Raw genomic sequence first — 121,896 nt, forward strand, 5'->3', positions numbered from 1 at the left:
GCATATGATGGTTTAGGTAAAGCAGTAATCTGCAAGCACCTGTAACAAAGCCACCCTGAATAAATTTCCTTATTTTTTCATTCCCAGCCTCACCTATTTCTTGGCACATCACAGTACTCAATTTTTCCTTCCTGAATGCATTCTTAGTTATTGAAAACTTGTTTCCTTCAGAGAACTCAGCAACATACAAGAAATAGATCAAACATGAATTTTTTAACTTTCTAAGGCCACACCAACCACATCTGGAAGAATGCTGGCAGTCTGAATACCACTGAGTATGACCCATCAAAGGTCATAAGAGAGGGGAGAGAAAGATTACCTTACGGAGGATGAATGCACGAACAAGGAAGAATAAAATTCCAGACATAATGCCAGAAAGCAGTGGAGAGATGAACCAAGACATCACTGGAACAGAACACAATAAAAAAAAGAAAAAAGAAAGTCAACAAATGATAATCAGAAACCAAAAAAACACTTTAAATTTTAATATTCTATCTTCAAAACTTTTTGTTTTACACCATGTATTTCGTATAATGCCATGGTAGCACACGACAAGAATAAAAATTTAAAAACCATTTAGAATTAAACATACCAATTTTTATCAGTTCAGACCACTTGACACCCTCCTGCCCCTTTGCCACAAGGGAGAAACCAATGGTTGCACCAACAATACAATGGGTTCCAGAAATGGGAAGCTTCAAAAACGAAGCCACTAGTTGCCACACAGCAGAACCTGAAACACAGGCAAGTTTTATTAAATGGCAAAATTCTTAGGAATGCACTGCTTTCTGAAGAAAATCTGAAAGGGAAAGCACAGGAACGGAACTACCCATTTGCTCACCCGCCACTAAGGGGCACACATAAAAAAAGAACTTACCAAACATCGCACTGACGGAGCCGGCCATCAACAGCTGTTGGGTTGAGTTGTACATCTCCACATCGATCAAGCCCTTCCTGATTGTTTCGCTCACTTTGGCCCCAAGTAGGACGGAGCCCACGGTTTCAAAGATACTAGCTAGGATGCAAGCTTGCTTGAGGGTCACTACACCTGAGCCCACAGCTGTACCAAACGAATTTGCTACATCATTGGCTCCCACGGAGAATGCCAAGACAAATGCAATAACGAAGCCCAGGATCAGCATCCATAGGTAGTCCACCAATGGACCAGAAGCAGCAGTAGCAGCAATAGTACTGGTAGTCAGCGTTGTCACGGTAGATGCCATTCTCTAGACTAGTGGTTTTTTTTTAATTATAAGAGAATTACTGAGCGGCTTTCAAGATGTGTAAACAGAATATGAGGTATCAAAAATGCTATAATAAATAATATATATTATATAAAATTAAATACTGTAAACTACGGCACAGAAACCGAGCTGGGGAGTTACTGCTATACGCTGCGTATGGGCATCTGTTGTCTGGGGTTTCTTTGGCTCTGGAGGGCTAAAAGCAAGGAGAATTCCATGGCGGAGAAGAGAAAGGACGCAAGTTCATCCTGGGGGGGGAGGGGGAAGAAAATAACAATAGCAGCGCGCCCTTGGGGGGCCCGTGCGGCACCCCGCGCTGGCCCACGCCGCTGGGGAGCCCGGCCTTGTCCTCCGCCCGCAGCCCACCGTCCCCGGCCCCGAGCAGGGCTAGCGAGGCGGTGGGCACGTGGCGCCGGAGACCTCCTCGGCCGGCGCGCGCCAGCCTCCCCACCGCCGCCTCCGCCAGCCCGCGCGCGCCCTCCCCACGAAAACCGGAAAAGGGCCGTTCCCGCGCGCGCCGCCCGGGGACCGCCAAAAAGGCCCGCGGGCGGGCGGGGTGGGGGAGGGAGACGAATAGAAACGAAGCCAGAATCTCACCGCACAGCCCGCACCGGCCCACCCGGCCGCCTCCCCCGCCACGGCGTCGGCGCCTGGCCCCGGGGAGAAGAAAGCCTTATCCAAGGTGGCGCCACCACTCACCAGAGGAAACCAAGGGCCGAGAGGGAGACGAGAGGTGCAGGCTGCAGCGGTTGGCTGGAGCCACGGACGCACGCACCTGTGGTCGACAAGGAGACAGCCCGGGGCGAAGGCTCCGGGAATGATTCGGCGGGGCTTGGCGACCCACCCTGGAAGCACCCGCTGGCGCCTCAGCGGCCGAGAAGAGAAAGCACGCAACGCGCGCCGGCAGCCATCACTCTGGCGGCACACGCCGCCGGCCGCTACTTATAGCCCGGCGCCGCGACCCGCGTGACCCGCCGCGCCTCGCCCCGGCTCCGGAGCCCCGCCCCCGGGATGGCGCAGCCCCCACCGGCCGGCGTGCCCAACCGGGTGAGCCCGACGGCGGCGCTCATTGGCCGGACCCGCGCCGGCGGCCACGCCCCCAGCGGGGAGCTTGTCCACGTGGGGAGGGCCAGCCCCCTCTCTGCAGCCTCGCCCTGGCGTCTGTGTGGAGTCTCGCCGCACCAGTTAGTTACTTGTTGGGGGCTGTGGGGGACCCTAGCGCTGCCGCCGGAGGTCGTCATGCGGAGTTATAGAGGCCGCGACCAAGGTCATTCCTAGTCACCCCATCTCACGGGCCCCGTTTCACAGTGCTGACCGCTTCTCCAGCCTTCCTTTGAACGCACTAGTGACCTGCCGCGTCCAGAGGCCACACCTGGCCAAGTTCCCCTCCCGTCAGTCCAGTGACGCTGCGGGGGAGCTCGAGCCCTCGGGCTCCGGATCCAGTCCTGGCACGTTGTCGCACCTGTGACTTGCCCTTGGCCAGACAGGCACTGGCCCTCGCGGGGGAGGGAGAAGGCTCACGTGGTTGCTTTGCTCCCGCAGTCATGCTCTTCGGTGAAAACAGAAAGACTGAAGAGTCACGAGAACCAGGTTGTCTCCCCGTTTATGGCGCAGAGCCTCGGGAAGGCTGTGGGTCATTAATTTCCTGCAGACCTGTGTTTTCTGCGTCGTGGCTGGGGCGCGGGGGTTGAGGGGGAGGACACTGCTTCGGATTCAAATCCTGACTCCTACTTGCTGCAGTGTGTCACCTTGAGCAAATTCCAGATCTCTCGGACTGCATTGTCACGAATGTAAAATGTTAACAGTCCGTACCTACTTTGTGGCAGGACTTAAATGAGTTAACGTACGCGAATGTGACCAGCACTCAGTAGGCACAGAATGCTAATTTCCCGTTTGCTCTTAATGTAAAAATGCCTGTTTTAGGATGTAGGGTAGGCTGTAAGGGGACGTTCTCTGCTTCCCAAAAGTTTTCCTATTCTTTTGATGTAAAAATTGATTTCTAGTCTCCTACAGGGTATATAATGTGGTTTTGACATTAATAAGATTTGCTTTGCACATTTCGGGTATTTATTCTATTGTGCAGCTTAAGATCAAAACTAATCATGCCGGGAGATTAAAGTCGTGCTTTCTTGTCAGGGTTGTAGTGAGATTGAAGAATTTCAACCACAAATACTTACCAGGCTTAGAATGTTCTGGAGCCCTCCCCACCTTTTTGCCGTCTCTAGTAGCAGGGCACTGAATAGCAGAAGCGAAGATGCTGTAAATCATAGCTCTGTCTGGGACATCTGTGGAGGCTTAAACTGCACATGAGTATTCTCTGACCTATCTAGAACATCTAATGGAGTTCCATGAGTAACTTACAAAGCTCTGGGTCCCAAGGTCATGTCTGAAGCAGAAAGTGCATGTCTGGGAGCAATGACCCTAGAATGCAATTCTGATGTAATTCTGGCACCTTAAAATGTACTCCTCCCTCCACCTTCAGTTCATTCCAAGGTTATGAAAAAATTGAATAAAAAGGACTGATCTCTTAAAGGTCCTTAGTGTTCTGCCATTTAAAATGATGATTTTGGGTTGAGGGAGGTGTGTGTGAAATAGGTGAAGGGGATTAAGAGTACACTTACTGTGAGGAGTACTGAGTAACAAATTGTTGAATCATTTTACACCTAAAACTAATATAACACTATGTTAATTATACTTGAATTTTAAAAAATAATAAAGTTTAAAAAACAAAAATTTTCGGGGCGCCTGGGTGGCACAGCGGTTAAGTGTCTGCCTTCGGCTCAGGGCGTGATCCTGGCGTTGTGGGATCGAGCCCCACATCAGGCTCCTCTGCTATGGGCCTGCTTCTTCCTCTCCCACTCCCCCTGCTTGTGTTCCCTCTCTCGCTGGCTGTCTCTATCTCTGTCAAATACATAAATAAAATCTTTTAAAAAAAAATTTTTTTTTCAAGTTTACAAAGTTGTTTGTAAGGGAATTGCTTAGAACTTTTCACAGCATGTGGGGTTTTGGGTTTTTTTTTTTTTTTTTTTTCATTTTTCCATGGGTGTACTTTTTCTGATCTGTGGTATTAGCCCTTCAAGTTCACAGATACTTGCTGGACAACCTCTGTGTGAGGGGGTGGGCAGCCACAGTGATTAGCCATCACGGTGAGAGAGCACAGTCCAGGCCCCTTGGGACAGGTTTGCAGGGAGTTGGAGGGCCCTGGGGCAGAGATTCAAAGAGACTTCCCCTTGCATTACAAGTGAAATCCGTCAACATCTTGAGGCTGGTCCTGTCCTTCCCCTTAGGGCAATAGAGTGCCTCTGCCAACCAGGCTACAAGGAGGGAGAAGCTGGGAATTGGGGTGGGTCCTGACCACCTCACCAGGGGAGAGAGCGGCAGTGGGGTACAGCCCTTCGAGACCTGGAGTTGCCTTGGTCCTGACACCTTCATCCTCCCACAGGGGAGGAGAGGTAGGACTCTGCCTGTAAGAGAAGTTACAGTGCACTGAAAATGGAAAGAGGAGGTAGGAAGACCACCAAGTCATACACAAATGGTACTGGTTCTGACTTTATCGCTGAACTTGGGACAGAGGGCAGAGATCCTAAGTATACGTTTCTGTTAGAGGTGTTGGTGCGCTCGCTAGGATCTTAGGCCATTTGGTCTAGTGGTTAAACACACAGATTGTAAAGACAAACAACCTATTCAGTTATTCACTAGTCATGTGACCAAGGGCAAATACATTCTCTGCCTAATTTTGCTCATCTGTAAAGGGGAGATGTTGAGAGCCCCTATTGTGTAGGGCCATTGTGAGGACTATGTATATAAAACTCTTCTAAAGTCCTTATTCAACTGCTGAAGGCCTACTATGTGTATGTCAGTTATCAGGGCTGCCATCGGGGCCAAGCTCTTTCAGACTTCTCTCACTGCTCATAGAAAATGAGGGGCCACACAAAACTGGGACCTGCTGTCAGAAGGGGAGGGACGGTGTGTGGCAGAGGACACATGGTGGGCTCACTGGCCTGGGAGTGGGAGGCCTGGCCCTGGCCCAGGCGCCTGACTGCCCACAGAATCTTTGGTAGATCAGAGTCACTGCTACTGAGCTCACCAGCCCAAGGGTCCCTCACCCATCCTCATCCTCAAAAGGTCAGAGAAAGACAACCTACTACATGCTGTTAAACATCCGCCTGGGCACTGCGGGCTTCGAGTTTTCTTGGAGATGTTTCCATCTCTCGCTAACTTGCTGGAGTTAAGCTTCTGAGAGCTGGGAAAGCAGACCCACCAGTCCCTCCAGACCTGCAGAAGTGGGACAAAAGGAGGAGGCAACGCGACTTCTGCACTTCCTGAGCCCGAGAGGCTTGCAGTCAAGGAAATGCATCTGAGGGCACTGTTCAATGAGCAGGAAGTAGGCCTCCTGGAAATAATCTACTTGGAGGGGCAGAGACTGCAGTGGGAATGGGAACATTGTGCAGCTAGACTAGGATCAAAGGCGGTTTCAGAAGCTGTCCATTAGGACTTGGATGAAGCAGGGAAGAGAAGGCAGGAACTTTTGAACAAAGGAAAACCACCTCCCTTCTACCCATCACTCCCTTCCACTTGGCTATAGTCACAAATGAATGAGGTAGTAATATCTAGGGTTGCGGTTAAATGTTTACGATGTGCCAAGCATTGTTTCAGGCGGTCTGTGTGTATCATCTCATCTGACGCTCTCCATAAACCTCTAGCTGATGGCACAGAGATAAACCGAGGCACAGAGAATGAAGCAACAGGTAAACCAGTGAAGATCCTAACAAACTACGAGTTTGTGGGTGCTTCTTCCCTGGCTGACGGTAAGTGCAGAGGCAAATATGATGCCCTTAGGTGTTGAACTCTTATTTGCGCTTAAGTTAACACGTTTACTTCCCCCTTCTTTCCTCTTTATTTATTTTTTTTAAAGATTTTATTTATTTATTTGTCAGAGAGAAAGACAGCGCACAAGCAGGGACAGTGGCAGGCAGAGGGAGAAGCAGACTCCCCGCTGAGCGGGAAGCCCCACGCAGGACGCAATCCCAGGACCCAGGGATCATGACCTGAGCTGAAGGCAGACATTCAACCGACTAAGCCACCCAGGCGTTCCTCCTCCTTATTTTTATTAACTCTTTTGCTTTTACTGCCTGTGTTTTAAGCCTCCTCAAGTCCTGTTGGAATAGAAAGGGCACTTCTAGTAGACCTGACTCCAAGACTGTCCCCAGTTTCTCCAGAGTAAGTAGAGGCAGGAAGCCAGGGGCACAGGTTCTCTCCAGAAATAAAGTCGCTGCAGTAGCCTGACCATGTTTCAGAGTTACTGAAAACTCCGTTCTCTTGAGACTTCTCAAGAAAGGAAATCTGTCTTGCACCCACCTATAGTCAATTCCTGCTGGCAATAGGTTCAGAATGAATAAATAAATAATAATGAATGAATGAATGAATAATAAATAATAATAAAGTAAGGACCACGCATCACCATCACCACCAGCACTTTCCCACCTGCTGTGGATATGGCTGGCCCCTGCCTTCAAACGTTTCCTCATTCCCCATCGAATAGGACTGGCCACCCGATATCTATGGCTCTGCCCTCACCAGGTCCAGGGAAAGTTCCAGACAGAGATGGAGGAGAGGGAGGAGGGCACTTTCGAGCACCCAGACAGCCAAGCTCTGATGTGGAGACATTGGTTGAGACTGGTCTCAGGCTAGTGTCCCACAGCAATAAAGAGCCAGATTTTGGTTGCATCAGGCAAATGGGTCGGTCCATTCGTCTGCCCACCCAAGGAGTGGGGGACAGGGCCACCCCCTCCAGACTTTAAGTGCTGCCTCCTGACTGCTCATCGCCTGGTCTCTTTCCTTTGGTTTTGGGTTCATACATTTAGGTGTGATGTGGCCTAGGACCCAGACAGAGGGGCCAGAAGGACAGTTCTTAGAGCTTGAAATGGTCCTGAAGTCTCTGGCTCCCCTTCGAGCCAGCTTTCAGGACAGCCCTGTGTTTTCGAACACTTCAGAAACACCTCTCCCTGGACACCTAAACTGGGATTCCATTTTCTCCAAGGCCCACATTTCTCAGCTCTTACCGGGAAAGCAGGGAGGAAAGGCAACTTGGTGGAAACTCAGGAATTGTGCGTCATGAAGATCCTGTGGCAGAAGTGGGGGGAAGAGGTCAGCTCACTGCCACCACACCCCAGGACATGTGGTTTTAGGCTGGGAAAGTGAGTGGGCAGCAGGACGTGAGTCATCCACACAGCCATTCCAAGGACGAGGTAGAGGGTAAGGGCTCCAGGCACTGCGTCGCTAACCCTCGCTCTTCATGGGCTCATTCATTCAACACACGGTCAGCTACGGATCTGGCAAATCATCAAGATTGACCAGCCCATGCCCTCCCAAAACACAAACTCCTTCTTACATCCAGAACTTCACACTGAGAACTGGCCACGGACGCAACGGCCAGGGAGGCAAAGTCAACCTTCTACCCCCCCCTCCCCGCCAGACCTCGCACTCCTGTACCCAGCTTGCAGGGCTCCTTTTCCAGTCCACCCTTATTATTGTTCTCTCAGTGAACATTTCCAGGGCTCAAGAGGGTGCCAGGCCTCTCATCCCAGAGTCTACCCGGCACGGCCCCGCCTCCTGCTCTCCACAGGCTCCCCCCTCAGCTGGCTCAGGGCCCCTCAGTCTTCACAGGGCCTCACCAAGAGAAAGCTGGCCAAGAAGAACCCCACGGGACCCTGTGGGTAAAGCTGAAGAAAAAGCTGTCTGTCTTGGGGGAGAGATCGGAGCCTAGGGAGGTCCAGAAATTCAGGTGCTTGGGGACTCAAAGAGGGGCTTCAGCTGGTGGAAGCTGCCTCGTGGGAGACGGAGGATCCGAGCAGAACCCAGTTTCTTCATTTTCAGTGGGCAAATCCCTTTCCAATGATGGGGACCTTCCTGCCCACTGCCTAGAGCCTTGCTCCCTAAAGTGCAGTCTGCAGACCCTCAACAGGGCAGTTTGCAGAGGCTCAGGCCCCACCCGGACCACCTGAATCAGAATCCACATTGTAGCAAGGTCACCATGTGATTCATCTGAACAGGACAGCTTGAGAAGCAATTACTGGAAGAATAATGATTCTCGTTACCTGGTAAGTTTAGAAACATTATGTTAACACTTTTCAGCTGGATGTTGAAAAACCATCCCTTTTTTTCTGTATTAAGTCCCAGTTTCCTGAGCAAGTACTCCTACCGTTTTTTCACTGAGAAATCTTTCAGCACACAGGCTCTGGAGTCAGACGAGCTGGAATTAGAATCCTGGCTCTACCAGTTCCCTGCTAGGACCACAGGCAAATCGCTTCACTTCTCTGTGCCTCACGCTCTTCCTCCATAAAGTGGAGATAATAGGGTTGTTACGAGGACTCAAGTGCTTGCCCTGCACCTGGCATTTAGCAAGCATGCAATACATTTGGATACTAATTGGATTTGGGTGTCCCCAAATTTCCTACGCGCTACGTGGACCATCTTTTAGGCTGACATGCTTCTGCGGTTGATGGTCTCCTCTATCATGCACAGATTCTTCCCAGTTTTATTTTCCAAAGGTGACTTTATTTCCTGGGGGCAACTTAGTGTCACTCCAAAATACATCCATTTCAGGACTGTCCCTTTAATTTATTCCATACCTGCCATCTGTAGGGAGTTGAACCTTCCTCTCCATCTTCTTTTTTTAATTCCAGTATAGTTCACACACAGCATTATGTTAGTCTCCCCTCTGGTAGCCACCAGTTTGTTCTCTCCAGTTAAGAGCCTGGTTTTTAGGGGACGCCTGGGTAGTTCAGTCAGTCAAGTGTCTGCCTTCGGCTCACGTCGTGATCTCAGGGTCCTGGGATCAAGCCCCCAAGTTAGGCTTCCTGCTCAGTGGGGAGCCTGCTTGTCGCTCTCCTCCCAACTTGTGCCCTCTCTCGCTATCTTGGTCTCTCTCAAATAAATAAATAAATAAATAAATAAATAAATAAATAAATAAAATCTTAAAAAAAAAAAAGAGTCTTTTTTTTAATCTCCGTTTTTTTCTTCATTCATTTGTTTTGTTTCTTAAATTCTTCCTATGAGTGAAATCATGGGGTATTTGTCTTACTCTGATTTGATTTCACTCAGTATTATAATGTCTGGATCCATCCATGTTATTGCAAATGGCAATCTTTTTTATGGCTGAGTAATATTCCAGTGTGTGTGTGTGTGTGTGTGTGTGTGTGTGTGTGTGTGTCACACCTTCTTTATCCATTCATCTGTGGATGGACACTTGGGTTGCTTCCGTATCTTGACTATCATAAATAATGCCGCAATAAACATATAGGTGCACATATCTTTTCAAATTAGTGTCTTTATATTCTTTGCATAAATACCCACCCGTGGAATTACTAGATCATATGGTGATTCTGTTTTATTTATTTATTTAGTTCTATTTTAATTCCAGTGTAGTTAACAGACAATGTCATGTTTCAGATGTAGAATGTCATGATTCAACAGTTCCATATATTCCTCAGTGCTCAAGATGAGTGTACTCTTCATCCCCTTCACCTATTTCAGCCATCGCCCCACCCACCTCCATAATTCTATTTTTAATTTTCTGAGGAACCTCCATACTGTTTTCCAGGGTGGCTGCACCAGTTTGCATTCCCCCCAAAGTGCAGGAGGGCTCCTTTTTCTCTGCATCCTCGGCAACACTTTTTTTTGTGTGTGTTGTTGATTTTAGCCATCCTGACGGGTATGAGGTGATATCTCATTGCAGTTTTGATTTGCATTCCCCCGATCATGAGTGATGTGAACATCTTTTCATGTGTCTGTTGGCCATTGGTATGTCTGTTCATGTCTTCTGCCCATTTTGATTAGATTATCTGGTTTTTGCGTGGTGAGTTGTATAAGTACAGATTTTGGACACTAGCTGCTGCAGGGAATTGAAGTTTTTTGGTTTTTTTTCAGATTTTAAAGTATTCACTACATGCAACGTGGGGCTCAAACTCACAACCCTGAGATCAAGAGTTGCGCACTCCCCCAGGTGAGCTAGTCAGACGCCCCAGGAATTAACTTTATTTTTTTTTTAAAGATTTTATTTATTTATTCGACAGAGAGAGAGACAGCCAGCGAGAGAGGGAACACAAGCAGGGGGAGTGGGAGAGGAAGAAGCAGGCTCATAGCTGAGGAGCCCGATGTGGGGCTCGATCCCATAACGCCGGGATCACGCCCTGAGCCGAAGGCAGACGCTCAACCGCTGTGCCACCCAGGAGCCCCAGGAATTAACTTTTTTAACTGTGACCTTGGATAATACCCCTGATGATGATTTATAAAAACCTTAAATCTGTACATAGAGCTCTTATCCTCCTGGTTCTAGATACCTCCAAAAGCTTTTTCATTTCATCTTTACGTCTGTGTGATATAGATGTTGTTGAAAACCAAGCTTCATGCTTTGGAGCCAAAATATAATGCAAAGATAGAGGTCGGGATAAAGAGCAATAATAGCTTCATTGCTTTGCCCAGCAGCAGGCTATGGCCTTCAAAGCCTGCAAGCCTGCCCGGAGGAAGGGGTTGGGGGGTTTTATAGGGAACATTTGTGTATATGCTGCCAGCATCCTTAGGCATTTTCAGGGTGGTACCAAGTTCCTGAAATGAAAGACTAAGAAGGGAAGAGGGGAGGTTTGCAGAAGAGAGAAAAAGGGTTACTTTAAAATCAAGCTTCGCTAACGCATTAGTGTAGCCATTTTGATTGTTGTTCAGCTTTACGCATTTAAGTGGTTTCATAGGCAGAGCCAGTATTATTACCCCATCTCACGGGGATATGAAAGTCCAAGAGCCCACAGCCAGACAGTAAGTAGGGGAGTAGGGCCTGGAACACTGGCACAGCGGGCCCTGGCAGGAGTTCAGTGAATGAATAACTCAAAGGCCCATGTTCTTTACTCCAGACTTAAATCAGAGAAGCTGTTTACAGGAGTGAGGCTTTCAGGTCAGATAAAGGAGAGAAAAGGAAGGGAGAACGTACTTCATTTTCTAGCATGACCTCAGTTGCGAATATTCTGTTCCATTGTTCCCATAAAAATTCGTATTTATCGGCCTTGTGTTCTGCCTATCTAGTTCACAAAATGTGGTCACTGAAACTAGCAAGCTAAATAATATGCACTCCTATTAAAAACCACACCGGGCAGATATTAAAAAGAAAATCCAGGTCCTAAATGGAGTCACTTATGCTAGGCCAAGTCACCAAACTGGGGCTTAGTTCTTAACCTTAAGGCAGTTCCAACTTTCCCCAGAAATGTGGTCTTAACTGGTTAGCCAGGAATTTTCTGGTAAACACCAGTGAGGTCAGCTGTCACAGAGGCCCTCTCCATCCCCCAAAGGAAGATGAGGTAATCCACCTAATAAGACCCTTGCTCTTCCCCCTAAGGGAAGAAGACCTTTCCTGAAAATATCCTTTCTTTTCTTTTGCTAATTGTTCCACCCTCCCACCCCCTCACCCCCTACGGCCTCTGTTTCTGCCTATAAAATCCTTCTATTTTGTGTAGCTGCTTGGAGCTCCTTTCTATTTGCTAGACGGGATTCTGCCTGATTCATGAATTGTTGAACAGAGCCGATTTGATCTTGAATTTTTCTAAGTTAATTTCTTTTTCTTTAGTAATCTCATACCCGACGTGGGGCTTAAACTCACAACCCCAAGATCAAGAGCCTCACGCTCTTCTGACTGAGCCAGCCAGGCACCCCAAATTTGGGGGGGGCGTATGAATTTTTTTTAAAGATTTTATTTATGTATTTGACAGAGAAAGCGAGAGAGCACAAGCACAGGGAGCGTCAGAGGGAGAAGAAGCCGACTCCCCGCTGAGCAGGGAGCCCATGCGGAGCTCTGTCCCAGGACCCCGGGATCATGAGCTGAGCTGAAGGCAGATGCTTAACCAACTGAGCCACCCAGGCACCCCAGAATTTTGTTTTTTAACACAGGAGACTCTCTAGTTAAAAATGTCCCTCCGTAGAACCCTTATTTTCTAATATAACCCCCCAAATAACTACTAACAGTTCAGGTTGTAGACATAAATATATACAGCTTTTTGTATGTCAATCACATGTAATAAAGTGGTTTTTTAAAAAATTCCTTGAGATACACACACAAAAACATATAAGATACTCATATTTTCTACAAATATGATATACATCACTTTTCTTTTTTTAATCAAATAAAATACTGCCATGCACCATTATATATACAGCTTGTTTTTACTTACCGTTGTCTTAGATACCTTTGCATGTCATTACAGATGGAGCTCTTTGATCGTTTGCTTTTAATATCTGAATAGTAGTCCATTATAAAGTGTGTGTGTGTGTACGCACGCGCGCGCACGCGCACCCCAGTAGAGTCACTGGGCCATAGGCTATGTGAATGTTTCCGTTTTCCATGATATCAACACCCACCCAGCATATAAGGGAAAATGCCAGTTTCGAGGCTCAGGATGTTTTCGCTCTCCTACAGGTGACACGTGCTCAGGGCCTAATGGCCCACCCAGCCCTCCAGCCACACAACCTACCTCTTCGGAGCGTCTTCACGCTCAGTCAGAACGAAACCTTCTGACTCAGCCCCAGCAATGGGCTTTCCCCCTTTAGCCCTCGTCATCCCTGCTCCAGCCTTTTCCCTTCACACTGTCCCTCCCAGCTTAGATCTGTCTCCCCACCCCTGCTCTGCAGAACAGCGTCCCCCAGCCCAGCAGGGAGCAAGCCCTTCCCCTCTGGGGAGTGTTTGCTTGTCGGATGAGGTCAGCCTCACAGCCCCCTCCTTGCTTCTTCATGCTCCCACCTCCCCCGGGCCTGTTGGGGTGGCGGTTGTTCTGTGCTCAGCATAGGTGACCGGACCCTGAAGAGACACCCACTTTGCCACTAAGAATTCTCCGTCTGCAGTAGCTTACTCACCGTCTCAGCAAAGGCTGGCTGGGAGCTTGCAGCTGAGAATTCAGATGATGAACCCAGTCCCCCCCCTTCCTCGCGGTTACCCCACTTTCACTTCCTGTCTGCCTGCTTGTGTCTGCACACCTAAAGCAGAGGCCAGAGGCTTCACAACTGTGCACAGCCCTGGGACGGGATCTAGCCACCAGCACCGACCAGGTCTGACAGAGGAAAGAGAGGGAATCCGTGGCAAAGGGGAAAAGGGGTACTGCTGGTGCGCTGGGTCCCCGTCCCCAGGGAAGTACCCCCCCCACACATTCGCAGACAGTGGCCAGTCTGGCCCCGCCGACTTCCTTCTGCTGCCTAAGCCACCGAATGAGGGCCATGATCAGCAGGGGGACCCAGGACCCGGCCCAACCCTGAGGGACAAGGAGATGCGAAGTTGTGAAATCCAAGATGAGTATCTCCATTTACGTCCTCTGGGTCCTGTCTTTTTCATCCTATCCTTTCTCCTGAGCGGATCCAGTTCTTCTCTCACCTCTGTAGCCTTCCTTCTACCTTCAAACGTTCGTGGGTTTCCTTTGGTTCCCACTGCGGCTTCTATCTGCTGAGCGCTCCTTGAGATGATGGCCTACTCCTGTTACCTTGCCCCCCACCTGCTCTCCTTGACTCTGAAACATGCTGTCCCTTCTCCACACCAGCAGAAATCCATCACCTCCTAGCTTCAAACCCCGGGCTTCTCTCGGCTCTGTTCTTCTGGAAGCTCCTGTAGTTAACAACGCTAACAGACCTCTTTCTTTTCTGCTGACCATCTGTTTGCTCTCCAACTCTCCAATTCCATGTTAGTCGCTTTCCCTGGTTTCTCTTCCACCTTTCCCTTCCCGAGTCTCCCTCTCCCCACCTTGTCCCACCTGAGCTCCCTTGGGAGTCCCATTTAATCCACTGCAGCCTTACATCACCACCTCCGTCTCCGTCCTAAATGCCAGCTGCAGATTTCTTCCATCAAATGTTAACACATTTTAAATCAAAATTTCTCTCAACTTCTCACACCCCACCCCAAGCAGCTGCCTTCTTCCGACTTCCCTGTCACAGTGAAGGCACAGCATCTCTGAGATGCTCTGAAGCTTCCCTGGTACCCTTTGGATCCTTCGACTTCCACTCTGCACCAGTCTTTATTCTCCAAAATTTCTGGGGCACCTGGCTGGCTCAGTCGGTAGAGCACGCAACTCTTGATCTCGGGGTTGTAGGTTCAAGCCCCACATTGGGTGTAGAGATTGCTTAAAAAATAAAATCTTGGGGCACCTGGGTGGCTCAGTCAGTTCAGCGTCTGCCTTTGGCTCAGGTCGTGATCTCGAGGTCCTGGAATAGAGCCCTGCATGGGGCTCCCTGCTCAGTGGGGAGTCTGCTTCTCCCTCTTCCTCTGCCCCTTCCCCACCCATTTGTGCTTTCTTGCATGCACACTCTCTCTCTCTCGCTCCAATAAACGGATAAAAAAAATTTTTTTTAAGATTTTATTTATTTATTTGACAGAGAGAGAGCAAGAGAGCATAAGCAGGGGGAGGGGCAGAAGCAGGGGAGAAAGAAGCAGGCTCCCCACTGAGCAGAGAGCCTGATGCAGGGCTCCAGCCTAGGACCCTCGCACCATGACCTAAGCTGAAGGCAGATGCTTAACTGACTGGGCCAAATAAATAAATAAAAAATAAATTAAAAAAAATAAAAAATAAAAATAAAATCTTAAAAAAAATTTTTTTTTCTCCTCAATTCAGCTCCCACCCACCCACTACCTTTCCTGGGTTGTTTTGTGCCTTTATCATCATTGCCCTGTGCAAACACCTCAGAGGTCCCGTGCTGCGTGTGTGCCTTCTCCAGGCTGGCTCCCCCTGCCTGTCCCCACCCAAGAGCATCCCTACCTCGTCTCTACTGAGACCTGTCTCTTCCAGCAAGTTGCCCCTGACTTCTACACACCCTTTTCTCATGACCTTAGTAGGAGAAGATCTCCTGCGTAAACTCAACTCCAGAATGCAAGTGTCTGCCCCACACATTGGGTCTAGCGTGCCTAGCCTCTTGGCCTGTGTCTTTGTTTTGTCTTCCCAGCAACGTTGGAAGTTTCTGGAACATCTTTGTATTTCTCTGTGCCTTCTAGGATGGGATTGGTAAATTCATAAGCTCAGGGGTGAGATTAGGAAGGCAAATATATGAGGCAGAGAGGGAGCAAGGGCGATATGTAACATAATAGAGGGTGCGAGGGCCTGAGTTGGCCAAACAAAATCCACCTGCAGGGTGAACGGACCTGTGGGCCACCAGTTTGAGATCCTCACCCAGGTGCCACGCCCTGGCCACGCTTCCATGACTGTTTCTTTCTGGCCGATTTTCCAGAGGCAGCAGTCCATCCCTCGGTGTCTGGCTAGTGAAGCAGGTGACCTGATTTCCTTGGCCTGGAGTAGAAGGAGCAACGGGCCTCCGCAGCCCAGAGCTGTCACCTCTCTTCTCACCCACACAGCTGTACTGCACTTGATGTCAGGTGCTCTCTCTTGGCTCTAGCTTCCTGTGAGGTCTAACCTGCAGCGGCTTTTCTCACTCAGATACTAAAGGAAACGTGGGCCTGCCCTCCCCGCTCGTGACCCAATCAATGCCGGCCAGACCAGCTTTACCCAGGGAGGCCCACTGGGCAGTCTTTATCATCTGTAGCATTTGCTGAGGCGCCTTTGCGTGCCTCCATCGGTGGTAGGAGGACGCAGGGCTGATAATGGAGGTGGGGGTAGGGGTGGAGACAGAAGGACAAGGAGCAGAACAGCAAAGACGGGGAGGAAAGAAGCAGTGGGGGAAACATACAGAGCAACTGGAAACCCGATCTGGACTCCTCCGGGGGTCTGCCTCTCACACCTGCCCCTTCTCTCCCCCCTCAGCCTTCCAAGTCCAGCGCCTCTCCCCCATCCCCAGCCTCCAGCCTCACTCCACTTCCAGCCAGACTGTAGGCCGGACTAATCCGCCAAACCACTGCTTTCATGAAGTCTTTCACCGGCTACCATTGCCTACAGGACCAAAGGCAGCCGGCTCCGTCTGACGGCGGTTTTCCGTGGCAGGGCCCTCTGACCATCCAGCTTTGTTTTCCACTGATTCACAACAGGAAAAACCTACTCTGCGCAGGCTGGCTAGTCACCTCTGTGCCGCTTCTGTGCACTGAAGCCAGTGGACTTGCGTGGTCACCTCGGAAAGTTAGCAGCTTCGCGAACGTTAGCTGTTCCCACATGTATCCCCTCATTCCCCTCCTCGCAGAGGCCTGGGGAGCATTGTCGTTGTCCTCACTCTACAGATGAGAAGAAACTGGGTTTAGAAGGAGTCAGTCCCTTCCCAAGACCACAGGGCTTGTGAGTGGCAGAGCCAAGGTCTCAGCTCAGACCTTTGTCCTCTGCAGTCCACGGCCTTCTCAGTTTACCTTAGTTACGTGCAAGAGGTCAGGTCAGGGGAACAAGGGCCAGGTTCTCTTTCCCGTGTGACAAAGAATGCTTCCCGTGGGTTGTAACTTGGGTGTGTAACAGAAAGCAGAACTAGGTAAACAGCTAAGAGGAATTCGTTTTTGTTTATTTTTAACCTACAGAGTTGCTTGCTCAAATCCTTCTACAAGTTAAATTTCCTCCCCTGTGGGAGACACCACAATGCTATCCTGCTAGAAGGCATTCAGCAAGGCTGAAAGAACAAAAACACAAAGGGAGTGGGGCCCAGAGGCAGGCAGAAACCAGCTGGAATGTTCTGGAATCAGATTCCAGCTTCCCTTCTGAGGTGTTAGGCCCTGTACCAAATGGAGGGGGCGATGTTTGTTGTCTCTTGCTTTGTTTTTGTTTGTTTGGGGGTTTTTTGAAGATTTTATTTATTTATTTTGGAGAGAGAGAGAACGCATGAGAGGGAGCATGAGCAGGCTCTCCACTGAGCAGGGGGCCCGATGCGGGGCTCGATCCCAGGACCCCGGGATCATGACCTGAGGCAAAGACTGACGCTTAACTGGCTGAGCCACTCAGGCGCCCTATTTCTTGCTTTGTGAAAGTGTGGTTACTGCTCTCATAGGACAAGCAGAAGCTAACTTACGTTTCCCGATGTATATGTTGTGATGATTTACGTGCTACTGATGTTTCATGATGTGTGTCATTTCCGACAGTTACACGGACATTTTCTACCAGGACTATTAGCATGTTGGATTGAGAGGCTGTATTCCACTTCCTTGCTCAGGGCGAGGCACAGCGGAGAAGAGAAGGGGTGGGAGCTCCGAAGGCTCTGGGGTTGGGTTAACTAGCCGGCTAGGGACTCAGGTCACCTTCGCGCTCTCAGGGCTGGGCCCTGAGTTGGCTGCCACCTGCCATTCTAATTAGTTCTTCAGCAACTCCAGTCCCAAGAGCCTGCTTTTGAGTGTCAAAGTTTACCTCGAAGCTCAGGTTTATCACCTTCCTTTCTTAAATTGTGAGGTTTCTACACAAAGGGAAGTGATAGCGGGTTTTGTAAATTCCCTGTTGAATTCCAGCCACTGCTTCCTGTCTCTGGGCAGCACCTGCCCTCCCTACTCCCAAGCAGCTGGACCTGGCCTGCTTCTCCCTGCTCTCACGCCCTTGAGCCCATGGCAACCCCCTACCAGGCCACAATCAGGAAGAGATGGGCGCCTGCAGACCCCAAGAGCACAGCCATTCATATCTTCTCAGCCACACACCGAGCCCTTCTTGACAGCCTTTCCCATGCCAGGCTCCCTCCAGGAATTCCGTTGAGCAGCCAGCCATGTAAGAAAAAGACTTGCATCACAGTCCGGCATGATAAGAGCAATCATGGAGGGCTGCACAAAATACAGCTGGGGCAGTGAGTGCAATGGGAGGAACTCTGTGTGTATGTGGGTGGGGGGCGATGGCCGTGTAAAGGAATGAAGGAAAGCTATGAGGGACCGAACAGGAGAGCTGCCAAGGGCCTTTGTTGCCCCAAGCTGAGGTCCATCTCGTGGTCGATAAAGCCCACCGAGTCCTCTGCTTCATAATAAGACCAAGCCCCCTATGGTCTGCACGTCTGCCAGAGGCCCTCCTTTGTCCACAGCGTAATCCTAATCTGATCCTGGTTTGGAAGGGAAACTCTTCTCATTTTAGCTATGACAGCTTCTCTTTATACTTCAGGACTCTGGCTTTCCACCTGCAAGTCCCAATAAGCACTTGAAAAACAGAGGCAGAGACAGAGAAATAGAGAAAACATCAGGGTGCAGGCGACCTGGTAAGTATTATTTCTTGAAACTTTTGTTTCAGTTAGGTGTGTGTGTAGGAGTCTTTGTAAACTGGGTCATGGTGTAAAAAGTATTTCTTACTGAGAGCTGTGGTTTAAAAAGTTTAAGAAACATTGTTTTAAAGGGCAATATCCATTCCTCAAATATTAAACAAATATTACCAAAAACGGTATCTTGGTCTGGTACAGAAAAATGCAAGACTTGGCCCCTGCTCATAAGAGGGCTAAGCCTGGGGGCGGGAAGACAAACATGTCACCAGGACAGGATGTGGAAACCACACTGACAGAGGGGTGTGCACCCCCGCTCCCAGTTCGGAGGAGGGAGCCACCGCCTTGCCCCAGAGTCCCACGGCTCCCCTAGGAGGTGGTGTGTGGCTAGTCCTGAAGAGTGGCTCCCCGGGGGGGCGGAAAAGGGAAGTGGTGTTCCCAATGGGGGGTGGGGTGAACACAGAGCAGCGGGGGGGGGGGGGGCAGTGCGCTGGCCGAAGGCAAGGCTTGGGGGTAGGTGCTGGGGAAGGGAACAGGGGCCGTCGTGTCAGACAGCAATGAAAAGATCAGAAGGGGCGAGATGATGACTTTGCCCTCTAAGCAAAGTGAGATTCGTTCCATTGTTTCACAAGGGGACGACCCCACACCCCATGGAGGCAATTTGAAAACCGTTGCGATGGTCCCTGGTTCAAGGTAGTTTTCAGGTTTATCTCCATATGGGTTCTGATAAAAACCTAGGATACAGTTAACCAGGAGTCTGATAAAAATGTCCATATTGTGATTTTCTTCATGTTCCCGCTTTGCTGCTTCGCCAGGACCAGCACTGGTGTCTGCCCACCAGGCCCCGCCGGCTTCCCTTCCCTCCAGCCACACAGCCTCCTGGCTTTCTCTTCGCATTTCCTCTCATTATCCCTGCTGAGCACCAAACCCTACAGCTGGGGAGGAGATGAGAAGAGGAAGTGCTTTCCCCTAACACCTCTCCCTGCATAGCCTGGGGGCTGCCCGCAGACTGGCTTTAGACAGGTGCAAGGCTAACGTTTGGCCTTTCAGCTCAGCAAACAAACTGGGAGTGGCTTCTCTTTCTGCTTGTAAATCTCCGCTGAGAAAGAGCTGGAAGAGAAGAGCAAAAGCGACCACAGGAGCTCCCGTTTTATTTCCCCTTTATGCAAAAAGAGTTTTTAACCTGTCGGTCCAGAATATAGTGTCCACTTTTTCCTCGTAAGCTCATGGAGCCCAGTAACTGGAAAGGGACTAGACAGATATCAAATGTCAATATGCAGCTACGAAAGGGCTAACGTTTAAGGCCTGGGAATTCACTGACCTCATCCCAGCCTCCTGTGGACACCTTCCTCCCATGATGTTCACCTTGACTTCGAACTCCAACAGATCTCCAAGAAGGTTATGTATACGCCCTTCTGTGTTGTCCGTCCTTCTGCGAAGGCTGGTCTTCTCCTTGGCTCCCGAGCACCAAGCCCCTTCCTGCACCTCTGCTCCCAGCAGGTTTGGCTGCCTGGAATTCCTTTGCCCCTTTCCCATACCTACCTGAATCCTACCTAGGACATTTTGGTTTCGCTCAAATCCCATATCCTCCAGCAAGGAATGCTCAGAATTCCTGAAACCTTTATGGCCTTTAAATCTTAATGAATGATAAGGGACTCACTCATTTCCCTACTTTTATAGCCTCACAGTGTTAAATGTTAATCACTAAGGTTGTAGATTCTTGGAACCCTGGGGGGACTAACTCCTACATCTATGCCTGGCCCAGAGCTGAGTGTATCATATGGTCTCAGAACTGAGACCTCATACAAATCTGATGCAAAATCTGAGTTCAAGTCCCTAGGACCTTGGCAGCTTCCTGAATCCCACTGGGGCATGATTTCCTGTCTTGTAAAACTAGAGTAGGAATAGTACCCAGCATTGAAGAGAAGTTGCACAGATTGAGAGAACTGCAGGGTAATGTTTAACACATAGTACGGGATCAACTATTTTTACTAGAATGTAAGAAGGCAAAGGGCATTCTTCCTTACTTGCTTATTTCTAAGTATATTCCATCTTAGGGTTTTCCCCATCCTTGAGGGTTTTATTTTATTTTTATTTATTTTTGAAACAAGAAACATTCAAATGGTTCCAGAAGCCAAGTCAGAACAAGAAGGTATTTCAGAGAAGTGTCCCTTGTTCCCTCTGGCCTTTCCATCCTCTTCCCACTGTGCTCTGCAGCTAAGTAATCTCATTAGTCTGTTTTCCACTTTTTCTGTTTCTTTTCCCTTGAGTAAGTAGGTAAATGTCCTTATTTCCTCCCCCCAAATGATATTCTTCAGATGGGACCCTAGTCACCTCTTGCACCGCCTCGTGGTAGGGCCTCGATCAGGAGCCCGCTGGCGGCAGGCATGGTTGTTGCTAATCTTTACCCGGATTCCTCATGGTGAGAATGACTGACACTCCTCACAGGACTGGCTCCATCAAGTACTTGCCGCAGGTCCCAAAGGTGTCCCTATGACCCATCACAAGGCCACAGCCCTATTCCGAGGCTGAGACCTCACGAAGCATCCCCACCAAGCTTGCTGATTCTCCTGGACAGGGTGACCATGCCCGCTTGTCCGAGGGGAGTGTATGATTATATAACACTGGATTTTTTAAAAAACCACGCTCAATACTTGCAAGACCGCACAGTCTGCACCCCTGTGACCTTCTTCACACAATATGGGGAAACAGCACTTCATGCCTCACAGTCATCACTTCTTGGTGAGTTCTGGGGAATCTAGGTTGAAAGTCCCCTGGGCCCTTCTCCATAGGACCTCGTTTTGAGAAGGAAAAGACCCGAGTAAATAGAAGTTTCTAGCCGTAGGGAGGTGGCCGGAGGAAGTGGAGTGCCACAGCTGGAGGTATTCATTGGAAAAAGCAGTGGGAGGGAAGGATTCTGTGTTGGAGTCAAGCTGTCCTCAAGTCAGCTCAGAGGCTGTGACTCACTGCGAGGGAAAAGGAGGGCCCTGTATCCTGGGGGAGGCTACTTTCTCCAAAGCAGGGGTCGGTGGCCAAGGAAGGAAATGAAGTAATCCGAGACGAAGCTGCCCGCAGGGCAGGCAGAGCTGGAAGCCCAAACCCCGCCAGCTACTGAGTTTAATATTCACCCAGCACAAGGGGGGAATGATACCGAAGGGACCGCACTGGTGAGAAGGGGAACCGGGCCCGATCTCGGGCAAGTCCTTCTCCCTTCCCGGACCTCAGTTTCTCAGCATAGGGTGAAAGGGAGACCTCCCAGCTCAGCCTATGGTCATGTCTTCTTCTCCTCTCCGTGAGAAGCCGGGAATGTAGGTGCCTTGGTGCGGGCTCGTCTCCAGCTCCCACAGCCACTGTCACTCCCCACCGTCTCACCCTGAGTCAGTGCGACAAATTTAGGCTCCTTGCCTGCCTTTGAAGTTATGTGAAATGGCGACTCCGGGCCCAGCCCCTCCTGAGTCCCTTCCAGCTCTGGGGCTCCAGGATTCCAGGCCTCCGGAAAAAACGATTCTGAGCAGTGAGTAGACACAGGGCCGGCAGCCTGCCCTGGGATGAGAAGGGAATGATCCTGCGTCCCAGGACCTTAGAGAGGGAGAATGTGGCAGAGTGCCAGGGCCGAGCATCTGCCAGGCAGAACTGCCGCAGCTTAGAATTCAAAACAGCCTTTTTTTTTTTTCACAGCCTCCTGGTGCATCCTGTTTCTGTCGGGCTGCTGCCGCCAGCAAGTGGGCACCATGCCCAAGCTTCAGTGGGCAGTGAGGGGGCTAGGTACCCATCTGTCCAGTTTCCTAAGCAGGTGGCTAGGAAAGCGGTGCCCAGGCTCTGGCTGCCCTCTGCTGGGCAAGCACAGACGCCGCCGTGGGGTCAGAGGCAACAGAGAGATCCAGAGGGGAAAGAGGCACCCCTCTCCTAGAGTCTCTGCGTCTGTCGAGGGCGAGAAGGGCGAGAAGGGCGATAGGCATGGATGAGGTCTTCCACGGCTCTGCCGCTTTCCCAGGAAGGCTTGGTCTCCTTGGCTATCAGCGCCCCTTAAAAGGCCTCTAGTAAGACCGTCTCAGGTCACGTAAGTCTGCAGTTAATCAAAATGAGCCTTCTGACATAGGGTCCGGCCCAATGAGAAATGTTCACTGAATCAGTAATTAGGTCGGCAGTCATCTCGGGTGGAAACTGCTCCTGGCTTTGTTCAGGAGAGCATTTACAGTATGTTTTGTTTTTTTAAGATTTTATTTATTCATTTGACACAGAGAGAGAGAGAGAGAGAGAGAGAGAGCATAAGAGGCACTGAGCAGGGAGCCCAGTGCAGGGCTCCATCCCAGGACCCTGGGATCACGACCGGACCCGAAGGCAGACGCTTCACTGACTGCCACCCACGCGCCCGGAGCATTTCCAGTGTATTGTCTCTCTTTCTGAATTCCTCTAACAGACCTCTTGTCTGGTTCTCCCAGTTCCAAGCTGCTTGTTTTGGGGATCCTACCCGGGCTTCCTCCTTTGGTCTCAGGGCCGGCTAACTCCTTAATCCCGCTCCCAGTCCCCTCCCCCACTCCCACCCCGAGATGCTTGCTAATCACAGGAGACCTGATGCACCCCTTTCTCTCCACGTATGTTCCTCTGTCTCCCTTCTGGACCCCTGGATTCTCATTTGGCCTTATAGTTCATGGGACTTAGAGAGATTCTCTCCTTCCTGGAGCAGCTGCAGGCAAGTCTCTCCTCCATTAACTGCTGTTGTTACTTGACACTTGTAACTAAGATGAGTGGGTGGGAAGGGCTGGAAACTTGTGGTTTCCAGGAGGGACCTCTGGGAACTGCCCGGGGTTAGTCTGGGGCAAGGCCAGACTCAGGGAGGGGTTGAGGTGGGGTGTCAGGTCCAGGCCACGTGGCAGGATACCCCGCAAGCACTGAGCTTTCCTTCAAGCCTGTCTGGGGTGTTCTCACACAGCACCATGCAACCATCTCACCATACTTACTGTGTGTGTGGACCTTATGCTGTCCCCCCATTCTGCTTATTTCTCTTACAACTTATAAGAGGGATCTAGGGGCACCCAGCTGGCTCAGTCAGTAGAGCATGGGACTCTTGATCTTGGGGTCATGAGTTCAAGCCCCACGTTGGATGCAGAGCTTACTTAAAGTAATAATAAGAAGACTAGGGATCTAACTTATTTTTTATTAGCTAGGTAAAATATATCATGTTAAAAGATAGGGCGACTGGGTGGCTCAGTCAGTTGAGCATCCAGACTCTTGATTTCAGCTCAGGTCATGATCTCAGGGTCCTGGGATTGAGCCCTGAGTGGGGCTCCGTGCTCAGGAGGAAGTCCGTTTAAGGATTCTCACCCTCTCCGTCTGCCCCTCCCCCGCCCGTGCACACACACTCTCTCTCTCTCTCTCTCTAAAATAAATCTTAAGAAAAGATAAACTGAGGCACATTGAAAATTAAGTGTTTGAGCAAAAATCAATTTGAATCTGGCAGCTTCCAATGTAGCGCGCAGAAAGGAGCTCTGGCGAGCTCTACCAAATGAAAGCCTTTCATAGCCAGATGGGAGCAGGAACAAGGAAGAAGGTCACACTAGGCAAAAGAGCGGTAGGGTATTGCGAGGTTACTTTCTTTTAGGGGCCGGCAGGGGTCGCCCAGGCAGGTTGGAGCCAGTGCTGATCAAGTGGCTCCTGAGTGGTTTAGTACTCCCTTTCTGGGAGACGTGACAGTGGACCGAAGTCTTGCTTTGGTGACGTGGGGCTCAGCATGAACAACTTATTTGGGGCCTGTTGTCTTGTTTTTAACAATTGGTAGGAAAAATTCAGAGGCCGAACAGAGGCCGTGAAAATTACGCTCACTCCCACTCTCTCTCCCATTGCCCTTACCCACAGGGGTTCTGCTGCCATTTCCTTGTGGATCCTCATAGAAACAGTGTCATGAACACACAGACGCACGAGTGTAGTCATTCATTCAATCAGTACTTACCGAGCGCCTGCTCTGATCCAGGGACTGTTCTTGCCCCAAACACACAAAAATTCTTGCTCTAGAGAACTTGCACTCTGCAGAGGGGCAAGGGAGTAGGGCAGTAAATGAGATAAATCAGTCAAATCTGCGATGTGTTAAATGCTGATAACGGCAATGGGAAGCACTTAAGTAGGGTTGGGGGGCTGGGGCACGGTCCCAAATGCCCTTATTGTCCGCTGCCTCAGCCACACCCAGAGAACCTGGGGCTGCCCCCTGCCCCCGTGAGTCATGCCTCCTCTGTGCTTCCTGTTGCAAAGGAGGGCTTACCCAATGTGACCAGGAGGGGCTGTGGCAGGCCCTTGGGGGTCAGTTGGGGAACATCCAAAGCAGGTCTTGGGGTGGGGGCTGCTCATCTTCATTTATCCCGGGTCAAAGTTCGTGAATATTTTTCTGGCTTTAATTTTTTTTTTTTGAGATTTTATTTATTTGAGAGAGAGAGCACGCTAGAGAGCACAAGTGGTAGAAAGGGAGAAGCAGGCTGCCCATTGAGCAGGGAGCCTGACATGGGGCTCAATCCCAGGGCTCTGAGATCACTACCTGAGCCGAAGGCAGACGCTTAACTGACTGAGCCACCCAGGCACCTCGGGCTTAATTAAACGTTACCAGAATATGGGACGCCTGGGTGGCTCAGTCAGTTAAGTGTCCGACTCTTGATTTCAGCTCAGGTCATGATCTCAGGGTCATGAGATTGAGCCCCATGTCTGTGAGATCGACTCCCCAAGTCAGGTCCTGCACTGGGCGTAGAGCTTGCTTAAGATTCTCTCCCTCCCTTGCCCTTTGCTCCTCCCCCACGCCCTCTCTCTTAAACAAAAAAAAGGGTTACCAGAGTACTCCGAATACTCTCCTTTCCATCCGTAGTTCTCAAAGTATGGTCTGCAGGCCAGCAGTATCGGGATCAGCATCATCGGGGAGCTTGTCAGAAATGCAAATTCTCTGGCCCCACCCCAGTCCTATTGGATCAGAAATTAAGGCTTGAATCCAGAAACCAGTGTTTGTTTGTTTTTTTTTAAGATTTTATTTATTTAGACAGCCAGCGAGAGAGGGAACACAAGCAGAGGGAGTGGGAGAGGAAGAAGCAGGCTCCTAGCGAAGCCTGATGTGGGGCTCAATCCCAGAACGCTGGGATCACGCCCTGAGCCGAAGGCAGACGCTTAACCACTGCACCACCCAGGCACCCCCAGAAACCAGTTTTAACTAGTCTTGATATCTGCTCTACAGAAATGCTTTACCAATTCACACCGCTACATGCTATGGTTAGAGAACACATTTTCTACAGATAATCTTATGAATTAAAAAAAAAAAAAATCCTTCCCAAATTAAGTCCTAGACTAGGGGTGCAGATTAATGTTAAGAAGTAAAAGATAAGGGGCGCCTGGGTGGCTCAGTCAGTTAAGCGTCTGCCTTTGGCTCAGGTCATGATCCCAGAGTCCTGGGATCGAGCCCTGCATTGGGCTCCCTGCTCAGTGGGGAGCCTGCTTCTCCCTGTCTCTCTGCTCCACCCTCTTGCTCTCTCTTTCTCTCTCAAATAAATAAAAATCTTCATTTAAAAAGAAAAGGAAAAGATTAATCTTACGGCTTCATTCTTTAAAAATAAGGATCAAGTCATTTGAGTCTCTGGGCCTTACTCTCCAATCTGTCAGGTAACACTATTCATTCAACCTGATGACCTAGACCTAAGTTCCTACCCCTAAATTCTATGTTATTAAGAAGTAATAAAAAATTGGAAATAAATGAGAAATAATTAAAAATGCATAAAGGGAGCCATTAAAATACTGACAGATAGTAATTTATATTTCTATTCTTTGCACTTTCCAGAAGAAGCTGATGGTATTGATGGGTGTTAGGCTGTGTGCTAGGCAGTGTGTAAAGCACTCGGTGTGTAATCTTATCATATCAGCACAAACAAGAAACGATCAGAAGAATATTTTTGGCTTTAATTTACGAAGGAGCAAACAGGCTCAGAGAGTTTAAGGATTTTGCCTGATAACACGCCTAGCAAAAGAGAGGATCGGGAATCAGGTGCTTTAATCGCAGTCTGTGCTCATTTTACTGAAAGCCACATTTGTAGATACTGGTGCTTATCTGAGCCTAATCCCCGAAGCACAGCGACTCATTGGAGAGAGGATTAGGAAGGTCAGGAGGAGGATAAGTGTTGGCCAGAGTCCATCTCACAGAAGGTCAAGTGGGATCCCAGATACACTGTGGGGGCTAGTTTGCCAGGCTTGCTTCCCTTACCAGAGGAATAGATCTATTATGGTAAGAATGGCCAAATGAAGTCCTTGAACGGGCCTCCCACAGCCAAGATAATACCCCAAAATTCTGTGCTTCCGGGACATTGCAGAAATTAGTTCCATAAAGATTTGAAAGACTCGGGGCTAATGATTTTTACCACGTCTGCATTTGCCTCCCCCGTGTGGTCGGACTGGAAGGCTGCCGCTGGCGGGGAATGCAGGCGAGTGAACACAACCATCTCGTGCGTATGGATTCGCTAACCTGCCCACAGCACTTCTGCCAACATCGCCGTCCATAGATTTACAAATGCTCGTTCAATTACAATGGTGTCCCACAAATCATTTGGCCACGAGATGCTGTTTTATGACAAAAAAATGTGGGCAGTGTGTCCAAATCATGGAATTCCCTGACGTTACCGCACGCGGTATCTCCCAGAATGCTGTGATGGCCTGCTGGAATCTTGGTTGTGGTGGCCATGTGAACACAATGACTTTAGGGTGTGTAGTTGACCTGAGGGCACCTCCCTGAATCCCCATCAGGACTCATTCCTCAAGCTGCCGGGTATTAACTGTTAGTGACTCACAGCTGAGTCCCCTTCCAAGAATGACCTTGGCCCACAGGAGCAATTGCACCCAAGCTCATGCGCCTTCCACAATGTGGGGCCACACAGCTGTTTCAAGCATGTATGGTACTTATTTTGATGGTAAGAGACCCCGTGGGGCAGATGCTACAACAAGGACAGTGCCCATAGGTTGAGTATCCATGTGGGACCCAGCAGGCGCCCCAGCTCGGCCCTGCAGTGTGGGGCAGGCAGTACAGGATGAGGGGAAGAGCCTATCACACTGACGGCAGGAGCGCTTCAGACCCCCTTCCCGCAGGCTGTCCACACTGCCTCCCCCTCTGACCACTAGTCCCCGTAAGCCTTTTCAACTGCAGAAGCCAGTGACTGGCTGCTCCGCAGGCCAGAGCCTCCAGGCATCAAAGGAGTCATGTTGCCACATAAAAACGTGGCCAGACATCCCCGGATGCAGCAACCCCAGAGGAAAAGTTTGTGCCAGTGCCTCCAGCTTCTGGGGGGCACTAGTGCACCACCAAGCTCTCTGAGGATGCCTGGGCCTTGGTTCATAGACGGATCAGCCAAGGGAAAGGCCAGTAGAATGCACTTGGCCCCTGCAGCCGTGCAGCCACAGAAAACAAGTGTCTAAAACTTCACATGAAGAAGAAAACTCTTCCCAGTGGACAGAGGCGGAGTTAGTTATGCTTGTCCTGAATAAGCCCTCCAAAATGGACCTCGCTATAGTTTCACTGATTCATGGACAGTAGCCAATGGATCGCAGGGGCTGCATATACCAATCACGTGACCATGACAGGAGAGCAACCTTGCAGGTTCGTGGTGAAGGAATACCTTGGACCTGTCTTGGCTCTGGCCTGCAGGACACCTGGCGGGGCCTGTCATCTCGCAGTACTTTGGTAACCTGGTCCCACACCATCACCACTGCCCTCAACCTAACTACAGGACACCCACTCTTGTGGAGACCTTAAATGAAGGACTTTAAAAGTAGAGAATCTCGGCCCAACACGTCAAAAAAAAAAATCATTTTCAGGACACTTACAATTCTACTTAGCCCGATCTCCCCCTTCGACCCCCCAAAAAACCCACACAAAATTCCCTTGGATTGCTGAATCTGTCTTACCTCTTGACCCTGCTGACTAACCCTCAAGAGTTCCTCCTTTGAATACTTTGGAAGTATTCTTCTAGAAAGTATTCTCTCTTAGAGGTTCTTTCTGGAACTTAAATTTCCTTGACATGGTTAATCCCAACCCCCAGTCTTGCAAGCGTTGGACCTTGACTTCACATCAAAAAATACTGCTGCTGTTGAGATGACTCAAACCTATTAGCAGAATCCAAGTCATCTCGGGACACAGTGTTGAGGTTGGGCTGGGCTATGATAGCTGGATATCACACTTCGAGTATACCTTTGCCCCAAGGGAACAGTACTGTTTACTGTTTATATACATCAGGTATATAATGCCTGCCGTCATAAACAGCCTCAACTGTCTAGTGTGAGTGGTGATGGGTGATCACGTTGCCTGGATTTTCTGCTGACCAGTCAAGGCAGGGTGTGTCTAACAACCAACACCTCTTCTGGCACCTAAATTAATGACATAGTAAATTGGCCTGGCCCTGGATGGGAAGCCTGGTTGCAATCCATCTTCTTCCAAGTTGGCCTGGTTGTCCTAAGAGGAATCATGGTTGTGGCCACGCTCATTCAATGTTGCCTAAAGAACGGAAAAAGGGTTCGGTCGAAGCCCCTATCAGTAAAACTAACTATTGTATTTGATGAGAAGGGCTTTTCTTCTTTCTTTCTTTCTTTCTTTCTTTCTTTCTTTCTTTCTTTCTTTCTTTCTTTCTTCTTTCTCTCTCTCTCTCTTTTTTTAAATTTGTTTTTAAGTAAACAACGTGGAGCTCTCAACGTTCGGGCTCTCCACCCAACATGGGGCTCGAACTCACAACCCTGAGCTCAAGAGTTGCATACTCTACCAACTAAGCCAGGTAGAGAGCCCTAAAAAGATTTCTTAGCAGGATATATGGAGGTCCAGAGGTGGTGAGATAAAACAACTCCACCATAGTGCCCTGGCCCCCACCTAGGCCATGTAGTCTAGGCTAAACTGAAGCCTGATGCATATCTTGGAAGCCCGGCTGACATGTGGTCGAAGAAACAGGGAGCCCTTTTTCAGACTGGACGCTTTATTACTGATGTAGAAAGTAAAAGTGTGAGTAGTCAGAGGTGCCAGATCCCTGGGGCCCTCATGCAGGGTGACACCAAAACAAAAGGGGCCGAACGACAGCAACGTGGCTGACGAATGGCCCCCGTGTAAGGCGGCGGCTAAGCGGCTGATAGCAGGCACCCGTGCTGTGTGGGCCAGGAGGGGCGGTAGGCAGAATTCGAAGGTGGCCCCCCAGATTCCCACGCCCTGCTGTAATGTCCTGTCTAACCGTCACCCCGCGAGCGTGGGTGCCAACTCTAAGTGACAGCCAGCGTTTTACAGCCTGGGGTGGCCCTCCCAGGAGGGCGAGGCCTAGAGCCCCGCGCCGCTCCAGAACCAGGCAGGCGGACCATACACTGGCTCCGGACAGCTCCTCAGAAGACTCCAATCTTTCTGCGGTCCAGCGGGCTGTACGCTGTTCCTCCAAGATGCAGGAGCCGCGGAGCGGAGTCCTCTACACGCTGCACTGCAGTGACGAGGCCGCTGCCAGCAGCAGGGCGGGTGACATCGCGGTGACACATGACAAGAACAGTAGTAGTTCATGGCGGCCGCAGGAGTCTGTTCTCACAGAGAACTATAGAGGGGGTATTAAAATACAGTATTCCTGGGGGGCAAGACATAGCTTAATTCATACAACTACAGGGAATCAGGATGGATGGTAAAGGCTCGAGGCAGCTATCTCAATAAAAAATTATGATCCTGAGGCCTCTGGATGACTCAGTTGGTTCAGCGTCTGCCTTCGGCTCAGGTCATGATCCCAGGGTCCTGGGATGGAGTCCCGCATCGGGCTCCCTGCTCAGCGGGGAGTCTGCTTCTCCCTCTCCCTCTGCCACTCCTCTCCCTCGTGCTCTTTCTCTATTTCTCAAATAAATAAATAAATAAAATCTTTTTTAAAAAAATGTATGCTCCCTCGCCCATTAGACCTCTGACTGAAAGGGAGGCCAGGCTGCATAAGGATCCCACGATGTCATGGCAAACATACATGGTAATGATGCCTCCAGTCGTTCTCCAGATGGACCTCTGAAAGGACCTCCAAAGAAAGGGGAATAACCAGATATTTCAAGGACTGTTGGACACAGGACCCGAGTTAACCCTGAAAAGTAGAGAGCTGAAGTATCATCATTACAGAGGCAAGGTCATACGTGGAGACCCGGGCCAGGCCAGGTCATAGTGGCTCCACCATGTCCGGAGGGCCACCTGATGCGCATGTCCCTGACCCACACACAGATCGTTGGAACGGACGTGCTTGCCCGTCGGAATAACCCCCGTGGTCCTTAACCTGTGGGGAGGAACCACTGTAGCTGGAAAGCCTCTGAAACTGTTTCCCCTGACCAAAATAATCCACCAAAACCAACACTCATCCCGGGGGGGAGGGGGTTGGCCCAGAGCAGCGCCACCCATAAAGATGAAAGAACGAGCAGGCAGAGGTGCCTATCAAAGGATGCCTATCCCTTTAAATCACATCTGGTTCCTCCACCAACCAGATGCGTCCTGGCAGAAGGCAAGTAGACAGCTGTACACACACAGCCAGGGCGTGGCCCCAGTGGTCATCACTGCCTCACCTGAGAAGGTGTCCAGGTGCAGCAGGCAGTCGGTGATCTGGCAAATGGCTCTTTTGTACCCCTGTCCACGACCATTTACTGTCTTGCCCCAGGGTATAACTCTCCCACCCTCTGGCTGTGATCAAGGGTGATTTGGGGCGGAATTGGGACCCCCTGAGAACAAGTCTGGGTTAGGTTTTAAAAAAAGTTCTTGCAGGGTCACAAGTGGGAGTGGACCAACTAAAAGTGTTCCTGGATAACTGCAGTCCTATGCAACATATTGAGCCCAGAACTCCCGTTTGGAACACAAGCTCTGGGGATTCGTATTCACTTCTAGTACCAGCTCTCCTCCTTTAGGATGGACTGGGGGAAGAGACACTGGAAGCAAGGAAAGGGGTTAGTTCTACAAGCCCCGCAGCCTCTTTCCCAAGACCAACTTTCCCCACTGTCTCCACTGCCTGGGGCTTGACCCCACCCTGCAAATTCCGCATTTGTGGTATCTCCCTCCCCAGCAACTCTGAACAGGAGACCTGCTCCTTCTCACCTAAAACGAAGCGGGGACCTCCAGCCTCTTCCCATCTTCCTACCCGTTGGCCTTTCAACTCCCCTCCCTGCATCACCAGTATCAGGAACCCTTGGCCCTCAGCCTCTACAATTCTCAGCCTGTGCCTCCCATATTTGATCCATGAGTCCAGCAGACACAGGTGCCTCAGGGCTGCCCCCTTTCCTCTAAAAGAATATTTTAATCTTTCATCCTGGAGACAGCTTCTTGCTCATTTCCAGGCCTGGGTCACAAGTTATGATGAGCAGGAAAGCCTCTGGGTATTTAATGACCTAATGCCCCTTCTTCCTGTAGAATCCCTTTCTCCACAATTTTTGGGCAAGTATTTGAGTTCCTACCATATGACAATCACTGTGCTTGAGCTGAGAATATAAGGATGACATCTAGACTTGCAGCTAACTTCTCGCCAGCAAGATTGGAAGCCAGAAAATGATGGAATCTATCCAGTGTTCTGAGATGAAATGACTATGTGTTAGGGCTCTGTCAGATTCAGGTTCAACAAGTCACCAGGAGGGCTCACAAGACTCAGCATATAGTCAGACTCATGCTATGACTGATTACAGTAAAAAGATACAAAGAAAAAAAAGAGGAAATGGTGCATGGGGCGCAATCCAAAGGAAACCAGATGCAAGCTTCCAAGAGTCCTCTCCCAATGGAGTCACACAGGACATGCTTAATTCTTCCAGCAGAGTTGTGACAACACGTGTGAAATGTTGTCCACCAGGGAAGCTCATTAGGGGCTCAGTGTGTAAGATTTGTACTGGGAACTGGTAACGTGGGCACCCCTGTCTAGCACATATCAAAATTCCAGACGCCCAGTTGGAGAGCAGATGTTCAGCATAGACCATATGCTACGGTTTCAACAGAGTAAGCCATTCTTGTCAGTTAGGGAATGATGGGAACCCTTCTGACATCCAAGGGTCCAGATGCCAGCCAAGGGCCATCCTTGTAAGCAGTCCTTTCTAAAGAGAGCAGTCTTGGGCCTGTTATGTTAACTTTTTTTTCAACGACTGTCGACTTGGAATTTTGCAATCAGTAAAAATACTCTTGAAGAATGAAAGCAAAATGAAGACATTTTCAAGCTAACAAAGTAGAGGGGGTGCGCCAACAGAGCTGCAGTGAATTCTGAAGGATGTACTTTAGACAGAAGGAGAATATTCCAGAAAAAAGACTGAAGGAAAGAAAGAAGAACACTTATGGTGCAAAACAGGATAAAAACGTCTGCCAGGCTTAAAATAACAAGATGAGAAACAAAGTAAGGGACAAAGGGTGTGAGGGTAATGTATTCAAATATCCTTGTATGATGTGAAGGATAGTAAAAGTATTCATTAATTTTAGACTTCAATCAGTTAATTGTGAATGTCAAAATATCTAGCGTAAAAATCATTAGGTTAGAAATAGAAATCCCGCACTTGTCCGAAGGAAAAAAAAGGAATTATAGAAAAATATTTAATCAATACAAAAGAAACCGAGACAAATAGAACTAGAAGGAAAGGCGAATCTAAAGTACAAAATGAGATAGCCGAAATATTCCAAACAGGTTGCTGATTGTCATGGAAGTTGTGATAGAATATATATCATACGAATACCTGAAAATTTTCACTCAAAAGATTTACAGTAAAGGATGCCAAAGGATGTATTTAGACAAACTAAGGGAAAGAAAGCAGATGAGGCTATGTTATTATCAGACCAAATAGGATTTAAGGCAAAAAGCATTACTAGAGATAAAGAGGATCACTCCATTATGATAAAAGGTTTAATTCACTGGAACATGAAACAAATACAAACTTGTGCAAACCTAACTAAATAGCATAAAATACTGTATGTAAATAAAAAATGGGCAGAACTACAAGGAGAAATTCACGATGCTACTATCCATGGGATATTTTACACAGCGCTTCCTGTAATACTTTGACCAAGATGTTACTATATTGACTACACTCAGTAGCCAAAGGCATATCTTTAGGTAGAAATGGAACCACAGTGGTGGAGGACACATTGTTTTGGATCTCACTTTAGGGGCGCCTGGGTGGCTCAGTCATTAAGCATCTGCCTTCGGCTCAGGTCATAGTCCCAGGGTCCTGGGATCGAGCCCTGCATCAGGCTCCCTGCTCAGCAGGAATCCTCCTTCTCCCTCTCCCACTACTCCTGCTTTCCTCTCTCTGTCAAATAAATAAATAAATAAAAAACTTTAAAAAAATGAATCTCACATCAAACTTTTATGAAAAAGGACCCCACATAATATTTTTCGCCAGATCTCAAAGGATTGATGTCACTCCCTGACCATAATTCAGTTAAATTAGAAAGTTTTTTTTTTTTTTAAGATTGTATTTATTTAGTTGACAGAGACAGCCAGAGAGAGGGAACACAAGCAGGGGGAGTGGGAGAGGAAGAAGCAGGCTCATAGCGGAGGAGCCTGATGTGGGGCTCGATCCCAGAACGCTGGGATCACGCCCTGAGCCGAAGGCAGACGCTTAACGACTGCGCCACCCAGGCGCCCCTAAATTAGAAAGTATTAACCAAAACAGAAAATTAGAAAAACATCATATTTGGAAATTCATGAAATAACTTCTATTCTTTTTTAATTTTTTCTTCTTAAGTAGGCTCCACACCCAACATGGGGTTTGAGCCCACAAGCTGAGATCAACCTACTGAGGCAGCAGGCGCCCCCTCATGTAACAACTTCTAAATAATTCATGTGTCAAAGAAGAAACCATAATGCAAATCACTTAGGATGCAGAAATGAAAAACAGTGACAACACTACCGTACCACACACTGTCTAGATATTCCAGCCTTAAATGCTCGTGTTAGAGAAAACTAAAGGCTAAAAATTAAAGATCCATGTAAGTAATTTAACTTAAGAAGTCGTAAAAAGACAAAATAATGAATGTCTAGACAGTGAATTGTTGCCTAAAAGTTATTGATATTTTTCTTGGTCTTATTAAGTCTCACAGACATGCTTCTTCCATTTATACTCCTAGTAGCTATGGTTGGAGCACAATTTCTTACACCCTCACCAACATTTAAAAGAAGAAATTTGCTAAATTAAGTTCTAAGATAGGGAGTACAAATGTATTTTTTTAAATGCAAGTTAAATTGTATAGCTCGTTATTTGAAAAAAAGGGACAAGTCATCTGTGTTCTCTTGGTCTCGGTATCTAAAATCTCCGGAGGGATTTATAACAGCTCAAACTACTTTCAAGAAATATTATGAATAATTAAATGATGTAAAACATTTGAAATTTAAAAAATCAAAATGGGATGTAAGTTATCAAAATATTGATGAAGGAACAATAGTGACTCAGGTTTGTACTCTCTTTCCTATAGAAGTAAGTGGTATTCATGGTCATTAGACTGTGTTCCAGGCAACATTTGAAACATTTACGGAAAGTAGTCTTACCATATCCTCACAATAATCAGGTGAGTATTTTTAGCTCCATCTTACTGATAAGCAAACAGGCTCAGAGAGCTTAAAACACTTGCCTCTCCTCCTCTTTCCCCTGAAAAAGAACTGGGGAAAAGTGAGGACAAGAATCAGATTCTGGTCGTTTTTAAAGCCTGTGCTCATTCCACTAGATGCGGATATTGGCTTGTATCTGAACCTAATCTCTGGAAAGCCAAAGTGCCCCATCGTCCATTGGAGAGGGAAGAACTTATGGAGGTGAGTAGTTACAGAGTTTTGGCTAGTAGTCCATCTCACAGTGGGTCCGGTGAGACCCTGAGCTAATCTTACGGTTATTTCTCCAATCACATCAGATATACTTCCCAACTGGTGAAATCCCCACATTTCTCTCCTCACCCAAAGAATAAAACCTATTATGATGGGACAGGTCAAGTGAAAGCTTCTAGAACTGCTCCCTCCCCACCTCCACCTTAGATACTCAACCAAAAATCAATGCCCTGGGGCACCTGGGTGGCTCAGTCATTAAGCATCTGCCTTCAGCTCAGGGCCTGATCCCAGGGTCCTGGGATCAAGCCCCGCATCAGGCTCCCTGCTCTGCTGGAAGCCTGCTTCTTCCTCTCCCACTCCCCCTGCTTGTGTTCCCTCTCTTGCTGGCTGTCTCTCTCTGTCAAATAAATACATAAAATATTTTTAAAAAATCAATGCCCTATCCCTGAGGGGACCCCTAGCTCCTGCTAGCACCATCCAGAACTACCACCATCCAGAGCTCAAAAGATGCAGAGGTGGTGATCCCCAAAATATCTTCATTTAACTTACATGTTTGACCTGACAAAATCCAGATGATAGGTTTTCACAAATTTTATCAGGTGGAGATGCCAATGCTCAGTAGGCCCATGTACAAGTGGGAACAGTACACATGGAATGGTTCTTGGATGATGTGGCTTGGCCATAGTGAGTAATGGAGTCCATGCACGGGTTCAACAGAATGGCTCTTTTCTCACGAAGGCTGCCATGGCTATGACATTGATGAATGTCCAATCTGCCGTCAGGGGAGGCCAACACTGTGCTACGGGAATTTGGAAATATGGTTCACTCTAGCCAAGTTGACACACTACAAAGCCGTCACAGTGACCAAACTGCCTTACCCAGGTGTTTGGATAAGGAGGAGATGAGAGAGTTGATTTTTGAGGAGGATGTTTCAAAGCTTGACAATACCAGAAGCCTGTGGATGATAGAGAGCATAGAGATTCATTGACTACTTGGACTCTCGGTCCATTGTTGGGTGGCTTTGCGGGCTTTGCTACAAAAGGTGCACCACTGTCGAACTGTAAATGATCCAGAAAGCCAAATACAGGATAGTTTGTTTTCAAAGGCCGTGATGGTAGGCCCAGAGTCCGCTAATCAGACTGGAAGAGCAACATCATAACCTTAAAAAGTGTAAACAATGGTGAGGCACTGTTGGAAGCCAAAAGAGGAGAGCCAAAGGTCTAATGGAGTCAATCCATCGAGAGCGGGTAGAGCCAACATCCCCTGTCCTGTGGCGTCCTTCACCGTGAGATAAAGGGGCCAACTTTGGGCAGAAGTCACAGGTCTGGCATGCAGTGAGGCTTCCACATCAGAAACAGGGTCCTCGACTTAGTGTCCGGTGTATGATGGTGGGTGTAGTGCCATGTTCAGTATGATTGTGGGTCCAGGAGGCAAACTGGACCACACGGGCTTGACCAGCACCTTGACTCCAGTCAGTCTCCTCAGAGAAAGGGCCCCTACCATGGACCCAGGATGCTGGGTCACCAGCCACAACTTTTTCTCAGTTTGCAGTCCGAAGAGGGGCGTCTTTGTCAGCCTGCAGTTTTAAGTAACAGAGCAGACGGCTAGTCCACTAGTGATGATCCAAGAGTCAGTAAAAATATGACTGGTTCCTAGAGTATCATCTAAAGCGATGGATCTTCCCTTGTGCGCTGTGGGTGGGAATCTAAATGGCTGTTCCACTGTGGAAAACAGTATGGAGCCTCACCAAATAATTAGAAATACTATATGATCCAGTAATTCCACTACTGGGTATTTACCCAAAGAAAAAGAAAACACTGATTAGAAGAGAGATATGCACCCTGTTTATCGTAGCATTATTTACAATAGCAAAGATATGGATGGAATCGAAGTGTCCATTGAGAGACGAATGAATAAAGAAGATGTGGTCTATATACATAATGGAATTTTACTCAGCCATAAAAAAAGAATGAGGTCTTGCTATCTGCGACAACGTGGATGGATGTAGGGGGTATTATGCTGAATAAAATAAGTCAAATGGAGAAAGGTAAATACCGTATGATTTCACTTATAGGTGGAATCAAAAAAATAAAACAAACAAAGCAGAAACAAACTCATAAATACAGAGAACAAATTGGTGGTTGCCAGAGCTGAGCGGGTTGGGGGATGGGCAAAATGGAGGAAGGGGAGTGGGAGGTACGGGCTTCCAGTTATGGGATGAATAAGTCAGGGGGAGGGAAGGTACAGCACAGGAAGCATAGTCAATGGTTGTAATAGCATTGCAGGGGGACAGATGGGAGCTACACTTGTAGTGAACAGAGCATAATGTATCAGATTATTGAATCACTATGTTATACACCTGAAACTAACATAACACTGTGTGTCAACTATACTTCAATTTAAAAAATTATAAATTAATTTAAAAAATGAAGCAACAGTTCTTAAGCAAGGCTGATTTTTGTCCAGGGGACACGTGACAATGTCTGGGGCATCCATGTTGTAGCATAAATCAGTACTTCACCCCTTCTTATGGCTGAATAATATTCCATTGTATGGAGAGAGCACATTCTGTTTATTCCTCAGTTGATAAACATGTGGGGGTTTTTCCTGCTGTTGGGCTATTATGAATAATGTTGCTATGAACATTCTTGCACAAATTTTTATATGAATATGTATTTTCAACTCTCTTGGGTGGCATACACCTAGGAGGGGAATGACTGGGTCGTATGGTAAGTCCATGTTTAACTGGTTGAGGAACTGCCAGACTGTTTCCCAAAGAAGTGGCACCATCTTACCAGAAAGTATGATATCATGAATACCATGGGTTCTTGCATAATGACAAATTTCATATTTCACAGTAGTGAAAAGCACCCACTGGGCACCCACTTTCTTGCCTCTTCTCAAATTAAGTAAAAATCTTAATTTTTAACAAGTGATTTTGCTGAAATGAAGGCAAAATATAATTTAATGTAATAAATATTTAATAATTCTGAATTTACTTGTTTTTATTTTATTGCCCACCCAACCATCATCAATTACCTGGACATGAGCAATAAATATTAAATGTAGCTGCTTTTAAATTGTTGTCAACCTTCAAGTACCTGGGTGGCTCAGTCAGTTAAGCATCTGCCTTTGGCTCAGGTCATGACCCCAGGGTCCTAGGATCCAGCCCCATATCAGTCTCCCTGCTCAGCGGGGAATCTGCTTCTCCCTTTCCCTCTGTCCCTCCCTGCTGCTCGTGCTCTCTCTCTCTCTCAAATAAGTAAATAAAATGTTTAAAAAAATAAATTTAAAAAATGTGGTCAATTTTTATCATCTATAGCCATAGCTTTATACATGTTTTTTGATTTTGTTAATGTAAATATATATTTATCATGGGAGGAAGACAGGATGCTGAATAATTTAGCATCTTGTCAGTTTCTTTTTTTTTTAAAGAAATTAGTATATGAATATTCTTTCTGAGATGATATTATAATTTGCATTTTGTTAGACATATAGGACAATATAAGGAGATCTTTATTTTCAAATTATTATATGCATCCCATTTTATAGACAAACCGTCATTTCCAAGTATTCATTATTCTAAACTCTACGGCAGGGTGTATCCTGTCCATTCATTTTGGACTCCTGTTTCTTGGCATAAATTCCAACAGAGGGAACGGGATAGTTCATACTGCCTCCCGGAAAGGCTGTTCCAGGCCACACATCTCCTCCACCCACCACAGTCTGCCTGTTGCGCCATGTATTTTTTACTGAGTATTCACCCCAAATCGTGCAAGGTCCCTAGTGTGGCGGAGACAATGCTGAGTTCTCACTTACTCGTCCTCTGGAGCACTCAGCTCGGCCACATTTCCCGGCATCCCTTGCGCCAAGGTAGGACTGAGTTCTGGCTGATGGCAGCAGGGCTGTATACCAGCAGTTTTGAGGGATACTTGTGTTCCCCATGAACCTCCCTCCCGAGACAGTGCTGCCACCGTCATCGACCTGGCTAGAGCCTCTGAGGGTGGGAGGCGAGAGGAAGCAGCAGCTGACCACTAGGCGTCTGTTCTCAGCCCACCCCTCACCAGCATTCTGGGGACCCCTACCTCAAGACAACTACAGCCACACTTCCCAGGCTATAACCTGAACACAGCATGGTGACCAGGTCCTTCACTCCTTCTGAACTATTTATTGAGTACCTACTATGTACTAGACACTACTCTCAATGCGTTGAATACGCCAGGGAACAAATGAAACAAAATCCTTGCCCCATTCTGGTGGGCAAGACAGACAAGAAACAACAAGCTTGACATTAAGTGCCTTACATGAAAAGAGGTGATGGGGTAAAGAACAGGTCATCAGGAGTGCAGGGCAGGGTGTAGGTGTCTGTGCTAAGTAGGGCCGAAAGAAGGTGGCATTTGAGAGAAGACCTAAAGGTGACAGTCCCGCTTTATCTGGGAGAAGACATTTTCTAGCAAAACGATTATGCAAAGGCCCTGCGGCAGGGCCAAGCCTAGAGTGTCCAGAGAGCAGGAGGAAGGCTGTGTGGCTGGGAACGTGGAAGGAAATGAGGTCAGAGAAGTAATGATGAGGAGGGTGCCACAGGGCTTTGGAGGTGACTATAAGGACTTTGACTTTTGCTCTGAGGTGATGTGCCCGTGCACAGTTTTAGACAGAGAAGTGACATCTGTTCTGACTTATGTATTAAAAGGGATCCCTCTGGCTGTTGTACTGAGAACCCACCCAGGGGTGGGAGCGAAGTGGAAACCGGGAGAGCAGGGAGGAGGCTGCCGCAGAGACCCTGGGGGAGTGACATTGGCTTGTGTTGGATTTGGTAACGGGAGGTGTGGATCTGTTTTAAAGATGGAGCCAACAGGATCTCCTAATGCACCAGCTCCTGAGAAAACAAGGGTCAAGGAGGCTCCGAGGTCTTTGGGCGGAATAGCTGGAAGAATGGAACCGCCTGAGTTAGGGAAAGACTGATGATGGAGGGAGCGGTTCTGGGAGCAGAATCAGGGGCTCGGGTCTGAGCTTGGGGAGTCTGAGACATTTTAAGACATCAAAATAGAGATGCTGGGCAGGCAGTTCATACTTCCCTGCATCGGGCTCCCTCTTCAGCAGGGAGTCTGCTTCTCCCTCTGCCCCTTCCCCCCATGCTTGCTCGAGCGTTCTCTCTGAAATAAATAAATAAATACATAAATACATACATAAATACATAAATAACTTACTTCAGAAGTTGACTCTCTCCCATAGTTGATGCTGCTGCCCCCCTTCCCCACCCCCACACCCCTGGGCTGTAGCATGTGACTCAGAATGATGATTCGTACCTGGCCGCATCACTCTGAATGATGTGACTTATGTGTGCGGCTTAAGGACATTGTAGTTGTGTGTTAACAGTCTGTCTTTGTGGATTAACTGTTGTGCTCTGTAGGGAGACAATACTAGTCTAATTAAAAAAAAAAAAGATTTATTTAATGCTCGGTAGAAACTACAGCCACTCAGTTGCCTTGGGCAGACCGCATGAACAAGCAGACACTATCGTACTGTACCGTTCCCTTAAATGCTCTGTGGAACTGAGCGCCCTTCCACCTCCTGATTCGGATATTGCACCTTAAACGTCCTGCGGGCTAACTAAAGGGGAAGTCCTGGTAACAGAAGCGTTGGCCCCTTAGGGTGCAAAACCAAGTCTCTCAGGTCTTCCTATAGTTATTCATGCTATAGTTCTTCACCCTGTATTAGTCAGTGGCAGCGGGGGCAGTAACGAGAAATGTGCCCCCTAGCTCTCAGGTCCTTTGATTTGCAAAATGGAGTTCCAATCGTCTTCTTAATTTTTATGATTACTGTGATGAAATCGCAGAAAACATAAAAGATTGCTGATCTTTTATCCAAAGACAAACTAGGCTTTTCTAATTTATTTGCACATTTGGCAAGCAGTGCAAATGTAAATTTCGGCCCAACCCATTCAGTCTGTCTCTTACCAAGGAAAATGAAAAGATCCTACTTGTTAGGTGTCCTGGACATCTTACGTCCAACGTTGCTAAAACAGAGATGTGATTTACTTACCTGTGATATTGAGGTGTTTGTAATGTGCGTTTTGGTTTCATTTCCATTTCCTCAAAATGTACAGAAGCATTTAATGAAACTTTTTCACTTGATCTCTTTTACTTCATTACATAAAATTTGCTTTGACTTGCAGCTCAGCAAGCCCACATCCCACTGATTCTTGGTGTCAGTCCGATGTGATGCCATCAAGCTCACTGTCCTCTCGACAAAAGCACAGACCATGGAAGAATTAGGATTTTCAGTTTTATCACCACATAAGAGAAGAGAAGGGCATCCTCAAGAATGCGGGCAGTTTAGAGACTTACTACTGGAAAAACAAATAGAGAAGTCAAAATGCAGGACGCCTGGGTGGCTTGTTGGTTAAGCGTCTGCCTTTGGCTCAGGTCATGGTCCCAGGGTGCTGGGATCCAGTCCGGTGTCCTGCCCCTTGCTCAGCAGGGAACCTGCTTCTCCCTCTGCCTGCTTCTCCCTCTGCCTGCTGCTCCCTCTGCTTGTGTGTGCCCTGACAAATAAATAAATATTTTTTAAAAAAGAAAGAAAAAGAAAGTCTTACTGTATCAGACAGGAAGAAATATGTAGTTGTTCTTGATTCAATAGAGATAATTTGCTTTTTAATTAGCACTAGTGGGTTTACATTCTGTTTTTTAAAAGTCTTGCGCTTATGTATCTTTAGAATATACATACTTGTCTGGGCCCAGTTCCCTGAGGCTGGAGCTCTGCTGGGGCTAGATGTCTTGGGGTCGTTCTGGTTCTTCCTTTTTCTCGTCTGCACTTCCCCCTTTTCTTCACCAGCCCCTTGTGCCGCTGGAGCACGGTCATGGTGTTAACCCCGGTGGCTCATCCTGGGAAGTATGAGATTTGCCCATCTGCCCCTGCTCTGCGGCAAAGGCAGCTCCGGGGACAGTGTCCACCATCTGCCCTTGAGAGCCTCGGGAGGACAGGTCCCTTCGTTACACAAACTTGTCCGTGTCCTTGGCATTTTTGCTGCTTCTTAATGCTTTTCAGAGGGACATGTTTTCCTCTGTCCAGCTGACCCAACACACCATGCATCCCATAATTTCTGGCCCATCGGAGAAGAAGGAAAGGATTCGAATTATTTGGGTCTGACCTTGTCTCACATGTCACCACCTCACTGATAAATATTTATTGAGTTAAAAAAAGAAATACTGTTGTGACACACATCGACTCCCTGGACTCTGAAACTTCTGGAACATCAGGGGCTTCAAAATAGGTTTGACAACTTTCAAACCCTAATTCCAAGCATGTTAATACTATAAAAGACAGTCAACCAAAATTGAGGAATTCCACTAGAGCAGTGGTTCTCAGCCTGGCCTGCATATTGAAATAGATTTTAAAATCAAGCTGAATATATGTACATATATATTTATGCATATGTATGCATATATATATACATTTATATATGTATTTACATATATATATATTTTTTAAGATTTTTATTTTTAAGTAAGCTCTACACCCAACATCGGGCTCAAACTCACAGCCCTGAGATCAAGAGTCACATGCTCTACCCACCGAGACAGCCAGGAGCCCTGCCAGCTTCTTTTCTTTCAGGATTATGAATTTCCTTAGAGAATCTGGCTTCTATTTATACAGATTCTGCTCAAAAGTTTTTTACAGCATAAACCAGGTGCTTACCGACTGAAGGGAGAGCTGACTGAAATATTATCATTCTTATTCTCATTATCTTGATCCACAAAGTCAGTATGTTCAGTGGCAAGCACAGATCCTCAGTTCAAGCACCGAAGGTGAAATGGAGCCTCTCAAAGAGCACACCCTACCCCCTTACTTGTGCAGCCTTTGACTGGCACAGTCTGCCTCCTCAGAATCCTGAGGGTCATTGGCTCCCTTGACCACTTCAACATCTGCACAAGTGTCCCTACACTGCCACCTGTCCCCTCCCCACACTGTTCTCAATACGCCCCTAGCCTTCATGCCCACTTCTCGCTGGCCTCCTTGGTTGAACGTAGCCGTCCTTTGTGAACAGAGCCAAGCATTCTGAAAGCATTCGTGTTATTGCAAAACCTCCACCAATGGTAGTTGTGGTGGGGTGCAGTCATGGGAGGCGGCAGTGACGGGCAGCAAAGGGAGTTGAGATGATGGTGGCCCCTGCGGAGGCAGCCATGACAGGCTTCGGCAATGGTGGCTGTGGCCATGAGTCGCACTGCAATGAATGGCCACAGGGTGCCTACCGCTGAGTGAACTGCACTGAAGCAGCTGCTCTTTGCTGGAGTTTTCTCTCCCCCAAAGGCCACTCTGCCTGTGTGTCTGGCAAACAGGAAGCAGCAGGGAAATTTAAATCCCAGCCCGCTAAGTGACCCTGAACAAAATGACTGATGGGGGTTAATGTATAAATACCCTCATCCCTTGAGTGGGAAGTGTATGTTCTCCACTGTTTCCCAGAGTTCCCCAGAGAGTTAAGCTGTTGCCCAGGGATAACTTACTTGATAATGCAGCCTTAAAGTGCTGCTTTCCCTTCCTGTCTCACTTCCCTCTGCCCTACCAGTGCTTTCTGGGGTCATCTCCCAAAGTGTTGCCTCAAAATCTGTTTCTGGGGGAACCCAACCTAAGATAGTGCAGCATGAACCAAGGATTATGATTCAAGCACAGATGGCACATTAACAAAAGCCAACCCTATGCCAAGCTGTGAAGTCTCAACATATTTCTAAAGATTGAAACCATATAAAATGTGTTCCCAATCCAATTGCAATTAGGCAAGATAACGAGAAAAATCCCCATATGTTCAGAAATTTAAAAATACGGTTTTAAACTTCTAAATAATCTGGGATCAATGAAAAATGCAAAATAGAAAGGCTTGTTTGTGGGAAATTTGTGTACATTAGAAAAGAAAAAAGGCTAAAAATCAGTGAGCTAAACATTCATTTCAAAAAGATAGAAAACAAAATTAAATCCAAAAAAGGTAACTATAAAGAAGGTAATTAAATTAAAAACAAATACATAAAGAACACCAGCAAAGCCAAAAGTGAATTCTGCGAAAAAGTTAATAAATTGGTAAACCATCAAGATGGAGTAAGAAAAAAAGGAAGAGGGCACGAATAATGTCAGAAGTGAGAAAGGGGCTTTCACTACAGATTCTGCAGTCTTAAAAAGATTATATGAGGATATTATGAACAGATTTATGGCAATTTGAAAATTCAGATTATGTGAAAAATTCTTAGATAAACACAATTCACCAAAATAGACACAGGAATAGAAACTATTAAGCTTTTTTTTTTTTAAGGTTTACTTATTTTTAAGATTTATTTATTTATTTATTCATGAGAGACAGAGAGGCAGAGGCAGAGGGAGAAGCAGGCTTCCCCAAGGAGCAGGGAGCCTGATGCAGGACTCAATCCTAGGACTCTGACATCATGACCTGAGCCACCCAGGCGCCCTAAGATTTATCTATTTTGAGAGGAGAGAGCACGTGTGAGGGGCAGAGGGAGAGAATCCCAAGCGGCCTCCATGCTGAGCACAGACACGATGCCAGGCTCAATCCCACGACCCTGAGACCATGACCTGAGCCAAAACCAAGAGTCCAACGCTGAACCGACTGCACTACGCAGGCGCCCCCAAACTATTAAGTTTTTATGGTAGTTTAAACGTGGGCAAAATTCCTTTCAGCCAAATGCTATTGAGAGGTGGTCTCCCCACCCCTGTCATCTGGGTTGGCCCTGTGACTTGCATTGACCAATAGAATGTGATAAAAATGAAGACTTTGAGGTTTCCATTTTTGTTCTCTTGGACCCCTGAGGTACCACGAGTTAAGGAAGCTGATCTAGCCTACTGGAAGAGAGGCCACTTAGAAATTCTAAAATGTAGTCTTGACCTGTTTCGTTTGTTCTTATCACCTTATTTTTTTATTTGAGAGAGAAGGGGGAGGGGCAGAAGGAGAGGGAGAATCTCAAGCAGAATCCCCACTGAGCTTGGAGACTGGCACGGGGCTTGATCCCATGACCCTGAGGATCATGACATGAGCTAAAATCAGGAGTCGGGCGCTTAACCGACGAAGCCACCCAGGCACCCCCGTTACAATCCTTTAATTACATGGAGCAGAACCCCACTCAAGCTTACCCAAGTGAAGTGGGGTTGGCTGAAAACATACAAAGAAATCTGAGGACTCAATCCACAGCCCAAGGAAACTGAAGCTGGGGACAGAAAGCCATCAGGACCCAAGCAGCCCTTTCAGGAACCACAAGAACGATCACATTCCTTTCTCAACCTGGGTTTTCTCTGGTTTGTGCCACGTGGCTTCTGATGGCTCCAGCAACCCCGACTGCAGGATTCCACCTTAGCTCCCAAGCCAACTGACAACTTCATCTTAAAGATCACATCCCCAGGAGACACTCTGGCTCATTTTTCCAAGCCAGAGCACAAGTCTTAGGTTTCCAATGGCCAGTCTAGTCAGCACTGGCCAGTCCCTTCTAATTTCTGGAAGTCTGGGGTCACCTCCAGGGGCAAGTGGCTTGTCTGAACAGTGAATCTGGGTGCAGGCGTTGGGCACACTCAGCTGGGCACTCTGGGATCACTCTCCCACATCCATGCCTGTCTGCCCTCTGCCCTTTAGAAACTTCCCCTGCTGGGGAGCTCGTGATCAACGAGCAGGGCCCACAGAACATGTACCGCTGAGAAGAAACCAAGAGAAGCTGCAGCAGCCACTGCTGGTCCCCGCCCAGGTCCACTCAGCACTCGTCTGGGCGCTGAACATTGCTTACTTGATTCTTCGATGCTCTCCGCTCAGGACTCATTTGATGGCAGGGCACGTGACCACACACGGGGCAGGCAGGAATGCTACACAGTCAGTGCCCACGAAAACTGCGCCAGTGACGGACAGGCAGCTGGCGACCTAGACCCCAACCTCCTTGTCCCTTGGATCGAGCCCACTGCCCACCGTGGTAACCGGCTTGATAATGCGCCTTTTATTGGCTGCCTTCCTCTCTGTCTCACCTCTCCACTCCCATCCAAACGTTTTTGGACTCACTATCTGCACTCCAATTCTCAGGGCTGGATTCTGAAAGAACACAAACCAAGACAGAACAGAAGTCCAGGACAGCAGACTCTAAGCCACAGCCCTCGAGGCAGCGATTCTCAGTAATGAAGCCGGTATTTTCATCCCCGTTGCCTAGTGCCCGTGTCTATCACGCAACTGGCTCAAAACCCAGGAGGAAAAGAAGTGTGATATTATTGCCCCCTGACCTCAAGGAAACACTCAATGGAGACTCGGGAAACACCGAGTGGAAGGGAGAAAGAGCCTTTCCCCATATCTGGGCAGCAGGAGACAGGAAGCGGCTGTTGGCAGCGATAACGAGGGAAGAGGGGTCATCCTAACCCCAGCGAGCAGGCCCTTCCTCGGCACACTGCGTGAAGCTGGGGAACAGAGGAACAGGGTTTCCGCCCAGCCAGCTCTCCAGGGCCCCCTCAGCTTCTGAAGCAGAAGTCAAAGCCTGGTACACAGAGTCTTTATTTATTGTGAGTCCTGCTGTCCAGAGAAGCCAGACTCACATGCAGGCCCCTCATGACTCCACCTGACCACTCTTCAGGGCTGGGGACATCAAGTGGCCAGTCACTCGTGTCCAGTTTTCCTGTGGTTCACAGAGTCCTCAGGAGGCAGGAAGTGGCTTTGCCTGTGGAAAAAACACAGGAACATCTACTAGCACCTATTTTGTGTCTGGCCTTGGGGCCACCACTGGGGAGATTATGTGGACACAGCAGAGGCTGCCCTTGCCAAGTCCAGAGTCTGGAGGGAGAGGGTATCAGGTGATGACCTTGGCTGTCTGCCATGTGAACACGTCTGACAGTGAACTGTCACTGGGCGCGGTGAAGGCACCACGTGCTGTATTTACTGAGCACCTGCTGTGTGCCTGGCATTGTTACAGGGCAATGGATGAAGCAGGCACAAACCTCTCACCCTAGGAAGAGACAGACAACAAATAAACAAATGAAAAGATGTCAACTGGAAAATTTCTACAAAGAAAAGTAAATCAGGATAAAGAGCAAGGTGTGGAGGGGGAGGTAAAAGTAGCATCTCAGATCGTCAGCGACATGAACATAAGATGTCCTTGTATCATGTTCTGTGCGATGAGACTGTTGTGTGTCTGCCACTGTGCAGAGCAGAGCACAGAGGTGGCCCGAATCTCCCCTCCTGCAATCGGTGCGGGTACACTGCAGCTGGGATGCCATCACCCGGGAGGAGGAGGACGGCGAGGAGGGCCAGGTGTGGTGATGATTACTCTGAGTGCACTCAGGAGCCACGACGAGGCCGTAAAGGGGAGAGATGTGACCTCATTTCCATTTTTACGAGGTCCTCTGGCTGCCAGGGGAGAGCAGATTTGGGCGCAGGATGGCCACAGGAAGACCAGGGAGAGGCTGGCTGCTTAACCAGGGTGGGAACAACGAGCCCTGAGATGGGAAGGTGAGGTCTTTACTGTTCAGATGCCCAAAAAACTTCAAAGAAAGAATATATGACTAACATAGAGCCAATACACAGATCAAGAAACTAATGTGAACAGTATGCAATCGTTACTAAGTCATTTCTAAGAATTAAAAGTCCTTCCTGCTGGTGTCTGCTCCTAGGGCCTGAACCTTTCACTTACTGCTACCTTATTAAAACAAAACAAGGACCACAGCGCCTGGTAGAAGGGTATCTCCTCCATCTTTAGCAAAGACCTCCTCTGAGACAGGCAATGGGAATGAGGCAGTTACAAGGCAGTAAGATATAAGCCATGATGAAGGGAGCTCAGAGACCATGGGGGCCTGGGGACGAGGATGGGCCAGCAGGGAGGCTTTCGGAGGGAATGATACCTAAGCTAGAATAGCAAGTAGCCAGGTGGCCTAGGGAGGCAGTCCAAGCAGAAGGAAACAGTTGGATAAAAGCCTGCCGGTGGGAGAGACATGCACTTGAGTAACTGCACGTTCACTGGGGCTGGAACACAGAGCTTGAGGTAGAAAGTGGGGAGCAGGGGGTGGAGTGGGGGATGGGGGGGCAGAGCCCACACCATGCAGGGTCCTATAGGCTGCCGGAATTTAGATTTGGCCTGATGGAAGTAAGGAGCCATGGAAAGCTTTTTTTGTTTTTGTTTATGGGTTTTTTTAAAGACCTTATTAATTTGACACAGAGAGACAGAGAGAGAGAGCGCACAAGCACGGGGAGTGGCAGAGGGAGAGGGAGAAGCAGACTCCCCTCCCCGCAGGGAGCCTGACTCGGGGCTCGATCCCAGGGCCCTGGGGTCATGACCTGAGCTGAAGGCAGACAATCAACCAAAAGGTTTTTAAGTGAAACAACATGGGGTGCCTGGGTGGCTCAGTTGATTAAGTGTCCGACTCTTGATTCTGGCTCAGGTCATGACCTCAGGGTTGTGAGATTGAGCCCCGAGTCAGTGTGGAGCCTGCTTAGGAGTCCCTTTCTCCCTCTCTCCACTCGTACTCTCTTTCTCTCTCAAAAAAATGAAATAAATAAAATAACTAAGTGAAGCAGAACATGGTCAGACTTCCCCTGGGATGGCTCTGGGACCATCACGGAGAATGGGTTGAAAGCGATACTACAGAGCAAGAGACTCAAAGGAGAGAGTGTTAAGAGGGAGGTGGTGCGAGAAGGGACTTTTGCCTTAGGGGGTGCAGTAAACATCACAAGTAGCACTTCTCAACTTTGTTTTTATTATTGCCCCCCAAGGGGTCTTTTAAGACAGCTTTTAAAAATTGCAGCCGTCCCTGAAATCTTAATCCCATAGTTATACTGCGTATCTGTTTACGTATTGTACACATTAGAGACAGTGCGACTCGCTTGCCCCTCCTCACCCCCTCCCCCAGTACAGCTGAGGAGCAGTGAGGAAGGGGACAAGAGAGCAGGTAAGGAAGGAGGCGGATGGAAGGAGGCCTAGGGAAGAACACAGAGAACCCACCAAGGACCTGGGATTTTGTTCTCAATGTGAATGGGAAGCTATTGAAGAGCTCTAAGCAAATATGTAATGTGACTAGTTTTCAGTTCCTCGATGTTCTCTCTGGCCACTGTGTGGAGGGCAAGTAAGAGCGGATTCAGAGAGTCAGGGAAAAGGCTGGGGTGGGTATCCTGGAGGTGAACAGGTCGGGGAGGTATCTGGACTCAGCAGGGGGTATGGCAAGGGGCAAGAGGTGGTCACGTTCTGGATCCCGATACACGGTGCAGGTCTGTGTGGGGGTAGGGGGGCTAAGGCTAACTCCCAGGCCTTTATTCTGAGCAGCTACAGGGATGAAGGGGGTGAGGACTGATGAGCCCCCCCCCCCCCCGCCTCACCTCCACAGTTGGCTGCACCTGCTCGGCACACTGCAGGAAGCGGCGCACATGCTCTGCACAGTTGCCCACGGCTGCCTCATTCTGTCGAAGACACTCCTCGAAGGCCTCAAAAGGCTCAGCACAGGCCTGGCGGATCTGACGGATGATTGGGCTGTGGAGGAAGGGCATTTCAGGCATTCAGACTTCCACTCCACCCCACCCCCCACCCCCGTACCATTCTTGCCCACACTCACTGGGAGGACGTGCATTGAGCAATACTCATCTTAAGGTGGTGACAGTCCCGCTGCCATGACTCAGGCTTGGCTGCCACACACTGGCCATATTGTTCCAGCTCCCGGCCACAGTAGCGAGCAGTGACCTCCAGGGCCGCCTGCCTGTGGGATATGGTGGGCTGAGGATAATTCCAGGCAACAGACAAGAAAGGGAGTTCTGATCTCAGTAGGAGGGTGGAGCGGGGAACAACACTAGGGATCTTGGGCAGATCCGGGAGTCTGAAGAATCCTGGGACACGGCCAGGGAGACGGAGGGGGAGGTAAGGCATGAGTCCCGGGGATTGTGGAACAGGCTGGGGGCTTCTGGGAAATTGGTGGAGATCTTTCCCCAAAAAAGTCTAATCACTCAAAGGCAAGCTTTGAGGTCCTGGGAGAAGTGTCTTGGAGTCCAGGCATCCCTCGATAGGGCCTTAGAAACAAGATCTTGAGGGGCACCTGGGTGGCACAGCGGTTAAGCGTCTGCCTTCGGCTCAGGGCGTGATCCCGGCATTGTGGGATCGAGCCCCACATCAGGCTCCTCCGCTATGAGCCTGCTTCTTCCTCTCCCACTCCCCCTGCTTGTGTTCCCTCTCTCACTGGCTGTCTCTATCTCTGTTGAATAAATAAATAAAATCTTAAAAAAAAAAAAAAAGAAGTAAAATCTTGAGTTCTAAGGAAAAACCTGGGAGACCCAAAGGGGTTTGGAAATCCTAAAAAGAGGTTTAGAACGCCAAGTCGTAAGGTCTTGGGTCCTGGGGAAGGGTCTAGTGACCAGAGTCTTAAAGGTTAGGCCTGAGGACAGGGGTACTGGAGGTGAGACTTGAAGCCCTGGGGTGGGTTTGGGAGTCCCGGGGTGAGTCTCAGAGTTCTAGGGGTATGATGTGGATGAGGTTAGGGCTCTGGGGTAGATCTGGAGGTACCTACAAGTAAGCTCTTGGGAACAAGATCTGGAAATCTAGAGCGGGACCGGTGGTCTAGGAACAAGTCTGTGGGCGCTACAGGTGAGGTCTGAGATACAGCGCAGATCCGAAGGTTCAAAAGGTATGGTTAGGTGATCTAGGGGGATGAACTTGGAGCTCTAAGAACGGGTCTAAGAATCATAGAGGTCCCGCGACAATTCTGGAGTCCTAGGGGTGCGAGGTGGTGGACCGTGCCTGGGGTCCTAGGGACAGGGAGTGCGTGGGTGTTAAGAGTGGACCTGACAAGTTCCCAGTTACCAAGAGGAAGAGGGGCGGGGTCTAAACGCGCAGGGGGCGGGGCCTAGACAAGCGGAAGGATGAGACTTGTAATGGACTGCACTGAATCCCAAGGGTCGGATCTCCGAGGTACAAAGAAGCCAATCCCTTCTCCCAGAGTGCTGGCCTAGGTCCAGGTCACGGGAAGAGAGGGGGTGCGGCGGCATATCCGGGGTAGGCGCTCCCGCTACTCACATATCGAGGCCGGTGCACGGTAGGGATCAGTCGGGGAGGACAGCCCCGCCCTTTCCGGTACAGGTTGTCATGGCGGCGCCCAGCTCGGCTGTCCTTGCCTCGTTTTTTCCGGTCTCAGAGCCGAAAAGCTCCATTCCCTTTAGGCCCAACCTGTCATGGCGGCGCCCTGTCTCTCCTTCCGGCCCGCCTGTATTGACGGCGCCTGCGCAGCCATTTGCTGACCCCCCCCCCCCCCCACGGCTCGGTTGCTCTACACCTTTCTACATCCGGCTTGCTGTGGCCGCGCCGGAAATAAGGGGAGGAGGATGCCGCGCGCGCTCGTAGCCACCCGCCCGGAGCTGGTGGCGGGCGGCTGTTGTGGTCCCTCAGCGTGTCGCCGTTGGGGTGGCCCAGTTTGGGCGCCGTGGCTGCGGGCTGCAGGGTGCTGGGACTGGGAGCCTGACACCTAGCGCCGCGGTGTCACCTTCTGTCTTGCGCAGGCGTTCTCCGTCCTCTCGGGATGCTGTTTGGTTCGCGCGCGGAGCCGCGGGAAGGGGGTCCCCGCGAGAGTGGGACCAGCCGGCCTGGACGTCCCATCGGCTCAGTCTGGGCTACCCAGACCAGGCCCGCTCCTTGGCATAAGCCCTGGGGCCAGGCTAGACTTGAGTGTTAATATTGGCTTCACGGGATTATGGGCATGTGTAATTCTAATTCCTCTTGGTGGGGTACCCTTTCCACCTCTTGATCTGTCCTCCAGTGTGAGGCCTGGGGGTACGTTTTCCCATCTGTGAGGTTGGGTGCGAGTATCCCATGCTCAGACAGAGACTAAGCATCAGCCCAGCCACCTAGTATGTGGATGTCTTCCCAGACTCCAGCCAAAACGAACATAAAATGCTCTTCACCATAGTGTTGAGGAACAAGAGCTATTTGTGAGCAAGTGACAGCTACTTGGAGTATCGGTGTGCTCATCTGTAAATGGGGATGATGATAGTGAGATCCTTTACATAGGGCATAGTTCATGTGAACAGGTTAGAGCAGAGCCTGGACCCTCAGGAGTTCTGGATAGGTGAGAGCTGTGACAGGGGCTGTTACCGTGAGCTGCTCTGGTTGGCCCTGGACATACGATTGCTCCACTGACCATCTGAACCTGCCTCGGATGACAAGAGGTTTGGAGCCATGGGCACCGAAAGAAAGCTTTTCACCCTCCTATTCTTCCTTCTTGCAAAAACTTCCAAGTGTTTTGGTGGGAGAGCGAGAAAGGGAAAATCCACAATGACAGAGAACACTTTGGCTTCAAATGTGGACTGAATTCTTATATTTTTCTCTCCTGGGAAAGTGAAATCTTAACCTGTCCCTTGCCACTTCCTGAGTCTTATCTCAAAGTCCCTGTAATGTCCTTCCTCGAGGGAAGGGATTCAGACGTGTGGGCTCATTAGTAGGAACTATGAAGACCCCAAGGGGAGACACCCCCTCTGGGGAGTGTGACACCTGTGTCTCCAAGCTTCTAAGTTGTTTTTGGCCTGTAACTCAGGAGTGTGACTAATTTCCTCTCTAGGGATCAAATGCAAGGCAGACCTGTGGAGTGAAGCAGACCTGTGGAGTGAAGCAGACCTGGGTTTGAATTGGAGATCTTGGACAGAATCTGCTCTCTGGGTTTCAGTTTCCTCCATAACAGCTGCTGAAGGATGCCGTTGTGAGCAGAGACTGAAATGACAGCTGCACAGCACGCGGCGTGGAGCACTTTGTACTGCCCCTTTCTAGCCTCATCAGAATTTGTTATTACTGTATTTCTTTGCGTATTTTCTGCCTACTTCAAGACCCACGAGGGAAGGGGCCTTGTATCGGTCTCATGGTCGCTGCTGGATCCCCTCCATAGCATGGGGTCTGGCAGAGTAATAATGGAATGAATGAAGCCATCTGCTCACAGGATTGCGTGAGAATAAAATGAGATCCACTCATTGACTCGTATGATACTTATTAAGTGTGATATATGTGCCAGGAACTGTTTTAGCTGCTGGGGAAACAGCAGCAAGTAAAAGACCAAAATTCATACCGCTATAAAAGGTATACAGTGCGTTTTGGTATACATAGGCGTTGTGAAATGATTACCACAGTAATACCCATCACTTTACATAGTTAACATTTTTAATGTACGATAAGGACATTTGAGATCTAATCTCTTGGTAAATTTCAAGTATACAGAATGTTACTATTAACTAATACTATACATTAGGTCTTCAGAACTTCCTCATCTTAATAAGAGTTTATACCCTTTGACCAACATCTCCTCATTTCCCCCACACCCCAGGCTGGCCAACCACCATTCTTTTTCCTTGAGTTCAACTTTATATTCCACATATAAGTGAGAGCATGTGATATTTGTCTCTGTATTTCACTGAGCATGTAGTCCTGCAGGTAGGGCACGTCAGATTTGATGAAGGGCAGGGAGTGTGATGGGTGGGTACAGGGTGGTGGGTGGGAGAGTGCACTTGTAGAATGTGACCTGGAGGGAGTTGTCCAGTGCTTCGATCCCTGGCCAGACTGAGAGCCGCCAAGAATGGCAGCACAGAAACAACTTTGACCAGGTGATCTGTGAGCCGGCAGCAGCATGAGTCCTGACCCTTGATCCTCTGAAGGGGCCATGTGGCAGGAAGGGATTGTGCCTGGGTGTGTCAGCAATTTCCTGATGGTGTTAAGAGAAGAGCACTGTTCTAGGAGAGGGTCTCCAGGACTCCTGAGGACTCCTTCTCTCCCCTCCGGTGCCTTCAGTGCCACCTTCACCTGGGTTTTTCTTTTCTAGAAGCTCTCCCTCTTGATCTTAAGTTTATAGGATATGAGGGGTGGGAGGCAAATCCTGACGAGCCCAATACGCATAAAATCTCCAAGCTGAGAACAGCAGCGAGCACGCTTTTCCAGCCCCATTACACCTTTTCTCACTAGCCATGTGGCTAGTGACCTAGAGCTTCAGAACCACCCTCCTCTGGAAATGGTGGCACAGAAAATTGTTAGAGTAAACCACATAACCCGGACTCAGGGAGTTTCCCAGCTCTTGACTTCTTTTTTCTCCTTATTAAGCTCCTTAGTTAAAAAAAAAAAAAAAAAAAAAAGACTGAGAAAAATGAACACTTTGCTTGAAGCTTACCTTCCACTTTCTCACTGAGTGTCTCCTGGAGCCTATGCCTCCCAGATCTATTCTTCCAGAGCCCCAAAGCCTTAGGATTCCTGAGAACTGCAATGAATCCCATCCCTGCCTCCCGCTTCTGGATTCCAGCCATTTGGTAGTCTAGGCTGGGGCCGGTGAGGATTGGAAAAGCCACTTGTTGCGTCCTGTCATGCTGTCCACACAGGCCTGTATTAAAGGTGCTGCCTTCCCTCTGGTGCTGGGGGAGGGGAGGGCTTGGGAAGAGGTGAAAGCCACGGCTCTGTCTTAGAGAAACTGAAAAACGCCAGCTTAACAACCTTCGTACGTGATGATGGGTGTGAGGCCGCAGAACAGAGGGTGTGGTGAGGTCTGCTCGGCTCTGTTCGGCCTCCTGAGGACTGGTCTTAAGCAAGACCTTGACCGCTCACCCCGGGCAATTCCTTTCCTCCTGCACTGGGCGGCTGCGTGGGGCCGGGGTTACAGTGGCCTGGCCACCTCCTCAGCACTGCCTGTGCCTTCCTCATCCGCCGCAAGTTCGTGGGGTTTGAGGTGTAGGAGATGCGGATTCAGAAGCTGCAGCTGATGAGTGGGTCCCAGTGCTGATCTCTTCGAGGTCCTCGGGAGCTGTGGGCCACAGGCTGAAAGGGATGTGCGCAGAAACTGGTCCCAGGTAGAGGACGTGCCCTCACTTCTCGCCTTTGCCTTCAAAAAGTGGTATTTGATGTTTCAGATAGAACACTGCACCACGTGGGAAGGAAAAGGAAGTGTGGGGAAGGGTTAATTAAGTGGTTTGTTTCCCTTACAGCCAATCTAGGCCTCCTCACCAATCTCAGTATTACCTTCTATCCATGTGGGGGCCTCAAACACTTAGAACCCATGCTGGTTAGTATGTGCTCTGTAAGGAGCTGAGCCTCAGTGCGCTTGGCTTCCTGAGGTCGCTGTAAAAGCTGCCACAAACTGGGTAGCATAGAACAGACGTGCATTTTCACAGTTCAGGAAGCCAGAAGTCCAAACTCAAGGTGCTGGCAGTAGATTCCTGCTGGAGGCTCTGCCGGAGAATCTGGGCCATGCCTGTGTCCCAGCTTCTGGTGGTTACACATGGTCCTTGGCATTCCTTGGCCGGTAGACACATTACTCCCATCTCTGCCTCCACACCCATCAGCTTCTCTGTGTGCTCTCCTCTTCCAGGGACACCAAGGCCAAAACCCCAGGAGTAGCCTTCGCCCACATCCCTTTGCCACAGGCTGCCCCCTGTATCATTGTCAGGAACGCCTGCAGTTGAAAAGGCTCACCAGGACTGGTGGTAAGAGGGGGAGGCAGTGTGGACAGCCTGCGGGAAGGGGGTCTGAAGCGTTCCTGCCTGTACCGGCTCTTCCATCAGTGCTCTTCCCCCATCCTGTACTGCTTCCCCCACACCGCAGGGCCGGGCTGGGGTGCCTGCCGGGTCCCACATGGACACTCAACCCACTGGCACTGTCCTCACTGTAGATCTGCCCAACAGGAACACTTCTTACCATCAAAAGAAGTACCACACATACTTGAAACATCTATTCGTGTAATACGAATAATAATTGCAGTACCTGTTACAACCGCTTGGGTGTATGGAATGTCCATTAAATAAAACAGGTTAGTTTCAAGGACCACAGTGGGGCAATTCATTTTTGTTGTATCAACTTTTTTTTTTTTTAAGATTTTATTTATTTGACAGAGCGTGCGCACAAGCAGGGGGAGCAGCAGAGGGAGAGAGAGAAACAGGCTCTCTGCAGAGCAGAGAGGCTGATGAGGGGCTCACTCCCAGGACCCTGGGATCATGACCTGAGCTGAAGGCAGCTGCTTAACCGACTGAGCCACTTAGGCGCCCTGTTGTATCAACATTCTTAACAGAGACAAGTGATTCATTCCATCTTGTGTACAGTTCTGTTCTTTCGTTAGGAAACTCACTTAGAGAAAATACAGCCCTATGTTATCGCAGCTTTTAATCTATCCATGTACTATTCAGATAATTAACCTATCATTCAATTTTGTATTTACTTCTTTAAAATATTGTTAGGCAATATTCCATTCATAGATATGAGTAACATCCAGTTTTACATCCAGCTCCATCCTTCCTTTGAAGACATTTGTTTTGTAACAACATTCCATTTGTATAAATATGTATCTTGTCTATACCTGTATCCCTTCACCGCATACACGGATTTGTTATACCAACACAACATTCAAAGAGATACATAATATATCACCCAATCCTCTGGCAGGAAAAAAAAAAAGAACTTTATCTGAACCTCATACCTTACACACACACACACAAAATCTCGAGGGGCACCTGGGTGGTTCAGTCAGTTGGGCAGCCGACTCTTGATTTCGGCTCAGGTGGTGACTTCAGGGTTCTGCGATGGATCCCTGCGTCGGGCTCCCCGCTCAGCACGGAGTCTGCTTAAGACTGTCTGCCTCTCCCCGCCTGCACCTCCACTCGCACACTCTAATGGGTAACTCTTAAAAAAAAAAAACAACTCAAAAGGGATATAGATTTAAATGTACAGCATAAAATTATAAACATTTAGAAGATAACATATGATAAAATCTTTGGGCTTGAAGAGTTCTTAAGACAGGACACCAAAACATCATCTACCAAAAACCAGGCCCAAATGATGATGTTTACTTTATCATTTACAGTTTACTGCTCCGTATCATGGAGGGCTAAGTAGCATTAAGAAGGAATAAATTACTGACACGTGCAAGAACTTGACTGGATCTCAGGGGAATCGCATTGAGTGGAAAAGGCCAATTTCAAAAGGTCACACGCTATATGATTTCATTTATATAATATTCTTGACATAACAAAATTAGAGGGGACTAAGAGAATAGATTAGTGGTTGCCAGGGGTTAAAGGTGGGGGATAGGGTTAGGGACAGCTATAAAGGGAAAACATGGCACAGAGCCTGATGGTGGGTAATAGTTGTGCGTCTCTCTAAATTTAAATTCGATTAATTTACATACAATGTATTAGTTTCAGAGGTAGAGGTCAGTGATTCATCAGTCTTACATAACACCCAGTGTTCATCACTTTTCCTCCTTAATGTCCATCACCCAGTTACCCCATCCCCCTCACCCTGCTCCCCTCCAGCAGCCCTCAGTTTGTTTCCCATGATTGAGCCACTTACGGTTTGTAGTCGTGTGTCTTGATTATGTTGGTTACATCAGTCTACACATGGTAAGATTGATGAGAACTATACACACATATAAAGGACTGCATGTAAAACTGGTGAACTAGGACTCTGTGAATTGTCCCAATGTCAATTGTGTGAATTTCAAAAAGCTAAGCAAATAAGTCAAGAGATAAAGACATGATTTCACTCGTATGTGGAATTTAAGAAATAAAAGAGATGAATGTAGTGAGGGGTGGGAGGAAGAGAGGCAAACCATAAAAGACTCTCAATTCTAGAGAACCAACTGAGGGCTGCTGGAGGGGAGGTGGGCAGGGGGATGGGGTAAATGGGTGATGGGAATTAAGGAGGGCACTTGCGATGAGAACTGGGTGTTATATGTAAGTGACACATCTCTAAATTCCACTCCTGAAACTAATATTATACTATATATTAACTGGAATTTAAATAAAAACTTGAAACAATTTTATTTATTACCATTTTTAGTGCTCCTAAAAAAATTGGGAGACTTGGAACAACATACCTCAGCCATGGGATGGTGAGATACACAGAGACTGGAACGGGGTGGTAAAGTTCAGCTGGGATTCTACTAACAGTAGGTGGGAGTATCAGCCAATCGATTGAGGGCATTCTTATTTTTTTCCCCAACAGTTTTATGACGCAAAGCCAGAATATACTATTTTTCCCAGTCTAGCCCTATCTGCCTTACAGTTAGTAACAGACACCTAAAGCCAGACTCAAGAACTATCTTAGTAAAGTTTAAGCTCAAAGAGCATGTATTCACAAGTGGATACAAGGTTATCTACTGCCAGCACCGTTTAGAGTAGCCAAAGAATGGAGCGGCCCAAATACGCACCAACGGACAGTACATCCATACAACGAAATACTGTACACAGAAAAAACGGCCCCTGGATTTGAGAGATTAGTGTGAAAAAAGAATGTAAGATATCTCCATAAATTATATTTATTACATGTGGAAATGGCATTTTGACTGTATTACATTAAATAAAATATAGCATATGAACACTGTATTTCTAAGGTATGGAAGCAACCTAAATGTCTATCAGGAGATGAACAACAGGGGCGCCTGGGTGGCTCAGGTGGTTAAACATCTGCCTTCGGCTAAGGTCATGATCCCGGGGTCCTGGGATTGAACCCCACATTGGGCTCCAGGGAGCCTGCTTCTCCCCTCTCCCCACTCCAACCCCCTCACTGCTGGTGCTTTCTCTCTCTAATAACTAAAATCTAAAAAAAAAAAAAAAAAGATGAACAGGTAAAGAAAATGTGCTCTACACATCCAGTGGAATATTGTTCAGCCTTAAAAAAATAAGGAAACCTTGCCATATGCAACAACATGGCTAAAACTGAAGGACATTATGCTAAGTGAAATAAGCCTGTCACAGAAGCACAAATACTGCATGATCTCACTTGTATGAGGTATCTAAAGGGTCGAACTCACAGCCTAGAACGATGGCTACCAGGAGCTGGAGGGAAATGGGGAGTTGCTGCTGAACAGGCGTGAAGTTCCACGGATACAAGATGAGTCAGTTCTCCCTGTGGTTAACCATACTCTATCGTACACCTAAACGTGTGTTAAAAGGGTAGATGTCAGGGGCGCCTGGGTAGCGCAGTCATTAAGCATCTGCCTTCGGCTCAGGGCGTGATCCTGGCGTTCCCGGATCAAGTCCCACAACAGGCTCCTCCGCTGGGAGCCTGCTTCTTCCTCTCCCACTCCCCCTGCTGTGTTCCCTCTCTCGCTGGCTGTCTCTCTGTCACATAAATAAATAAAATCTTTAAAAAAAAAAAGGGTAGATGTCAGTGTTTTTACCAAAAAAACACACACACCACCCCAAAGGGCACAAGGAGTCTTTTGGAGGTGATGTTTATTACCTCGATTGTGGTGATCATTTCACAGGTATACGTATGCTCAAACCCATCAAATTGTACACGTTAGCTACGCGCAGTTTTATGTAACAATTACACTTCAGTAGAGCTACCCTTGGCTTTTACTTTAATGTGGACAGAAGCAAGTATAGAATTACATATGCGGCTTGCATCGTATTTGTACTGGATTCCTCTGTGCTAGACAGAGATGTACTGAAAGCAGGGTACAAAGACCCTGGGGCTGGAAAGACTTCCCTATATATCCTTCTACTTATTGGTGTATCATTTTTTAAGATACTTGTGGAATTTTTGAACAAATTTACTGAAAAATCAACTTCAGCAGTTATTATACTGGTCAGACTCAGAAATCCTGAATTCTTAGTTGCCAGATTCTTGGCTGGTGGAAAACTCAAATACCCTTGAAAAAACTCCAGAGTAACCAAGTCACATCGTCACTGAGCTCAAGGTGTATTTTGTTTTAATCTGGTAGTTCTCCTAACCCAAAAGGCCACATGGAGTTAAATGACATCCAGTTTCACCTTGATGTTCATAGCGGCCAGTTCAGCTACGAAATACCGGAAGACGTAAGGCACAGAAACGGTGTCGATAGTGTCGCTGCGATCACACAAAGTACAGCTGTATTTCCTGTTGCGCATGGCCGACCAAGAAGGGGGTGGCTTCTCCAACAGCGGAGAGAGTAAACTACCACACTTCACGCACACGTGGGCTACCGAGCGATCCGAACAGTTGAAGAGGCGGTCATGGAGGAGAAAAGAGGTACCATGAGCTAAAAGAGCATCCCGCTCCATCTCCCCAAAACGGATGCCACCCTGGACATTTCTTCCTCCAATAGGCTGGTTCGTGACTTTGTCTCTGGCTCCCGTGGTTCTAACCTGGAATTTGTCCGAGACCATGTGGCGTAGACGCTGATAATAAACCACGCCTATGAAAATGTCTGCTTCCAGTTCTATCCCGCTGATGCCGCTGTACAGCCTCTCGGTGCCGTAGAAGTTGTAGCCAGCGGCTTTTAACAGCTCGCCGAAGTACTCTAAGGCCGAGTGCCCCTCTGAAAAGGTGAAGGGTGTCGCATCGTGGCACAGACCGTGCAGAGCAGCAGACTTCCCTGCCATGCTTTCAATTAACATCCCAATGGTCATGCGCGAGGGGAAGCCGTGAGGATTGAACAGGATGTCGGGGACCATCCCGCTCTCGGTGAACGGCATGTCCTCCGCTGGCCACAACCTGCTCAAGATGCCCTTCTGCCCGTGGCGACTAGCGAATTTATCTCCGATAGTTGGGTTCCGGGGGACTCTCATCGTGATGCAAATACACTTGAACTTCCCACTGCCGGTGTCATTACTGCACACTTTGATGTTATCCACAATGCAATTTTCTTTACTCCTGGGGGGAAAAAAGCAGACGGAAGGTCAAACTGTTTTCTTTAAAATGACAAAGACACCTAAGTTTTATTGACATAATTAGTGCTTCATCTTCGTAAGGGATATCTGTAACTTACTCTCACATCTATTCTCCAGTCCAAATAGAGTTGGTATCCCTCAGAGTGTTTACAAACAGGGCTACCATTCTGTTCGCGACCTAACTCTGCTCATCTGAAAGGACAGCAACAGAGACCACCAGAACACGATTACGAAGACCTCCTGCTGAAACCATTTCATAGATGTCAAATAAGCTACACATTTTTTACTTTGAACAAGAGGCATCATGAACTTGACTTCTTTAGCTAGGGAAATCCCTAACAATATGCATGAGAGAGATGATCAAGTCTGAATGGCCTAGTTTTAAAAGTCACAGGCAGCCTGTCAAATCATAACAGACAAGAGAAGTAGAAAAACAAAGGCCGTCCAGCAGACACAGAACCTTGTCTCATATAAGAGACGCCGATTCAGTTATGACTGAGTTACTAACTGAGCTACCACTTATATCTTCTCCAAAATTCTCCTGTTACAAGATAACTTTCACTGACCTCCGCAATTTCAGTGAGAAACAGCCTTTAAAAAAGAGCACTGGGGGGCGCCTGGGTGGCACAGCGGTTAAGCGTCTGCCTTCGGCTCAGGGCGTGATCCCGGCGTTATGGGATCGAGCCCCACATCAGGCTCCTCCGCTGTGAGCCTGCTTCTTCCTCTCCCACTCCCCCTGCTTGTGTTCCCTCTCTCGCTGGCTGTCTCTATCTCTGTCAAATAAATAAATAAAATCTTTAAAAAAAAAATTTAAAAAAAAAATAAAAAAGAGCACTGGGTACCCGAACTTACTTATAGTACGTCACGAAGCTTTCCCCGGTGCTGAGGTTCAGGTAGCTGTAATACGGCTCTCCGTACTGTAGCTGTGCCCCGATAAACGGCAATCCGTCATCGTCCAACTTCTGCAAAACCCGCGGGTCACCAGGTTTGACTCCAAACACCAGACTATCATCTCCTTGTTTAATTTTTTCAGAAAGATCTATGAACTCAGACTTGTAGACACTTCCATGGGCAAAGCCTCGTTCCCAGGAGGCCTTATTCACAATCTACAAGGTCAAAGAATCATTCATTTAAGAGACTGCGGCCAAATGGGGATTTTCACAATAAAAATGGTTAGAATTAAAATACTTGGCTTAGGATAACTGGCATTCTACTCTAAAAACTCCAAATTTTCAGGAGCGCCTGCATGCTTAGTCAGTTAAGCATCTGCCTTTGGCCTAGGTCCTGATCCCAGGACCCTTGGATCGAGCCCCGTGGCAGGCTCCCTGCTCAGTGGGGAGTCTGCTTTTCCCTCTCCCTCTCCCCTCCCCACTGCTTATGCTCTCTCTCTCTCAAAGAAATAATAAGTAAAATCTTAAACAAAACACTCCACATTTTCCAAGCCACCTCACTATTAAAACCCACTTATACATGGCTTACAACCTAATCATGCATAAATATAAAAGGTAGATTTATCCAAGACTATATTCATTCAATATCTACTCATACTATGCACTCAAATACGCACAATATATGCATATCTGAATATTTAGTGACTATCCCTCAGGGCTTGCCAGTTTCAATGGAGACGAGCAATTAATCATTTGACAGAGTGCTCACATGCCAGGACATAGAAAAACAGTAAACAGAAAGTTGAAAATTAAAAGGAATGTACATCTCTTGGTAGAACTTACCATGGCATCTTCCATATCGTAGCCAGTGTAAGAAATAACAGCAACGATGGCATTTGTCCCAATTGGATAGTTATCCATGTCATAGTAATCATACATGTATGGTCTCACTAAGGGGCTTTGTGGAGTCTGAAGACGATACAGTTTATTATCTGATCGAGCTTGGTAAGTAAGAAGCGGAAAGCCCATGGTTTGCTTCCCTACAAAGGGAAAAAAACCCTTAGCATCTTGTTTTTTCCCCTTGATTATAAAGGTCATATATTAAATTGGAAACAATAAAACATTCACCATAGGGGAATGATTAAATCCATCGTGGTGGTTCTGCTCACTGCAGACTAATACACGGCCTGAATGAAGCAGAACCACACGTATCCATGTAAGCAGACCATGAAAACAATGCTGAGAAAGCACAGGAGGACATTAACGTTATACGATCTATGTACACTTGTAACACATCCCAGACAATGCCGTACTAGTTTGTGGACATGTGTACAACGTAAGAAAAACATAAAAAGGGGATAATACAGGATATATATAAACTACAGGGTATTACTAGTGGAGGAAGAGAAGGGGTGAAAAGGGGACAGTAACCATTATCAGATTACTTTCTTAAACACACAGTGCAAAATGTCAATATTTGTTAATTCTGGGTGTGGGGTACACAGGGTAGGGAAGTTTAAGACTTCTTTCTACTACTTTACATTATAGAGAATCAATCTGAAACAAAATGATTTTTAAGACTATATGTGTGTGTGTGTGTGTGTGTGTGTGTGTATACACACACATACATACATAGTGGAATTTTAAAATATAGAAAAGGAGACTTCCAGCTTCCAGTAACAGAAGGCTACTCCTACAAGACCACATTCAGCACATAAGACCCAGAACAATACAAAACAAAAAACCACCACACGGCGTGCGCGCATGCCCACACCCACCCACACCCACACCCACACCCAGAGTCTGAAAGCACTGGAGAGTAACCAAAAGCAGTGAGAACTGGAGAGTCATTTACACTTGGACAAAAGAAACGGAACATAGTGAACTACTAGCTTTTTCAGTTTTTAATGTTTTTCTTTGTTTTGGCCTGATGGTGCAGTCACTACAGTGGCTACAACCTAGATAGAAACCTACAGTTTTACTAGCTTGAAGAGCCAAGGAATAGAGTTCAGAACACAACAGCAACTGGATAGTAAGGGGGGAAGTTTTAGAAACGAAAAACCATAAAGGGAGACCCTTACATTCTACATATAAACTGAGTCCAAATCTTTGGTGGACTGAACTATGTATGCATGGGACAGATCTAAGCACCCCCCTAAGGCTAAAAGAACATACTTTAACCCCTGTGTTCAGCTACCTATCAGTTGAATCTAAAAACCAGTCCTCTTCAAAGGAACATAACAGAACCCAGAGTCTTAAAACCTATCACTCACAATGTTCCTGATATGATCCAACAGTACTAGAAATACAAAGAAACAGGAAAACACAACCCATACGCAAGAAATAATGTAATCAATGGAGATTAATCCTGAGATGACCAAGATGTTGGAATTAGCGGGGTACCTGGGTGGCTCAGGTCGAGCCCCACGTTGGGCTCTCTGCTCAGCAGGGAGTCTGCTTCTGCTTCTCCCTCTCCCTCTGGGTACGAGAGCACTCTCTCTCTAATAAATGAATAAATAAATCTCAAAAAAAAGGTGTTAGAATTAGCAGACAATGGTTTTGTTTTTGTTTTTTTAAGATTTTATTTATTTATGTGACAGAGAGACAGCCAGCGAGAGAGGGAACACAGCAGGGGGAGTGGGAGAGGAAGAAGCAGGCTCATAGCAGAGGAGCCCGATGTGGGACTCGATTCCGGTACGCCAGGATCACGCCCTGAGCCAAAGGCAGATGCTTTAACGACTGCGCTACCCAGGCGCCCCAGACAATGGTTTTTAAAAACCTGTTACAACTATGCTCAAAAAGATAAAGGAAAATATGTTCCCAAAGAAGACAGCAATCTCTGAGAAAACAAAGTATAAAAAAGAAACAAACGGAAAATCTAGGCAGAAAAATTAAGTATCTGAAATAGAATGAAAAGTGAGGGTAATGATAGATCAATAAAAATGATCCAGTCTGAAGAGAGAGAAAAAAAGAAAAAGGGAACAGAAACCCCACGGTTTACAGGGCAATATCAAAAGGTTTAACATGGATGACACATACGGAAATCTCAGAGGTATGAGAGAATGGGGCAGAAGCAGTGTTTCTAGAAATAATGGCAGAAAACTACAAATTTGATGAAATCTTTTATTTTTTTATTCTTTTAAAGATTCTATTTATTCATTCGACAGAGAGACAGCCAGTGAGAGAGGGAACACAAGCAGAGGGAGCGGAAGAGGAAGAAGCAGGCTCATAGTGGAGGAGCCTGATGTGGGGCTCGACCCCAGAACGCTGGGATCACGCCCTGAGCTGAAGGCAGACGCTTAACGACTGCGCCACCCAGGCGCCCCTGAAACCTTTTAAAACAGATTTTAGAAGACCAGTAAAGCCCAAGCACAAAGAACATCATATCTAGCATATCATACTCAATCGGCTACAAACCAGATACAATGAGAAAATCTCAGGGACGGGAAAATAACCACTATATACAAGCAAATGACGACACATACCCACTGACTTCCAGCACAAATGACAGAGACCAAGAAGAGACCCAGGAGTATCTCTTAAGTGTGGAAAAATTATAACTGTCAAATCAGAATCGTACATCCAGTTCCAAGCGAAGACAAACAGAGACATTTTCAGAGAAATACAAACCAAGAGGATTTGTAGCCAGCAACCTGAACTATAAAAAAAGTGCTAAAGGAAGGTTTTCAGGCTCAAGGGATACGACACTTAATGGAAACCGGAATCCTCAGGAGGCAGGCAGAGCACCGGAAGTGGTGAGGCGTGGGTGACAACAGCTTGTGTTCTTCAAAAATCAATTCACAAGATCTCAGACAAATCCAAATCGATGAACGTTCCACGAAATAAATTACCCTTTTGTTCAAAAATGTCATTGTCAAGAAAGACAAAGGCCAAGGATCTAATTTAAAAGACTAAAGAGATGCGACAACTAAATGCGACATGTGATCCTGGACTGGGTGCTACACAGAAAAAAATGTGCCATAACCGGTATTTTTGGGTCAAAATCCGAGTAAGGACTACGAAGCAGTATAATGACATCGATGTTAAACTGCCTGATGTTAACACTTGCCCTTGTTATATGCAGGAAAACACCCTTACTGTCAGGAAACGCACAATGAAATATTTAGGGCTAGAGGGGCATCGGGTCTGCAACTTACCTCCAAATGAAAAACAGTACACGTGGGACAAAATGTTAACAGAATCCACATAAAGGGCTTACGGGAGTTCTTTGTGCCATGCTCACGACATTTCTCTGAGTTTGAAATGATTTCACAATAAAAAAGTTACAAGCGCCTTTCTTGTGGGATACCACCCCCCCCCTTACCCATCTGGCACTGGTACATGTTGCGAGGACTCTGGTTGTGATCGGAGAAAGGGATGAAGTTGGCGATCACACTCAGCAGGCTGTGAGGGAAGAGCTCCTGGTGAGTGGTAACTCCAGCCGAAACCTCATCCTCAAAGATGGCAACGTTCAGGAAGATCTGGAAAAGAGGAAGGACGAGGAAGTTCACGGCACAGAACGACTGCTAACATACTGACTCTTCCTCTCTCAGAGCTTAAGGCTCAAAGACGAACAAAAACCTTCCCCACTCAGCATCATGAGCACTGATAGGATCCATTGGGAAGCACAGGGAGGCTTCCAGTCAGAACTACTGTTTGCCTGACACATTTCATCCTAAATCCACCCCGGTCCAACGGTGAAGCACAGGAAGAAAGACATTTTAAGGTAGCACAAAGCCCACAGTTTCGCAACTGCAAAGACGTAGGCAAATATTGTAAGTCTCACCGAATGTTCCCACCTCACCACCCGAGGCAGAGCCAGATGCAAAGGAGCTGGGCAGGATGGGAAGGCAGGTAATGTGACCACCCACGCTCTCCCTCAATGTGTGAGCGGAGTGAGGGGCCATGCGAAAACGGCTCTGTGCTGGTCACAGAGAAAGCAGAAAGTGAGTTCTGATTTTCTTTCAAATGCCCAATTGTTATTAAACAATGACAACACTTTCTTTATAAAAAGATTTTTTTTTTTTGAGAGAGAGAAAGCAGGCAGCAGGGGGAGGGGCAGATAGAGAGGGAGAGAGAATCTGAAGCAGACTCCCCACTGAGCAGGGAGCCCGATGTGGGGCTCGATCCCACAACCCTGAGATCGCGAGCTTAACCGAAATCAAGAGTTGGCCGCTTAACTGACTGAGCCACCCAGGCGCCCCGATAACACTTGTAAAATACAGTGGTTACTAAGTCTCCGCAAGTTGTACACTACATGAGCACACACAGGCACCAATCACGATGCTCTACGGACCTGCTCCATGGTTCCAATTAGTTCTTCTTTGCCGAATTCCAAGTTGTGCACAGGCCGCACCAGTCTACAAGGAGTGGTAAAGAGGAACAATCCTGGGTACAGACTTGGTTTTCCTGTCATGGGGATAAGGGCCACTTCCATCCAGGGAGGAATTCTTTTTTCTCTCAACACCTGTTTTCAACAAAGAGAGAGTTTAATTAAGCAGGAGTGATGTGTTTTTCATCTATCCCCTGCCACCCAGGAGGTGGGCAGAATGGGAAAGGAGGTCAAATATAAAAAGCAGTATCAGGAAATTAGTTATGCCAGTAACAACCTAGTGCCCTGCCAGTCTCATCACCACACAGAATGCCACTCACCCAGTATCCACAGTTGGCAAAAGCCCTGCCTTCTGGGGGGCTCAGCCCCATTATGCGGCAAAATGGTAACAAGGGAGGATGGGGGAAAGGTAAACCGAGAAGGTGCGTGTGAACACACTAAGTGAAACTTTGTCCTCCGATGTCTAGAATATAGTACGTGAATAGAACATAGTACTATATACAGAATATGTCTAGAATATAGTACTGGTTTTATTTTAAACTGTGTTCAATGAAAAGGCCCTTCCACCTGGAATTTAAAAAACAAAACAACAAAACTTCTATTAATCAACTTCTGGGTAAAATACAAACCCATATTACAGTCATGTGAAAAAATAATGAAACCTATATATCAGAACTTAAGGGGAGTCACATAATCGAGTCTTCAAGAAAACTAGATGGATTAAAATCTTAATGCAAAAGCTAAAAAAAAAAACCACCAAAAAACAGACACACATACACACAAAACCCCAAGTTAACAAAGATAAAAATTGAAATTAATGAGGTATAAGTACTGAAAAAGGTTCAAAGCACAAATCAAAATTCTTGGTTCTTAAAAAAGGAAAAAAAAAAAAACCAACAAACACCCCTTGCTTTAACCTAATCAAGGGAAAAAAGGGGGGACACACACAAATGTATGAAGAAATGACAACCGGAAAAAATCCAATAAAACTAAATTTTAAAATCAGGGGTATACTCTGCATACCTCTAAGAAATCAAGATGAAATGGATAAAATGCAGTTTACTAAAACAGACCTCAATAGAGGTAGAAAGCCTTTTAAAAGATGATCAATTTCCATATTAGAAATAAAGGTATCCAGGGGCACCTGGGTGGCTCAGTCAGTTAAGCATCTGCCTTCAGTTCAGGTCCTGATCCCAGAGTCCTGGGATCGAGCCCCACATCGGGGTCCTTGCTCAATGGGGAGTCTGCTTCTCTCTCTCCCTCTGCCCTTCCACCTGCTTGTGCTCTGTTTCTCTTTCTCTCAAATAAATAAATAAAGTCTTAGGGGAAAAAAAGAAAAAAGAAAGAAAGAAAGATATCCAGAAACTACACCCAAAAAAGTACTAGAGCCAGATGGTTTCACAGGGGAATTCTAGCAGACTTAGGACCAGACAACCCAATGATCCATAAACTGTTCCAGGGCATTGAAAAGAAGGGAAAACGTCCTAATTCTTTTTATAAAGCAGATACTTAGGTCAATTAAAAAAATACACCATGACCAAGTGGGATTTATTCCAGGAAATTAGAATTCATTATTCATCACTGTTATTAGAGAACGATGACTATTAGGGAATAAACTAATATAATACACTCAGTATACATCTAAGGGAATTTATTACAGATTTTCCCCCAAATACACCCAAGAATGAAACACGGAATTACCGTATGATCCAGCAGTTCCAATTCTAGGTAGACACCCAAAACCTGAAAGCAGGGACTCGAACAGTTACTTGTACACCCAGGTTCATAGCAGCATTATGCATGATAGCCAGACAGCAGAAGCAACCCAGGTGTCCACCAGTGAATGAATGGCTAAACAAAATGTGCTGGTGTATACCACGGGATACTCCTCAGTCTTAAAAAGGAATGCAATTCTGACCCATGCTGCAACATGGATGAACTTGGAAAATATGCTGAGTGAAAGAAGCCAGACACAAAGGGACAAACATTGTTGTATGATTCCACTGACATGAGGTACCTAGCAAAGTCAGAGTTCACGAAGAAAAGCAGAACAGTGGTTACCAGGAATTAGGGAAGGGGGAAACGGGGAGCTCCTGTTGAATGAGTACAGAGTTTCAGTCCGGGATGATGAAAAACTTCAGGAGATGGATAGGGTCATTCTATTTGACTTTTTAAAAATAAACTTTCAAGCGGCGCCTGGGTGGCTCAGTCGTTAAGTGTCTGCCTTCTGCTCAGGTCATGATCCCAGAGGCCTGGGATAGAGCCCTGCATCGGGCTCCCTGCTCAGCGGGAAGCCTGCTTCTCCCTCTCCCACTCCCCCTGCTTATGTTCCCTCTCTCGCTGCCTCTCTCTCTGTCAAATAAATAAAATCTTTTTAAAAAATAAATAAAATAAACTTTCAAGAGTGAACTTATATCTTATGACTTATATCTTGCCTATCTTTAATATTACTTGAAACATAAAAAAGATATTTTGAGGCCCCCTATATGCCACTAGTATTTACAAAACAAAAAAAGTTAAAATTTGTTAGACTGGGGCCTCAAGGAAACTACCCAAAAAAATGCCTTCGGGTTAAAGGATCTGTCGCGATGCCGACCTACAAGGCCAGCACAAGACAAGACTCTACCACTGTAGGGGAAGCACGGGCACTTCTGTATAATTTTTTTTTAAAGATTTATTTATTTGACAGAGAGAGCGCACAAGCAGGGGGACTGGCAGCAGAAGGAGAAGCAGGCTCCTGCTGAGCAGGGAGCCTGACTCGGGACTCGATCCCAGGACCCTGGGATCATGACCTGAGCCAAAGGCAGATGCTTAACTGACTGAGCCACCCAGGTGCCCCCAGGCACTTTTGGAATTAGCTTCTGACCTCCAGACCCCCTGACCACTCTAGACGGCCCTGGGGCTACCTCAACAATGAGAAAACGACTGACAAACTAAGATCAAGGCATAGGACAATTCACAAAGACCCCAAATCACCTTAAAACGTCGGAGAGAATCTGCAATGCTAGGCGCGAGCTCCTTATCCACCCAGCCAACCATGACGCCATCCAGCAGGACGGGGTAGCACTCGCCGTACGGTCGATGTGGAGCTCCGTCAACCGGAGTGACGCCTGGCGAAGTGAACAAACAGAACGCTCACGTCGCGATGCTTTTCCCTACCGCCAGCATTCCCTCCAGAGGGGCTCAGCAACCGCTTCGTCATTCTAGACCTCTAGTGCTCGTCTCTAAGCCAGAACATTTCTCTATCACTTGAGTGTTTCTAAATCACTTCAGCAAGGACACACGGAGCAACTAGTGACTCTGTCAGGGGGGTGGGGGGGAAGAGCAGCTGGGGGACAGGGATGTAAGAGAGGCTTTCCCTTGTCTACCTTCTACATTTTGATCTGAACCATGTCAACGGATTAACCTTCCCCCCAAAACCTAACTAGATTTGATCCTCATTATTTGTGGATTCCACACCTGTGAGTTTGCCTACTTGCTAAAATGTATTTGCTTTTGAGGTCATTCCAGGACATTCTACCAAGGCAGAGAGAGCAGCTAGAAGGTCCCCAGGAACAAAGGCTATGTCTCTGATGACATCAGGGTACAGACTAGACAACTCCTTTTTAACTGTCTTCCTGCAAAATGACACTGGTTTTCCTACTTGGAGATGCAGCGGTCGAGCCACCAGATGCAGGGAGAGTGACCCAAAACGTTATTTCTGATATTAAATGCTGAATGCTGCTTTATGTCAAATGCTTTGACATCTTTTGGGGGGATGGTGGTGGTGAAAGAACAAAACTACAATATTTAATTTCTCCTTCACTCATTCTCAAAAAAACAAACAAACAAACAAACAAAACAACACCTGACCTATATTAGAGCCAAGAGACCAGCCCAACTCCTGCCCAGAAGAAGAAACAGAATTCTTGCAGGAATTCTCCGTTCAGCCCCCAAAGAAGCAAACCTTAATAGTTCGCACCTGTTAAAACCCACACCCCCAAACAAGACGGCTTCTGGCTGCACCCCACATACCCAAGCTGCACAGCAAAGCGGGAACAGACGCCGTGTATACAAACTGTGTGACGACCTCGCACACAGCGGTCAAGTGGTTCATGAGGCCACAGGGCTCCCCGTCTGGGGTGTGCACGGGACACAGGAAGCCCCAGGACTCCGGCAGCAGCCTGCGTACCGTGGTGGTCCTCATCTTGGCAAAATCGGCCCCTCTGTGCACACAGCGGAAATGGGAGAGATAGCGTATGAAGTTCAGCTTATCAGCCACAACACAAAGGCCAGAATCTTGCAGGAAGCCAAGACCTTCATAAAACAAAAATCGTTCAGAAACAGGCTCAACTTAAAAACACAAGTCTATTTTAATTTGAGGCTCTGAGGACAAACACCTCAGGGCACACTATAAATCGCAGAGTGAACTATCACAAAGTTTATTAGCTCTGATGAGTGTGGGAAGAGTTTACGAAACTAGTAAAAAGGCAGTAAAAATCCCGATTTCCCAAATTATATTAGCCCCCCGTGTTCCCTCTCTCCTCTACTACTACCTCCTTTGTGGGAAATATTAAATGACTAAGAAACAGCAAGTAACTAAATGGGATTCATCAGATAGGCTGGAGAATATGTAAGAAGTTTTTAGTCCTAAAAAAATAAATTGCATCAGTACCATCTGTTTTAGAAAAAAAGATTTCTGGGCCCTCAATGACCATGTACGTTTTTCAGGCCCTGGTGATGCACCTGCTTTAGGGACGGGCACGTATCGACAGCCCTCCCTGACTACCTGTGCTGGTAAGCGTTCCTCACAGCTCTACACTGTCTTTAGTATTCCGGCAGGAGCACAGAGATGCATGTGACAACGAGGAGTGGATTTACGGTCTACAGATGCCTTGTCTCAGGCCCTTCAGACTGATACACACTTGTCAAATCTACAACATGAAATCGGTCTGTATTGAAAGGGACAAGTTCACTTTCAAAGAGGACCTCTCTCAGCAATACATAAATCTCCACTGAGCAAATAAAATGTAACCAAAATGAAGCCAATCGATTTAATTTTACCTGTTTTAGAACGCAGATTCCCAGTGGCAAGAAGATATTCAAATGGCTTTGTAAGGTCTGTTCCCAGATTGAAAATCTTCATCAAATTTTCAGTGTTTATGGACACATTCGTTTTCTGAGCCCTCTTGTCTAGAGCTATTTTAATAGACACTAACCAAGATTCCATTTTTTCCTGAAATAAAATTGAAGCCATTACATTCAAATTATTCATGTTTCGTATTTACTTCCACATAATCTGTACGTCTGCAACAAAGGCCCACTGATTTATACATTTGACATGGAAAACGTCTGGCCTATAAACCTGAAAACCAGCCTTTCAATGCACTAGTGTAGGTCAGGCATTCTTAAGACAGAAGCTGCAAACTCCCGTACATCAGCGTTTCTCCACCTCGGCACTACTGACAGTTTGGCTGGAGAGTTCTTCATGGTGAGGGCCGTGCACCCGCACAGAGGTCCAGCAGTGTCCCTGGCCCTTACCTACTGGACGCCAGTAGCACCCTGAGGCTGTGACAACCCACACTGTCTCCAGGCACCGTCAAATGTCCCTTGGAGTGGGGCAAAACTGCTCCCAGTCAAGATTATTGACACTAAGGCTTTGCTCTGGCTTTAGAAAAGTTTTTCATGAAAATGCTCTTATCAAGCAGTCAGAACAGCATCAACAGGCAGAAACAGGCAACAAAAACAAAGCTTCGAGACCAAGCAGCAGCCCATTGTCCTAACGATAAAAACAACTAAGAAGAGGTTGAAGTCTCCAAATGACACCCAGCATATAAGAGAGCTGACAAACTAGTAGGAAAGACTGACTCTTTCTTCTCCTAGAAATGTGAACACAATGGAAAATAAGACAGAAGAGACAGAAAAGAGGAAAGAAAGACACAAGTGAGCATCGGAGACACCGGCAGCAGCTCTGTAACCCAAGACAGGAGGAGACGGGGGGGAATGAGGAGCTAACCTCTCTCCCTAGCTACACAACTGCCTACTGTCACTTTGTCGTTAACCTGCTAAGGCAGCAGCTAGCATTTCTTGGGCAGGTTCTGTATGCTGGCACTTTGCGTATTTATTTAAGCCTCACAACAAACTTTTCCTCAAGAAGCAGTACCTTACGGACCACTTGGGCCAAATGCATTTCAGTAGAAAGAATTTTCTAGACTTTAGAAAGACTGACTTTGGGCAGGTGCATAAACCCAACACTTATTCTGAAGACTGAGGCACTGGCGTGTAATCAAACACATATCTACAGTGAAACGCACAACTGTCACACTAAGTAGAACAATAAAAATTATAAACGGCCTCCGGCAGTGCAGGTCAGGTTCTCCTGCCCACTCGCGTTTTCTAGGTGCTAGCACTTTTTGGATTTAGAAATGCAGTCGAGTGACTGCGGACTTGGATGTCAGGGCTGCACCCGACAGAGCAAGAGAAGCCGGAGAGGCATCCCAGAAGCTTCCTGGGAGGTTCACCAGCCCCTCCGGTGCAAGGTTGAGGCATATAAAGCGGAGCAGACAGTGGCTAGGGCAGGGAGGGGAGACACGGCAGGCAGACACCACAGAAGATGAAGAATGGCGCCCACCCGATCCATTGTCAAGTTCAGCAAGGGAAGCCTTGCGAGCTCTCTCACTCCCTCGCCATTAAGAAGCCCTCAGAACCAAGCACAGAAATCACAGGACACATCAATCCCTGTGGCAGCACTCAGTGAGATGGCTCATGAAGTCTGCAATTCAGATGATGTCACTGTCGTGTACCTTCCTGAAGATTCTTATCATGTCGCACACTCAGAGGTTCAGAAGCTTAAAACAAAGCCGGTGCAAAAGCAAGGAAATCACACACGTTAGGCCAGTCACGTGTTATCATTAACGTGATGACTAAGATGTGATGCTGTCTTCACTTAGCCTCTAAGAACCATGAAGGAAATTTCCGAATTTGGTATAAATGAAGATCTTTGATAAAGTCCCTTACTGCTCAGCAAACAGACAAAAAGAAAAGGCAGACTATGTAAAACGCCCAGACCGCAAATCATAAACACACAGGAACAATACTGCCGGAAAGTGCCACACCATTCCACGAGAGGGACAGCCGCCCAGGATGACAGCAGCAGGTGCTTACCTTCAGAAACATAAGGAAGAGCTGACCGGGCGTCAGGACTTCTTGATTCACTAAACTATCAGGATTGTCCTCCATGCACTCTCCTTTGGCTAAGGCAAAGAGCTTCCGGGTCATGAGACAAAGCATATAGAACTTTTCAGTATTGGATTTCAAGTGGATACAGATGCACTGGCTGTCAAAAGAGAAAGCAAAGCTTAAAACCATCCGGCTGCTACTAGAACCTGATGGTCTACTGACCAAGGCGCCCAAGTCCCGTTTACCTAGAAGCGCCTACTCATCGTCAAAGAACTGCTTTTCACCTTCCCTGACAACATGGCGTGACAAGCACCATGTGGCCATTTACATTTAAATTCATTAAAATTAAATAAACTTCAGAATTCAGGGGCACTTGGGTGGCTCAGTCAGTTAAGCATCTGCCTTCAGCTCAGGTCATGATCTCAGGGTCCTGGGATCGAGCCCCGCCTCGGGCTCCCTGCTCAGCGGGGAGCCTGCCTCTGCCTGCTGCTCCCCCTGCTTGTGCTCTCTGTCTAATAAATAAATAAAATTTAAAAAACAAAAACAAAACTTCAGAACTCAGTTTCTCAGTTGCACTGGCCATTCCAGGGCTCAAGCTGGGACCTGTGGCTACATAAAGGGATGGTGCTAAGAACTATACGGTGGTTACAGAACACGGAGTCCTTGCCTTGGGGAAAGAAAGGGCCATGGTGCCCACAACTTTCAGATGTTGCAGAAAGAAAACCGTTTATCCACGTGCAGAGAAATTAAGAAAGCAAATATAGTAAAAATGATAACAGCTGGTGAACGAAGTGTCCACTGTACTATTTTTGCAGCAGTTCTGGAAGCTTGAAGTTGTTTCAAAACCTAAGTGTAAAAGTACAATACAATAAAATGAAACTACCATAAAAAGAAAAGGTGAGGATGGCCAGAGAAACAGAGCTGGCCCCTCCTTCCTTAGGCCACAATCCTACCCGCAGGGCCGTTCTGAGTCCCAGACGACCCACCAGCGCTGTAACTACAATCAATACAGAGAACCACTGACGGCTTCCGCGCCACAAAAAGCAGTGTAAGCAAAAGCACACATACTTAAACAGAAACTCGGCAGCTTGCTCATTCGGGTACCAGTCAGGAAGACTGAGCTTCACTCTGAAGCGTTCCCCTAGGTAGTTAAGGACCTGTTTTTGTGTAGAACAGCCCTCTTCCATCACGATCCTCAACATCTGAGAAACGGAGTTCCTAAAGAAAGAGTCCTCCTCTTTGCCTTTGATGAGCTCCTGAAAAATCTGATAATCAGAGAAGCTGACAAGTGCCTAGAACAGAAAAAAAGGTTTTCTTTTGAATTGCCCGTAATAACTAAACCATTTCACCCGTTCGGTAACAATTCTGTATTTTTCTAATACCCGAGAAAAATTAGCACTCCACTATTGGTGAATCGAAATGAACTCTCCGAGATAAGGCCTGGCTTGTATGATAAGAAGACGGCAAGATGGCTCCAGTGATCCTCGCCTTCTGGTACTCCCAGCCTTACACAGCCTCCTCCCACACTAAGTCAGTGCCGGCCCGTGTGACCGAGACAATATGGTGAAAAAGTGGATGTGTGACTCTCAAGGACAGATCATAGAGGGGACTGTGGGTTCAGCCTTGCTCTCCTGGGGAAGACAGCTACCTCAAGTAGCCTGCAGAAAGGCTCACATGGAGAAGAACTGGGACCTCCTGCCAACAGCCCGCACTGATGTGCCAGCCGTGAGTGACCACCTTAGAAGTGGACCCTCCGGCCCTGGTCAAGCAGCCCCTACTGACATCTCACTGCAACTCCTGAGACCCTGAGGCAGACATGCCCTCAGCCCGAGCCACTCCCAGATTCCCAGCCACAGAAACAATAAGAGGGAAATGTTTACTGATGGTTTAAGCCACTGAATTCTGGGCAATTGTGATGGAGCAGTGCACAGCTGGTATAGCAGGAACTCCGCTGAGGAGACCCCATCCATCCGTTCTGCGAAGAATGTGACCCCGCCCCGTGAAGCTCTTCGTAGCAAAAGAAATGTATTCATGAAGTCATACCTTAAGTGCAAATCCCAAAGGAAGAAAAAACAGTTCTTTCCGATAAATGAAGTTCAACATAACTGTGCCATTTTCCAAGTAGTGAAGGTTCATATTGACCGCAGAATGTTCCTCCCTCACACAGTGCATTGACACTCCTATTGAAACAAAGCAAGAAGTCAAAAACTCAGTAATACCATAATTGCTTTCATCATTTTTTTTTTCTGAATTATTTTTACCCTCTTAAAAACTGAGCCATATCACCAAGGTTAGCCAAGACTGGCAACTAAAAATGTCACCAGACCTTGCCAAATGTCCCCTAGGGTGCAAAATCTCCCGGGTTGAAAACTACCCAAAGTAACTAAAGTGCCAACTGTAATAGGACTTCAAAGTTTCCTTCCGGAGCAGGGTCCATGTCTTATAACACATTATATCACTAGCACCCTGCAGAGTCTGATCATATTGCACTTTATATTCCCCATACCCTGTGGAATCTGGTCAAGAGATGATGGCTTGACCCAAGATTCAAATGGAGAAAAGCGGAATTTTATAGATTTTGTTTCAGCGTTAAACAAAGATTGCTAAGACATTCTGCATCAGTGATGCAGAAGAATAAATGACTAGGCATTCTGACTTGCTGAGACGCTATTATTCTAGATACAGTATGTATAGCTATCATAGAGGCTGATTTTTAGCTCAATTATTGGAATAAATTATTTAATTGCAGGGTTGCCCAAGACTCTAAGATGTCTTATGAAGCCAGGCACTGTCACAGAGAGTGCTTGGAGGCCAGGTGGCTGTCAGCCAGGGACCCCAGGAAGAATGCCACGGAAGCCTGCACCAGAAGACTTCTGAGGCCCATACTTACCTCTGGTTAAGTCAGGCCAACCTCCATCTCCGTAAGTAATACCATAAATACATGTGTTCTTTCAATGTGAAAAAAAATGATACATAATAAAAAGTAGGGTTTCCCACTATAAAATCTTAACACCGAAATGCTTACTAGAAACACAAAACTTTTTTAAGAGAACATTCCAAAAGTCACTACCACTTACCATACTGAGTATAGCCAGGCCCTCTGGTTTTCCATTTTGGTCTTATCATTGCAATGGGGAAATTCCTCCGAGGCATAATCAACATTCGGATGACTTTTTCAATGCCATTGATTATAAAATAGCCTCCCATTTCCTGCCAAAGAGATGAATTCTAATTTGTTAAACAGTGATACGTTACTTGTGAACACGAACCTAACTGCCAGATGTAGTGCAACCTGCCGAGAGGCACACGGAGGCGAAAGGGTCTACAGATCCCTCGGAAACTGTACGGACGCTGTCCTCGTGTGGATTAATAGTCTTCTCAAGGGCATTAAAAAGGTTCTAGGGACTTGGGAGAAAAGTATGGAAGAAAACCAGGGTACTTTCCTCCACTGGACAGGACTGACCTAACTTGCCCTTTTGTCCCCTAAAATGATTTGTTTTGAAATGATACTTAAAAAACAAAACAAAACAAACTTACTCTAAAGAGATGAATACAATAATCATTTTACTTCCAGGCAAATAAGGTTTCCCAAATTAGTTAAAAAATTTTGTGTTGTTGTTTCTTTTAAAGATTTTATTTATCCATTTGACATAGAGAGAGAGAGTGAGCACAAGCAGGGGGAGCGGCAGGCAGAGGAAGAAGCAGGCTCTCTGCAGAGCAGGGAGCCCCATGTGGGGCTCAATCCCAGGACCCCGGGATCACGACCTGAGCTGAAGGCAAACGCTTAACCGACTGAGCCACCCAGGCGCCCCTGGTTAAAAAACTTTGTACAACAACTCTGGAAACCAGAAATTCAGATTAGCTAAAGAGGAAAATATTTTTTACAGCTCTGGTATCCTATTTCTGTAATAAATAAAAAGCTACTACATACCGACTGCCTCACTATGAAGCAGCTGTAAGCATGCTAGGTGCTCTATGTTACCATCCCATTTAATCCTCATAATAATGAGAGGCACAGTTGTGATGCCCAGCAGAGGAAACGGAGGCTCAGAAAGATGGAATGTGCCCAAAGCTGGTACGTGGAGCCGCTGGGTGTCAAACCCAGATCTGACACCATCACCCTCATCCTGCCCCGTAACCCAGTGTCCCCATTGCACGCAGAGTCTGTTCTCGCTCACTTCAGCTCAATACTGCAAAACCACTGACCGCAGCTGAAATGCTGAAGGGAAGGTAGGGGAAGCATTTAATATGCTCACAGACTCTTTCTGATGGTAAAGCAGACATCTCTACATGTGTATCCTACAGAAAACTCGGGAGAAACCTATCAACTCTTCCCCCATAATAATAATATTCTCTTAACTGTACGGCCACTTTTCATAGACTGTCTCGTTTGAGACTCATTCTGAGCCCTCCACAGGATGCACCCAAGGCAGCCAGCCCCATTTTACCCATCCAGAAGCTGGAGCAGAGAAAGAAAACCTGACTCCCCCTGACAAGTGCCGCATCTGCTCACCCCCACCACAGGCCTTCTCTAGCGTCACCTGGCCTTGCAGCCACCTAGCCCTGCCGCCCACTGGCCGCCCGCAGGTACCTCTGCTTCTTCATGGTGCTCAATGAGGGCTTTGGGGGGAAGGCTGTGTAAGTTGCAAAGCTTCGACTTCACCATGATGGGAACGTAGCCAAGAAACTGTTTAATGATTCCTCTTGAGATGCCATTCACTGCCCAGCTGATATCAGCCTGAAGGAAAAGGAGAGGAAGAAAATACTTAAGAATGTGGATCTACAAGAATAAGTGTTTTAGAAGACTAAGGAGGAAGGCCGTAAAGTCAATGCTTTTATGCTTTAGATCTAGAAGACGGGATCTCTTAGACGACAGTACTAAGAAAGCAGAACTGGGGTATACGTTGTACTAGGCATCAGCCTTATTCTCACAAACGTACAGTGAGAGTCACACGCTGTCACTGGTACTCACTGTCAGCTTGCCCCGATACGTGCTCCTCCGGCCCCGGCATTCGGCTGGATAAATGTTGAGCTCTTTGCAGATGTTCCCTTTTGGAACCATGGGTGGACTGATGACAGCATCCACGATAGTAAGAGAGATCCGCTCATCTTTGAAAGCAAATTCAAAGGGAGGGATAGCCTGAAATACAAGTCACATGATGAGCTGCTTGTGTTTCCAAGGCCCTGTTTCTCTAAGATGCTTCCAAACCCCACACGTTCTACCAGCACCGATGTCCATCATGCCAAAGGTGACCTATCTAAGAAGATGGTTAAAGCTACACCATTCTCCTCATACTCCAAGTCCCTAAAACGACAGATGACGCGCTGCTTCAGATCGTGAGCGTCCACTATGTGTCGAATTCGTAGCAGGCTCAGGGTACAGTTGTGCACAGAACAAAGCTGTTCTCTGAACCAAGTGCCTGCGTTCTCTATTATACCTGGTGTCTGCTAAGTACGTGGCAAGACAAATGGGACTGCGGCTAACGGGCAAGGATATGCAAGCATCCTCCTGATTTAGGACCGGACAGTCTAATGCCCTTCTTTGATATTTGTACATTTCATTCCCTGATGGCCTCGCACTGAAGCCAGAGCCACATAGCTGGTGGCCCTGGCGGTTCCTCCCATTCCACAAGAGCTGTTTCTCTGCACCACTCCCTGGTGGGAGCTCTGCTGTTCTGAGGAAAGGGCATCACTGAGCTCTCCGACATATCAACTGTGAACAACCTCCTAGCCTTCCTGTTAGAACAAGAATGCCGAAAATGGAGCCAAGAATATAAAGAAGGTTCTCCTCCTCATGTCAGTTCAGTTGACCTTTTCTAAATTTTAAAATTTTATCTAAAGCTGGCATTGCTTTAGAATTTAATATTTTATCCTAAAACGAAATTTTAACCTGTCCTATTTAAGGATGAAGCATTAATTTTTAAAAGGGAGAAGAGTCACTTTTTCAAGCCACAGCTGCACCATCTATATCTCAATACAATCTCATTACTTGAGATAGTCATGGTCTATCAAGTTGCCACAGACACTGAATTAGTGAGTACTGAACCACTGTTCTTGGGGAAATACAAAGTTAGGTTCTGAGTCTCTGATCACACTTCGTCAACTGATCAATACATAACCTTGTTTTAAGGACACCTTATTAAATACATATTGTTGATTCATTAACACTGAACTCACAGTCAACAGTGCTAACTCACGACTGAACAAAGGTTATTTAACACAGATTTTCTCTTAAGGGGTACGTCACAGACTTTCTGCGGTTGGAACATTAGACAGCACTTTACCACTGGGCTTGAGGGCCACCTTAAACAGCAAAATCACGAAGAAAAAGCACCAGAATGGGAAAAAGTGGACAGACTGTTAAAAGGATACTTATTTATAATATGAGAGCCTGAAACAAGAAAGCAGAGCATCACCTTCTTGGACCTCAGTTGACACGATGCACATGGGGCGATTCAAATTTGTCACCACTCTGCACATGTTGGTGAATATTGATTTGGGGATTACAAATACATTTTAGTGAGTAGGCAATTCACAAATACAAATTCCTGAAGAATGAGAATCGAATGTATTCTGAAAAGATGCCTGTGAGGCATTAATTTGGACTCACAGAATGAAGGAATCCATCTCCCCCACTCGGAATTGGGCAAAACTCTAAATAAACAAAAATATGACAAAGGCTATTCTTCCCTTTATAAATGTTAGTCATTTACTTTACTTTGTTTTATGTAACAACATTTTCACCTAGTCTTATGGTACCAGGTAAGCCGCAGTTACCATTATCTGTGCAGGCTACACTTTCTACATATACTTCAATCAAAACAACATATCGCAAGCCATCGAATACAGAAGCAGAAATGGCAATCCAGCTGTCTTCTCATAAGCCCTTAGACATTTAAAAGATATGCAAAAACATCATTTACCTTTAATTTTTTCTGCTTTAGAAAAAAAAAATTTAAACCACAGCACTAAGTTTTATGGGATTTCATTAAGGTTAAATCTCTAGAAAGAAGGGAGTCCGCTAGGGAGCACAAAGCTGATGAAACCTCCTTAGATCTCATAAAGAACCACCAGTTTGGGCTCTTTGGTGGGACCGCTGCCTCGTTCCAGGTACGGATTATTATAAGGATGCCACTTTGTCCCCAGGGGCTGGTAGGTAAGGTAAGTTTCCCCAGCCCAAAACACGAACACCATGAAGACCACGAAGCCCAAGAGGTACTTACACATGAGATTTCAGGAAACAGACATGAGGGATGTGTCTACAAGGTTCCTGATATACATGTCAAGGTTCCACTGCATCGGTTCACCCCAGTTCAACCTCAGGTCTGGGTGGTCCCAGTCATAACATGGATCCCTCTCCTTCTATGAGAGGTCAGGGAGCTTCCGGCAGTTGACATATCCCCATGCTGTCATCTGCGTATGGCTGGTAGTCTTCCATCCCCATGTTATACTTCCTAGCAGTGGCGGTCCGTTCTCCTGGAGTTTTGGGATAGGGCCCCAGGAGCACGTCCTTGGTAATGTGGGAGGCTGTCTATGTACCCAACAGCACCATGGTCCCAGCTGCCCTTTAAAGCCATCAGACTCCTGGGACCTAGACCGTGGCTACCGCCATTTTCATCTTCCTCCCCAAAAATATTTTTATTAAAACTGTTAATATATAATTGATTTATCTTTCAAATGAATTAGTGTTTTAAAAATTTCTCAATTTTAATTTCTAATAGACTAAATACTGATAACAAAAGCTCTTTAGGATCCCTCAAGAATTTTAGGAGTGGGAGAGGGGTCCTGGGACCAAAAAGTTTGAGAACTACCAGTCTATATGTTACTCCTCATAAAAATTCTTATGTACATGTGCTTTTTTATTTTAGAGCAAGCCTTCCTTGATCATCTCAATCCCGGACTCTTTTTTTTCAGTTTTAATAAACCCCAGTGCCAATTAACCTTTAATTAGTTACGGGTTTTCTCACAGATACGATACAAATATTTCCCATCAGCCTTATCTTTTGCCACATGGTGAAGGAGTATTAATTAATCTTCAGAGAAACCTCAATGGCTCACATATTATTTGGACAGTTCAAGTATCAGAAACTGAAACTGTCCTACAAGATACTATGATTGCAATCACAAAAAAATCCAGCAATCACAACCACATCTAGTATTCCCCTAGTCGACTCAGACTACAACTGCCAGGCCCCGCGAGGAGTCTGGCGCGATCAAGGGGTACAACTATTTGGGATTATACTGGGACCTCCCAGGCATCTTTCTGGGACCCCAACCCGAGGCCAGTGCCCCACTCCACCCAGGTCCCACTCACCCCCGCCGCCTGGATCTCCCTCTCCCCCAGAGCCACACACGCATCCTCCCGCCCACCTCCCTGCTCCAGCCCCGCGGGGCCCCTCTCCTCTGCCCGCCTGGAGCTTCGCCACGTCGCGGGGAGCGCAGGGGTAAGCGGCGCCGAGGGACGCCGCGCTCACCTGCACCGCGTGGCTGAGCCCTTCGCGCACAGCGTAGTTGAAGGACTCGACATGCGCCCGCGTCAGTTCCTGCAACGCTGGCTTTTGCTGCTCCCGTGGGATCCCGTAAGACGGGTCAGTTAAGTGCTTTAGGCTAGGCCCGCTGGGCAGATTCTGCCACCGGCCGGCGGGATCCATGCGTCCGCTTGCACACCGAGAACCAGCGACTGCTCCGCACGCGCCGGGAAGAAGAACCGGCGCGCCGGGAAGAAGAACCGGCACCCCGGCGCCCACGGCCTGCTGGGAAATGTAGTTCCTCTGGTTCTGCCGGACCTTGGCCCTTCGATTTTATAGGGTCGACTTGAAACCTAAACCGTGGAGTGAATGGGCCGGTCTAAAACTAAACAGAGCCAGAGGGCGGCCGCCTCACCCATTCCCCCCTCCGCGGTAGGAAGGCAGAAACCAGCTTCACGTCATCTCCACGCCCAGGGCTGCGTGTGATCTGTTCAGCGTTTATTAGCGAGCCGATTAGGCCTGGAGGAGAGCGGTCTTCAGAGATTCCTTCGCCTCCTGTTCCCCTTTTTTTCCGACGCTGATGCCTGATGCTGACCCTGGCTTCTGGAAAAAAAGCAGATGTTGGGCACCAGATCGACTGCTCTCTCCACCCAACTCTGAAGTCGCGAAGACTCCACTGCGATGGGGAAGGAATGGTCTGTCCTCGCTACCCGCCTCCCCACATCTAGACCGGATCCCTGAGGCGTGGCGGGAGGCCCGGACATCCAAAGAGACTTCGAGCCTTAAGATCCTTTGAGTTTCTATGAGTCCTATGAATCACTTGTCCACCCAGAATATGGGTTTATCAAGGAATGCCTGCAGATGTTTTTCAACTTCATCTTGTGTGTAACAGTTGTATTCTGTATTGCGTTATAACTGACATAACATAAACCACACGTTTAAAGTGTGCACGTTGATAGGTTTTGACCTATGTATACGCCCATGGAGCCATCACCACAATTAAGATAATGAATTAATCTACCACTCCTGAACGTGTCCTCCTGCCCCTCGGGAATCCATTCAGCCTGTCAATTTTACCTTTACCTAGGTCAGTTGATAGTTTTCATTCCTGTATCACTTAAAAGTTATCTTCTGTTTCTATCCTATGCTGACACCATTAAACCTACCAAGACGAACGCAGCTGTAACCTAAGTTTGGCCTCTTCCAGTTTTATCATGTCTCTGCTCCTTTCAAGGAGAATTCTTCCTTCATTTCCTGTCCCCTAGTTAAGGACTCCTAGAAGGCAAAAAATTGAGGGGATTATTGCTGGAGCAACCACTTCCATCAGCATACAAATTTGGTGCGAAAGCTGCTGAACAAAACAATACAAAAAACAACTCACTGATCCCTTGTCCCTCTTCAACTACCAAGTTTTCTCTTCAGAACTCAAGTGTTTGGTTGTTTTTGTTTGTTTGCTTGCTTTTCAGATTTTTATTTATTTGACAGAGAGAGACAGCAAGAGAGGGAACACAAACAGGGGGAGTGGGAGAGGGAGAAGCAGGCTTCCTGCTGAGCCAGGAGCCGGATGTGGGGGCTTGACCCCAGAACGCTGGGATCATGACCTGAGCCAAAGGCAGATGCTTAACGACTGAGCCACCCAGGCACCCCTGTTGTGTTTTTTTTTTTAAGATTTTATTTTTTTATTTGAGAGAAGGAGAGTGAGAGAGAGCACGAGAGCAGGGTGAGGGGCAGAGGGAGAAGCAGACTCCCCACTAAGCAGGGAGCCCCACGTGGGACTTGATCCCAGGAGTTTGGGATAATGACCTGAGCTGAAGGCACATGCTTAACGGACTGAGCCACCCAGGCGCCCCTACAACACAAGTTTTAAAAAGGTTGATCATCCTATCTCTCCACTGCTTTCAAGGGTCATCATGTTACAGCAACTTTCAGTACTTCTTTCATGGATGAATAAGAATGCATTGTGTGGATACATTACATTTTTAACATTTGGTAGAATTTACCAGTAAAGGTATTTGATCCTGGACTTTTTTCTATGAAAAGATTTTTAATTATTAATTCAATCTACTTTTTACGTCTGTTCAGATTTTCTGTGTCTTCTTGAGTCAGGTTGGTCAGTTTTGTGTCTTTCTAGGAATGTGCCCATTTCATGTAGGTTATCTAATTTGTTGGCATAAAATTATTCATAGGATTCCCCTAGAATCCTTTTTATTTGTAGTAATGTCTCATCTTTTGTTCCTTATTTTAGTAATTTCAGTTCTTTATTTTTTTTCTTGGTCAGTCTAGCTAAAGTTTTGTCAATTTTGTTGATCTTTTTGAAGCACCAACTTTTGGTCTTGTTGGTTTTCTCTTGTTTTTCTATTCTCTATTTCATTTATTTCTACCCTAATCATTATTATTGCTTTGTATTTACTTGGATTTAGTTTACTCTTCTTCTAATTTCTTAAGGTAGAAGGTTATTGATTTGAGGTACTTTTTAAATGTAGTCATTAAAAAGTATAAATCTCCCTTTAGGCATGACTTTAGCTGCATTCCGTAAGTTTTTTTTTTTTCCATTTTCATCTACCTCAAAGTGCTTTTTAATTTTCCCTGTTATTTCTTTTTTTGATCCATTGGTTAGTTAGGGCTGTTTTTAATTCCCACATTTGTGATTTTTCCCACATTTCTTTGTTAATTATTTCTAATTTTATTCCATTGTAGTCAGAGAATATATTTATGATTTTAATAATTTTAATTTTTTAAAGTAATATCTATATCCAAAGTGGAGCTTGAACCCATGACCCTGATATCAAGGGTCACACTCTTCACCAACTGAGCCAGCTAGGGCCCCTGATTTCAATAATTTTTAATTTACTGAGGCATTAAGGTCTACCATATGGTTTATTCCAGAGAATGTTCCATGTGTACTTGAGAAGAATGAATTTTGCTTTTGTTGGGTGGAGTTAGCTATACTTGTTAGATCAGTTTACAGTGTTTTCTATGTCCTTGGTGATCTTCTGACTAGTTGTTCAGTTAGTGAAGATGGGACCAAAAATTCCAACTATTGTTTAATTGTCTATTTCTCTCTTCAGTTCTTCATGTACCTTGGGTTCTGTTGCTAGGTGCATATGTTTATAACTGTTATATCTGCTTGATGGATTGAGCTTTTTACCATTATGTCCTTCATTGCCTATAGTAACATTTTTCTTCCTCCTCCTCTTCTTCTTCTTCCCCTTCTCCTTCTTCTTCCTCTTCTTCTTCTTCCTCTTCTTCTTCTTCTTCTTCTTCTTCTCCTTCTCCTTCTCCTTCTCCTTCTCCTTCTCCTCCTTCTCCTTCTCCTTCTCCTTCTCCTTCTCCTTCTCCTTCTTCTTCTTCTTCTTCTTCTTTTTTTTAGAGAGAGAGAGTACACGTGTGAGCCGGGGGCAAGGGGGAGTCGAAAGGAGAAAGAGAGAATCTTAGGCAGGTTCCACACCCAGCACAAAGCCCGATGTGGGGCTCGATATCACAACCCCGAGATCATGACCTGAGCTGAAATCAAGAATTAGACACTTAACTGACTGAACCACTCAGGTGCCCCCCATTTTTTTTTCTCTTAAAGCTTATTTTGTCTAATATTAGTATGACCATTCAAGGTCTCTGAGCTACTATTTCCATGATACATATTTTCCATATTTTTACTTTTACCTATTTGTGTCTTTGGATCTAACGTATGTCCTTTGTAGATGGCATAAATTTGGGTTATGGTTGATTTGTTTTTGTTATTTTTTTGCCAGTCTCTGCTTTTTTTGGTTGTAGTATTTAATTCATTTATATTTAATGAAATTACTGATAAGGTAGGATTTATGTCTGTCATTTTGCTATTTGTTTTCTATATGCTTTCTATCTTCTCCAGTTCTTTAAAATCCTACCCTGTTTTTTGTTAAAGATATATTCTACTGTAACATTTTAGTTTCCTTGTCTCTTTTACTATGTATTTAAAGTTATTATCTTAGTGTGGATCTCTTTGAGTTTATCCCACTTAGAGTTCATTGGATTTCTTAGATGCATTTTAATGTTATTCATCAAAGTGGGAAAGATTTTGGCCACTATTTCTTCCAATATAATTGCTGCCTCTTTCTCTCCTCTCTTCTAGGACTCCTGTTGTGTATATGTTGGCATACATATATATTTCTGGAGCACTGTTCATTTTTCTTCATTCTTTTTTTTTCTTTCTTTCTTTTTTAAGATTTTATTTGAGAGAGAGAGAGAGAGCATGAGCAGGGGCGGGGGGGCGGTGGAGTGCGGCAGAGGGAGAAGGAGAAGCCAATTCCCCACTGAGCAGGGAGCCTGACATGGCGCTTGATCCCAAGACCCAGAGATCATGACCTGAGCCAAAGGCAAACACCTAACTGACTGAGCCACCCAGGCACCCCTCTTCATTCTTTTTTATTTTCTGGATGATCTCAATTGATTTCAGATTTGATTCCTCCTTTTGCCAGCTTGAAACTGCTTTCGAACACCTCTACTGAATTTTTCATTTGCATTATTATACTTTTTAAAGCCAAAATTCCTACTTGGTTCTATTTTTAAAACAATTTATATCTCTTTAATGATATTCTCTCTCTGGGGACACATCATTCTCATCATTCTTTTAGTTCTTTAAACATTTTAAATAGCTGAATTAAAGTCTTTGTGTAGTAAGACCAATGCCTGGACTTCCTCAGGGATGGTTTCTACTGATTGCCTTTTCCCTTCATGGGCCATACTTTCTTTTTTCTTTGCATATCTCATAATTTGTGTTGAAAATTGGAAACATTTAATAATACATGGGGCAACTTTGGAAACCAGATACTCTGTCTTCTCCAGGGTTTATTGTTGTTGATGATGATTTAGTTTCCTGAAATAATTCTGTAAAGCCTATATTCTTTGATGTGTGTGGCCACTGAAGTCTCTGCTGTTAGCTTAGTGGTCAACTAATGATTGAACAGATTTCCTTAAACACTTGGACCAGTAAGTCCCCCCGTTTTTTCCAAGGGGCTGTGTGTGCGTGTGTTTGTGTGTGCATTGGGCATGCCAGGAAGGCTTGTGTAGATCCTCCTGGTCATACAGAGGTAAAAACAGGGAATTCAGGGTGCCTGGGTGGCTCAGTCTGTTAAGTATCTGACTCTTGTTCTCAGTTCAGGTCTTGATCTCAGGGTTGTGAGTTCAAGCCCTGTGCTGGGCTCCATGCTGGGCATGGAGCCTACTTAAAAAGAAAAAAAAAAAAAAAAAAAAGCTGAGGGAATTCACATCTCCGCAGGCATGCACACAGCCCTATACATGTGTGTGGCCTTCTATGTTCTTCAGAAACTTTTCAAAACTTCCAATGGATATCTCATGTCCCATCTTTTCCTAAGTTTTTTGGTCAGTTTGTTTGTTCCAACTCATAGCCATTTCAGGAAGTTGAGGTGTTAAATAATTGCTGCTGATTATTTTTAACAAACTCACCTAGGGAAAAGGTTGTTCACACTGTGCACACTTTGAGAAATATCAAAGACAAGCCCTGAGATGAGGACTTACATGCAACTGCCAGACAGGTCAAGTGACAATTCACTGGGAATGGGGCTTTTTGGAGGAGCTCCAACTCCACTCTGTACCCTCCAATTGTTGCTAGACTCCTGGGTTTCACCAGGATTGTGGGGCTTTTCATTTCCAAGGCTATCATGGAGCTAGGAAAAGGGGGATGAAAATAGTGTGAATTAAAACATCACAAAACTTGCTGTTCTTACCCAGGTGGAACCATTTTTTCTTTAATAAACGTTTCTGGATGGTGGCAAGCCTTTGGTTAACTTCTAGACAGTTTTTGCCAGTGTCCCCATCACTTCCATGGAGAGAGGATTTTCAGAGGTTTTACCCTGCTATTCTCACTGATGTCCTCTCTTGTGAATTTTGAAAAGGAATTTTGCTTGCAGCAATCAAGCAGTGCCAAGTGTCCCCTGGGACAGGGGCTCATTTTCCTTTGCCCTTAGGGCTGCTTTGGGGGATACATCTTTAAAATACCACTGAGCCTCTGCGGCTATGGGATAACTTCAGGTTCTTTAAGAAGGGGTAGCTACTGACAGCAAGCAGGACCAGAAAGGGGACCAGCCTCTAAGAGAAGTCCTCCAAAGGCTTTGAACCTGTCCACTCTCAGGATCCTAAGTAGTTTCCTGCTTCGTCCATGTCTGCCTCTCCCTGCACCCTGCCCATGCAATCTACACTGAGTCTGGTAGGTGTGCGCCATATCATATCAGAAACCTGTCTGGAGCGCTTAAGCCAGGGTTTCCATTTGTGGAAGGCCTCATCTCTGTGCCAGAAGTATGTTTATGGAGCGAAAGCAGCCATACATGGGAAAGAAGTCCAAAGCATTCAGCCTCATCACACAGGAAGTTACAAGTTAACTACAATTTACATAAATGATATTAAATGCCTGAGGTGTGTGAGACTTATAGGTACTTATATACGTGGCCTTAGTGAACTCTTAGGACTTCATGGCCTTCGGGGTGATTGTAGAATCATTTCAGAAGCTCCTCAACCTCCTCCCCATGTTTTTTTGTTTTTTTTTTTTTTTTAAGATTTTATTTATTCAACAGAGATAGAGACAGCCAGTGAGAGAGGGAACACGAGCAGGGGGAGTGAGAGAGGAAGAAGCAGGCTCATAGCAGAAGAGCCCGATGTGGGGCTCGATCCCATAACACCAGGATCACGCCCTGAGCCGAAGACAGACGCTTAACCGCTGTGCCACCCAGGCGCCCCTCCTCCCCATGTTCGAAGCACACATAATGCTTTCTCATAACCATGGGTCCCACCTGACCATCTATCTGTATCATGATTCAGATAATACACAAGACATGTAAGAGAGGGACTGGATTTTGGCAGCTGAAATTATTTCAATGCTTCACCTTAGAGGAGCTCTTTATAGTCTCAAAGGACAATCTGTTGGCTTACGTATTGAGTAACATGCTACGTCAGCAAACAATAGCCACATCTGGCTTGTGTTTATATGGCTTATGAACTAAGTTTGTTTGTTGTTGTTGCTGTTTTAGGAGTTGGTTAAAAAGAAGAAGAACATGCAACAAAGAACCTGTTTGGTTTGCAAAGCCTAGAATATTTACGAATCTGACCCTTTCCAGAAAAAGTCTGCCTACCTGAGTAACAATCATGGATCCAAATAACCAGTGATATGCCAGGACAGTCAACCACCATGATAAGATGAGAGAACCAAAGGGCACAAAAACACTTGAAATATTACTTTAATGCTCTGGGCATTTTAAACATTCATAAAATCACCTTATTTCAGAAGTCATTTTCTCTTAGGTACAGATTCTGTGTCCGGGTCAGAGACAAGTGTATCACTGAATTTTCTCCACAGCACCCACGTGCTGCAGGGGACCTACTCTGGCCCCTGGTCTTCTCCAGCAGAGTCCCCCCCACACCCACAACAGGGCTGGATCCACACCTGCTTGACACAACCTTGGTTGTCAATGAAAACACACTGCGTAGCTTTGCTGCTGCTTGCAGATTCTGCGGATCCCATACATTTCCGACACTACCAGATATTCCAAGTCTGGGATAACTATCCTGAGGCGCTAGTGAAACAGCAGGTCAGCCGGTAAGCGTGCCAGCACCTGCTCCATTGCATCATACAGACACTGAGGCACTTCAATGTTCTGGGTAAAATCGAGTTTATAATTACCACAGGCGTTAAGAGGAAGGGAAGGGGCTTTTCTCTCTATAATTAATACCCTTAACACATATTTAGCCGATTTATAAATTCCTGTCTGTTTACATTTGTCGTCACAGCTTCACAAACTGTTTAAGGAAAGGAAAGCACGTCTGAGTTCACAAATGCTGGGACAAGAAGCAAAAAGAGAACATGCTTCAACAGCAGTTGTTTGTATCCTGACTACGTAGGTCAACATACTGACCAAAAACATGGTCATTCTTAAAGAAATGCCTGTCCTTCCAAAAGGAACTTTTTAAAAAAGTCCTAGTCCTTATTTGATTATTCTAAGGTAACAATGTGTTTGTCCTTCCTTCTCAAGCAGTGGTTCAAGGCATCTCAAAGCACACTGATGCCTGAGGTTCTGATTTAATTGGTCAGAGGTGGGAGAGAAAGGAAGGCTGTAGAAACCAACATTTTTAAAAAGCTTCCCAAGTGATTCCAGCATATAGTCAGCACTGAGGACCTTGGTCCCACAGGTTCTTGAGTCTTCCTAATCTCACCTGTCCTCACTAAAAGTCCTTGAGGTAGTCCCCGGGTCAGGCAACTATCTGTTCCATGAGATAAGACACTAAGGCACAGAGACGATCATAGGTTCATCTCACACTGTGCGGCCAAAAGACACTGCCAAGACTGGAATTAACATCTCCAAATAAAGAACACCTTCTCCCCCAGCTACTGGCGACACGTACGCATACTGCACGTATAAAGACTAACTGAGGAGCAAGGCATGACCATCTGTGCCAAGGGTATCATGGAAGGGTATGGAATAGTTCTGAGCCAACCATCCCACCCGATCAAAAATAAATGTATAAAATAGATACGTATTTGAAACCATGTGAGGAGTGAAGCAGAACTTTCTTTTTAAAGCCTTACTTCCCTCACATATATGCCAATGATTTAGGTTTCTTAGAAGATCCATCAAAATCCATGGACTTGCAACATCTAAATTCTTAGCTCTGTCACTGTAAGAGCTGGAAAACTCTCAAATGTCCCTTTAATTTAGGTCGAAAAGATCATTACAAATCTACGTTCACGTGTGGTAGCATGACAAAAACCTCCATGCTTTCCCTGTCACCAGTCCACAGAGACTTCCCAAGGACTCAGTACCTCGCACTTTCTAGATGGGTGTGCACCTTGTCATGATCTGCTCAAAGTCCCCAAGCGCTAATCCAACAGTGCTGGGCTTCCACGATTGACTTTCACTGCTGACTGTTTTATTTTGCTCTGGATGCAAACTTCATTATCTGTATTCTGGGTAACCAGAATATTTTGTAATTCCAAATTCACAGAAGAGCCAAACCAGTTGGGTCTTTCTCCTCCACCCCGACATAATGCCACCACATCCTACACCCACTGCTGCATCTATCAAATACTCCTTATTCCTTTCTTCACCATAAGCTCCCACATCTCATCATGCTTCAGGAGGCATTGCTCTTTTCTCTTTTTAGAAAAGTCTCCCCGACTGCAGAACTGTTGTCTGGTGCCACATAGAAAGAGTAACGGAGCACACATATACACAAAGGAAGAACACAGCACATACTGGACAGGAGGCCTGCTGTGGTTCCCAGTACATTCTAAGAAGGACCTGTTCATTTAGCTCACGTTGGAACACAAGCAGCATCTTGTTCTTTCCACTGCCAGTGATGTAGCCTCCTGAAAAATCTAAAGAATATTTGAGCCAGTAAGTGGAAAACTACACCTAACAGGACATATTTGTTGACTTATACAATGCTGTGTGGAGCTCTGAAACCACGTCTTTCCCATTTTAGGAGACTCCCCCATTCAGGCCAGACATACACTCATTTTAGCCCCATGCCCTGGTGTAAAGAGGCACAAGCAGGCAGAGAATCCTCCCTGGAACAAAACCCGCCCTTCCAGCTCCTGCAGAAGGTGCTTGGAGGGCAAGAAAATGGAGGAGAGCTACCTGTGTCTGGGGCAGTGCCACCTGGTGGTGGTGGTGGGGTGTGTGTGCGTGGAATTCTACTTCTGCCCCCTAGAGGGTTTTTTACAAAAGTTAAAACAACAAAAAAACGAGCAAAAGGGAACTTTGCAAAAGTGCACGTAGAATTCTGGTTAAAACAAAGGTAACTGAGACTCATCATATTTCAAAGACCCACACACCCAACTACTAAGTAAAGCAAGACATCGTGTTTTTTTTCTCTCTCATGCTTATTTGATGCTTACGGGTTTGCGGCAAACTTGCTGCTTGGTTTCTAAAACATGCACAGAGCAGATCGAGAGCAGCATTTGCTGTTTTGGTGCCCAGCCCACACCAACCCTGACAGGTAGTTGACTGACCAAACGCCATCAGGAACATGATGAGGAAAGCCCCCTTCGCTGTGAGGTGACGCCCAGCACGAAACCAAGGACTGTTGGTGCAGGCTCGTCCAGACTTTCATGGGCAGGGTGTTGTGGAGGGATGGGCAGGGAACACACTGGCAACCTCGAGATGCTATAACACCCAATCCCTGTCCCAGACAGAAGGGTTGCAGCTGGGCATAGAGCTAAGGCACTAAGGCTGCAGCAGGTGGAAAGACACCAACCAACGGGCCAACAGTCTCAACCCCAGGGAGGAGAGGCGCTGCTCCTAATGCTGCCTTAGGATAAACACTGGATTTTTTTAAAGGATGAGAACATAAAATAATCAAATCCCTGTCTTTTCCCCTTAGAAGAATATTTCGCTCTCCCCTCAGAGAAATTTGCTTCAGTTTTCACGTCTCAATAGCAGTGCTGAGAGCGCCACCTGGGAACCCCTGAGCCACCACTCTTTGGGGAAGTTGCCTTTTCTTCTTGTGCTCTCCCTTCCATCACGGCTTTGCCGGTTGCCTGTCCGTCTCCAGTTCCGGCTTGGTACACAGCAGTCCTGACATTTCCCCGTCCCCTGGAGCAGGAGCTCGCGCTTCCTCCGAGGCCGCTCTGAGCACCTCCCCCGGTCACAGCTTGACGAAGGCAGCCGGCTGGATGTGCTGCGGCTCCACGTCGGGCGGCGGGAAGACGCTGGATATGGCTAAGTCCACGATGCCCTGGCACAGTTCTGCATAAAGCTTCCTGAAAGGTGTTTTAAAGAATATCATTGAAGATGTTCGTCAAAGTGCACGTGAAGGTCAATGTTTTTTTCACCGGGACCTGCCCTAGATGCCCCATCTCATGACCGAATTTATAAAACTGGTTTCCATGGTACATACAAATGCTGCACAAAGATGTAGCATCCCCTTCACAAATATTTCTGGAAGGTCTCAGGTGAATAGACAAATAACTCCTGCTCTTACGGGCAGGGAAGACGGGCAATTTCAATAGAGTGTAAGAGCCACCTTGCCTGTCCATGGTGGGTATACCTGGAGGGAAAGCACCTTCTCAGTGTGGCTGAGGAGACTTTGGGAAAGGCTCTCCAGGGGTGACAAATAAGCTGAGACCTGGGGAATGACTGAAGTCAGACAGTGGATGACAGGGCAGAAAAGAGGACGGAGAGGAGAGAGAGACCCAGAGAGATAGAAGGAGTGGGGAAGAGGGAAGGGAGGAGGAGAGAGAGTGTGTGTTGGGGGAGAGGGGAAGAGGGGCTGTGCCAATGGAAGGAGTAGTGCACACTGAGAGTGGATTTTACTGGGGCAAGAGCAGAAGACGAGAACCCCGTTAGAAGGCTCTCTGCAAAAGCCTCCACGGTGATGGAGGGCGACCCGTGGGAGAGCGAGGGCAGTGGGCGGGGGGACAGCAGAGGACTGCCAAGGCTGGAGACTGAGCTGACGAGGTCCCAACGTGCAGAACCTGAGGGTAAAGGAAAGAAGGAGGCTGGATCTCGGTCAGGATTCCAGCTTAGATTCTGTGGGGAGGGGAGGTGGACGTTCATGGAGATGAGCGAGTCTGGGGCAGGGGTGCCTCTCAGACATCCACAGACATCCCTGCAGGACGCTGGGCAGGCAGGTGCAGACGCTGGTCTGGAACTCGGGGCTGTTGAATAAGATCATGTTCAGAAAAAGCGTAGCGGAGAGAGAAGACAAACACCCAGGGCTGAGGCACTGACGGGGTCCGCTGATGAGGAGCGAGAGGCCAATCTTGCCCACACCTCCTCAGCCAAACCTTCCCAGTACGGAGTGTGCCTGAAGCCACAACAGAAGAGCATCTCAGCAAGGTGTGAGCAGCTGCCTCAAATGCTGCTGGGAGGTCCAGGGATGTCCGCACAGGAAGGGGCCACTGGACTTGGCAATATGGATTTGGCTAGGGACCCTCAAAGAACAATTTCTATGGGATGGAGGGGGTGGCATCTAGCCCAGAATGGACTACAGCATGGATGAGGATGGAGAAAGAGGAGACAGCTTGGGCAGACACTGCTTTCCAGAGGTTTGGCTGTGACAGGAGCAGGGAGGGGGAGTCACCGGAGCAGGATGTGGCCTCAAGGGAGGGCTCTTTTTCAACAGCTGGGGAAATCTGCTGCATGTGCACATGCTGATGGGAACCATATCCCAAAGAGGGAGAGAGGTGAGAGAGGGTGACACCGCGACTGAGGAAGGCAAGGGGACAGGGGACAGGACGGGGGTGGATAGGGCACAGAGCACAAGGGAGGACTGAACCTTTATTGGAAGGACGGGGAAAACAGGCACGCTACTGTGGGTCTGGTGAAGGGAAGACGTGAGCCATCCTGCTCACCCCTCCTTCCCCCTTCCAGCTCAGCTCCAAACAGTGCCTCTCAACTGCAGCCCTTTGCTCAGTGATATTACCTTTAACACCCTTTATCAAGGATAAAGCATGTCCCAGTTTGTAATCTATATTTGTCTGGTCCTCTGTCATACCCACAGTCTCCCTAAGGACAGGGCCGTGTCTCTGCTCGTGACTGTGACCCCCATACCGGGGCGTGGCGGTTGGGGGTACGAACGAGTACTGGTTAGCTGAAGGGACTGCCGAATGAGACGAATCACACCGGCCATGTCACAGCCATTGAGCAAGTGGCAAAGGCCTGGCTGCTACTTGCGTGTTAATGCTGCCCCATGTAGGTCCAGGACTTTCTCCTGAACCTGTGGAAGATCACCTCAGTTCCTCCAAGACGCAGACATGGGGAACCACAAAGGGGTCTTGACCCGATGAAACTGTATCTTTAGAAGAACCAGCAGCATTTGAGGATCATGTCCCGCTGACTTCCCCTTACTTCTAAGGCCTCCATGAGGCTTCCGGGGGCACATTCTGCTCATCTGTGCATCTCCCACAGAACCTGGCATGGGCCATGGTCCCACTGGATGCTATGTCCCCCTTCTGAAGGCTCTCTCCTCCTCTCCGTGGTATGTGTGACACTCTTCTCTTACACCCCCCGTCTAGCTCCACTGTCTACCGGGCCTTCTCAGAACACAGGACCCCATTCCCTGAACTGGTCACACAAGACGGTCTCCTCTGACAGTTGTTAGCTTTGTTTGAAACTCCCATAGCAACCACCACCCACCTGAGCACAGACTACTGCTCAACACACATGGCAGAACTGGGTAAGACTGATTCAGCAGACCCCCTGCTAGCCAGGGGCCTGCCAAAGGACATCCTCCCTAACAGCAGTTAAATGGTCTATGCCTGAACACTCCGGTGAGGAGACTCACCACCTTGCCAAGACAGGCTATTCCAACTGTGGAACCAACTTCCCATTTCTTAAAACACAGTGGTGTTCAGGCTTACTGAGCACAAGCTGGGGCGCCGTTGACCTCAATGAGCCAGACCTTCAGCTCCTCGTCCACCATGAAGTCAAAGCCAAAGAGCTGGAAGCTCTGGTAAGGGAGGTGCTTGGTGCTGATGGCAGGCTCCACGCTCATGAGGCAGCTTCTGCGGGGCAAAGAGGGAAAGCTCACTGAGAATGGGTTGGCTGAGGAAGAAGGAACATGGAAGATGTGCTTGGATGATTTTATATCAAAAGTGATGATAAAAAATCCACTTGGACTTAATTCTCTCTTTTATTGATTTTATTTCACTTTATTTTTTAAAGATTTTATTTTGAAGTAATCTCTATGCCCAACATAGGGCTCAAACTCACAACCCAGAGGTCAAGAGTTGCGTGCTCCACCAACTGAGCCAGCCAGGTGCCACAATTCTCTTTTAATTACCAACAAATTATTCAAGACACTACTACTTATCAAGCTATTTGTTAGAAAACTCTGCAAATACTCATCTTCCTACAGGTAGGGGCTGCTTTCCTAGCACAGCACTAAGTCACCACAGCCCCTGGAAAGGTGGATTCCTCCAACAGGAGACTGCCGCCATGTTTGTTTGTAATGAATAAAACACTCCCATGCATTGTTGCCGTGTAAAAGAAATGGACTACCATTTGGTGGTAAAGAGAATTTGCAGTGAGGTTGGCCTTATTCATTACTTTCATTAGCTCCAGTTCTAATGCCAAATTATTACTAATTAAAAGATTTACATATTAAAATACAAAACAGAATTACTATTAACATCAACTATTGTTCAAAAAAATTGGGAAAAAAAAACATAAAAAAGTTGAACATGAACCTCAGAAACATACTGAGTTAATACATGAGATCTAAGGTCAGGGCCTAAGGCCAGAATCTTGGACAAGTTTTTTAACCTCTCTTAGCCAAGCTTTGATTTCTTTATCCATAAAGGAAGAGGTAAAAATAATACCTAGTCCTAGTGCTGGGATGGTTCAATGAGATAATTACGTAAAGAACTTACAAGGGCGCCTGGGTGGCTCAGTAGGTTAAGCGTCTGCCTTCCACTTAGGTCGTGATCCCTGGGTCCTGGGATTGAGCCCCGTGTCGGGCTCCCTGCCCAGTGAGGAGTCAGCTTCTTCCTCTCCTTCTGCCCCTCACCGCCCCGCTCCCCCTTATGCTCTCTCCCTGTCAAATAAATAAATAAAATCTCTAAAAAAAATAAATAAAAATCTTACTAATAATAAATCACTGTTTTCTAGAATAACCATCCCAGAAAACCTATGTCATTTGTGTTTTATGCAGATCTTCCCTGACTTTTTCCCTCAACTTAGTGTTGGGGCAAAATATCTATTTTAGTAATATGTTATGATGATTCTAAGATTACCAGAAATAGCTTTCCTCCTACACAACTGTATGTTTAGAAGGAAAAATGAAGGAACTGGCTTTCATATGACTAACTCCAAGATGTATCCACACAGGTACGTTTTCACTCATGACTTTAAAGAACTGAGACCTCTCTGAACTTGGAGCCAGAGTCTTGCTCCCTCAACCTCCCTCCACCACTACATTCCCCCACCCCAGCCCAAGCACCAACTTACTTTCCCCCCCCCCAAAAAAAGGAAAATATTTCTATGTATATGTTTAAACCTTTAAAAGTAATTTTGGGCAGTTAGCCATTTAAGAATCAACTGGAATGAAAATTTCTTCTCTCTTTCATCTTTAACCTGCCCTGGTAAGCCACATATTACTTTTTTTCCCTATAGCTTTATCTCTACTCCATACCTTCTTCAATATTATAATTAAGAAAACTTTTACATTTAATAGAGGCTCATGGTTAAAAAAAGAAGAGAAAGCCCCAACAAAATGAAAGAAACACATAAAGGAAAAACTGAGAGGCAGAAGCAAACCAAAATTAAATATTATTTTTTTATCTGCTAGAAGCTCAAGATTAATAATTCACTTTAAAGAATTGTTTCTCATCACCAGAGACTTTATACAGCATATCTTTTTTCAGCAGGAGTGGGAAGGTAGGGGGAGGCTAACTGCAGGGGAAGAACCATGAGAACCCTTAGGAGCACTTATAGCACCAAAGTAGCAACACTCTCTGAACTGTACAGAACATGGGGGGAGGGGCAAGGTAACAAATATCAATAAATCTTTGCCTAAAACAGGAAATCTTTCTTCAGCATACTTGACTTCTCTGGTGTCAGAATTCTAAGCACCTACAATCCGTGAAGAAACGGGACTCTAATTATTATTATTTTTTTAAGATTTTATTTATTTATTCGACAGAGATAGAGACAGCCAGCGAGAGAGGGAACACAAGCAGGGGAGTGGGAGAGGAAGAAGCAGGCTCATAGCGGAGGAGCCTGATGTGGGGCTCGATCCCATAACGCTGGGATCACGCCCTGAGCCGAAGGCAGGCGCTTAACCGCTGTGCCACCCAGGCGCCCCGAGACTCTAATTATTCTTAATGTCAGAATACATTAAGGAAAAAGTCTCAGTCATTGTGATAAGGTGGTAATAACAGAACAGATAACAGACCAACAGAACAGGATGGAGATCCCTAACATAAATGGCCACCTGATTTATAACAAAAGCTCACCAAAATGCAGTGGGAAAAGGCCAGTCTTATGCACAAATGGTCCTGGGTCAATGGGATACCCCATAGAAAAACATGAAACTTGACACATAACAATTCAGGTAGATTACAGGTCTAAAATGTAAAAGATAAAGACCAAGATGTCCATCCATCAACTACAGAAGGGATAAACCCTGTAATAATCACACAATGAAATATTACACAGCAGTATAAAAGGTAAATTACTGCTATATGCAACATAGCATAGCTACAATTGTGAAAAAAGTTGAACATGAAATAGGAAATAGATAAAATGTAAGAATAAGCAAAAGGAATCTATGATGATTTACATAAAATGTAAGAATAAGCAAAAGGAATCTATGATGATAAAAGTCAGAAGAGTGGCTATCTGTGGCATGAAGTATATATTTTGAGGAAGTCCAAGGGAGTATTTGGGGGTGCTGTAAATGTTTTATATCCTGATTCGTGTTATGATCAGCTGAGTGTATGCATAATTAAAAGTTCGCTACACCGTACACTTACAATTTGTGGACTTTACCATATGCATGTTACACCTCAATTAAAAAAAAATCTCTATTGGATTTAGCAAACTATACTAATGAATAACACTAAAAAAATATTTTCAGGCATATTAAGAAACAGGATCAAAAGAAAAAGAAACAGACGACAGAAACAAGACCTATAAAAGTCAGGGGTTGGCTAACTTTTTCTACAAAGGACCAGACAGTAACTATTTTAGGTTTTGAAGGCTACATATGGTCTCTGTTACATATTCTTCTATTTCTAAAAAACCTTTTAAAAATGTAGAAACTATTTTTAGCTTGTGGCGTATATGAAAACAAGCTTTAGGTTGGATTGGCCCAGAGAACATCGTTTGCTAACCTCTACCACAGGCAATTCAGATTTCAGACTAATCAAATAGAGATGTTAAAGAATTACCATTAACATGTTCAAGATATTGTAAGACAAGTGGGAGATTTCACAAAAGAATTACAATCTAAAAAGAGTCAAATGGAAATTCTAGAACTTAAAGTATAATACCTGATATCAAGAACTCAACAGATGAGTTCAACAACAAATTTTAATGGCTTTTTCCTTTTTAAACAGGTTTTAACTGCTGAAGAGAGAGATCAAATGATACACATAGCAGAAATGGGAGACAGTGAAAAGGATTGGCATTCATGTAATTAGAATCCCAGAGGAGAGAAGAATGGACAAAAGCCACAATGAAAAGAAAGGGGCTGTGAATTCCCAAACAAATAAAAGACCTGAAGCCACAGATTCAAGAAGCACTCTAACACCTATGTAATGGAAGCCAGAAGATAATGGTTAGCCATCTTCAAAGTGCTTAAAAAAAAGGAAAAAAAAAAAAAGATTCTGCTGATCTAGAAATCTGTTTCCAAAGCAAGTGTCTTTTTTTTTAAAAAAGATTTTATTAACTTATTTGAGAGAGAGAGAGAGAGAAAGAGAGCAGGGCGGGGGGAGAGAGAGAGAGAGACACTCAAGCAGACTCCCCATTGAGCGGGGAGCCCAACATGGGCCTTGATCTCACAACCCTGAGATCATGACCTGAGCTGAAGACAGACATTTTTTTTTTTTAAAGATTTTATTTATTATTTATTCGACAGAGATAGAAACAGCCAGCGAGAGAGGGAACACAAGCAGGGGGAGTGGGAGAGGAAGAAGCAGGCTCATAGCGGAAGAGCCTGATGTGAGGCTCGATCCCATAACGCCGGGATCACGCCCTGAGCCGAAGGCAGACGCTTAACCGCTGTGCCACCCAGGCGCCCCTGAAGACAGACATTTAACCAACTGAGAGACAGCCAGGCGCCCCCCTTCTTTATTTTTTTAAAGACACTTGCTGTAAGTATCTTAAAGGTCTCAGGGTCAGAGATTAAGCCCTGCATCAGGCTCTGCCCTCAGCGGGGAGTCTGCCTGAGATTCTCTCTCTCTCCCTCCCCCTCCTTGCCCACCCCTTGCAACATGCTCTCTCTCTCTCTCTCCAAAAAAAAAAAAAAGGAAAAAAAGAACAAGGAAACTGATCCTAGACAAAATTAAGAAAACGCATGAAAGAAAGAGAAACAACATAAAAGGTAAAAACGTACGGGGAAATCTGAATGAATATTAACTAAATCATAATAACGATGATAATGTTTTGTGAGTTTACAATATAGGTAGCATTAATGACCACCCATGTACCCACAGTCCAACTCCTTTAAGCCTTTCTTGGGTCCCTCCTGCTTCTACTTCAGAGATAACCACTATTTTGAATTTTGTGTTTTTCATACCTTCAGTTCTCTATTTTTACCATACATGAACATTCTTCTAAATAACTTAGTTTTGGTTGTTTTTCAATTTATATGAACAGAATCAATCCGTATACATCTTGTATACAGCTTATATATTTTGCAATTTTTGCTTGACATTATGTTTAGGTAACACCAGTGAAAATATCCTTCAGGAATAAGGTGACATAAAGACATTCTCAGACGAGTTATTACCTAAAGAACTTCTCTAAAAGAAATGCTAATGTCTGAAGGGAAATAATGCCAGAGAGACTTGGAACTTTAGGACTGAAGGAAGAGAATAAAAAAGGCAAATATCCGGGTAAATAAAAAAGAATATTTTTCTCTTTTTATATTTAAAGTGGGTTTCTTGTAGACAGCATACCATTCGGTCTTGTATTTTTTTTTTTAATCTAACCTGACAATCTAACATACAAATAAAAATATATGACTCTTGATAGCAAGAATATTAACATTATGCAGTAGAGATTTCAGTGTACGTAAATGTAATACACACCACAACTATAGAGGGGGAGAGTTAAAGGAACTATAAGGTTATAAGTTTTCTGTATTTTATCTGAAGTGGTAAATTATTAATTCTAAGAAGGCTGTGAAATAAATATTAGGTATATAAATCATAATCCCTAGAGTAACCACTAAAAAGAGAGAGAGAGAGCGCCAAATACTCAACAGAAAAATTAAAATGGAACTCTAAATAAATTTAAATAATTTTTAAAAGGCAGGAAATGGGGATGCCTGGGTGGCTCAGTCGGCTAAACATCTGCCTTTGGCTCAGGTCATGATCCCAGGGTCCTGGGATCGAGTTCTGCATCAGGCTCCTTGCTCAATGAGAAGGCTGCTTCTCCTTCTGCCTGCCACTCCCCCTGCTTGTGCGCACACGTGTGCACTCTCTCTCTCTCTGACAAATAAATAAAATATTAAAAAAAATAAAAATAAAAAATAAAAGGCAGGAAATAGGAAAATGAGAAACAAAACCAAAAGGGGGTAGATAGCAAAGAATAAAATAGTATGTGTAAATCCAACCAAACCAATAATTACATTAAATTTAAATGATAAAAACACACTATTTAGAAAGGTAGAGATTACCATATTGGATGTTTTGTAAAGCAAAACAAAAATGAAACCTAACTATATGCTGTCCACCAGAAGCTCACTTTAAATACAGAATGGAATAGGGTAGGATAGAATTAAAGGGACAGAAACATATCAGTAATCAAATAAAGCTGGAGTGGCTATATGAATATCAGACAAAATCTACTTTCAAAATAAGAAATATTACCAGAGGTAAAGACAGAAATTATGTAAGGTTAAAGTGGTCAGTTGCCAAAAAGAGGTAATAATTCTAATGTATATGCACCTAAAGCATCTCCAAATATATGAAGCAAAATAGATGTCTTCTAAAGAAGACATAGACAAATCCATAATTATACTTGGAGACTTCAATGTTTTTCCTCTCAATCATGGACAGAACAAGTAGAACAGAAATGCAGCAAGGATATAAAAGACTTGAACAACACTACTAACCACCTTCACCTAATTCACATTTATAGGACACGCAGCCCAACTACAGCAGAATAAACATTATTTTTAGTGCACATGGAACATTCACTAAAATTGGACCATATTCTGGGCCACGAAACAAACTTTAGCAAATTTTCAAGTATGTTCTCTGGCTATAACGGAATTGAAGTAAAAATCAGTAATAGAAAAATATCTGGAAAATTCCCAGATATTTGGAAATTAAGAAGAATTTCTAAATAACACAAGTCAAAGATGAAATAACAAGGAAAACTAGAAAATATTTTAATAAAATGGAAGTAAAAACAAAAACATAACATAACAAAACCTGTGGGATGTAGCTAATGAGTTTTCTGAGGGAAACGGACAGCATTAAATGCATTTAAAAAATGAACTCTTTCAAATCAGAGATCTAACTTTTTGCCTTAAGGAAACTAGAAAACAAATCCCTCAAAAAAGCAGGAAGGAAATAATAAGGAACATAAACCAAAGAAATAAAAACAACAGAGAAAATCAATAAAACCAAAAAGTAACCTTTTGAAAAGATAAGTAATACTGAAAAGATTAATAATAGCCAAACTGTCCTGGTAAAATAGAGAGAAGATATAAATTACCAATATAAGGAATGCAAGCAGTGACATCATTACAGATCCTATAGATATTGAAAGGATAATAAAGGAATATTACAGACAGCTTAAATAGAATAATTCCTTGAAAGGCACAAACTCCCAAAGCTTCTTCGAGACACAGAACCAAAAAAAGATACAATTAAGTTACCTTATTATATGTTTAATTTGTAGTAAGATACTACTTTCCAGGGTAATGTTCAAAGCACTTATTAGGTACTGATTGAACTCCTCAAAGAACATTTCGTTCCCTTCTTCATACTTTCCATAATTCTTTGAGTACTCCTTTTGAATGCAGTGATTGGTCAAATGGCAGGTTTTGTCTTGGAAATTATCAACATGATATGGTTCTGAAGCAGTCCGAAGCACACCCTCTTTATAGAGGTAGATATTATACTGATGATCCACCAAGACCCAGCTTCTGCAAGTCAACAAAACACAGTTTCACTCAAGTCATCCAAAGTTTCTCCATAGTACATACATCATCACCACACCTTAACATTTTTGGAGGGAAGGAGAGGAAGGAGATAGGTTCTAAAATTCTATGAGGCAAGCCATGGCAATTAGCCAAGATAGTGGATTATCACTGTAATGAGGCAATTAAAACATTTTACCAAAAATGACAAGGAGCCTTTGATCTGTTCAAAAGCCAGCATTTTGAAGAGATCTGGGTGGGTTGGGTCTAAGGTGTATCCATTAACTTTCCATTTGCTCATCCTGAAGCTGATCTGACAGAGGACTGGTGTTCAAGAAGCAGCAAGTCATTATGAAGACAACAAGAATACAGAATCCTCAACGAGACATCAGCAAGCCACAGGAAAGCTGGGGAGAGGGCTGTTTAGCTTTGGAAGGCACGATACAACCTCTTATTCTATGCCAGGCCCTTTGCTCAGAAAGTTAAAATCCAAAAAGGTATTGAGGTGTGTTTACGAAATCCTTAAAAAATAGAGGACACAAATAATGAAGCAAGGACATATTAACTGTGTCTGAAGTACGTGTTTTATGTTCATCTCTCAGATGTGTCTATAAACGAGCCTCATACATTTATACTCTCCTCTTTGGAGCCACAAGTCATTTTGATTAAAGAGAATATATTAAAAAAAGGAAAACCCATAATTTTAATATCGTTTTCTAGAAAGAAAAGAGAAATACTGAAGGAAAAATAGAAAATTAGGTACAGAAGCTCAGTTCTCTTCAGCTGTGCTCAATTTTGGCTACATATTAAACATGGTCAAATACCTCCTCACATTCCATGTTACCCTTATCACCCACCACTGTATTTTTCTCAGATTAGTAACAAAAACTCTGGAAAATGATGCATTACCGAATGTCAAACTTGCGGTGACCTGGTTCCAGAAGCAGAGGGTGCTCAAGGTATTTCTGGATCACGTGCACCTGACCCTGGTTGTCAATGAAGTCCAGAAGCTCTGTAGCCTCCGAGGAGATGAGGATGCCTTCACCTAACAGGGCAAAATTGTAACAGAAATGAGTCCAGTTCTTCCCAAGAGGAAAAGGTCCCTACAAAGCAAGAAGGGAAGTACTGACAGCAGGAGAAAACTGAGAGGAGGCTTCTATTGGCCTGCTCACCCTTCTTCCTCCATCCCGTCACTTCCCCAATCTCTCACATTCTCCCTTCTGCCCACAAGAGCACCAGGGCCATCTAACTCTTTCTTCACAGAGGACTGTAAACACTACCTTGACAGGCTCCAAACATGAAATTTCATTTTTACAGACATTCAAAATAGCCAAGCATCCTAAGTAAATGCCACTTTACTGTTGGCCACTTGGCTACCTGATAAAGACATTAAGGAACCCAGTTCTCATACTATAGATTATAGAAACATCCAGAAAGTTAGGGTATAAACACAGCTGTGGAAGTCAATTCCCTACAGCATTGTAATAGGAAAAATTTGATACATGTAAAGCGTCCATCAACTTTAAATAAATGATACAATATCCTTCTCAACAGCTTTATTGAGATATGTTACATATTATAAGATTTCCCCTTTTAAAGTATACAATCAATGGTTTTTCATATATCCCGAAATATTTTCCTTTTAAGGGTAAGATTATAAATGCAGAGATTTGCAATCATCACTAACAATTTCAGAACATTTTCATTACCTCCCTGCACAAACTCATATCCATTAGCAGTACACTCCCCATTCCTTCCTTACCCTATTCGGACATCCACTAATCTATTTTCTGTCTCTGGATTTGCTTAGTCTAAATGACTCCTATAAATGGAATCATACAGTACGTGGCCTTTGTGTCTGGCTTCTTCCTTTAGCATAATGTTCTCAAGGTTCGTCCATGTTGTGGCATGTACCACTACTTCTTTCTTTCCATGGCTAGATAATATTCCACTGTGTGGATATAACATTTTTGTTCATCCATTCATCAACTGATAGACATTTGAGTTTTTTTCCACTGTTGCTTGGCTCTTATGAATAATGCTACTATGAAAATCTGCATAGAAGTTTTTGTGTGGACATGTTTTCAATTCTTTAGTGAATATACCTAGGAGTGGAATAGTTCGGTCATACAGTTACTCTAACTTTTTGAGAAACTGTCAAACTAATTTCCAAAATGTCCACGCCATTTTACATCCTCAACAGCAGTATATGTGTTCCAATTTTGTCACATTCTTGCCAACTTGCTGTCCTCTTGATTATAGCCATCCTAGTGGGTGTGAAGTGGTTATCTCATTGTGGTTTTGATTTGCATTTCCCTAATAACTAACAATGTTGAGCATGTTTTCATGTGCTTATTGGCTATATGTATATCTTCTTTGGAGAAATATCTATTTAGGTTCTTTGTTCTTTTCTTAATTAGGTTGTCCTTTCATTATTGAGTTATCTGAGTTCTTTACACATTCCGGATACAGATCTTATAAGACCTATGATTTGCAATATATTCTCCAGTTTTGAACAGTTCCATTATCATGGATCCCTCAGTGTTGCTCTTTTAAAGCCACAACTACCCCCCTTCTCCTAACACCCTCCTGACACTACTAATCTATTCTCCATTTCCATAATTTTGTCACTTCAGGAGTTTTATATACATAGAATTATACAATATGGGATTTTTGGGGATTGGTTTCTTCCACTGACTCCCTGGAGATTCATCCAAGTTGTTGCATGTATCAATAGTTCAATCCCTTTTATTGCTAAGGAGAATTCCATGGTATTGATTCACCACAGTTGGCTTAATCACTCAGCTTCTGAAGGAATCTGGGTTGTTTCCAGTTTGGGGCTATTACAAATAAAGCTGCTATGAACAATCATGTGCAGGTTTTTGCACAGACATAAGTTTTCATTTTCCTGGGACAAATGCCCAAGTGTGTGCAATTACTGGGTTATATGGTAGTTACAGGTTTAGTGTTACAAGAAATTACCACACTTTTTTCCAGAGCGGCTGTACCATTTTACATTCCCACCAACACCGTGTGATTGATCTAGTTTCTCCTGACCCTTGCAGCATTTGCTGTCATTATCATTTCTTATTTTAGCCATTTTTATAGGAGTGTTGTGGTTTTAATTTGCATTTCCCTAATGGAATTGAAATCTTTTCATTTGCTTATTTTTTATCTGTAGAGCCTTTCTTTCTTTTCTTTTTTTTTTTTAAGATTTACTTGAGAGGGAGTGAGTGAGTGAGAGAGCACAAGCAAGGGCAGAAGGAGAGGGAGAAGCAGACTCCCCACTGAGCAGGGACCCTGGTTTCATGACCTGAGCTAAAGGCAGATGCTTAACTGACTAAGCCACCCAGGCATCCCAAAAAGTCTGTCCTATTGAATTGCTTTTGCACCTTTGTCAAAAATCAGGTGGGTATATATGTGGGGTCTATTTCTGAGTTCTCTCTTCCACAGATTTATGTTTCTGGCCCCCAACCAATACTGTAGTGTAGTGATTATTGTAGCTATGTAGTATGCTTGAATATCAGGTACAGTGATTACTTCCACTTGATTCTTCTTTTTTCAAAATTGTTTAAGCTATTCTAGAGCTTGTGCCTTTCCATATGAATTTTACAAGAAGCTTTATGTCCGCACAAAAATCTGGTTGAGGTCTTGACAGCAATTGCATTAAGCCTACAGACTAATTTGACGTGAACTGACATCTTTACAATGTTGGGTCTTGCAATCCATGAACATGGTATGTCTGTGCATTTACTTAGATCCTTTTTGACCTTCAGTTGTTTTGTAATTTTCAGCATTAAGATCCTGTACATGTTTTGCTAAGTTTATACCTAAGAATCTCATTTTCCTTGGGGTGACTATTAAAAAGTATTGGTTTTAATTTTAGTTTCAGTATATTCATTGTTAATATACACAAATGCAACTGCTTTTTGTGTGATCCGATAACCTGCAACCTTGCTGAACTCAGTTTTTTAGTTCTAGGACCTCTGACCTATACTTTCATTTATAGCTCATCTCTACATGGGTCTCATGCTTTCAGTACAAATTAATTTAATTTTGTTAATTAATTTAAAGATTCAACTTTCCTAAAACCCAACCCCTTTTTCAACTATCTCATTTCTGTCACTTGCTCAACCATGTGGTTAGCTCTTAAACAAGAAACTGCAAATCGACATGGAGAAACTCCTTCCTCTCTTTTTGTAGGAACAGGATTCTTTCTGTTTCATCTCCCTCAGGAACCACACTCAGATATCCTGGTTTCTCTTTATTTCCATTTGTCCATTTTTTTTTATATAGACCTTAGTCTCTCTTCCTTTTCACTTTTTCTAAAATAGTTATCCTATGGGGCGCCTGGGTGGCTCAGTCAGTTAAGTGTCTGCCTTCGGCTCAGGTCTTGATCCCAGGATTCTGGGATCGAGCCCCACATCAGGCTTCCTGCTTCTCCCTCTCCCTCAGCCTGCCACTCCCCCTGTTTGTGCTCTCTCTCTGTCAAATGAATAAATAAAATCTTTAAAAAAATAAATAGAATAGTTATACTAAAAAATCCCTTCCTATTAATGCGCTGGAACCATACCACCTTTGATGCCTTCCTCTCCATAATCTGCTCACATTCCCTCCTATTTGCTTCAACTTTGTTTCCCTTATGCTATTTCCTTATGTAAACTATTTCTTATTGAAAATATACCTAATGCTGATATATGGGAAAAATAATGGAAGAAGGTAGAAAGATACATTTTGATAACTCTAAAAAACTATCATTGGAGCGCCTGGGTGGCTCAGTAGTTAAGCGTCTGCCTTTGGCTCAGGGCATGATTTCAGCGTTCTGGGATCGAGCCCCGCATCAGGCTCCTCCGCTGGGAGCCTGCTTCTTCATTTCCCACTCCCCCTGCCTGTGTTCCCTCTCTCACTGGCTGTCTCTCTGTCAAATAAATAAATAAAATCTTTTAAAAAAACAAATTAAAAAAATTTAAAAAAATACAAAACTATCATTATTCAAAAAAAAAAAACCAAGGCATTCAAGTGAAATAGAAAAGTTACCTATAGTCTTATTTTGTAATATAATTATTTTTGTCTTTTAATATCACCCTCTTTTCCATAAAGGCAAAGACTGGCACAGTCATAGTGAACTCACCTTATATTGTCAATTTTTTTCACTTTATATTGTCAGTATTTTCACTGTTTCTACATTAACATTACAATTATGTTAGCAGCTGAAGAAAAGTACACATTTGTTTACTGATTGCTGGACAGTGGGGTTGTTTCCAAATAAAATGTTGCTGTTACAGATCACATAGTCGTAAATGTCTTTGCTATAGATCACTCTAGTTTCTTTTAAAATTTCCCTGGAGTTAAGTTTTCAGGAATGAGATTAGTGAGCCAAAGCCTATACACTCTCTATGGCTCTTCCTTTGTATTATCCTATTGCTTTTGCAAAGACAGTGTATCACACCTAAGAGGAAGCAGTTCATAACAAACTTTCAGCAACAGTATCACTGAAGGTCTCTCTTATTTTGTAGGTAAAAAATGATACATAAAATCTACATTTATTTTGTAAGCTTTGTATACCAATGTAGCATGTTTCCATGTGCTCATCAACTGTATTTCTAATATTATTTCTTTATATCCTCACTAACTAAACCTGGAGAAATTATGAAGAAACCCTGGAATTCTTTAAGTAGTTTCAAGGTGATAGTCTTTTTTGTTCTTTGTTCTCATCTCAACTATTTATCTGGAAATAGATGCATCACTAGCCTTCTTTCTGACTAGACTGGGTCCATAAGGGCAAGAGGTCATATCTATTTTATTTATCCCTGTCTCTCCAAACACTCATTACTTCATTCATTCATTCATTCATTCATTCATTCATTCATTCATCACTCAATACATATATTGAACTTTTGCTGGGTTCCATGTGCTGCCCTGGCACCAGGGAGACAGCACTGAACACAGATGTGACAAGGTCTGACTGTGATTTAATAGGATCTCTGTCTGCTGTACTGTGTGTAGACTGTGGAGAATGGCCAAGGGCAGGACAAGGAGCAACGCTCCAGGTGAGAGGCGAAGGTGGTTCAGGTTCAAGATCGGCAGTGGAGGTGGTGAACAGGGGGTCTTTACACTGGATATAGTGTGAAGGTTGAGCCAACTATTCCCAGCATGTGGTACGTACTAAATACTTCTTTAACAAGAACGGAAGTCATTCATTCATCCTATTGGTTTCATTTTGTAGTTTCCAAACAAAACAAATGCATACCACTTATCTCAACTCCCTAAAGCAAAATTTCTTCTTTGTTTGGCATTTTATTCTCTCTTTACCTCTCCCTGATGCTGACCATCAATCTATGACTTGTCTTCGTGAGGGTTCAGACACCACCCAGGTGGGATCACTGTCATGACCTGACATGCCCTTGCCAAGGGCCTTGCCTCACTCCTGATTCTCACTCCAGTTAAGGCTCCATGATACAAGATGTCCTTACAATGGCCATCCTGACTAGAGCCCAAATCCATAGAAGGAATATGGAATACTGTAAATGTCTATTTCCTCTTCCAATTCCCCCATTTATCATTAGAACCAAACTAGGGGACAGTACTTGAGAAGAGGTCACAAGAGGGGAGAGAGAAGTAGGTGAGGTACCTGGCTTGTGGCAAGAGTCCAACTCTCCCCCTTTCAGGAGATTCCAGGTGATGCCCTCCTGTCTCATGGTTGGTGGAAAAGAAGGTGAGGTCCACTGGACCGGGGATAGAAATGAGTACCAATGGCCAGATGGTCTTCCAAGGCAATAAAAGAAGAAGTAAGTTCAAAATAGAATGGTTTTAAAAGGAGCATATGATGGTAGCTATAGAGATAGACCATGTTTATGTGTTCATTACATTGTGAACTGCCTTTATTTTGAGCTTGAGTCAATATCATAAACCTCATTCTTTCTATGCATTCATTCAACACACATTTACTGAGTGCCTCTGGAGAGGGTAGAGATGAACAAGACAGAAAGTCTGTGTTTACATGGAGCTTATGGTATGAGAGAGGAGACAGGCAGATAACAGATATGTAACAGAAGTGCTAGGAAGAGGTTAGTGCAAGGAGGAAACATAAAGCAGGGCAAAAGACAGAGAGCAATGGGCATAAAGGCTATTTTAGAAAAGAAAAGGCTTTTCTAACAAGGCAATATTTGAGCTGAAAGAAACAGAAAATAATCCATAAGAACATTTGAGATATACAGACAAAGTTAGAATATTCATAGAACTCTAAGCAGGCGTGGCTTTAGAACAGTGAACAAGGCCAAGAATAGTAGATGGGATCAGAGATAGGAGCAAATGTTAAATAGTGTAGGCTCCCATCAGCAATCTGGAGTTTATTTGAACTGCACTGGGAAGCCAGCTGGTCAGTCCTGAGCAGGGAGTAACATGATCAGATTTACGTTTTTAGACATTGCTCTGTCTTAGAGGAGAACTGGCTGTGAGCAGGCACGGCAATTATACAGACTAGAGAGAATAGTAGCTTTGACTTCAAGTGATAGCAGCAGAAATGGCAAGAAAAAGTTTAATTCAGAATATATTTTGAAGGTAGAGCTAGCACGACTTGCTGATGCATTAGGTATGGACTGTAAAGAAAAGAGCAGTCAAGGATGAAGCCTAGGTTTTGGGCTTCAGAGGCTGGGATCACATACTGTGTGGGAAGACTGAAAGAGGGGTAGGCTGGGGTGGGTTAAATTGGGCAGGAAATGAAGCGTTCTATATCAGATATGTTACATTTGAAATGCCTGCCATACTGGATCTAGAGCTTAAGGGGAAATACTTTGGCTGGAGATATACATTTAGAAGTCATCAGTACCCAGATAAATATTTAAAACTAAGTAACTAGACATGGTCTCTACCCTTGAGGATTCAGATTAGAATAGTCACTCATCTAAAGGTCTCATTGAATTCTAACATACCATTGAACAAAACACACGAGAACCTACCGGAAAGGAAGAAGGGGACAGCAATGCCAACTCACCTTTGGCACCAGCTGATGACTTTGCAATCCAAACATTGCCCTCTCCATCTTCTTTCTTTCTGTTATAAGAAGCCAGGAAGAATTCCCTTTCATCTGTCCTTGAGTTATGGATCGGTGGGTGAATTCCATTTTGTGCTGGAGCAACTGGGGTCTTGAGATTAGTCGGATAAATCACATAGGACTCTGGAAACCATGTGCAGGATTCAGCCAGGTCTGGGCTTGTCTTGATCAGCCTGACAGATGACAGAAGGTCAGTTTCCCTTCTTAGTACACCCTGCCACTCCATTCAGAAAGCCAGTGCTTTCCCCCACAGCTCGTCAAGGAGGCAGGGCAATACCAGGGCCAGGAGCTGGTCTTTTTATCCCACTCTTTGTTCTTGGCCTCCTTGAGCTGACCTGTAATGCACTACTGGGCAGCAACCAGCTATTACATGCAACCCTTAAGGCATGCTCCAAGGAGTTAAAAAGGAGCTTAATATCCAGGACTTTAGCTTCTTTTAAAGTGCATCTCTAAGGAAAATTAACTTGAAATAATTCTGAGACAACACTTTTTCAATATACATGTTGTGATTGAGCTAGACCCATGCAAAAAACAAAACAAAACAAAACAAAACAAAAAAAACCACCTTATTTTAGTTTTTCATTTCTTGCTTTTAGCTCAGCCTGGCTTCAATGACACATGAAGGAGGAATCTTTCTCATGGGGCACGTGACTACAGTGGTCATAACTAAACATACCTATGGCCCCCAAAATAACATAACATGACGGAAGATAAAGTCAGGCCCTGAGCAAGGCAATTAATAAACACAAGGGCCTATGAAGGGCTTCCCATTGCATCTAGAGCTTAAGGGGAAGATAAAGTCAGGCCCTGAGCAAGGCAATTAATAAACACAGGGGCCTATGAAGGGCTTCCCATTGCATCTACTCTCCAATCAGACCCCCAGTGGGGGCGACACTAGCATCCCATTTCACACAATAGCTACCAGGTCACAGATAAGTAAATTTCCAACAATCATAAAGGTAGTAAGAAACAGCCATTACGCAACCCCCAAACTCCCAGTCCTCACTCAAAACTTACTCCTAGTCCCCAGGAATCAGAGGCAGGAGGGAACTCACCCAAAGAAATCTGCAGACCTCCCTAAGCTGCATTCCAACTTCTCTCTAGAACAGAACTATTAATGTTAAGCCTGTGTTTAAGACCCACTTGCAAAAACCAGTCTATGAGCAAATGGCAGAAATAATGAAAAGAAAATTTTTTAAGATTTTATTTATTTATTTGACAGAGAGAAACAGAGAGAGAGCACAAGCAGGAGGAGTGACAGGCAGAGGGAAAAGCAGGCTACTGTTGAACAAGGAGCCCAATGTGGGGATCATGACCTGAGCCAAAGGCAGATGCTTAACTGACTGAGCCACCCAGGCATCCCGAAAATAATTTTTTTTTAAAGATTTTATTTATTTATTCAACAGAGATAGAGACAGCCAGCGAGAGAGGGAACACAAGCAGGGGGAGTGGGAGAGGAAGAAGCAGGCTCATAGCGGAAGAGCCTGATGTGGGGCTCGATCCCAGATCGCCGGGATCACGCCCTGAGCTGAAGGCAGACGCTTAACCGCTGTGCCACCCAGGCGCCCCCCGAAAATAATTTTTTAACTGAGATTTAAAATAAAGTTATTTTTAAACCAAAGGAAATAGAATGTGACAGTTACTTGAATTCAAAGGAACAAAAATCAATACATTTCTAACTCACTAAATATCCACTCTATCTACACTGGCCAATAAGGTGGCCACTACCCACACGTGGCTTCTGAGTATTTCAAATATGGCCAATGTGACACAGGAACTGACTTTTAAAACTTTGTTTAGTTTTAATGTAAAAACTAAAGTATTGTAAAATATTTTCCCATTCATCACAATTGTACTCTTTTGGTAGGATGACATTAACCACTGCATGACCTAAGATATTTTTGTGGTACTGCAGCGTGCATGTCATGCGCATGTGTTTCTAGTAGTACACATAAACACATCACTGTTCTACTCAGCGACAATAGCTTGATTCAGCTCAAGTGACTTTACCTCCCATGCGCTGATGAAACAGTACATTGTGCTTATTACGCAGACAGCACGAGCTACAATGATAGCTATGTAAATCATAATTGGTAACTAATGTGAAATGTAACTAGGTATCTAGTTAAAATCAGTATGGACAAATTTTTAAATTTAAAATAAAGGAATACTACTGAGGCCAATTTTTTTTTTTTTTTGTCAAGTTACTTGGATAGCTTTATTCCCTTTGAGTTTGTATATTATTCACATCTTCATTGCTAGGATTCCCTTATCAGCTCTTATATATTATAGCTCTTATATATACCACCAACTTCATGAACACATCCTCCAGCATATTTCTGGTGTAGAGCACACATGCATTTAGCACGGCTTTGTTAGCTAGTGTAAGACATTTCTTCTCTTAGTTTTTGGTTCTTCTTATTATTTTTTAAACAAAAATTGATGCAGAATTGAGTAAGGATGCCACAGCTAGAACTAGGACCAGAACGGTAAAAGGGGGGAGAAAAAAAGAACTGGCAGAAAGTATGTCAGAAATTTCATAATGAATGGCAATTGCAACTTGCTATAGCAGAGTAAAATGAAAAAAAGTTTGTTTGCTGTACAAAGGAGGCATTTTCAGCAAACACATAATGAATTTCATAAGCAGTTTCCTTTCAACCAGCAAACAAAACAAAACAAAAACAAAAACAAAAAAATGAGAGAGACAAACGAGAAACAAACTCTTAACTATAGAGAACAAACTGATGGTTACCCCAGGGGAGGAAGGGGGGATGGGTTAAGTAGGTGATGGGGATTAAGGAGGGCAGGTGCTGTGACGAGCACCAAGGGTTGTATGTAAGTGTTGAATTGCTAACTTATACACCTTGAAACTAATATTACACCAATGTTAACCAACTGGAATTTAAATAAAAACTTAAAAAAATAATCAGTGAAATTTGTGGCTAAAATCAAAATTAAATATCTAACAGAAAATGTTTAAACAAAATTTTAACAGGCTCTGAGCTTGTAACTTTGGTCAGTTATAAAATGGCATGGATTCTTGCACAAAAAGGAAAACAATTTTTTTTTAAAGTTTTATTTATTTTTAGAGAGAGAGTGCAAGTGTGAGAACACACGGGAGCAGGGAGGGAATCTCAAGCGGACTTCCCACTAAGCACAGAACCAACTCGGAGCTTGATCTCATAACCCTGAGATCATGACCTGAGCCAAAACCAAGAGTCGGACACACTCGGCTGACTGAGCCACTCAGACGCCCCAAAAGAAAACCATTTTAGGGGCACCTGTGTGGCTCAGTCAGTTAAGCATCTGCCTTCAGCTCAAGTCATGATCTCCGGATCCTGGAATCGAGCCCTGCATTGGGCTTCCTGCTCAAAGCAGGGTCTGCTTCTCCTTACCCCTCGACCCCCCCTCCCCCTCTCAAGCTCTCAGGCGCTCTTTCTCTCTCAAATAAATAAGTAAAATCTTAAAAAAAAAAAAAAAGAAAAAACCATTTTAGATAGAAATACAGTTAGAGGAAATATTCTGAGGAAAAGAGTAAAAAAGATATTTTACAAAAAGTGAACAATCTTTAGCTAAGTCATGAACATTGCCCAAGGAGTACAAAACCTTTCTAATAACATCAAAGACTGATTCAAAAGTAAAATAATCTTAAATATTTTTCTTCAGTTTTAGTTGAGTTCTGTGACACGAGACGTGTCCAATTAATACTTTGGGTATGTTCTGTCTCGAAGAATTTTCAAATACATGAAAAAATATTATCGAATTGCAGCCTTAAAACTATCAACCTTGTGGTATAGATATTTTTTAATCTTTTACACCCGTCAAAGAATTTCACCTATATGAGAAAATTTCTATCATGACAGTACTTCAGCTAGGATGCGTTGAAATCTGACTAACTGGGATTTTAACAGACTGATGCTTTCTTTATTGTTTCATTGTACTGTATGTTACATATTGGAAACACTTGCACTCAGTTTTCTGAAGCTCGCTCTATGAAAACTATCATGGATACAGTTGTTGAAATGCTTTAGTACATACTTGCAAGTGCTACAATGATTCCCCAGTATGGAACTGTTGAAAGAAACAGAAGACAATGGATTTAATGATACTGTGTTCTCTGCCAGCGTTCGCTGATTGAGAGATACGGGAGTTCTACAAAGATTCACTGTATTGTCAACTCCAAATCAGATTTCCTTGAAATAAAAGAAAATGCTTCCCAAACCAAGAATTAATTATTTCACTCGATAATCAAATATTAAAAAATGGCAGTGGGATTGACATTTTCTCACCAATATCTACACTGCATATGATCAAGCTAAATTTAAAGCTCCAAGGAAGGGAAAAGAAGATCTAATTTATGACCTAGCCAGACAAGCGTGAAAATTTTTGTTTCAACTTCAGAATACAAGTGAACAGTAATGATTTTACATATATTTTTTTAAGATTTTATTTATTTATTTGACAGAGAGGGAGCAAGAGAGGGAACACAAGCAGGGGAGTGGGAGAGGGAGAAGCAGGCTTCCCGCCGAGCAGGGAGCCCGATGCGGGGCTCGATCCCAGAACGCTGGGATCAGGACCTGAGGCGAAGGCAGATACTTAACGACTGAGCCACCCAGGAGCCCCTGAATTTACATATTTTTATAACATGACTCAACACGTAGATTTAACTTGACATAGCGTTATGTAAATTGGCTGCAAAAACTAAAGAAAAGTTTGAAGAACACTTTGTTGATATTGCGAAATTTAGAATTTCTTTTCAACTTATTCAATATTTCTTTTGAATCTGATATTAATACTGTGCTAAACCAAGAGTCAGCAAACTTACTTAACTTGGACATAGTTTTAAAAAGTCAAGTCAATTCTTCTAAAAATACAAACCAGTTTTGTCAATGTGCATGCAACTATTACAGGAAAATGATTTTTCATTCAGTTACTTTCCCGTAAGTTTATGTAGGAACAACTTAAGTATGTAAATCTATTTTTACAACCATAACTTTTTATGAAATCTAAATACAGGGCAAGGATTTCAGATAAAAATTTAGTGTCTGGATTAAGATGTTCCAAAAATATAAAATGCACACCAGATTTTGAAGACTCAGGATGAAAATAAAATATATGAAATATCTCATTAATTGTTTTTTATATTAATAACATGTCAAACTGATGATTTTGGATTTTCATGGTCAAATAAAATATATTAGTGAAATAAGCTGCACCTGTTTCTTTGTATTTATTTTAATGTGGCTACTAGGAAATTTAAAATTACACATGTGGCTAGCATCCTATTTCTGCTGGACAGCATCCTTTGCAATTGTTGCATTTGCTCATAAGCCCATTTGGAAAGAAATCACAAATGGAGGCTTATTTATATATACACAAGGGAGAGAAACTCCTTATGTGAATATGTAATATGTGAATATGTAATAACAAGGGGCATCTGGATGGCACTAACTACCCAAAGTTAGGGGCGCCTGGGTGGTTCAGGCAGTTAAATCGTCTGCCTTCGGCTCAGGTCATGATCTCAGGATCCTGGGACAGAGCCCCACATGGGGCTCCCTGCTCAGCGGGGAGTCTGTTTCTCCCTCTCCTCTGCCCCTCCCCCTGCTTGCACAAGCACTCTCCCTCTCTCTCCCTCTGTCAAATAAATAAATAAATAAAATCTTTTTAAAAAATGTAATAACAAGACTTTACAAAGCCTTGCTCACCTTCAGGGGTAGCTGGTGAATCACAAAAATCCATCACAGACAGAAGTGGATACATAAGTTACTGGGGCCGTGAGTGTGAACAAAAAGGGGAAAATAAGGCTATGAACACCCAACCTAGTAAATAGTTGGAGCCCAGAGAGAAATGTGAGTGGGGAAAAGAGCATTTATACTGAGTCATATCTTCCAGTGTCTGCTTCCTTAAGTGATTTGTTTGGCTACACACATATGTTCACTGGTCATTATGGAAAGAATACTGGAGACCTGTATTGGCCCCGATTTTAGGGGCACCACCCAGTTTTTCCCTACTCAAATGAAAACAATAATAGCAGTGATAGCCATAATAATAGGAAAAAGACGAGCCTTTACTTACACAGTGCGAACTATGAGACAGACATTACTCAAAATCAGTATACAAATTAACTCAATTAATTCTTACAAGCACCTGAGGTTTATTTACAGAAAAGGAAACTAAGGCACAGAGTCAAATACTCTTTACCACTGTGCTATATACTTTACATCGTCACCCTATTTAATCCTTGCAGCCACCGTACAAGGTAGATTCCATGGCTGGAGGGATGAGGAAATTTGCCCCAGCTAAGAAGAGGAAGAGCTCGGATTAAAACCCAAGCTGCTGATCCTAGATCTTTACCACCGTATAATTCTGCTTCCCTGTACCTTACGGTACCGTTCCTCTGACACCTCGCCATAACCGCACCGCTCAGAGACGGGCAGTGCAGCAGATACCGTTATACCCTGTCCGGGGGGCCTTTCTGAGGGGACCCCTGGCTGCTGTGAGGTGGCTGCTAAGAGCTTAAGTGTGCCTTTCTCCAGGGTCTAGGCCCTGCCCAGACATGTGGGGGGAGCTACATTTTCCACTTCCCCCCACCGCCACTGGCTGCCTGATACTGGAGGACAGAAGCCAGGTCCTCTTGTCTCAACTCTGAGGTACCATTAACTCCTGAGTTCCATGGAGTCAGGCTGAGGAGAGACTTCAGCTGAAACCACACCTTTGCTTGGCTTCCTCTGCTGTCTGGCCCCCCCTTGCTTCCAAGTGAGTTTCTCCCAAGAGCCTCTACCTCTTCCCCCCCAGTCAATCACCCACACAAGAAACCTAGTTTCCCGTTCTGCTTCTAGGGAGCCTCACCTAGGAGACAGAAAGGCTTTATCAAGCACAAACAGCAGTCTTAGACTGCAATCAAAGCGGCACAGACGAAGCTCCAGAACTAATATTGTTGGCTTTTCAGATAAAAGTATTTTTACCCTTAAAAAAAAAATCCCACATATTTGCTTCAGGAGGAAAGTGAAAACATTTATGTAATACATGGAAAGGATCTTAAACACTTACTTCACTAAAGAAGCCTTGCGACACAGTTTGTCAGCCCCTCTGTAGTAATTCACCAACTGCATCAGCCCAGGCTCGTGACCTATAAAGGAAAGAGGAGGCTCAGAAGGGAAAGAGGACAGGTGGGAAACGACAATGTCAGCACCAGCATGTAGGAGAAAGAACAGCTGTGTCACGCCCAGGTTTCTTTCTCTCACTTCAGGGCTGGTTGGCAGAAATGGAACAATTCCGTTGCCCCGCACCGGCACTCCCCTTCCACAGCATGGCACTGAAAACCCTCCCCCACCCCATCGTGGGTGTTAAGGTATCAGCTCTTAGGTCTGCCAAAGACCGCTGCTGCCTTGGTTTTTTCTTCTTAGGGTGGAAGGGTATTTTCTCTTTCACCTCTCTTTGTTCCCCACCACACCCTGCTCTTGGCTTAACACAGAGGCATTTAATAATCTCTGTACGATACCACTTTAACAGCTGTGCTTTGACACCCCTAACCTTGCTTTTCTACAGCCATCAAGGAAGGCAGGAGAACTATGCTACTGCTGTTCTCAAGCATGTCTACCTCCGTGAGCTTCTAGGAGAGTCACAAGAGATGAACGAAGGTAGTAGAGAAGCCATGTCTATAAAATCAGTGTGTATCCTCCACAGGGAAACTCAACTTCAGTAAATCTTATTGCATGGCCCCTCCTCTATAACATAGAGCAGAAAGGATACAAACAAAAAACAAAAGCCTCCGTTTTTGTTTAAAATCCAAACAAAATGCATTGAATTTCCAGCAACAAAAATAAAAGTAAAACCAAAGAAAGGGAGTTTGAGTAGAAGATGCCAGAGGTAAGAAGAATACATCTGAGAACAGCATATAATTAAATAAAAATATTTAGGCACTAACTAGCTCTCATTGTCTTCCTGGGGCAGATGAACCTGGCTCACACCTCAACTGCTTACCTTCTCATCTCCACGGCAGCAGCATTCCCGAGACTTTACCTGGCTCTAGAAGTCATCTCCTTGCGTTTCACACTTTAAGCAAAAACTAAATATCCCTAACAGTGAAGACATATAACCACATGGCTGTGGGATGCTGTTTTCTTTTCCATAAAATACAAATACTTACTTATCATCTGTTGCCTCTGTGGTACCTGTTTAGGATTTGGACCCTGTAAGTTTCTGCTCCTTCCCCCCTAGTCCTGAGCAGCATAGCAGTGCCAACCACCCCTGCTTCAGCCCGGGCAGAGACTTTCCACAGAGGAAAGTCAGTCAGGCAGGCAGGGAAGTGGACAGAGCAAGAAGGAGATATGTGTCTCAACTATAAGTAGTTCTTTCAGGGAAAGGTATTCCCTTTGCTGAGGGCTTCCTGGAGAGACGGGTTAACCAGAGGGACTCTCCAGGCACATTCCCTGCAGTCCCAGATTTCCGGGGGTTGGAATCAGCCCTTCCGTGGAGTCCCCATCATACATACATCCTAAATCTGCAGAACACCAGAAAGTTGTCCATGGTACCATTCCAAAGAAAAACTTTCCATAGGCTATGCTAAACACCCTTCATTCCCGAAATCACTACAACTGTACAAGCCCCCCCCCCCCCCGGGCTCTGTGGAACCTCACCAGTGGCCAGTCAGTTCCAAATGGCCTGTTTTCAATCTGCCCATTCAATCTCTCCACCCCCTGACCACACCTATTTCTAAAAACTGTGTCCTCTGCTGGACATTAAGCACCGCTATCTCCGGGTTGTCCTCCAACGCAGAGATGACTTTTCTTCATTATTGATTCTCCCCTTCTGTCTTTGGCAATTCGATTTAGCCCCCCACCCAGAAGACTTTTGGCAAGGAACATGGCTACTGTGAGAGAGGCTGCATCTCCGGGATGACTGCGCAGTGAGAAGCCACGAGACTGTTCAGGTCAATGGGATGTAAGTTGAGGTGATCTGCACAACTTCTGGATTACGTCATCTAGAAAGGAGCTGCGGGTCCTCTCCTTCCCCCTGCCCTTCCCTACACGCGGGGATGTGGATATGGACGTGGATGTAATGCCAAGCCGGCATCAACCACATGAGTGAAGGTAACTCCCTCGGGATGAACAGGGCAGAGAAGCGGGACGCAGGGTGAAGCCGGTGTCCTGTACAATCTACCTTCAACCCACCACTGTGGAAACACCAAGGAAAGGCCCAAATCAGACACCCTTCGGCTCTTCCCTGGCTCCGCTCACTTCTGAAGCTCCTGCTTTTGGAATCCAGAGGTCTTTTCCAAATCCCCAGTTTATCTGAGCCTTCGGGGAGCTGAATCCTCAGGGTTTTCAACACACGCAAGGATCCCTCCCGCGCCAACATCGGGCAGGGTGGAATCCTCAGTGCAGAAATTCGCAAGAGGACTCCAGCCTGAGCTCGTGCGGCGGCTCGGCGGGGCCTGGCCCCGCCCCAGCTCGGCCCCGCGCGATTTGGGGGCGTCGGGCCGGGGCAGTGCGGGAGCACGCGGCCGACGCCCCCCGGGCTGCAGGGACCCGCCATTGTCCGGGGACAGCCGCGGCCCGGAGTCCGATTTATGAGATGAGGAGGCATGCAAAGCGGTGTTCTCTCTGCCCGAGGAACGACGGAGAGGAAGATTTATGACCTTAAGACAAAAGCGCTGGTAATAACGGGCTGTGGGAGGAGCGGGAGGGCGCGGACGAGGAAGCGCTCACCCAGTCTCCCGAAGGGCAGCCGGTTCCTCTCGCCCAGCATCAGGTTGAACCTGGGGTTGTCGCGCCTCAGCCTCTTCCAGTGGCCGGTGGCGAGCAGCAGCCGCGAGACCTCGGCGTAGACGCTGCTGTTCTCGTCGCGCACCACGAAGGTGTACATGGCGAAGGGCCGTGCGCCCGGGCCGCCCGGGCAGCCGCCGCAGGGACCTGCCGGCCGAGGTGGCGGCTCAGCTCGGAACCTGCCCGAGCGCCCGCCGCCACGCCGGCTCCCCGAGCCACTAGGGTCCCGGTGGCGCCGCGCCCGGGCGCCCGCGCGTCAGCCCGGAGGCCGCGCCCCCTCCCCCTCCTTCGGCTCCCGGCGCGGCCCCGCCTCCGCCCCGTGATGCCGCGCGGCCGCCCCCGCCCGGGCGGGGCTGGGGGGTGTTTGCTGCGGCTCCGCAGCGCGTCTTGGGTCCGGGTGGGGGCTCCCGGGGGGCTGGCGGCTGGCCGGGGCGAGCGCAGCTTTGGCGCAGCGTTGGGAATGTGCGACCGAGGGAGACCGGAGACTGGGCGCGTCCCCGTGTCCCGGCTAGGGGGCGGTGCCAGCGGAGGATCCCCGTTCTGCGCCGCTCGCTGCGGCGTTTCCACCCCCACTGTTCCAAAGGGACGATTTATGGATAAAAATGAAACGTTCCAAGGCACAATCCTATGTCTGCGGAATGGAAATTGACAAGGCAATTCTAAAATTGATGCAGAAATGCAAAAGTCGAAGAATACCAAAAGCAATCTTGAAGAAGAAA

The 121,896-nt window shown here is 45.7% G+C and overlaps 4 protein-coding genes, 1 long non-coding RNA gene and 1 pseudogene across 8 annotated transcripts in view; 1 reads left to right on the plus strand and 5 right to left on the minus strand.

Annotated features, from left to right (window-relative positions):
* SLC20A1 (solute carrier family 20 member 1) overlaps positions 1–2,172 on the minus strand; it is a 15,241-nt gene extending 13,069 nt beyond the window's left edge. For 2 of the 3 annotated variants that reach the window (XM_045808922.2, XM_045808921.2), the window contains exons 1-4: positions 1,944–2,172; positions 878–1,492; positions 593–733; positions 320–405 (exon numbers count right to left, since the gene is read on the minus strand). In XM_045808922.2, the coding sequence (XP_045664878.1) occupies positions 320–405; positions 593–733; positions 878–1,223 (573 nt within the window). In that variant the 5' untranslated portion in view covers positions 1,224–1,492; positions 1,944–2,172. The remainder of the gene's footprint in view (positions 1–319; positions 406–592; positions 734–877; positions 1,493–1,943) is intronic. The other variant, XM_087863664.1, reaches the window with a different exon arrangement.
* Positions 2,173–46,610: 44,438 nt separating this feature from the next.
* CHCHD5 (coiled-coil-helix-coiled-coil-helix domain containing 5) lies at positions 46,611–51,287 on the minus strand. 2 transcript variants are annotated; one of them, XM_045808923.2, is made up of 4 exons: positions 51,118–51,287; positions 49,670–49,810; positions 49,437–49,587; positions 46,611–46,791 (listed from the first exon to the last, which is right to left on the minus strand). In XM_045808923.2, coding segments are annotated over exons 1-4 (318 nt in total). In that variant the 5' UTR covers positions 51,120–51,287; the 3' UTR covers positions 46,611–46,767. The 2 variants fall into 2 exon arrangements, with proteins under 2 accessions (XP_045664879.1, XP_045664880.1); XM_045808924.2 differs by having other exon boundaries at positions 49,670–49,827.
* Positions 50,937–53,058, plus strand: LOC123799748 (uncharacterized). Its single transcript, XR_006781685.2, has 2 exons — positions 50,937–51,012; positions 52,652–53,058. It is a non-coding gene; the product is annotated as an uncharacterized LOC123799748 (long non-coding RNA).
* A 6,210-nt stretch (positions 53,059–59,268) lies between these two features.
* Positions 59,269–82,804, minus strand: POLR1B (RNA polymerase I subunit B). Its single transcript, XM_045808927.2, has 15 exons — positions 82,559–82,804; positions 79,057–79,224; positions 78,676–78,822; positions 77,162–77,294; positions 76,128–76,264; positions 75,153–75,376; positions 74,070–74,241; positions 71,970–72,141; positions 70,941–71,222; positions 69,903–70,036; positions 66,891–67,061; positions 65,919–66,075; positions 62,438–62,634; positions 61,557–61,810; positions 59,269–60,687 (listed from the first exon to the last, which is right to left on the minus strand). Exons 1-15 carry the CDS (start codon positions 82,733–82,735, stop codon positions 59,805–59,807), a joined length of 3,408 nt encoding a protein of 1,135 aa, XP_045664883.2. The 5' UTR covers positions 82,736–82,804; the 3' UTR covers positions 59,269–59,804.
* LOC123799751 (NADH dehydrogenase [ubiquinone] 1 beta subcomplex subunit 8, mitochondrial pseudogene) lies at positions 79,231–82,375 on the minus strand (annotated as a pseudogene).
* A 6,956-nt stretch (positions 82,805–89,760) lies between the features above and the next one.
* On the minus strand, positions 89,761–121,491 carry TTL (tubulin tyrosine ligase). The gene is made up of 7 exons (XM_045808928.2): positions 121,121–121,491; positions 118,461–118,539; positions 111,351–111,583; positions 104,267–104,402; positions 103,094–103,363; positions 95,901–96,044; positions 89,761–93,299 (listed from the first exon to the last, which is right to left on the minus strand). The coding sequence occupies exons 1-7, from the start codon at positions 121,275–121,277 to the stop codon at positions 93,185–93,187; spliced, it is 1,134 nt and encodes a 377-aa protein (XP_045664884.1). The 5' UTR covers positions 121,278–121,491; the 3' UTR covers positions 89,761–93,184.
* Positions 121,492–121,896: the final 405 nt, after the last annotated feature.

Source organism: Ursus americanus, chromosome 7, assembly GCF_024610735.1.
Source record: "Ursus americanus isolate L20-20 chromosome 7, mUrsAme1.1.p, whole genome shotgun sequence".
Taxonomy (NCBI): Eukaryota; Metazoa; Chordata; class Mammalia; order Carnivora; family Ursidae; genus Ursus; species Ursus americanus.

Bases quoted from the DNA above. Each gene is read 5' to 3' on its own strand.
- CHCHD5 (XM_045808923.2), bottom strand. The intron at 49,588-49,669 runs GTGAGTGTGGGC...CTTCCTCCACAG, and splicing joins GCTCAATGCACGTCCTCCCA to CCCAATCATCCGTCAGATCC. The intron at 46,792-49,436 runs GTGAGGCGGGGG...TTTTTTCCACAG, and splicing joins AGGTGCAGCCAACTGTGGAG to GCAAAGCCACTTCCTGCCTC.
- POLR1B (XM_045808927.2), bottom strand. From the start codon at position 82,735: ATGGATCCCGCCGGCCGGTGGCAGAATCTGCCCAGCGGGCCTAGCCTA. The intron at 76,265-77,161 runs GTAAGTGGTAGT...TTGTTTCAATAG, and splicing joins GCCTGGCTATACTCAGTATG to GAGTGTCAATGCACTGTGTG. The intron at 60,688-61,556 runs GTAAGTTCGGGT...TTTTCCCCCCAG, and splicing joins AGCTTCGTGACGTACTATAA to GAGTAAAGAAAATTGCATTG.
- TTL (XM_045808928.2), bottom strand. From the start codon at position 121,277: ATGTACACCTTCGTGGTGCGCGACGAGAACAGCAGCGTCTACGCCGAG. The intron at 104,403-111,350 runs GTGAGTTGGCAT...TTGCCCTGTTAG, and splicing joins GTCATCAGCTGGTGCCAAAG to GTGAAGGCATCCTCATCTCC. The intron at 96,045-103,093 runs GTAACTTAATTG...TTTGCCCCGCAG, and splicing joins CAAATTAAACATATAATAAG to AAGCTGCCTCATGAGCGTGG.